Source organism: Calliphora vicina, chromosome 2 (assembly GCF_958450345.1).
Source record: "Calliphora vicina chromosome 2, idCalVici1.1, whole genome shotgun sequence".
NCBI lineage: Eukaryota > Metazoa > Arthropoda > Insecta > Diptera > Calliphoridae > Calliphora > Calliphora vicina.
The window spans coordinates 6,274,817-6,406,774 of NC_088781.1; the positions used below are offsets into that span (position 1 = coordinate 6,274,817).

The 131,958-nt window shown below is 29.0% G+C and overlaps 6 protein-coding genes across 9 annotated transcripts; 2 read left to right on the forward strand and 4 right to left on the reverse strand.

Moving 5' to 3' along the window:
* Window positions 1-43,255: 43,255 nt before the first annotated feature.
* mts (protein phosphatase 2 catalytic subunit mts) lies at window positions 43,256-68,518 on the reverse strand. Its single transcript, XM_065502089.1, has 4 exons — window positions 67,924-68,518; window positions 46,344-46,907; window positions 46,079-46,269; window positions 43,256-44,205 (listed from the first exon to the last, which is right to left on the reverse strand). The coding sequence occupies exons 1-4, from the start codon at window positions 68,023-68,025 to the stop codon at window positions 44,133-44,135; spliced, it is 930 nt and encodes a 309-aa protein (XP_065358161.1). The 5' UTR covers window positions 68,026-68,518; the 3' UTR covers window positions 43,256-44,132.
* A 3,111-nt stretch (window positions 68,519-71,629) lies between these two features.
* Window positions 71,630-73,565, forward strand: Rack1 (Receptor of activated protein kinase C 1). The gene is made up of 3 exons (XM_065502621.1): window positions 71,630-71,816; window positions 71,930-72,141; window positions 72,572-73,565. The coding sequence occupies exons 1-3, from the start codon at window positions 71,708-71,710 to the stop codon at window positions 73,202-73,204; spliced, it is 954 nt and encodes a 317-aa protein (XP_065358693.1). The 5' UTR covers window positions 71,630-71,707; the 3' UTR covers window positions 73,205-73,565.
* A 3,055-nt stretch (window positions 73,566-76,620) lies between these two features.
* LOC135950030 (protein phosphatase 1L) lies at window positions 76,621-111,390 on the reverse strand. Of its 4 annotated transcripts, none has more exons than XM_065499518.1 (7): window positions 111,156-111,390; window positions 95,606-95,789; window positions 81,061-81,402; window positions 79,898-80,183; window positions 78,672-78,815; window positions 77,900-78,072; window positions 76,621-77,834 (listed from the first exon to the last, which is right to left on the reverse strand). In XM_065499518.1, the coding sequence occupies exons 1-7, from the start codon at window positions 111,259-111,261 to the stop codon at window positions 77,480-77,482; spliced, it is 1,590 nt and encodes a 529-aa protein (XP_065355590.1). In that variant the 5' UTR covers window positions 111,262-111,390; the 3' UTR covers window positions 76,621-77,479. The 4 variants fall into 4 exon arrangements, with proteins under 4 accessions (XP_065355590.1, XP_065355589.1, XP_065355587.1 ...); XM_065499517.1 differs by lacking the exon at window positions 111,156-111,390 and adding an exon at window positions 100,768-101,027 and having other exon boundaries at window positions 95,606-96,309; XM_065499515.1 differs by lacking the exon at window positions 111,156-111,390 and adding an exon at window positions 100,719-101,027 and having other exon boundaries at window positions 95,606-96,309.
* Window positions 111,391-116,870: 5,480 nt separating this feature from the next.
* Tmlh (Trimethyllysine hydroxylase) lies at window positions 116,871-118,322 on the forward strand. The gene is made up of 2 exons (XM_065501322.1): window positions 116,871-117,105; window positions 117,184-118,322. Exons 1-2 carry the CDS (start codon window positions 116,910-116,912, stop codon window positions 118,089-118,091), a joined length of 1,104 nt encoding a protein of 367 aa, XP_065357394.1. The 5' UTR covers window positions 116,871-116,909; the 3' UTR covers window positions 118,092-118,322.
* Window positions 118,323-118,328: 6 nt separating this feature from the next.
* LOC135949820 (uncharacterized protein MAL8P1.12-like) lies at window positions 118,329-121,696 on the reverse strand. Its single transcript, XM_065499257.1, has 6 exons — window positions 121,491-121,696; window positions 121,015-121,435; window positions 120,860-120,955; window positions 120,675-120,797; window positions 118,590-118,919; window positions 118,329-118,388 (listed from the first exon to the last, which is right to left on the reverse strand). Exons 1-6 carry the CDS (start codon window positions 121,694-121,696, stop codon window positions 118,329-118,331), a joined length of 1,236 nt encoding a protein of 411 aa, XP_065355329.1.
* A 2,053-nt stretch (window positions 121,697-123,749) lies between these two features.
* LanB1 (laminin subunit beta-1) lies at window positions 123,750-130,028 on the reverse strand. Its single transcript, XM_065501567.1, has one exon. The coding sequence runs from the start codon at window positions 129,709-129,711 to the stop codon at window positions 124,300-124,302; it is 5,412 nt and encodes a 1,803-aa protein (XP_065357639.1). The 5' UTR covers window positions 129,712-130,028; the 3' UTR covers window positions 123,750-124,299.
* Between the last annotated feature and the right edge of the window lie 1,930 nt (window positions 130,029-131,958).

Genomic DNA, 131,958 nt, shown 5'->3' on the forward strand with positions numbered 1-131,958 from the left:
TATTTGTTCAATCAAAATTCCCTCTTAATTGTTATTAATTTTTTTGCATAATATTTATTAAATTTGTTTGTATATTCGCACTCATAAAAACCACAGTTTTATGGCGGCAAAAAATTTGTGTAATTAAATATTTACTTGGAAAATTATGAAAATATGGATGTGAGATGCAGTTATTTGAATGTAATTATAAACCGCAAACATTGATACCGATGAAAATAAACAAAATCAACACACTCACACACACACTACCAATGTTTACAGGTGTTTAAAACACATAGATACACATATCCATAGACATTGTCATTGTCATACATACAAATGCACTTTTAATCAACGTTTACACATACTCGTTCTTACCTATACAAACAGGTAAATACTCGTAGAGAATCCATATTTGTATTTATTAAATTGTTGACACCGCATAATTGATGACATTTTCCACACATGTGTTTGACTGTCTGTCTGTCTTTCTGTCTGTCTTTCTGTACGTATCTATAGACGAAGTGCGTATTTCATGTTGTTTAATATTGCAAATATTTGTAATTATGAATGTTAAATTTCTGTCACATTAACCGATGACAGAAACTTTATTAAATATTAAGTGACAATATGCAGTAATGACAACTTCTTCTCAATTACCTTAATTAAATTGACACAAAAATACATAAGTTCAAATTTTAAAATAATGAAATTAATGCAAAAACATTCCAAAGTGGCTGTATTTCAAGAATGCTGAAAATTATTAAGAATCTTTAAGACTTTCTTTGAAATTTGTTTCATATTTATTTGTTTCTTAAACTTTTTGTGGTATACATTAAGGTATACTAAATCTTTGTGGTATTTAAAGTTGTTTTCTATTTATGAAATGTATTCCGTTTCATTCTATTAAAATAACATTTACTTTAGAGTGTTTATCTTCATCTTTTCCCACCCCGTTTCATTTTTCAAAGGATTCCAAAAAACAGCTCCAAAAATAAAATATTTGTTGGAGCTTAACTACTAAAGGCAATAACATAAAGACGTAAAGATTTTATGAAAAATAATAGCACTTCTAGCTAATAATTCAACTTTAAAAGTCTACCTTAGCTCAATCTGTGACCACACATATTTTATACCAAACATCGATTTTTAATTTAAAAAAATAACATATCTTAAATCGTCAATATCTCTGTAAATACAGCGATTTTAAGGAAAATAAGGCCAATCTGTGATCACTCATATTTAATACCAAACATAGATTTTTAGTTTAAAAAAATCAAGTACTTTGTAAATAAAGCGATTTTAAGGAAAATAAGGCCAATCTGTGATCACTCATATTTTATACCAAAAATCGATTTTAAATATATAAAAATCTCAAATATCTTAAATCGTCCATAACTTTGTAAATACAACGATTTTAAGGAAACTAAGGCCAATCTGTGATCACTCATATTTTATACCAAAAATCGATTTTTAGTATAAAAAACTCAAATATCTTAAATCGTCAATAACTTTGTAAAAAAAGCGATTTTAACGAAAATAAGGCCAATCTGTGATCACTCGTATTTTATACCAGAAATCGATTTTTAGTAAGAAAAACTCAAATATCTTAAATCGTACGTAACTTTGTAAATAAAGCGATTTTAAGGAAAATAAGGAAAATCTGTGATCACTCATATTTTATACCAAAAATCGATTTTTAGAATAAAAAACTCAAATATCTTAAATCGTCCATAACTTTGTAAATACAGCGATTTTAAGGAAAATAAGGTCAATCTGTGATCACTCATATTTTATACCAAAAATCGATTTTTAGTAAGAAAAACTCAAATATCTTAAATCGTCAATATCTCTGTAAATAAAGCGATTTTAAGGAAAATAAGGCCAATCTGTGATCACTCATATTTTATACCAAAAATCGATTTTTATTTTAAAAAACTCAAATATCTTAAATCGTCAATATCTCTGTAAATACAGCGATTTTAAGGAAAATAAGGCCACTCTGTGATCACTCATATTTTATACCAAAAATCGATTTTTAGTAAGAAAAACTCAAATATCTTAAATCGTCAATATCTCTGTAAATACAGCGATTTTAAGGAAAATAAGGCCAATCTGTGATCACTCATATTTTATACCAAAAATCGATTTTTAGTATAAAAAACTCAAATATTTTAAATCGTCAATATCTCTGTAAATAAAGCGATTTTAAGGAAAATAAGGCCAATCTGTGATCACTCATATTTTATACCAAAAATCGATTTTTATTTTAAAAAACTCAAATATCTTAAATCGTCAATATCTCTGTAAATACAGCGATTTTAAGGAAAATAAGGTCAATCTGTGATCACTCATATTCTATACCAAAAATCAATTTTTACTATAAAAAAACTCAAATATCTTTAATCGTCAATAACTTTGTAAATAAAGCGATTTTAAGGAAAATAAGGCCAACCTGTGATCACTCATATTTTATACCAAAAATCGATTTTTAGTATAAAAAACTAAAATATCTTAAATCGTCCATAGCTTTGTAAATACAACGATTTTAAGGAAAATAAGGCCAACCATATTTTATACCAAAAATCGATTTTTAGAATAAAAAACTCAAATTACTTAAATCGTCAATATCTATGTAAATACAACGATTATAAAGAAAATAAGGCCAATCTGTGATCACTCAAATTTTATACCAAAAATCGATTTTAACTATAAAAAACTCAAATATCTTAAATCGTCCATAACTTTGTAAATACCGCGATTTTAAGGAAAATAAGGACAATCTGTGATCACTCATCTTTTATACCAAAAATCGATTTTTATTATAAAAAACTCAAATATCTTAAATCGTCAATATCTCTGTAAATACAGCGATTTTAAGGAAAATAAGGCCAATCTGTGATCACTCATATTTTATACCAAAAATCGATTTTTAGAATAAAAACTCAAATATCTTAAATCGTCCATAACTTTGTAAATACAACGATTTTAAGGAAAATAAAGTCAATCTGTGATCACTCATATTTTATAAAATCGATTTTTAGTAAGAAAAACTCAAATATCTTAAATCGTCCATAACTTTGTAAATAAAGCAATTTTAAGGAAAATAAGGCCAATCTGTGATCACTCATATTTTATAACAAAAATCGATTTTTAGTAAGAAAAACTCAAATATCTTAAATCGTCCATAACTTTGTAAATACAACGATTTTAAGGAAAATCGATTTTTAGTAAGAAAACCTCAAATATCTTAAATCGTCCATAACTTTGTAAATAAAGCGATTTTAACGAAAATAAGGCCAATCTGTGATCACTCATATTTTATACCAAAAATCGATTTTTACTATAAAAAACTCAAATATTTTAAATCGTCTGTAAATAAAGCGATTTTAAGGAAAATAAGGCCAATCTGTGATCACTCATATTTTATACCAAAAATTGGTTTTTAGAATAAAAAACTCAAATATCTTCAATCGTCCATAACTTTGTAAATAAAGCGATTTTAAGGAAAATAAGGTCAATCTGTGATCACTCATATTTCATACCAAAAATCGATTTTTACTATAAAAAACTCAAATATCTTAAATCGTCAATAACTTTGTAAATAAAGCGATTTTAAGGAAAATAAGGACAATCTGTGATCACTCATATTTCATACCAAAAATCGATTTTTACTATAAAAAACTCAAATATCTTAAATCGTCAATATCTCTGTAAATAAAGCGATTTTAAGGAAAATAAGGAAAATCTGTGATCACTCATATTTTATACCAAAAATTGGTTTTTAGAATAAAAAAATCGATTTTTACTATGAAAAACTCAAATATCTTAAATCGTCAATAACTTTGTAAATAAAGCGATTTTAAGGAAAATAAGGCCAATCTGTGATCACTCATATTTTATACCAAAAATCGATTTTTACTATGAAAAACTCAAATATCTTAAATCGTCAATAACTTTGTAAATAAAGCGATTTTAAGGAAAATAAGGCCAATCTGTGATCACTCATATTTTATACCAAACATCGATTTTTAGTAAGAAAAACTCAAATATCTTAAATCGTCAATATCTCTGTAAATAAAGCGATTTTAAGGAAAATAAGGAAAATCTGTGATCACTCATATTTTATACCAAAAATTGGTTTTTAGTAAGAAAAACTCAAATATCTTAAATCGTCAATATCTCTGTAAATAAAGCGATTTTAAGGAAAATAAGGAAAATCTGTGATCACTCATATTTTATACCAAAAATTGGTTTTTAGAATAAAAAAATCGATTTTTATTTTAAAAAACTCAAATATCTTAAATCGTCAATATCTCTGTAAATAAAGCGATTTTAAGGAAAATAAGGAAAATCTGTGATCACTCATATTTTATACCAAAAATTGGTTTTTAGTAAGAAAAACTCAAATATCTTAAATCGTCAATATCTCTGTAAATAAAGCGATTTTAAGGAAAATAAGGCCAATCTGTGATCACTCATATTTTATACCAAAAATCGATTTTTACTATGAAAAACTCAAATATCTTAAATCGTCAATAACTTTGTAAATAAAGCGATTTTAAGGAAAATAAGGCCAATCTGTGATCACTCATATTTTATACCAAACATCGATTTTTAGTAAGAAAAACTCAAATATCTTAAATCGTCAATATCTCTGTAAATAAAGCGATTTTAAGGAAAATAAGGAAAATCTGTGATCACTCATATTTTATACCAAAAATTGGTTTTTAGTAAGAAAAACTCAAATATCTTAAATCGTCAATATCTCTGTAAATAAAGCGATTTTAAGGAAAATAAGGAAAATCTGTGATCACTCATATTTTATACCAAAAATTGGTTTTTAGAATAAAAAAATCGATTTTTATTTTAAAAAACTCAAATATCTTAAATCGTCAATATCTCTGTAAATAAAGCGATTTTAAGGAAAATAAGGCCAATCTGTGATCACTCATATTTTATACCAAAAATCGATTTTTAGTAAGAAAAACTCAAATATCTTAAATCGTCAATATCTCTGTAAATAAAGCGATTTTAAGGAAAATAAGGCCAATCTATGATCACTCATATTTTATACCAAACATCGATTTTTAGTAAGAAAAACTCAAATATCTTAAATCGTCAATATCTCTGTAAATAAAGCGATTTTAAGGAAAATAAGGAAAATCTGTGATCACTCATATTTTATACCAAAAATTGGTTTTTAGAATAAAAAAATCGATTTTTATTTTAAAAAACTCAAATATCTTAAATCGTCAATATCTCTGTAAATAAAGCGATTTTAAGGAAAATAAGGCCAATCTGTGATCACTCATATTTTATACCAAAAATCGATTTTTAGTAAGAGAAACTCAAATATCTTAAATCGTCCATAACTTTGTAAATAAAGCGATTTTAAGGAAAATAAGGCCAATCTGTGATCGCTCATATTTTATACCAAAAATCGATTTTTAGTAAGAAAAACTCAAATATCTTAAATCGTCAATATCTCTGTAAATAAAGCGATTTTAAGGAAACTAAGGCCAATCTGTGATCACTCATATTTTTAGTATAAAAAAACTGAAATATCTAAAATCGTTCATAACTTTGTGAAAATATTATTTCCTAAAATTTATATTATTTTCAGCTTAACTGTATGTGTATGCATATAATTGTGTCTGTACATGAATGTATAATAAGCAGACAATTTAAAAACCTCAAAAAGATGCATGAATGTTCAACAACTACTAGTGAAAACATGATTCACAATTGCTTTACATAAATTTTTTCGGATATACTCTCAAACATGCATGCCAGAATACACAAACTTCCCAACAGTTCTGGAACGTGTATGTAGGATTGAAAATAAAAAACTTAAACATGCTACACTTCAGATTACAAAGGGACACCTAGGGACAATTGACTTATCAATAGATTTATTTTTAATAAAAGTTTAAAGTGAATTGACTTCAAGCTAGATTACCAGGGATGTATAAAGTAACCAATTGACTTATATCTGCTAGTCACTTAAAGAATTCTGTAACTAGTAGTGACCCCAATGATGGGTAAAATCACTAGTTAGGGTCACTTGGCTAGAACTGCTGAGATATACTACATATTTCAACACACACATTAAATTCTACATATTGCGTACAATTTTATGTTACTTTTGTTAAAACATATACAAACAAATATAAAAATATGAGTGTATTGTATACGAAAACATACAGAGATATGTATATGATTCCATAATAAGCCACCTGTTGTCTAGTCTAAGTCTAAGAAAATATTCATTCATTCATTCTTTAGTCCTGCAGCCTTGTGCAAGAAATACTTCATGTATTTGTACATATGAGTTCACAGCTGTGTAAGCATTTGAATGCATACATATGAGTGTGGTTAAAACTCTTAAAATAAACCATGCAGCATAAATAAATCTCAAATGCATACACAAACATTTTCCATGTTTTTCTTTCTATTTTCAATTTTCTTCTTCAATTTCTTTATTGGACTGTGTTGTTGGGCTTTTCTTTCACTTTTAAGAAATTGAAAATTGTTGTATGTAAGAGAAAAAGAGACAGGGTCTTATTTTATAGTCTTTTGTTTCTATTTTTAGTTATTTCTATATGGGTTGCGTATGTCAGTTAGTACAAGGACAATAAGGACATACATATGTGATGTTGTACTAACTGACTGTGATGTTCTTTTTAACAAGACAAATGTTAAATTAATTTGCTTTGCCTAGTTAGTTTGTGTTGGTTTGTGTAAGTTTGAATAAATGACTGAATGTCTGCATTCAATTGAATTTTTTGTTGATCTTTGCAAATTTATTTTAGTCTGTTTTTTTTGGGGATTTTTGCTTTTTATTTTATTTTCTATTTAAAGCAAATCTTTTGAAAAATATGCATGTTTTTGTAGTTTATTATGCGGTAAATGTATTTTTTCATTTATAGTTTTTTTAAGGAAATGTTTGTATATTTATATTCAGTGATTGAAAATAAGGGGTCCACTTATTTTGGATCACTTTATCATATAAAATTCACGTTTTGCAGTTATTCAGAGATAGAAGAAACATTTGAAACAAATATCTCATGATTAACATAAAATTAAACAAAAACTTGTAAATTTCATACCAGTTCAACATAAACAATCTCTAATTTTTAACGGTTATTTTAAGTGATTTATTTTTTATAAAGTAAGTAGCTTATTTTTTAAATGAAATGTTAGTAAAAAGTGAAAAAATAAAGCATTCTTTGTAGAAAAAATTAACCAGAAGTGCAGGAAATAAACCTGCAATCAGAATGATAATGAGCTAGTGCCGATTTCTTTGGATTTAACAAAAAATAGGACAATTGAAAATTGTTGGATAATTTTTATATAATCAAATCATATTGAAATATCGACCTTAGAGTTTGTGTCATACATTTTCAGATCTTTAAAGAAATTGTCATAAAATTCTAGTTTTATGTGTTCCGAACGGGCAGAATTCAAGAGAGATTAAAAATACGGATTTTTTTTACATTTAACTTTTTATTTTTATATATTTGTACAATATAACTTTATTTAAATTGTTAGCTATGACCTTTTCGCATCTGGCAACATATCATTACGTTTTTAACTTTTAAAAACGGTGGTTTATTTCCTTTAAATAAACCAGATACTTTTGATTGCAAATAAAATCAGTTTAGTAGTTTAAAAATTGTAACAACTCTTTATTTATTTAAATTTATACAAAAACAGTTTAAATAGTCACTCGGTGTTTTATACACGTTTATAAATTCGCAGAAATACACACACTTTATAAGTATACACTGATAATGCAGTTGATGTCTTTACTTAACCATGCTTCAAATTAAACTCATTGACGACTGCAACCTCTGCCATTATTTATACACACGCCATCTTTCGTGAACCTTCTACAATGATCTTAACAGACAACTATTATATTCGAATTCTAGAGCTTTCGAAGTTAATGGAAGAAGCTTAAACATTCAGTGTTGTCATACTTTCAAACAATGCTAACAAAAGCATGCTATCAACATTGTTGATAAGTAGAAGCTTCTATTGATGGAAATGTTTATAAACACGATGAATGTTGCTAGCAGTTGCTACAGCTAGTGCAAATTCGTAACACTATTTTAATACACACATTAACACACTGGTAATACAGTTGATGTTTATTCTAACATCGCCTATGATAAACTAAACACCGCTTGCCTTCGTTTCCACTATTTAAACACAGCGCCATCTTCCTTCCAGTAGATTCATTTAAGTTCTATTTCTACAATGATCTACTCAAAGCTTTTATTCAATACTTTGAGTAGATCGGCTGGTCCACAATTATAAGTCTCCGGAAAAAGAAATGTTGAGAAACATGATGCAACTTTAAACCAGTTGTTAAAAACCGTTATATTTGAATTCAAATACAATTTCGTCACAATATGGATTCCGCGCCAAAAGAACTGCTCATCTTATGATGCCAACAATGAATCAATCGAATTTCGGATACTCTGTTCCAGAGAGATGGGACACGGTCTGGACTATAAAGAGGGTGAGACAAAACTTCCCTTTCATTCTAAATACTTCTTAACAGGTATTGCAAGATGTAGCCGAGCTGTGTCATGATGGAATATTACGGTTTCATGTCTGGCCGCATATTCTTTGCATTTTTCGGAAATGCCCGCTTCAAACGCATCAGTTGCTTTCGGTACAGATTGCCTGCATGGTCTGGTCATAATAAATATTACCCTTTTGGAGTCCTACCTCCAATTCTTGGTCTTCAAATTTTTTTGCTGGACTGGGCGATATTTGTCTTCCGTGTCAAAATCACCAATTCTGAACCACTTCTCGCACACTGAAAGCTATGGAACACATTCACCATAAGCTTTGGTGAGCAATCTGTGTGCTCAGCGCCACTTTTTTCAAATTAAAGATGTAAAGCAAAACTTCCCGCAAAAATTCGATATAACTAGATAATGTAGAACAGTTTGCTTAAGGAAAATTCAATGCCTAAACGAATATATTTTATTAAAATTTAATAATTTAACTAATTCAAATCTCCTAATTAAACCAGGAAATTGTAAAAGAACATTTTATAAATAATAAAGCACATCTTATTCTGCCAAAGATAACCAAAATAATGAAGCATATGTTAAGGCAGTCTGCAACCTCCAATGACCTTCTTCAACCTATAAAATGTTGATAAGTAATCAACTGATTATTTTTCAAACACGTTGAGCATGAAAAGAAACAACAACAAAAAAAATAGCAGACTCATAAAACGTTGAGTTTAACTAATTGACTAATGAGCTTCATTTCCACTAATGAGGTAACATATGTAATGTTATCTGATACATAGCAATTCAATGCACAGGCGTTAACACGTATCACGTTAGCTTGTTAAAGAATTTGATCTTAAACTTAAGAAGGTCTCCCCCCCCCTTCTACTTTCTTCCTTTAACTTGTACACCAATTGTGTGTAATCATTATCCTTATGGCAGTGTGGCTGAAATGAATGGTGGCTGTCTATTGATAAATTACGCATATAAAGTAAAACAAATTTACATTCATTTACAGAAAATGTAAGCACGTTATTCTAACAAAAGCTAACAAGAATTCAACAAGAAAAACAAGTGAGTGAGTGAGTGTGTGCTCACAAAAAACATAAACTAAAAGTAAAAGTTATCTCATTAACGTTTTTGTAAATTATACTTTTCTTTTGCCTTTCACAAAGCTCAGCAAGTTAATTTAATTCAAAATCAACAGCACACAAGTAACATTAACTGTTCGTGAGTTGTATTTGAGAGTACTATTTATTTAAGAGTTGTTGGTAAATGCCAACAATTAAGTAGCATACTTTTAGGCTTCATATAATATACATTATGCTAGCATAGTTTTAGATTCTAATACAAAACTAAAAAATTTATTTAAACTTTTAGTTTTTCTTTTTTTTTTTTTGCTAAGTAAAGTTTCATATTTACTTAACATTTACATGCTGAAGTTGTACGAGTAATGTTTGATTTTGTTTTCATTTCAGTTTTGTTTGGCTTTCTTTTTATTAGCATTACTCTCTTTGTTCGACATTTGTTAAAATTCCCACACTTAATGGATATTGAAAAATGGTTTTTTGTTCCTTTATTCGTTTGTTTGTTGATTTTTGTTTGTGTTTTCAAAAGGCCTAAAGGATTTTCTATTTGTTTTTCTATTTCAAATTTTGCATATTTGACACACAAGTCCATTACAATTTCAATGCTTTGTCAAACTGTTTACACACTAATGATATTTGATCTTTGAAAGAAAGTACCAATAAAACGAAAGAGATGAAGGACATGGCAACGAGATCAAACAGTTTAGTTATATTAAAATTATTTAGAATTTAAATATTTGTAATAAACCCCAAAAAAACTTTAAAATTTTGTATGTCGTTTAAGCTTGAAATACACAAAATTTAGCAGCAATAGCTTTCTGAATACATTACTTTGTAGTATTTCAGCACGGACTAAATTTTCTCTGAATATCTCTCTGACTGCCCAATATCTGCATCGTTTTCCAAGCGGAAAGTTACGAAACTAAAATATATTGTTTCGTTTTTACCTTTTAAAAACGGTGGATTATTTCCTTTAAATAAACCGGATACTTTTGATTGCAAATACAAGCAACTCTTCATTATTCAAATGTAACAGTTTAAATAGTCACTCCGTATTTATACCCTACACCACCATAGTGGGGAGGGTATTATGCGTTTGTACAGATGTTTGTAACGCCCAAAAATATATTCTAACACCCACCTTAAAGTATACCGATCGACTTAGAATCACTTTCTGAATCGAATAAACGATGTCCGTCCGTCCGTCTGGTTGGCTGGCTGACTGTTCATGTAAACCTTGTGCGCAGAGTACTGGTCGCAATTTTGAAGATATTTTGATCAAATTTGGTACATATTATTTTTCGGCACAAGGACCAAGCCTATTGAAACTGGCTGAAATCGGTCCATTATTTCACCTAGCCCCCATACAAATGTCCTTCCGAAATTGGACTTTATCGGTCATAAATGCTTAATTTATAAATGTATCTCCACAAATTGCGCTCGAAATAAGTTTTATATATACAAAATTCCTGTCACCAAATTTTGTTACGATCGGTCCATAATTAGTCATAGCTCCAATATAAGGCCCACTTCCGAAAATCACTCAAAAATATAAATTATTGAAATTTTAAAAGAAAAATGGTTTTGCTCTTTTACTTAGTGTAGGGTATTATATGTTCGGGCTTGACCGACCATACTTTCTTACTTGTTTAATATACTAATACGTTTATAATTGACAACTTATACAGTACACGATACTTCAAATTAGATTGACTGCTTCATGTTCTCACGGCCACCTTATATACAGTGCATTACCATCCAGATGTTTTCAGCTCCATCTATCGATGATTTTTTAAAGTTCTGTATGTTCCTCAGTTATGTGTACATCTGTTAATCGGCCGGTGGACAACATTGTCCACAATTAGAAGTCTCCAGAAATAAAAATCTTGAGAAACATGATGCAACTTGAAACCAGCAGTTAGAAACCGTTATATTTGAATTCAAATACAATTTCGAAACAATATATTCAGTCTGCTGACGTCATCAATTGATATCTTTATGGATAATTTCTCATAAGTGGTAATGAGAAGGCTGATGAATGTGGAATAAACGAATCGTCCATTAGATGCGCGCAGTGACATTCGTATTCCTTTGGTTGCGATATTGAATATTGTTACGAAATTGTACTTGAATTCAAATATAACGATTTTAACGGCTGATTTAAAGTTGCGTAATGCTATTTGAAAGCAGTGCCTCTCAAACTGTAACATATCTGTGGGCATTATTAACATTAAATAAAAGCTTTGAGTTGATCCTTGATCGTAAGTATGGCAACGCTGAATGTTTGCTAGCTTTGACAGTTAAAGAACATTGAAGAAAAATCACCAGAGATGGCGTATGCTCTAGGCTTCGAAAATACGAGCTTTGACAGTTAAAGAACAATCTAGATTGCAGATGGCAGTGTTATAAATAGTTCAAGTGAATTCGTGTACATTATAAAGTGTGTCTGTATTTCTGCAAAATTATAAACGTGTATAAAAAAACTGAGTGACTATTTAATTCTGTTGTTGTACATTTTAAATAAATAAACAGTTGTTACAATTTTCAAACTACTAAACGGCTTTTATTTGTATCAAAGTATCCGGAAATAAATCAACGTTTTGAAAAGGTTAAAACGTAACAATATGATCGATGAATAAACACTCAGAGAGTTGGCACATCTGTGGCCTACGACTCTTGTGGAATATATAAAAAGCTGGGGCCGACTTTGGCATGGGAAGAATCAGGACTCGCTTGGATCTTGAAAGGCCTATATCTGACTTCTTATAAGTATACTTACTGAGCTCTGTATGATTAGACGTACGTAGGAAGAATAATATATACAATACCTTCCATGAGACCGCCTTGCTCTACAAGAGCACAGACTAGGATTTCTTTGGAGGACTACGATATCATAATTAGAATTTTCTCAGGGAAGTGCCGATGATATATCTAATCCGATTCATCAGGACTACTGAATAGTTCTCACGGGAGCCAGATGAATTAGAGTGGGTGATTTTAGTTCTTCGTGTTTAATTCACATAAACAATTAGTGCCTCAAAAAACTCAAATTTATTGGAATCCTGATATTACAATGGGTTCAAATATCCATCTATTATTTCAGATGTATAGTTTTTTTTTAATTTTTTCCATTTTTTTCTTATTCTGAAATTATTTCAGATATTGTAGATATAAATTTGTTTATTATAATTCAAGTATTATGACTGTTAAGTGATTAACTGCAAAATGGGCTGAGCTAAAATATGTGGTTTATGTCTGTGCTAAATCAATTTAAATTTATCTTCACACGCATAAAAAAATCATGGGCCATTCCCATACCATAGATGACCTCGTGGAGAAGACACAGCAAGAATATCAGAAGATCAAATTTAGAAGAATTAATTCTCTGTTGACCATTCAAAATACAGATCAGAATATTGATATTCTCTGATCTACCAAAAACTAACTGTATCTATATATACTTGCCAGCTTACTCTGACTACATTTAAATACTCAATTATGTACTTCATTTATCTAGTAATTCCTAAAATAAACCAACATTCATTTTAAAACAAATTAAACCCCCTTAAACAACTAATCATTAAAGAAGTTCAAATGAAATTAAACATTGTTTTCAGTTTTTGATTAATTTTGTTTTCACTTCATACATAATGAGTGTTACAACTTTCTCCATAAAATGTGCACAAATACCTCCCTCCCTCCAAACAAATATCTATATATTTATTTTCTTTTGGTCATAGAATTCAACTGTCATTATTTCAGCACAACAAAACTCATTTTAAACTTTTCTCATCTCATACTCGTTTTTCTGTTTTGTTTTTTTTATGTATGTAAGTTTAAGTTTTAAATACAAATAGACAACTCATATTCATAACTTAACATATTTATTTTTTATACTACAACTTTGTTTAAATATAAACTAAAGCTGAAGGAAATATAGAGAAGAAGATACCAACCACACAATATTCTAAAGATAGTTTTTCATTTGTGTACTTTACGTACGTTCCTACTCACGCATAACTTAGTACCATGATAATAACGATGATAATGAAAACAAGTTTTGAACTACCAAAAAACTACAAGTGCAAAAAGAGAAAGAAAACCAAAAGTTTAGTTTTTTGTGCAAGTGGCAGAAAAATAATTTAAGTTTAATGAAATAAATCATAGAATTGTCTAAAGAGAAACTTTCTTTTATCCAGAGAATAATGAAGAATGCAAATATTTATTAACAACAACAAAACTTAATGAAAATTTTGGCACTGAGAGAAATTAATATTAAAATGGAGGTTCGAAGGACCATATAAGAATGACAGAAGAGTTTTTTTATGTGCAAGACACTTAAGTCAGAGAAAGCTAAATCCAATAGAGAGAAATCTGACAGAGATTACCGCAAGTTTTGAATCTAAAAACCGAGAAATGATTAACTTTCTACTTATTAGACTACTTACCCCCGTTAACACGAAGTCTGGTTATGCCTTAACTAATAGTTATACTGTCGGTTAAAATAATTTTCGTATGAAAACTGTCATTATAATTAGTTATTAGTTAAAACATAACCAGACTTAGTGTTACTGGGGGTTAAATGTATCGTTTCTTTTTACAATTTATTAAACCAAATTACCTTCCAAAAATCATTTATGTAAAAGTTTTAATTCACGATTAGACCACAAGAAAATGGTCATGATTTACTGTGTACAAATACTACAATATATATGCATTTTAAAAATATATTTTTGTTGACTCTAAATTTCATGCTCATCGAGCTGTACTAAATGATGATAATAAAAGTGCTCATAACCAAATAAGACAAGTAGCAACCGAAGGAAGCAACAGCAGCAGCAACCAGATAAAAAGAAAATTATGAAAACTCTAAGTAGAGAAAATTGACTTTTCATTTCTTAAATAAACTGTTGCTTCTGCACACAACTTACACTTACTTACCCATACAAATTTACACAAATCTATGTATGTATGTATGTATGTATGTATGTATGTAAAAATGTATAAATAATTTGCCATAAAAATTTAAAAAAAAAAATTATATAGAAATGAAAAACGCCTCTACGCCAAGAAGTCCTTTACTGTTACACAAAAAACAAACAATAAAAATCATAAGACTTATGCCAGAAATAAGGACACAATGAAGAATGAACAAGGAAGCAACAACATTTTCAAGTTTATTACATTTTCATTTATTGTTTGTGTTTCTCTTGTATTGGATGGAGTTTTGTGGAAAATGGCAAATGGTAAGAATGAACGAACGAATGAATATCTATACTTTGGGATTTATGACTTTGGCAAAGAAAACAGAAAATTTAATGAGTCGTAAGTTAAATGAAATTTGTGTCAGAATGGCATTAGTGTTCGACGGCACTATGGTATGTTCTGGGAAGTTGGCCAAAAAGTTATTATTTTATTGTGCTAAATTTTTGCTTAGATTTCTTAAATAGAGAAATTTGTGCAAATTTTTTACATCTCTATATACATTTTATAACATTTTTGTATCATAATTTGCACAAATTTCAATTATAGACATATATATTTACTTGTAAAATGTTTAAACTTGCACAAACAGTACACAAATTTTTACACAGACTTCACTATTAAAATTTTTCTCAAATTTCTATACAGACAAATTTTCAGAAATCTCCATATTGTTACGTTTTAACCTTTTCAAAACGTTTGGTTTATTTCTTTTAAATAAACCGGATACTTTTGATTGCAAATAAAAGCCGTTTAGTAGTTTAAAAATTGTAACAACTCTTTATTTATTTAAAATGTACAACAACAACAGAATTAAATAGTCACTCAATGTTTTTTATACACGTTAATAAATTCTCAGAATTACAGACACAATTTCTTTAACTGAATATTCGAATACAGCGTTGCCAACTTACGATCAAATCAACTGAAAGCTTTTATTTAACAATGCCCACAGATATGTTACAGTCTTACATCACTGTTACTTGAAAGCATTATGCTACTTTTAAATCAGCCGTTAAAATCGTTATATTTGAATTCAAGTACAATTTCCTAACAATATGATAATTAACACATGTTCATAACCAGAACATTTCCAAAATTATGTTTATTGAAATTTCCAAAATGTCCAACTTTTTAAGGTGAAATTTCTACAAGTTCCTATAAATTAATTTGTACAAATTTGTATATAAAGAAACTGCACAAAACTCTGGAAAGTATTGCTTTTCTTCTTAATTTGAAAAAAGTGCCACTGAAGCATACCGATTGTTCACCAAAGCTAAACGTTCGAGAGATGGTTTGTGCGGTTTAGAAGTGTTAATTTTGACACGGAAGACAAAGATCGCCCAGGCCAACCAAAAAAGTTTTAAGACCAAGAATTGGAATCATTACTCTATGATGCAGCAGTTTTCATCCAAAAGCAGGGAAATTGGGTACCATACGAATTGAAGCCGATTTTGCATGTCCGAAATGATGCTTGCACGCTATAAAAGAAAATCTTATTATACCAAATCATTACTTGCAATGAGAAATGGATCCATTACGATAACCCGGAAGCGTAAGAGATAATATGTGAAGCCCAACAAACCAGCCGAATCGACATCAAAGCCAAATATCCATGGCGATAAGGTAATGCTCTGTAATTAGTGGCAGCTGCTGAAATCTGGCCAGACCATCACAGAGAACCTGTACCGAACACAACTGTTTCGTTGGAATCGAGTATGGCCGAAAAACGTCCAGAATATGAGGCCAGACATATAACCATAATATTACATCATGACAACACTCGACCACATATTACAATGCCTGTTAAAAACTATTTAGAATGAAGTGGTTGGATAGTTTTGCCTCATCAGTTTTATACCCAGATCGTGAGCCGTCCGAGTATTATTTATTTTGGTCTATACAGAACGCTCTTACTGAGATACGCTTTACATCAGAACAGAGTATCCGAAATTGGCATACATTTCTATGCTGGGAAATTTACACAAATTTTGTGCATAAGAAAATTTGCTCTAATTTCTAGGTACGAAAATTTACAGAAATTTCTATGTACGGAAATTTACACAAATTTCTATATAAGAAAATTTGCACAAATTTCTATATAATGAATTTGCACAAATTTCTATACAATGAATTTGCACAAATTTCTTTGTAATGAAATTTGCACAAATTTCTTTATAAAAAATTGTTTCAAAATTTCAAAGTAGGCAAATTTGCACAAATTTCTATATAATGAAATTAACACAAATTTCATTAAATTTAAAAAATTTCAAAGTAGGCAAATTTGCACCAATTTCTTTTTATATTGTTAAATTTGCACAAATTTCTATATAAGGAAATTTACACAAATTTCTATATAAGGAAATTTACACAAATTTTATTAAAAGAAAATTTTAAAAAATTTCAAAGCAGTCAAATTTGTTTATAAGAAAATTTGCACAAATTTCTTTATAAGAAAATTTCAAAGTGGGCAAATTTGCACAAATTTCTTTATAAGAAAAAATTTAAAGAGGCTAATTTTCCCAAAATTCTATAGAGTCAAATTTGTTAAAATTTGCAAAAATGTCTTTATAAGGGATTACTATACAAGAAAATTTGCACAGGCAAATTTATAAACAAGAAAATTTGCACAATTTCTATTTTGTTAAATTTGCACAAATTTCTTTAAACATTTTAAAGTATTCAAATTTCTTTATAAGAAAATTTCAAAGTAGGCAAATTTGCACAAATTTCTATATTGTAAAATTTACACAAATTTTTATATAATGAAATTAACACAAATTTCATTAAAAGAAAATTTAAAAAATTTCAAAGAAGGCAAATTTGCACGATTTTTTTTTATATTGTTAAATTTGCACAAATTTCTATATAAGGAAATTTACACAAATTTCTATATAAGGAAATTTACACAAATTTTATTAAAAGAAAATTTTAAAAAATTTCAAAGCAGTCAAATTTTTTTATAAGAAAATTTGCACAAATTTCTTTATAAGAAAATTTCAAAGTTGTCAAATGTGCACCTATTTCCATATTGTTAAATTTCTACAAATTTGTTTATAAGAAATTTGCACAAATTTCTATATAATGAAATTTGCACAAATTTCTTTATAAGAAAAATTGCACAAATTTGTTTTTAAGAAAATTTGAAAAGATTTAAATATACAAATTCCTGCAAAAGTTTGAAATTTTGGTCTAATATAAGCCATTGTGAATCTTTACAAAAGTATCTACAAGTAACAATATCATCTATTTAAGAACAACTTTTGATTTTAAAAATGTAAATGGAAATTCGAACTGAATAAGTAAAGAAAAAGTATTGGCATTTTATGTTTGTTAAATAAAGATTGTCCAGAGATAAGTAAGCAGGGCTTGGTTAGGAAAATAAGAACGTTAATTTATTGGTGTTATACTACAATACATACCATACTGGTATGTAGATTGTTTGCTTTTCATACAGAAAATACTTTAAATAATAAAGAGTTCTTTTTAGCACAGTTTTATCTTTGTAAACAGCTAACTTTTGCTGAATTCAATACAAAGAGGCAAACCAATTTAATGAAGTTTTCTGGATGATTGTATTCGTATACTTGATAGTATTTCAATACTAATGTAACAATGGGAGCCCAGTGGAAATTTTTAACTGCTCCCGCATACAAAACCGGAATGAATCCAATTTACTTTTTGATTTAGACAAACATCAACAGGACAAAATCTGTGGAAACATTTTATTAGTACTAACAGCCGGCAGATTTTGTCTTGTTGATATTTTATCAAATAGATAAGAAAATTAGATAATTGTTTTTGGAAATTTCCTAACGGTCTTCATCTTTCCAGTTACCATGACCAATAAGTAAACCCACTCTCCTTCAAGTATTTATAGGTAAATGTTGATTTATTTTATAGATTTTTTTTTGTTATTTTTTTTAAGTACATATTTACGTTTCAATTTGAAACGAACTTAAACTTTGATACTTTTATGTAATGAGTTTAATGAAATGAGGTTTTCTTTTTGTTGCTATCGTCCATTATATATACGTAAATATTTCTATATTTGCGAGATTTCTACCCCTAAAGCGTTGATTTTAATTGAATGACTTTTTAATGAGTTTAACAAATTCTTATTTTTAACCAAAGGCATAACAACAACTTTAATATATTCGATATTTATTATTAAAGATTATGGTTTTAATTAAATGACGAAGACCTTGTGCTTTTCATATAATTTTCATGAATATCATAAGCTACAGTAATATAATTTATAATAATTAGTTTAATAATTCAAGTTACTTGTAAACGCCAAAGGATTTTTAAACAAAACCAGAGATTGCAGTAAAATGCATATAAATTATTATGCACAAGCAAATAAATAATTGTGTTTATATTGTGCAACACTCTACTGCCATGTTTATGTTGCATGCATGCATGCCTGGCTGCCAGCCTGCCGGCATGCGGGTGAGGCAAGGATGTTGCACAAAAAAAAATCACAATAAATTTAATGCATCAATGAATATTTGAGATGATTTAACATGACACAACTTCCGGAAGTTACACATACTACAAGAGATTAAACACAAACGACACAACAATACGAAAACAACAACAAAATAATTATTGTTAACCACATACACACTCACTCACTCATATCCATACAAAAGTGTTACTCATACGCCACGTTCACATCACTTTCTCTTGGTGTTGGCTGTTACAAATAAAGAAATTTAAAATGTTCTATAGAAAATTTCTTTATTTCTGTGTTGGCAAAAAGTGAATGTAAAAAGGAAAATTATAAAAATCATTACATGTTTTATTATTCAAGCTTATCTAACACAAACCATATCTAAACGTAAACGAAAAAAATCCTAACGTAAATCCCTTTTTACAAGCTTTTTTGCAGCAAAAAATAGCAACTTTTAAATCCAGAGCCAAAAAAAACAACTGAAAAGCGAAATCAGATCCTGCTCTCTGCAATGTTTTACACAAGCACAGTGGAAATTTTTGAACAAATCAAAATTTATAAAAATTACTGTACTGAGATGTTTTGTACAAATTTCTATATAAGAAAATTCTGGAAAATGCCGATATGCCGAAATTTCTATACAGGAAATTTACACAACTTTCTATAAATATATATGGTTATTTATAAAATCTATATATCGTTACCTTAATATAGAGATATCTTGGCTAAATATGATATATAAATCTTTGTACCTACCTATGTATGTCCGTTATAGACTCTGAAACCATCCAACCGATGAGCTCCAAATCGGTTTCATTCGAAATGCAATTTTGTGCAGATGGCTTTAGACACCAAGAACACTGGATTCGGTCCCATACAAAATTTTTAGTAGATAGATGTGTGGTACTTATTGATTTTTGTACTTTTAAGGTAATAAAACTAACAAAATCCGAGATTTGGTACTTTTTTGTATCCCAGAATATTTAAAAAAAAGTATTTCCACTATTTTTTTTAAGTATTTCTAGTAGTATTTTTACTACTTTCAAAGATCTTAATATATAGTAGGAATAAATACTACTTTTTTTAAAAAGTAGTAGAAATTTTATTGTATAAAAAGTAGGAGAAATACTAAAAATTAGTAGAAATAATTCTATTTTCTTTTAAAAAGTAGTTGAAATGCCACTCTTTTTTTAAAGTATTAGAAATACAACTTTATTAAAATAGTTGAAATACTACTTTTTTAAAAAGTTGTAGAAATACTAATATTTTTAAAAGGTTTCTACTACCATTTATACTACGTAGAATGATTTTTTAAAAAGTAGTATAAAACAACTATTTTAAATAGTAGTAGAAATACTACTATTTTGGAAAAGGAGTAGAAATACAACCATTTTAAATACTATTAAAAATACTACTATTTTAAATACATAGTAGTAAAAATACTACTATTTTAAATAGTAGTAGAAATATTACTATTTCAGAAGAGGAGTAGAAATACTACTTTTTTTAAAAAAAGTAGTAGAAATACTACTCTTTTAAAAAGTAGTAAAAATACAATTTTAGAAAAGGAGTACAAATACTACTTTTTAAAATAAAAGTACTACAAATACTACTATTTTGAAAAAGGAGTAGAAATACTACTATTTTTAAAAAGTAGTAGAAATAACATTTTGCACATTGTTCGAAGAAAAATACTACTATTTTTAAAAAAGTAGTAGAAATACTACTTTTTTAAAAAGTAGTAAAAATACAATTTTAGAAAAAGAGTAAAAATACTACTTTTTAAAATAAAAGTACTACAAATACTACTATTTCAGAAAAGGAGTAAAAATACTACTTTTTTTAAAAAAAGTAGTAGAAATACTACTATTTTTAAAAAAAGTAGTAGAAATACTACTTTTTTAAAAAGTAGTAAAAATACATTTTTAGAAAAGGAGTATAAATACTACTTTTTAAAATAAAAGTACTACAAATACTACTATTTTAGAAAACGAGTAGTAATACTACTATTTTTAAAAAGTAGTAGAAATAATATTTTGCACATTGTTCGAAAAGAGCATGCTGAAGAAAATATGACTGTTCTGGTCGATCCTATCTAGTAACTATAACAAGGGCTACACTACCGGAATTATAGGTATTTTATTATATGACAATGAAAATATGAACTTGGTCTCACAGTTGCGATGATTTCAATCTTTTCTACTACGTTTTCATTATGATCAAAGCAAGTTATTGTGAGCAAAGCATCTGGAAGTGTTTCAAGAACATCTAAATATTTTGGAATTCGAATTATCGACATCAATTTAGGGTCTCATTTTAAAACATAGATAATAGACATAGAGCGGAAACTCTCCTGTCAAAGACCTAACTCAGTTGTCAGAAACCTAAGTGGTGAGAATGTATTAGTAGAAAAAAAAACAATGTGAAACAAAAACAACACTCGTATGTGAGATTATTTTGAGTAATTTTTTTTTTTTGAGTTTTTTTCTAGTTTTCGCTTTATGTTTCTTTATGTTTTCAAAAACGAATCGACAAGCGTCAGTCATGGCAAAGATTAAAGTTTCAAACCATTTTCCCAGTATTTTTCATACAAATATCTTATGTTTCAAAACGTTTCGATTAAATAATAAGCCTATTAGTTTGTAAACTCTGCCTGTTGTTATACAAGAAATTAGCTGTGATATCACAATTTATCAAATATTCATTTACAAACACAATATTATATATGAAGTCATTTAGTAAGGACACAATAAAGTGTTGCATTGTCAATTTTCGACATTATATGCGGCAAATTAAGTTCCTTGATATGTTTAGCGCATCTGTCAAATGTATGGGAGATGATCATATAGCAAATTATTTGATCTGAATACTTGAACTTTAGCCTATATTTCGTAAGTTGTACTTTTTTGATGACTGAAGCTAAAGATCAATACTAGATATCTTGGCTGAGTTAGTATTTAATTAGTATTTTGAAAGATAATATTCCATATTAAACACTTCTGCTGCCAGTTTCTTTCAGTCCCACTGTTACTTGATATTATCCCCTATAAACAGTAAGTATGTTGAGATATTTACTATATATACACATGAGTTTTTGGAACAATAAAACTCTGCATAAGTACAAACGATAAAGCATCATTATCTGTGCGATTAAGCAGCAGAAGCAGATGCTGTTTCATCATGTATAGCGGGATTCATTTGCTGCTGCCACAGCTACCAATACAACATCTGCACTATACAACGGAACACAATATTCTGTTGCTGGTGTTTAGATTATGCTAATATGTTAAAGGAAAACCACCACATCAACATCTAACACCTCCTCCTCCACCATCTTCAAACTACATAACTACACGTTACTTGACTGCTTTGACACAATGCGTACAAGCATCATCAACAGCTTCACACACAAAGAAACTTACTACTACAGCATCATTGGAATTCACAACTCAATGAAACACCAGCCAGTCATCCAGGCAGCCAGCCAAGTAACTGTGATGAGCCGTTAACTTTCGAAAAAGTGTGAATTTGTATGGATGTTGTTATACTCACACACACAGATACTTTTTGTCTCTCACAAGTTACACAATTTCATTCATTCATTCCTACTCATCCTTGTACAAGGACTCTGTCGAGTAGATTCATTTGCTAAACATACTGTTTAGTATGCATGTGACGTCATGGCAATCGATATCATGCAAAATAGCTACAGTTTCCTTCTCTTCTTTTTTATTTTTTTTGGAATTTTTTGCTTCAATTGTTGTTTTTGTTGTTTTGATTATATTTGAGGATGTTGAAAGGCATCGTATGGTTTATTCTACTCGCAATTGCTTGTAGTATCTACTGCACAATGTCTTTGTACTTGAAGATTAATACAGCAAGATAACCAAACTGTTAAATAGTGAAATATTTTAAAGTGAGAAATAATAAGATTAGTTTAGCTACCATTTTGAATAAGAAGAGACAGTTTGTTATTTAAAATGCAAAATGAAATGGGAATAGAGTATGTGTATTGGAATTTATCAGTACTATTTTAATGCAAATATCAGATTTATTATTATGCTTAAAAGAGTAGCAGAGAGTCTACAACTTTAAAAGGAATTTAAAGAAAATTTTGTTTATTTATTTTTGAAAATAAGTATATTATTTATGTCACAAAAATAATAATTTACGATATAATGTTCTTTATTTGAATCGTAAAGTGAAATCGTAAGTGAATCGTAAATTAACCATATTATGGTTACTTCTTTTTTAAAATAGTAGTACTTCTACTCTTTTTCTAAAATAGTAGTAGAAATACTACAATTTTAAATATTTCTACTACTATTGTATTTCTACTACTATTTAAAAAAACAGTATTTTTTCTACGTAGTATTTCTACTACTTTTTAAAAGAGAAAAATAAAAAATAGTAGTATTTTTACTCTTTTTCCGAAATAGTAGTATTTCTACTACTATTCAAAATAGTAGAATTTGTACTACTATTGAAAATAGTAGTACTTTTACCACTATTTAAAATAGTAGTATTTGTACTAGTCTTTAGAATAGTAGTATTTGTACTACTTTTTAAAATATTAGTATTTCTACAAATTTTTTTAAAAAAAGTAGTATTTCAACTGCCTTTCTAAAAAGAGTAGTATTTCTACTACTTTCTAATGATAACTTTGAAAATATTTTGTTATATTAATGATCATATAATATGGCCATGTAGTTACAACCATAATATTGTCAAATCACCTATTATGTTTTTACATAACAATATTATGATTGAGGTGGAATTATAATATGATTGGGCTCAACCATAATACGATTCTTCTACAACCATAATGTGATTTTATCACTTATCATGTTTTCACATAACCATATTATGGTTGAGATGGAATCAGAATATGGTTGGATTCAACCATAACGTGATAATATAAGTTTGAATCAAATCAATAAAATAATATAATCATATTGTTGCTTTATGTGTGCCTCATTTGTTAAATATATGGGAAATCGTAATCAAATCACTTTATTTTAACAAATTAAGTGAAACGAACAAAATGTCAGATATTCATACAACTGTAATCCAGTTATTATACATTCCTAACATTCACAACATTTCATAGTCCCTAGTTGGCACATTTCCCAGCTTATGTTTAATAAAACCAAAATTGCCTCCCTTAGGAAGTCCCTTTAAACATTTATTAAGAATAATCAAATAATGCTTTTATTTACGTTTAAAAAAAATTACGAAAATCCGATTTCATATAAAAGATGCCCAAAATTGATTGCAATACGGTAAAAATAAAAACCCCTTTTAAATAACACAAATAAATAAAAATCCTTTTAGTTGTAGTTATTTTTAAATTAACATTTATTTTAAATATACAAGATTAAGTATATGCATGTAAAATATACGGGAGCAGTTTGAAAATTGTTATCAGTAAATTGAAAAAGTTATTATTTTTGCTCTACAAATCACAATAAATTTTAGATTTATTTTTCTTATTATTCTTTAATGAAAAATCAACGATTAAAAATTTTCAATAGTTTCGCATTTCGACAATGAGTGATCGCAGATTTTTATTAAGCTTTATTTTCTCTCTCTCTCTCAACCTCTTAGTTTACCAATTATAAACTATTTTACATTTTTTAGAAATTCTCGTATAGAAATCGATTTTGGTTGAGAATGATCAATGATCGCAGATTTAAATTATTTTCACTCTAACGGGTTTAGATTACGAATATTAGGAACTTGATTTATACAATTTAGAATACATTTGTACATGACTCCGTTATGTCAAAATTAAGAGTAAGGACTACACTATGGAAAACAAAGCTGTTTTCCATATTTTTTAAAAGATTTCTTAACCCAACCTCGTTCACATACAAATATGTACATTTATTTACAAACATATGTAAGTATATATGTATGTAAATATAAATGTACAACTTAAATATAATCAATACCTCTTTTCATAAGTACACATACATATTTACATCTATACTACAATAGTATGTCTGAACAATTTACGGCAAGGAGTATGCGAGCAATTGAAATAGTAAATTTCCCATTTGACATTTTTCTCCTTTAACAATTCTTATAGAATTTTCAACAATACAAACGTATGTTGTTGGCCTTTTTGTGAACTACAACAACAATTACAACAACTACAATACTACTACAACTCGTGCCATTTACTTCCACCATCAGCCATTACCGCCATCAACAGACTCAGTTAAATCGTAAAACATTAAACAGACAGAGTTGAATGCAAAAATATTCATACGCGGAAAAAAATCTTTCTATATATAAAAATTCAAATACAATACGATACCAAATACTTACATACAAACAGATATTTGTATGTCCCTATATACATATGTACATACATATGTATGTAAAGAAAAAAAGAGCGATATTTTATGCCTGGTGACATGGAAAAGCCATTATAAAATAGTAATGAAGAAAAAAAACTGAATAAAAGCAACAACAACAGCAACACAAAGTAAAATAAAATCTCTTAAATTAAAAAAAAAACAGAACAGAACGCAAAGAAAAAAGATGAAAAAATAAAAATCCTGAAAAAAACCAAAACGTATTGAAAGAAGCGAACAGAAAAATAAATAAAACAGTAGAGAGAAAATAAATGCAAGAAATTATTGCAGCAGACGGAAGTTAATGAATATGGACAGGAAATGAAGCAATAATTGTAACGGAAAACATTTTTCGTGCAGATTGTAGGAGAACAAATAGAGCAACAAGAATTTTCAAGTCATTAAAATTCAATTGAAAAGTTTGTTAAATCATTTTACACAAACTCACATGTAATGCCATTGCAAAGCCATTTAAGAGAGGAAATTTAGAAGAGAAACAAAAAAAATAAACAAACATCATGACGTATGAGTGATTTTAATTACTGTGTTAGGAAACAAAAAAATGCAGTTACATAAATGCTTGTTTGTTGAATAATTAACTTAAAGTAGTACATAATGTGTTTTCTTTAATGTTATTTTCCAATTGACTTTTACTCTCCCTTTTAAACTTGCTTTCAATGTAAACTTGTTTTGTTGTTATTACTACAACGGAAATATATACAATATTTGTAGTTAGTAACACCATAAATCTTAAAGTTTTTTCTTACTGCACTTTCCCAAAACTGGCAATTTTCTCTCTGGTTATAGATTTTCACTGTTTATTTTCTTTTAACCGATTGTTTGGCAAATGTTTCATGTTGATTGATGTTTACTTGATAGATTTACAGTTATAGTTTTAAGTTTTACTTTGTTTTTGGTGGAAGGAAAATGTTTTAAGTTATTGTGGTCAGAAATATTGTCGTCTCGTCTACAAAAAAGGATATATATGTGTAATTTTCTGATTTTTTTAATATTTGACTATTCAGAATCTATTCAGTTATCAATATATTCCCAAATGTCTCCACTGATTCCAAAGTTATAACAAAAGATCATGTCCAAATTTCCTGAAAAGTTGTAAAAAATACATAGGTCATTTTGGAAACAAGACAACAGTATTTAAATAGCAGATTGAAGAAGAAAACTAAACAGTCTTTATAAAAAACATTGGTGAAAACAAAATTTGGTAAAAAAAAAATTAGAGGAAATGTGAGTGATCACTAATCCAGTGATCGGCATAAAGATAACATAGAATATGTATTATATATTATGTATGCACTTTTTTATCAGCTCTTGATTGTGATTTTGGTTTCTCAAGTAAATAACCGATAACATTAGCTCATTGAAGGAGAATGAGGATCGACCACTACTATAAACCCGTCAAATTTTTCAAATTTTCAAATATGAAAATATTGAATTTTTGATAGGGAATATTAACGATCACAGATCCCCTTAGTTTACTTATTATAAGCAATTTTAGATTACTTAAAATTTTTCATATAAAAGCCAATATTTGGTGCTAAAGATCACTTATGACAGATTTTTAAAATATGTTTTTCATGTTTAACTTAAATTTTATTTTAAAAACAGTGTAATTTTTGTTATTCATTCAGTAGAAATCAATATTTAGAGTTTGCAGCTAAAATTTTATGAGATTTCCTTAAAGAAAGAAAAATATTTTGAAAATATTTTTAATGTTTATAGAAAAACGTGTCGCTAAATCTAAAAAAGGTTTAAATTTTCCGCCATTTCTGCAGCAAAGTGTTGCCAACAAAATTTTAAAACCGTTTGACAGCTGCACGTTTTCATTAAAAAATAGTTAAATAGTCTTTGTTAATCGTATCACTGATTGGTGCGGATTTTGGGCTGGAGGCATCATTAGACCATACTTCTTTGAAAATGAGGCTGATTAAGCAGTGACTTAATGAGAGGTAAAAAATTTAAATTTCAAACCTTTTTCCCAGTATTCTTCATATTTCGCTTTATAAAACGAGACCCAAAGGGCAATATCTGTGCCCTGAATAAAGAAGAAGTAATAAATTGTTATGTTTTAACCTTTTCAAAACCCTGGTTTATTTCTTTTAAATAAACCGGATACTTTTGATTCCAAATAAAAGCCGTTTAGTAGTTTGAAAATGGTAACAACTCTTTATTTATTCAAATGTACAACAACAGAATTAAATAGTCACTCAATGTTTTTTATACACGTTTGTAAATTCGCAGAAATACAGACACAATTTATACACCCCTATCGCGAATCAACATTTCACATGAAATATTTTTCCTTTTCCTTTTATCGTTCATCAACTTTTTTCACGTGAAAAAAATTCCCCTTGTTGTGAAATTTTTAGATGGAATTTTGTAAACAATAAACAGCTGTTATGAACAAAATCAACTATTGTGAATGTAAAGTTCATCATGATATTCCCGATAGCAATTTTCCTTCGAGGGAAATGAATATTTCATGGGAACAAAATTTCACATGTTATTGCCAATAGGGGTGATAATGTATACACTTTAAGGCACTCAGTTGATGTTTATTCGAAAAGCGTCTCTGATAAACTCAATCACGACTGCAACCTCTGCCACTATTTATAACACTGCCATCTGCACTCTAGATTGTTCTTTAACTGTCAAAATTCGAATATTATAGATCTTACTAATACATCTGTGGTATACTTTCTACAATATTCTTTAACTGAATATTCGAATTCGAATACAGCGTTGCCAACTTACGATCAAATCAACTGAAAGCTTTTATTTTATAATGCCCACAGATATGTTACAGTTTGCTATTACAGCACTGTTATTTGAAAGCGTTATGCTACTTTTAAATCAGCCCTTAAAATCGTTATATTTGAATTCAAGAACAATTTCGTAACAAAATGAACTTAAATTAAGTTTTGTGTTTTAAATAAGACTATGTAGTTATATGATTTGAATATTCGTCAAATGATTGTGATTCCGTGTAAAGACAACATAATAACTACTAGTGTCTAAAATACAAAACAACTCAAGTAAAATTATTGTAAACCTAAGCAAACTCAATTGTAAAATTTCAATGAAAAAAAACTCCTTCAACACACAGAATGTAAAAAATAAACCAAAATAAAATAAATAATTTTTGTATGATAAACGATTTTTCCACACATAACTCCAAATAAAATGAAAACTCAGCAGCTTTTCCCACAAACGTACAAATATGTAGGAGGAGTAACTATAGAAAGTACTTTGAGAAGAAGAAAAAAACACAGTAGAAAATAAAGTTATTACAACATTAAAATTCAAATTTCTTACATGACAGTCAAACACAAAACGCATTTATTTCAGCATCATTGTTAAACAACCAAAGAGACAAAGAACAACAAGAACCAACAAACTCCTTGTCTTGGTTAAGAAAAAACAAGAATCATATATTGTACATTTGAAGAAATATTGTAGAAACAACTCGCTTTTTTATACAGAAATAATGACAATCAATTTTTCATTTTCCAAAACAGTTTTAAGGGCAAAATAATATTTTGTTGGGAATTCAAAGCATTATGAGTGGTTGATATTGCTTGTATCTAAATACAAAGATTCCGGAAGCTTTTGTATGGATTACAATAATGTTCTTTATTTATTTAAGGAATTTAATTAATAAGGCCACATTAAACAGTGAATTTATTAATAATATTTAAATACGAAATTTAGCATATTAAAAAACTAAAACTTAAAAATAAATCTAGTATAGCCATACATAACTATTTGAATAAACGACTCATGCCAAATCTTGAATACCCACCATCAATATGTGATATTAAAATATTTCTCTGATATAGAGGTTATATGGGGTCAATTATGGACCGATCCACAGTGGTTTAGAAACTTTTTTTTTTGGAAATAATTCGGTATCTCGGGAACTATTGGAGATATTATTACAATATTTCACATGGTTAGAGCTGAGGTGTTTTTGAGTTGAATTACATTTGTTCAGCTTCCTAGGGGTAATACGGGCCAGTTTGTGCCCCCTAAAAGTTGGTCACCTCGGGTCTCAAAATTTTTAAAAAAATCCCCAAAAATTCATTTATGATTCGAATGAGCTGAAATTTAAAATATAAATAGTCCTTGAGAAGATCTACAAAAAATATAGTTACATGTGTTATCTCCTTCAGTTGAAGAGATATTTAGGTTTATTTATTTTTTTTTTTTAATTTTGCTCGATTTTTTTTTGTTTTTTAGATATGGCGGCCCTACGGAGGGTCGAATTTTTTTTTCAAAATATCAGCTATATTGGCAATAAAATTCTAAATAAAATAAAAAAACTTGGTGACAGTTATCTCGTCCGTGTAAAAAGTTACACGCATCCAAAGTTGTATGGGGACTAGGGACAAATGTTTCCTGATTTTTGCCATATTTTACATTATAATTTCAGAGTACTTAGAACTAATTTGTGTTAAATGTTATCAGGATTGCAGCATAATCAATATATTTATGGCTGCTCAAACAATATTCCGGGGGGACATTTGTATGGCGATAAGAGAAATCATGAACCGATATTGCTCATTTTTAATACCAAGAAAATATTATCAACAGAGAGTATGGACAGATGGGTGTAAAAATATTGAAAATCTTCAAGTTTGAAACAAGAATACTGTTCTTCATACAAATTGTTTATGTTTCCAAACGTTTCATTATATAAAATCAAGCCCTATGTCCCCTTTTACAATGCAGAAATTGAAAGACAGACAGACGAAGTTTGTTGGCAAGGGGTTGAAGATGTAGAGTGTGTTGAGTGTGTAGTACACGACTATGTGCCGATTTACACCATGACTTTTAAGACGTCGTTTTTTCTAATTCTCTTTTGATTTTTTGAGTTTGTTGATAAGAGAGGTGGAGTAAAAGCAACTTCAAAAGCGAATTAAGAAAAAACGACGTCTTAAAAGTCATGGTGTAAATCGGCACTATCTGTACTAGACATTTTTTGATTCTCTTTTCCACTTTTCGCAGTTGTCATGTTTGTTGCTTCATATCATTTTTCTCACATCAATGTTTAAATGCATTTAACAATGTAAATATTCACACTGCGAACAAGAACGAAAAAAGGAAACGAAAAATGTCTGTCTGTCTCAAGGCAGAAATTGAAAGGCAGACATTTTTCTCATTCTCTTTTGAACTTGCCTAAACCTTTTACAATCGCGGTATTAATAGACAGACCAAGGCGAATTTATATACAAGGTGGTGCCGGTGGCGAATTCAGAAAAATAGAGCGAATTCATTATTTTTTATATATGGAGTTTGACATTCGAAACAATGATAGAGTTGTTTCTAATGTCAAAATCCATACATAAACAAATAATGAATTCGCTCTTATAAATTCGCCTTGGTCTGTCTATTAATATCGCGATTGTGAAAGGTTTAGGCAGTTAAAAGATAATGGTAACGCTAATTTGGATTATTTCAGTAAAGGTAATTTAACGGTAACGGTTTTTGCTGTTATTTCTTGAACGTTATTTTATAACGGTAATGTCGGTCAGACTGAATTAATAACAAGATTTCTCTAAACTGAATTTTTAAAATCAAACATTTTTATGAATGAAAGTGTATTTTAGGAGTAACGGTTGCTTCGCCCTAAAACTTTAGCCTCCTTTTCAAAAAGTTTTCTTTTGAAGAAATTTGTATGAAGAATGGTGGGAAAAAGGATTGAAAATTGTAAAGTGTCTTTTCAATAGGGACATCCGAACTTTGACAATTGATAGCCGGCTGTTGTTTTGACAGTTGAAGCTACATCTGTCGAATTGACGGTCATTTATTCAGTTCGTTTTTCCAAATCACCATGAACGGATATAGCGTTCAACAAAAATTGCAAATGATAAAAATGTTTTACAAAAATGGGTAATTCAAATTGAATACCATTCCACATGAGATACAAAAGCGTGAAATTAATCCCGAAAAAGTCATTGTTTGGATTTTGGGCTGATAACATCATCGGTCCATATTTCTTTGAGAACGTTGTTGGCCAGGCCATCACCGTCAACGGCGAGCTCTATAATCGATGATTGTCAACTTATTTTGGCCTGAATTGGATGATATAGACACCAACGACTTGTGGTTACAACAGGATGGCATTATTTAAATTTAAAGATAAAAAATGCTTAATGGAAGACCCTTTTTATTTTTCATAAAATTTTTTGTAAACTTTCGTCGTTTTGTTTTATAAAATTAAGGGCTTCATTTTAAAAAACGCTACGTTTGGAAGCGTAAGCAATTTGTATGGAGAATACTGGAAAAATGGTTTGAAACTTTAATATTTTCCATAGAATTTTATTTTATAAATATTTTGTAATGATGTATAATTTTGTTGTCAATTTAAAGTTGTCTTTAATTTCTTAAATATTATGACTTTATTAACTTTATGTCATCAATTTATCTTTATGATTCATTAGTTTTAATACTAGTAAGCACACACAAATTTGTCTAAAAAAAGTTGTCATTGATTTATAGATAATCATATTGTAGACATAACAAAACATACATTTCTACTTATGTCCTAATTTAATACATTTGCATACAAACGTATTTGAAAGAACATTAGTTAGTTGCAACGATTTATGGCGAATATAAACATAATAATTACATTTTCGAATTTTACAATAATAGTTTATGGTTATTACCAATCATTAAGTTTAAACAACATATCAATGTGCTTGATAATAACAACTCTACATACATTATAATTACTAATAAAGAAAAGAAATATAATTATTTATTTGGAATACTTACTTGAAACCCTTTTTTCTGTCCATTATTGTCGCAAAATGTGTGTACTTCGTTATATACTTTCATTAACATTTTGTTTTTGGATTTTAAAAGTTTATATAATGCACTTTACCTTAAGTGTATTCATGTATATGGTAGATACGTTAAAATAGTCATTGCAATAATCATAAAAGTATAAAACATTAACACATTGTACAGCATATACTTCTAATACTAACAGGGTGTGGCCAAGGAAACATGGCAAACAATTAAACTGTTTCTGTGTCCTAAATAAGACAACAATTTAAACATAAATAGTACTTATTTATATTAAATTTTATTGTAAAACCAGTTATTAAACCTTAAGGCTATGCTAATAAAGTTGTATTGAAAAATAATGGTAAAAAGTATGGTTACCGAAATTTTCAAAATTTCATAAAATCGGCTTAAATACGAATAATACTAAAGGTATTTATAAACGGCAATACTGAGTATTAATATTTGTCAAAAACTCAAGTATCATAATACAATTTCATCGTCTAAACAAAATTTGTTTTAGATTTTCAAAAAATAGGAATGATTTTTTTGATTTACGGTCGGTATTCAAAATTTGTTTAAAACAATTTAAAAACTTTTTATTTTCATATGTATCGGATATGTATTTATAAATACAAATAAGGCAAACAAAAAAGTCTAGAAAATGTAAAATAAAAATAAAGTTTGCAGAAAAATATCAATCAAGAAAGAAATAAACCATTTGTAGTACTATCGTGTAAACAATAAATGATTTTTCGAAACGATTTCTTGAAATACCGAATATTTTCAATAATATTTTAAATTTGAAAAGTGTTAATACACAGTATTGCCGTCTATAAATACCTTAATAATAATGATGTATATAGAATTTATACGGTACGTATTAATAAAAAACTTTTATCAGGTCATTTTAGTAGTCAGTTAAATACATCATAAATTGGCCATTATCTGTTTGGATGCATTTATAAACATCTACATAAAATTTAACATAGTCACGTAAAATATTGAAAAAGGAGTAAAGTGAGAAAATTAAAATGAAATAGCAATAGAATATTCTATATGTATTTCTTAAATAAATACATTAATGTACAAACATACATAATGTAGAAATACATACATACACCAATTTTTAAGATGATAAAATAATCAAGCAGTTTATTGTGGTTATAAATATGGAATTTCCTTAGAATAATAGAAACAGTTTTCCAAATATGATTTACTAAATTATAATTGGTCAATTCACAAGGTCTCTTATCATGTCATATTGTCATAATGTCATAATATTTCAGAATGGTTTTTATTGTTTTCAAGCAAAAAATGTCCTACAATAATACTACTCTGTATGCTATGTTTATTGTGTTATAGTAACCAACCAGCAGAGACCTGCGCCGAATGCCTAAGAGTCGGTTAAGCCGAGCTGCCGAGTCGTGATATATTAGGACATTATGACTGATAAGAATTGAACCTTGTGAATTGACCAAATATAACATTTAATGCGACCTCATTCAGTATTCTTCATATAAAACAAGCACATTTTATAAATCCGATAGTTTTGAAATGTCAAACATTTTAATACTGGTAAATAGGTTAAAAACTTGAATTTTTCCAAAAGTTTATAAAATATGACCCAAATTTTTTCTACACAACTTTATTTTTTAATTTAATGTCTCATTTTGTAAAACGAAACGTTTGGAAGCGTAGGCAATTTGTATGAAGAATACTGGGAAAAGGGTTTGAAACTTGAATATTTTTCATACAATTTTATTTTAACGTTTGTTGTTTCGTTTTACAGAATTAGACCATTGTTTTTTAATGTTTGTCGTTTTACCTTTACTGTTTTTATAAGCAATTAAGGGTCTCATTTTGTAAAACTAAGCGTTCAGAAACGTAAGCAATTTGTATGAAGAATACTGGGAAAGGGGTTTGAAACTTGAATATTTTCCATAAAATGAGGCCCTAAATTCCATTAAGAAATTAAATTTTAATCTTTTTGAAAAAAGTAGTATTTTTAAAATTGAAAAATAAAAATTTTCATAACATCTCTTATTCATTTCTTTTTATTCACAAATTTTCATGAATATATTTGTTTTTTAATGTTTTTTCTAAATATGTAATTATATTCCACAATAAAAAACAAGTAAGAGAGCTGTGCCGAATCTTATTTGCGGTTCAACAAATTATACTTAAAAATAAAAATTTTAAATATTTTTTTTTAAATTTTTGTAAAAAAAAATTTTTGAATTGTTTTTTTTTTAAAATTTTAAAACTTTAAACAATTTTTTTTTGTTTTTTTTTAATATTTACCGAAAAAAAACTTTTGGTGAAAAAAAAATTCGGGTTAAAAAATATTTTTTCCTATTTTGACCCATTGTAGGTCCAACTTACGATGGTCTTATATACGTCGTTACAAAGGTCTTTGAAATAGCTATCATTAGATATCCATATTGTGTATATTAATGACTTAGTAACACAGATATAGGTCAAAAATCGAGGTTGTCCTGGTTTTTTTCCTTATATCTCAGCCATTTGTGGACCGATTTCCTCGATTCCGAGAGAATTTCGGAGATATTTATGTATGAATCGTGTATGTAAGTTATTTGGGGGCTTCGGAAAGTTTATTTCAACAGACAGGCGGACAGACAGACGGACAGCTATCTATAAGGATCCAGAATATATATACATACTTTACAGGGTCGGGAAATTATATTGTATAAATTTCAAACGGAATGACAAACTTATATATACCCTTCTCACGAACGTGACTGGGGTATTTTCCATAAACAATTTTTCAAAAGTTTTTCGTTTAGTTTTACAAAATGAGGACGCCCTAAAACAAGTCCTATTTATATACTTTTCATTTGACTTAACATTTAGCAAAGGCGAAAACCATTTTATACTTAATAGCGCCATCTAGTATTTACAAAAATAAACACTGTTTAATAAACTATTTCCTCCGTTAAGCACAATATACATAAGTAGCTTCCATAAAGCTACTTTTTAAGTTACATGTTTATTTAAAATTAAACTTCTCGTTATTAATGAAAGTAGTAAAAGCTTTTATGAAACTAAATACATATGTATTTATATACTTACACTCACTCTATCACTTCCATTTCCGTTTATGAATTTGATAAAGATTTCCTTAAAATAAATCCATACTTATTAACAAAACCAACATTGATTTTTTTTTTTTAATTTTAGCAAGATATTATTAACACGTATTTATATAATTTCATGAGCTTTATTATGAACTTATAAAGAAATTTTAATTTCAACAATAAAATTTTTGTGTAAAATGTCGCTTACGACAATTTGTCGCTAAGTGCTCGATTTAAATACGATTAATAACAAGGATTTACTACCGGTTTATTTTATTACAAATTTCGATTTTTTTTAATTTTATTTTTTACATTAAGAGACAACCTATTATTTCCGTTTTACTTATTAATTTCCTTCAAAAGCTTTACACAAGTTTGTATTTTCTTAAATAACGTTCGAGTTATCAGCTAAATAAAAGGTCAAAAAAACTGCACAATTTTAACAAAAAAACAAGTAAGAGAGCTATATTCGGCTGTGCCGAATCTTATATACCCTTCACCAAGTTATACTTTAAAAAAAATTGTTTTAAGGGCCTCTGTTGGATTTTTACCCTAAAATGCAACTCTGCTTATTTCCTTAAGTTTCTTTTGTTATCTCTTTTCTTTTTATCTAGTTAAGTTTAAACGTTACTTTTGTGTTGAATTCTTTTATCATTTCATTCTTAATAAAACTTTTGAATCGACAGCCTCATTTTATAAAACGAAACGACAAACGTTAAACAAATTTTGTATGGAAAATATTCAAGTTTCAAACCCTTTTCCCAGAATTCTTCATACAAATTGCTTAAGTTTCTGAACGCTTCGTTTTACAAAATGAGGCCCTAAATATTTTTAGTTAAACTAAATTTAATTATTTTTTCGAAATTTTTTTAAAGTTTTATTTAATTTTTAATTTTTGTTTTTGTGCAAAAAAAAATTTATTAGAACAAATTTTTTTAATGAAAAAAAATTCGTGTTAAAAATATGTTTCCCTATTTTGACCCATTGTAGGTATAGATTAAAAATAGGCCACAAATCGAGGTGTCCCGGTTTTTTCATTATATCTCAGCCTTTTGTGGGCCGATTATTTTAAAAAAAGTAGTTTCCAATTTTTTTTAAATTTTTGGAAAAAGTATTTATTTCAAAAAAAAAAATTAATGAAAAAGAAAATTCGGGTTAAAAAATATTTTTCCCGATTTTGACCCATTGTAGACCTTGTGAATTGACCAATTATAAAAAGCAAAACATTTCAATCTTAAAAGTAAAATGTTAAACAAAGCTTTTACTGTTAACACAGATTATTACAGATATGCAACAAATGACAGTTGTCAAAAAAGTTTTCAATGGTTGTGATTTGCAGAGTGAGATAAAAATACAATTTTTAATAGGCCACGAGTGTGAAATATATTTGTCCCTCTTTTCAAACCACAACCATTTTGACATTTTCTTTTGTTATTTTTTCTATTAAAACCAGCTGATTCATATCTGTATAATTTGTGACTGTTAATTTAACTTTTAGTACATATAGTTCAAAAAAACTTTTAAAAATGATTCATACATTAAAAGAGAAACAATAAATCTTTGTATGCACTTACCCATTAATCACTTCCATTTCCGTTATTTTGTTTGGATTTTTTTTACTTTATTTTATTCATTTATTAATAACTGCCATTTACACATTTATTTTATTTATTACTTATTTTCATTTTTATTTCAAAAGCTTTTTTGAATAAAACATAATTTTATTTTGTACAACATATTTCCTCTACTTATTTCCTTCAAAAGCTTAATTTTACTTTTCTGCTCAAAAAGGCTTTTTTACTAACTTGGGCTTTCAGTATGCATTTAGCTTTTATGCACTAACTTGTGCTTTTTTATTTGTTTACATTATTATTTCCCACAACACTAACACTGCTACACTATATAGCAACCTGACGAACGACCAAATAAAAGGGAAACAAACAGCGACCGGTGCTGACTTAGAAAAATAATTGCAAACACTTTCTTCTCATATTTCTAGAAAACTTTTTATCAATTTATGCTAAAATATTAAAATTTTCTCGATTATTTCCTATTGGAAATGGAAATTTTCTTGAGATACTTCCACTAAACAACCGAACCGTATGAAAATTGCAAGTCAACTAAATTTAGTGGTTCAAAAGAGATTAAATAGTTGGTTGTTCTAAAAAGTTGCATTTAGTAGGATAGTACTAAAGAGAGTGTGCGTAAGCTACTTAGTACTTGAGATGTGAGAATATTATTGTTAAATTTGTATATAAAAACTAAATTAGAAATTTATGTAAATTGAATATATTTTTATCTTGAAATTTTAATATTTGAAGACAAAATCAAAACTAATCAGAGCTTCAAATTAATCAATTCAATTTGAGCTTAAATTCACTAAAATCTTAATTCGGAATTAAAAAATGTCAGTTATTCATTACATAAATCCATTCCCAAAATCGAATTATTTAGCTTCATTCAAAGGTTTTTATTTAAATAGAATTCATTCATCGTTTAATTAATTTATAATGGAATTAATTCATAACAGAATTCATTCAACCTTTGAATGATTAAATTGTTGTCAATTCAAATCTAATACAAATTGAATTAAAATATTATTACTTCATTCTGTTTTGTTTTGTATGAATGAATGAATGGGACAAGAGATTTTGTAATAGATTTGAATTGAAGAATAATTTAATTATTTATAATGGATTTGAATTAAAGAAACAATAATTTAACAAGGAATTAATTATATAAAAAATGTATTCTTAAAGGAATGAAGTCGATACCTTTGCAGTACTAAGGATTTAAGACAAGCAATAAATTCATGCAGAAAGAATGCTCTAATGGAATTGTTAAGAAAGTATGTATCAGCCAATCATGAATAAAAAATCCGCGGGAGTTTTTTTTCATTTTCCCATTTTTAACACTGAACACTGAAAATGGGAAAAGGGAAAAACTCGGATTTTTTATTCATGATTGGGCTGATAGTCAATTTGATTTGGAAAACTGATCTTTTGAACTTTTGTTAGTAATAAATATTCACAATTTGTTTATTTAATTATTTTCGATATCGAAATAATAATTTTTGATACGATATCTAATTCGATCACGAATGCAATAATTCGGACCCAGATTTCAACGAATTTGTTATAAAGCAAATAAGAAAATAAAGAAAATCCTGTTTATTACTCTAATATACTTTAAGAATAAGAGATAACTTGATTTCAACATTGACATTTTTCAGTAGCACTTTTTTATTCAATTGCATACAAATTACACCATTTATTTTTTCAATTCAATTGTTTCTGTTATTCATTAAAAATATAATCTAATAATGAATTTGTGAGTTTGTATCTGATATCAGTCCATTATTTCTATTAGCCCACATACAAATGTCCTTCCGAAATGGGACTTTATCGTTCATAAATGTTTAAGTTATATAGCTATCTATACAAATTTCGCTCCAAATAAATTTTTATATGTCAGTCATGTCACTTAATTTTATAATGATCGGTCCACAATTAGTCATAGCTCCTATATAAGGCCCACTACTAAAAATCAGTCGAACGTGACGATCGGTTCATAATCTCTATAAATAAAAATCAAATGTCGTTCGTTGGTAATTGCATCAGTAGAGAACGGCAGGACCGATTTAGACAAATTTTTTTTAAAAATGTTGGTCACAGCCCAACTTAGGTTTTTACGGAATGAAAAATTGACTACGCCCACTTTTTTCGCTACACCGATTTGGATATTTTTTTGTTTAAATGATCATAATAATCCAATTTAAGTTTCTACTGAAAGAAAAATTGACCACGCCAATTTTTTTTAGATATATCTAAAATCGCAGGACGTTTGCAATACATCATAGTCCGCAAATGTTTTTACATAAATAAAAATTGTCCACGTCCACTAATATGCCCACTTATTAAATACATCTGCAAAATACAATCATATTTCAGACCAAAATTCGATTACATACATATATAAAAACTCACAATAGTTTTAATCGATAATAACTTGGCCAATAAGCGTTTAATCAAGAAAAGGAGCTCGATCTGTGATCACTCATATTTCTGACCAACAATCGATTTTTTATATAAAAACTCAAAATATCTAAATTCGCTAATAACTAGGCCAATAAGCATTTAATCAAGAAAAGGAGCTCGATCTGTGATCACTCATATTTTAGACCAAAATTCGATTACATATGTATATAAAAACTCAAAATATGTACATTGATTTACATGCAAGGTTTTTGGCAACAAACTTAGGTTCTTTGTATATTTTATTCTATGTCCTATGTATATGAATAAAAATTATCATTCAATAATACGTTTTTTTTTCTTTTCAACTATTTTTACCCTTTTCAAACCGCTTCTCACAAATTCACAAATCGAACACAAGCATTTTTTAACTTGGACAGGACAACGTCTGTCCGGTCAGCTAGTTTCTCATAAATTAAAGAAATTATTCAGCCCAATTATGAATAAAAATTACCCGGGAGTTTTTCACCTTTTCTCATTTTTCCTATTCAAATACAATGGGAAAAAACTCCCGGGGAACAAATTCCCGGGAGTGATTGGGCTGATTACGATACCTTAGGGGCATTTTTTATGAGCAGCAAAATTAGTTTCAAATCCATTTCCCCTGAGATGAAAGAAATTGTCAAACTTCTAAATTCTGTTGTCAGATTTAACTGAAATGCTTTTCTATGTTGATATATCTCAAAACAGAGTAGTCACGCCTATCGCGAATCAATATTTAACATGAAATATGTTCCATTTTCCCATTTTTCGTTCATAAACTTTGTTCACATGAAAAAATTCCCCATGTTGTAAAATTAGTAGATGGAATTTTGTAAACAATAAACAGCTGTTACGAACAATATCCACTATTGTGAATGAAAAGTTTAGGGGAATATCACGATAGCAATTTTCCTTTGGAGGGAAATGGATATTTCATGGGAACATGTAAATATGATGAAACTTTTGCGAAATATTTTAACAAAATTTATTTGGCGGACTCTTAGCTATATTATTGCCATATAAAGTTAAGCCGTATCACAAAGTCTGAATTGGCTGTTAACCAAAAACTGATGATACCTTTTTTAGAGGCCCCACTGATTTTCAGAAACTTTGGGGGCCCATAAAAAAATCGGTCACCAAAATGGACAAACTGAGTATAGGGTTTTACTACCCTTCGGTAGTAGAGTCGAACATAAACTGTCTTGATCTTGTGTTTTTCCAAAAGTCTTCATTTGTTGCATAGTGTTATTATTAAGTCTTAAATTTATTGAGCACAATAATTAACAGCTTTAAACAATTATTAAATTAAAGTCCAGCAAGTAATCTGGACTTTAATTTAAAAAATTTATTTATTGAGTACAATAGTTGATTTTAGCTTTTGATCTTCTATTTAAATCATAAGATCTCCATGGTCCCCTTTTCAAAATGTTTTATAAAAACAATGAGATAATTTTAAACCATTAATTATACATTGTTTTTGTTTGTATGTATTTAATTATTTGTTGGTTTTGTTGCAGTTTTGTAAATCAGAGTTAATTTTTTTTTATTATTATCATCTCAATGTACGAAAGGAGGTTGTTTTTCTTCTTTTACTAAACTTGGAGTTTTGTTTGGTTTTAGAAAAATTAAATAAAAGGAGAATATTAAATTTTAAATAAAAACTACCTAGAGAACAATACTTTTATTTTTTCTGTTAAAGTATTGCAGGGGCTATTGTTGTGGTATTTTGTTTGTTTCTTAGAACAGTACGCATATAAAATATATATTGTTTTGTTTATAATTTTCTGGTATTTTTAAGATAATAATACATGTTTTTGAAGAGAAAACCCAAAATAAATACAAAAGCGAGGAAATTTGTTTTTAGTTGAGGAAAATTAGTGTAGTAAAAAAAGAGAAATAGTTTTAAAAATAAATGGTGGTTGGTTGTGTGTAGTTATAAAAAAATTATATTTATTTAAAAAAAAAAATATTGAAAGAAAAAAAATACTCAAGTGCCATTAAAAGCACAGTTATTTAATTTTATATTTATTTTTTTGTATAAAGTTTTTGTGAAAACAAAACAATCTTATTAAATTTCTTAATGAAATTTTAAATTTCAAGAATTTTTTTTTTCAATAAGAAAAAATATCGCTTTTTCTCATTTGCTAAAAGCTTTAATGGCACAAAATTATAATTAAATAAGGTTTTTGTTGTTTGTAGAAAAATATCATTTTATGAATATAAAAAAAATAAATTTAAAAAATGTGTAAATTGTATATTAAATTAGATTAAAAAAAAACAATACATAATACAAAGTTTTGAAAAAATAAAGGTCATATTCGGTGAATTTTTATTTTATATTAATTTTTTTTTTATTTTTTTTATTATTTTTTATATTTTCAAACGCATTATTTAGCAAGAAATTATTTATTATTGTTTTTTTATTTTCTTTTCATAATAAATTGTAATTGTTTTCACATTTTGTTGTTTAATGTTTTATTTTTAGCAGTTTAGTGTGTTGATTCTTATTTTGTTTTTGCTTCTTTTGGTTGCACCATGCCACAAATGTTTACAAATGATTAGATGGAGAATTTTTAATAAAACAATTTATAAGTCTTTTAAATAGTTATAAAACAAATTAACTTTATATTAAATTAAAAAATTTAGAAAAACTAAAAAATATATATAATTTAAAGATCTCAATCTAGCACACTTAATTTTTGTTTTATTTTAATTTAAAATTTTTTCTGCAAAAGAGAAATATTTTAAAATCAGAAGTTTCGAAACGAATAAAGAAAAATCTACAAAGTTCTAAATCAAAAAATATGTAAAAATAGCACATTTACTTTAAATATTGGGTTTCGTAATGTCAAAAGAAGTTTAACGCGAAATTAGTTTTCAGATCATTAATATATATTTATGTTACTATTGAGCCTTTGAATTAAAATGATTTAAAAGTTCTTAAATATTGACAAATATATATCAAATATATGTGAAATTAAAGAACAAAATTTATAATAAGAAAGATAAAAAATCTATTTCAATTTTAAAACTCCTAAAACTTGAATAAATAATGAGATCTGCTTTCAAGCATATAAAGAATTTAATATAAAGAACTAGGTACTAGAGTTCAAAAATTAAACAACTTCTCTATGCTTAAAATATGGATGGATGCTGTTAGATAGTTAAACCAGTAATTTTCATTAAAAAATTTAAATGTTTACATTCAGTACGGTTTCTTTCGAATCAAATTGCGTAGTAGTCTTCTGTCTACCAAAGGACTACCTTGAAATTCAGCTCAAAGTAGCTCCTTAAGGACCCAAAAAAAAAAAGAAAAACTAAAAGTAAACTAAAATATTTTCTAGTGTATAAAATTTGTGTAGATTTTAATTTCCAACGAAATATATATATTTCTTTAATAAAACATAAAATTAACTTATTTGTTTACAATTAAATTTATGTAAATATATATGTATGCATATGTAAAAATAATACAATAAGTAGATTACAATTGTCTGCTAAATCATTTGTAGACTTTTGTGGCATAGTGTACTTGATTATTTAAATATTATTATTATTATTTATACCTTTCTAAATATTTATTTTTTAAGTAGTTTTTTTTGTTTTTTTCTTTTCAAAAAATTTTACATTTTATTATTAAATTGTTTAATGAATGAATGAATATTTGTGTCTGATGATTGAGTGTTTGTTTGCATGAGAATGTTTTGAATGATTGAATGAATTGTATGATTTAGTTGATAGAATTCTGCACGTGCTGAGAAGGGGTAGGGGGTAGGAGTTGGTTTCTTAAATTTATTGTGAATTAGTTGTTATTTAAGAAGAAATGTATATTGAGAGTTTAGAGGAATTTGAAATTGTGTTTACTTATGCCTCGCTTTCGCCCTTTTTTGTTTGTTTTTAATTAATTATAAACTATTTTTTAGCAATTTATTTTTTATGATTTTTTTTCAACTTTTTATTTAATATTTTCTTAATTTTAAATAATGTTTTATTTTTAATTAACTGTGTTTTTTGTGTTGTATTGTTTTGTAATTTTTTTCTTTTAAATAGTTGAGCCTTTAAATTAGAAAAAATGCTTTAGAGGCTCCTTCGCTTTCGAATTCTTTTCTCTCGCTCTCCATCTGACTTGTCAAATGTTTGTAGTCCTTTCTTTCCTTCGCTTTGCATGCCTGGGGCTTCTTATCAAATTGTTTAATAATGGCCGCCTCTTAATCCTTTTCTTTTTATGTTGTATCTCTGAGGGGAGGGGGGAATTGTTTGTATGTGTGTATTTAAAAAACGAAATGTACGGGGCTTATTTTAAGTTTCTTTTGTTTAAAATTATTACTTTTGTTTTTAATTTAAATTTTTCTCTATTTTTATTAGAAGTATGGTTTTTTTCCTTTTTTGTTTTCTTTTTTTTTTCTCTAAATTACAGCTTTGTTGTAACTAATTGTATATAAATTATTTGTTTTTATTTAGTTTTAATTTTTTTCTTAACGCTGCTTTCATTTAGTTTTTTTTATACTTTCATTCTCCAACTCTATCTCACCTCTCATCATCAATCCATCCATCCATACATCTCTACCATTGTTTAAATTGTTTGTATTTTGTTGTTGTTGGTGTTTGCTGATGATGATGCTGACGACGACGACTATGATGATGATGACGACGATGTTGTTCCTGATTGTTGGTTGTTGTTTTACTGGTTTTTATATTTTGGATTTTTCCCTTTATGATTTTGTTGTTGTATTATTATCATTAGTATTTTATATAGTAATAAATGTAAATGTTCTTGTAATGTTATCTTGTTGGTAATTTCTCTTAAAGGAAATAATCTGGTGTTCTTCGTGTAACATGTGGTTCTCCACGTCTGGGTGCTGGGTCGAATTGTAGGCTGGAAAAAAATTTGAATGGAAAATAATTAGTTTTTATTAGTAAATCATAAAATTAAAATGCAAAAAAAGTAACAAAAATGTACTGTGAAATTTGTTTTCAAAAATTTCGAAATTGAAAACATTTTATAAAAAAATTACTATAATATTTCTCAAATACGAAAAGTTTTAAAAAAAAAATTTGGAAAAAAAATTGCTACAAATATCGAATATTTTATAAAAAAAATTTCTACATAGTTTTGCAAATTCGAAGAGTTGAAAAAAATTATCGGAAATTCTATCAATATTCATAAAAAAAAATAATACAAATTTTTAAAACTTTGACAAATTTCGAATATTTGAAAATTTTCTATAATAATATTACACAAATTACGAATATTTTCTGCATAATATTTGTACAATTTTTTTTTGACAATTAATACAATTTATTAACCAAGCCCATTTGGGCCAAATATGGCTTACAAACTACTCAAAATTCGATTATACGAAAAATTTCTATACATATGTATAATAATTTACAAAAATTTCGAATATTCGAAAAATGAATAGAAACAAATCTCGAATATTCAAAAATTTTCTATAGAAAATTTATACAAATTTTAAATAATCGTACATTTTCTTATAGACATTATTACAAAATTCGAATATTCAAAAAAGGTTTCTATAGAAAATTGTACAAAATTGCATAAATTGAAAATGTTCTATAGAATTGTGCAAATTTCGATAAATTGAAAATTTTATATAGAAAACTGTACAAATCAAAAGTGTTCTAGAAAAATTTCTATTATTCGAAAATTTCGAATATTCGAGTATTCGAAGATTTTCTATAGAATTTTTTTTCTTTAAAATTTTTATTATTCGAAACTTTTTTAATATTTGAAAAAAAAAATTACAAAATTTTTGTTAAATATTCGAAATTTATAAATTTTATAATCCTATTAATTTCGAAAATATTTTGAAGAGAAATTCTTCAAGCTTGAAAAAAAAATACATATAGAAAATCAAAAAATTTTGAAAATCACACCTAAATCGTTTTTGAGATTGATTTCAGTTTTGAAAACGATCGTTTTTTATCACATGCCTGATTAAAATAATATTTTATATGTTCGCAAAACCACTTTAATTAATATAAAGTTCTTATTGTTTTAAATTCTGCAATGTTTTTAAAAATAAAAAAAAAGATTATGTATTCAGCCTTTAAATGCAATTTGCGTAATTTGTTATCTAGTTTATTACGAAACTAGAACTAGACTCTGTTTAGTACAATAATTTGAAAATAAACAAATTGATAAATAAATATTTGAGGGAAATAAATAAATTATGAACATAAATGGTAATAAACAGATTAGATAAAAAACTAACAATAAACTTCACAGAATAATTATAAACAGAAATTTTAAATAAATGTTTTTCATTTAATTTTATAATTAATTCTGTCTTAAAAGTTAAAAATTTTAATTGAATTACATAATTTAAAATTTAAATTATGTAATTGAAGTATAAATGAAAACAGAGTAAGCAAAAAAAAAATGCATAATAATCAACACATTTTCACAAATGTAAGGAGTATATTGATTAATTCTATACAATATGCATTTTCGAATGAAAGATTTCGTTCACATTCTACGCGAATTAACTTTATATTTATGTGAACGAATCATTCGATATTATTTAACTGGCTAATAGTGTGTAATTTATAAGAATCAACCCAAAATCAAAAATGTATGCGCACATACAATGGTTACACTCCACTCCATTTTCAAATCGAACTGCGAATATTATAATTTAATTGTATTGTAATATTTAAGTTACTTCACTTCCTTGATATGATTTAAAATTAAAATTTATATTATTTTATTTTTTCTTTTTACTTACAATGAAAATTTGAGTGAATCGTCTAATTCCATAAGAGCCGCTTGATTACCACAACGATAACAATAATTTGGCGCTGAGAAAATTGTGACAACATTACGATCATGACACCAATTATAGCCCTCCATAACCAATTGATGGGCACGTGACACCAATGTTAGACCATTTGTATTGTTAAATGTTTCTGAAATATCCTGCAATGAAACAACATAGCACCTTCATTATTAGCAACGTCATTAAATCATATATCTTGCTATGTTAAACTTACTTGACCAAAGGTGTAACCAGCACCACGTGGTGAAATACCCCAGCCACCCCTATCATCGGGATCAGACCAAAGCAAATCGCACATGGGTCCCTCATGCGGCACCTCTTGTAGGCGATCCAGCGCGCGGATGTGATCCAAGCTATCGATAGATGGACTAAGACCACCATGCAAGCAAAATATTTGTCCATCGACCAAAGCGGTCAACGGTAAATAGTCAAACAAGTCGGTGAAGTATTTCCAAACATTTGCATTACCATATTTGCGCAGACATTCATCGTAAAAACCGTAGACCTGTGTAATTTGTCTGGATTCGTGATTGCCACGCAATATGGTAATTCTTTCACGATAGCGTACTTTCAACGCCACCAATAATGTAACAGTCTCCACCGAATAGTAACCACGATCTACATAATCACCCATGAACAAGTAATTTGTATCTGGAGATTTGCCGCCTATCCGGAATAGTTCCATAAGATCGTGAAATTGACCATGCACATCGCCACATACTGTAACAGGACATTTAACTTCTTGAACATTTGATTCCTTGGAAAGAATTTCCTTGGCCTAGAATTAAATAAACAGATATGATGGATTATTATGTGTTATTTACATTTATTAAGCAGTACAAACATCTAACAACTGCTATAAAAGCTAAATTACCATTAAATTAATAGATTACAAACACGTGTAGCTAAACTAATTTTATATATAAATATAAGTGCATTTTTTTATACGTTTTATAAAACGCTGAGTAACTCTGTATGATTACAGAGAAAAATTAAATCTTATAAACAACAACCTTTAATGGTTGTTTATAAGAATAAAATTGAAAACTATAGTTTTTCACTTACTCTCGTTTAATAAAAAAATCCCCTATGTGACAGATTTATAAAATATTATATTTTATTAAATCTGTCATCTTTATTGAATTTTTCAGAAAAGAAATACATGAACAGACAGGATACAAATTATCGACAATATTTGGTAAACACTTTTGTCAAAAATAAATTTTTTAAAATCGAATTATAAAATTTTTTACGTACAGTGGTCGACATAAGTCTACGTACGACCACAACTTTTGCCACTTTATTAGAGAAAACCTGGTAAATAAAAAAATAATGCAGTTTTGTTTGAAATCTATTTTATTGCTTTGCACCAAAAAATGTAAACTTGCAAAATTATTCATAAAAAACAATAAAAAAAACATTGACAAAAGTCTACATACGACCACAGCATGTACTGGTTTTTTTAATACTAACAGATAAGCATGCAATTTATTAAGTCTACAGTTCAAACAATATTCAGTAACTTTGAAAACACTGGTAGAGTTAAAAACAAGCTGCGAATTGGTCGACCAAAGAAACTACATCGTAGAGATGTAATCTTCATTTTAAAAGAAGTCAACAAAAACTCAAAAGTTAATACCACAAAATTGGCCAAAGAACTCGCAACAAGATCAGAAGTTATTGTTCATCCACGAACAATTCAAAGGACCTTAAATAATAATGGTAATTAAAGTAAATTAGCGAACGGATCTCAAACTTCGTTTGGAATTCGCCAAAAACCACTTTGAAAAGGACATGGAATTCTGGAAGCGAGTTTTGTTCACTGATGAGTTGAAGTATAACATATTTGGAAGTAATGAGAGAGATATAGTATGGCGCAAAACAAATACAGCAATGGATCCGAAAAACTTACTCGCTACAGTGTTGGCAGTGTGATGGTTCTGTACTGTCGCTGCTTCCGGAGTGGAAAAGTTAGTGTTTATTGAGGATAATATGGATCGTTATCAGTACAAATCCATTTTGGAACAAAATTTGAGAGCATCCGTTGATATGTTAACTCTTGGTTAAAGTTGGATTTTTCAGCATGATAACTATCCGAAACATTGGTCTCAAATTGTCAAAGATTGGCTACTCTACCATGCCCCATGATAATTGTACACACCACCTCAAAGCCCGGACTTAAATGTTATTGAGCTCGTGTGGGAAATTCTACAATGGAAGATCCGAAAACTTCTTATTACTTGTGCACCAATGTTAAAGGAGAACCTTCCAGAAGAATGGCAAAATATAACGTCCGCAGAACAGGAAAATTTAGTTGCTTCGATGCCTAGACGCTTGTAGATGCCCGTGGTGGCCCAACGAAATATTGAATTTAATGAAAATTTGTATTCGCTGAAAAATGTTTATTTAGTGTACAGATCGTATGTAGACTTTTGTCAACATATTTTTTTATTTTTTTGTGAATAAAAGTTAAATTAATTATAAATTTAGCGATATTTTTTTGTTATATTACTAAAAATGCATTGGAAATAAAACTGCATCATTACTTTTACTTATTATGGTTTAGAAGTCCGCGAGTTACGAAAATAATGGTCGTATGTAGAATTTTGTCGGTCACTGTATGTATTTAAAGTTTTTCAATATTATAGGTATATAGACAACCGTTTCACAAATACATACATACTTATCTAGACATTTAAAAAATGTTTATAGCAAACTCATTTCGAGAATTCGAAAAATGTCTATAGCAGACACATTTCGAGAATTCGAAAAATTTCTATTGAAAATTGAGCAAATTTCGAGAAATGTAATTAGAAATTATATAATTGTTTATTTAACTAAAAAATTTTCTCCGATTATGGACTAGTCTAGGTTATTGAAAATACAGAAATAAATAAATACAATATTCGAAAAATGTCTAAAGAAATTTGTACAAATTTCGAGAATAAGAAAAATGTGTAAAATCGAAAATTTTCTTTTTAAAATTTGACAGATTTCGAGAAATACACCATTTGCAATTGTATTTCAGAAAATTCCAATTAAATTTCAGAATTTTCTAATTGAATTTCAGAATATTTCAATTATATTTCAGAATTTTAAATTTGTATTTCAAAACTTGTATTTGAAATTGTCGATTCAAAAGTTTTATTAAGAATGAAATGATAAAAGAATTCAACACAAAAGTAACGTTTAAACTTAACTAGATAAAAAGAAAAGAGATAACAAAAGAAACTTAAGGAAATATGCAGAGTTGCATTTTAGGGAAAAACTCCAACATGCCCTCTCAAATCTGCATATTTTTACATACAAAATCAAATAAATTACATTATTCCAATCCTAACGATTTGACAAATTTTTCATGTTTAGTTTTATTTAAATTTTTAGTTAAAATATCAGCAGTCATTTCATCGGTTGACACATAGCGCAGTTCAATTTGGTTAGATTTTATAACTTCTCTCACATGCTGGTATTTAACATCTATGTGCTTACATCTTCCATGAAATACAGGATTTTTTGCCAAGTGTTGTGCACCAATGTTATCACCATAAAGTACCATTGGCTCTTCATTTTGATAACAATTCATTTCCTTCAAAAGCCTTTTCAAATATATTGCCTCCTTAGCTGCTGTTGACAAAGCCACGAACTCAGCTTCAGTGCTACTGAGTGAAATATTGGGTTGTTTCTTACTCTCCCAACTGAAACAACATCCTGCTAAGAAAAATGTAAATCCGGTGTATGATCTTCGATCTTCCGTGCAACTGGCCCAATCAGCATCGACAAAACCAACTGCGGGTTTATTAGTCTTGGAATATTGAAGTCTAAGTTGCTTAGTAGTTCGTAGATACCTCAAAACGTGTTTGGCTGCCTTTTCATGCTCTACATGTGGATTTTGGTTTCTCTGTGCCAGCTTACAAACTGAGTGTAGAATGTCTGGTCTCGTACTTATCGCCAAATACATTAATGTTCCAATCAATGACTGATACCATTTAACATCTATATGTTCACAGTTTTCTTCATTACAGGCAATCTGAAAACCTGGATCAAGGGGTGTAGATGCTGGTCTAGAATTTTCCATGCAATACTCCATCAAAACCTTTTCTATATATTGGGAGTGACCAACGCTGATCTTACCAGTATCACCCTCACGTTCGATTTCCATGCCTAGGAACTGTTTTACATTGCCGTTATCTACCAGTTTAAATTTAGCCGCAATGCCATCTTTAATAGAGTGTACATCGGCTTCATTGGAACAAGCAATTAAAATGTCGTCGACATAGACAGCAATAAAATTATATTTTCCATTTTCATGTTTGGTATAAATACAAGGTTCACTGTCACAAGCTTTGAAATCCATACTACGGATCGCCGCATCAAGTGTAGTATTCCATGAACGCCCCGACTGCTTAAGTCCATAAATTGCCTTCCTTAAACGCAAAACTTGACCAGGATACCGGTCATCTTGAAATCCATCCGGCTGCTTCATGTAGATTTCCTCATCCAATGTGCTGTTTAAATAAGCTGTAGATATATCCACGTGATGTAGATATAATCCATTTTCAGCAGCTATTGCAAAAATCAATCTGATGCTTGAATACCTTAAGACTGGTGAGAACGTTTCCTTAAAATTAACACCGTATTCTTGACTACACCCTTTTGCAACCAAACGAGCCTTAAAACGGGCTACACTTCCATCCTCATTTTTCTTTACGTTGTAGACCCACTTGCTACCTATGGCCTTCTTACCTGGAGGAAGGTCAACTAAATACCAGGTTTCGTTCTCCTGCAGTGCCTTATATTCGTTGTTCATAGCATCTCTCCATCTTCCGGAATACTTACATGAAACAGCATCTTGAATATTTTGCGGTATTGGGATTTCCTCAGCGAAGTTTATCGTGTTGTGTGCCTTTTTTGGACGACCAACATTACCCGAACGAATTATTCTAGGTCTTCCACGAGATCTTGCACCACTAGTACTTGGTTGTCCATCTTCATCATCGCTGTCAGACTCAAACCCCTTAAAACCAATTTCGGAACTCGACTCATATTCTTCATCTGTATCAACTGAAGTTCTCTCAATAGCTTGTTCCTCTTCTGTTGGTGTACTGTCAGGTGGAACTGTCAACTCTATAACATCATCTGTGTTTTTCGGTATAAAAGCATTCTCGCAAAAAATTACGTCTCTCTTGTCAACTATTTTTCTTTCTTGCACATCAAATAATCTATAGGCCTTTGCAGTCGTAGAATAGCCGACGAAAATGTATTCCTTGCCTTTTGCCGAAAATTTCTTCCTATGAGTCTTATCTAACGCCACAACAGGTGAACCGAAAATTCTAAAATGAGCTACATTAGGTTTCTTACCATGCCATATTTCAAATGGTGTCTTATCCGTCAGAATTTTCGTTATCGAGCGGTTCCTAATATAAACAGCAGTGTTGACGGCTTCAGCCCACAGTATCTCATCAACGCCAGAATAAAGCATCATACTTCGTGCCATCTCAACTATCGTCCTATTGGCTCGTTCAGCAATACCATTTTGCTGTGGGGTGTACGGTACTGTTAGCTGCCTTTGTATACCATTTTCCTCTAGTAGTTTATCGAAATGGGAATTCACGTATTCTCTGCCATTGTCGCTTCTTATACACTTAATACTGCGATCTAGTTGTTTCTCAACAAAAGATTTAAACACCTTAAATTTATCGAAAACCTCACTCTTGTTCTTCATAAAATATACAAATACATGTCTGGAGTGATCGTCAATAAAAGTGACGAAATACCGGGAGCCAGCAAGCGATGGTTCATTCATAGGACCACAAACGTCGGTATGAATTAGGTCCAATAAATTGTCTGCTCTGTGCTGATTTGATGGGAATGGTTGCGAGCAAATTTTGGATTTCATACATGTTGTACAACTTAAATTCTGTGGAACATCCTTAATATTCAAACCACTTACCGCATTCTCATTAATTAAATCACCCATACTCTTGAAATTAAGGTGGCCATATCGGTTGTGCCAACGTATAGCAGCCTCGTTTGAAAGTAGAAAATTTGACTGACGGTATTCGGAGAATATAAACAAATTAATTTTATTTTCAGCTTCCAAAATAATTTCATTCAATCTATTTTTTATTTTCGCAGAATCACCATTAAAATGTACGGTACAGCCATTTGCAATCGCCTTTCCAACTGATATGAAATTTCCCACCATTCTAGGAACGTAAAGCACTTCTTTCAAAGTTATGTCGCCATCTTGAGTTTTTATTTTCACATCTCCTTTACCTTCTGCTTCTATGTAACTGTCACATGCCAATACAATTTTCTCGTTGGTTTCCACGAAATTTACAAATAAGTTACGTTGGCAACACATATGAGACGTGGCGCCGCTGTCAATACACCAAGAGTTTTTGTCAAAAGTATTATTGTTGCCAGCTGCAAGCATTGCAAATGATCGGTGTTGATCTCTCGTATCGTCGCCATTTTGTTTCGTACTCCTACAATTTTTTGCAAAGTGTCCACGCTTGCCACAATTATAACATTTAAATTTTCGACCGTTAACATTGTTGTTGTTGTTGCCATTGCTAGGGTTGTTGCTGCTATTATTGTTCTTGTTTCTCATGTGTTGTTTTGATCGAGCTACAAAAGCCTGTTGACTTACAACTACAGCCTCATCACCATCACCATGTTGTATGCGTCGATCACCTTCTTCTATTAACTTTATTTTCAGCAAATCTAACGACGGCAGGGAATCTCGTGTCTCTATAGCTATGACGAAATTTTCGAACTCCTTGGGTAGGCTGGAGAGTAAAATAATTACCAATAGCTCTTCAGCAATTTCAATGCCAACTTCGGCCAACTTTTCAGATATTTCCGTAAATGAATTCAGGTATTCAGACATGGTCGTTGTTTCCAGCATACGTAGATTTAAAAGTTTTTTGTAGAGGGTAACTTTTCGTATTGGGCCACTTGGTCTGTAGACTTCATCAAGCTTCTTCCATGCTTCCAAGGCTGACTTACAGTTCTTTATGTAGTTTAACTGAGTTGTCTTCACTGATAGAATAATCGTGGCGAGTGCCTTCTCGTCCTTTTGTTTCCAGCATTCGGCTTGTGCTGTGTCCTCCGGCTTGACAACAGTTCCATTCGTAATGGACCACAAATCTGAGTGCACTAATATACACTTCATCTGCACACACCATGTGTCATAATTACCATTGTCCAATTTGTCTATTTGGAACATTGACGAACTCATCATCACACAAATTAAAATAAACTTAGAAAACTTCAAATTAAATTGTTACTCTTCATAAAATAAACTTAAGCTCTTCTGGGCCCATAACCTGTCGATTCAAAAGTTTTATTAAGAATGAAATGATAAAAGAATTCAACACAAAAGTAACGTTTAAACTTAACTAGATAAAAAGAAAAGAGATAACAAAAGAAACTTAAGGAAATATGCAGAGTTGCATTTTAGGGAAAAACTCCAACAGAAATAAATTTCTGAAATACAATTGGACAATTCTGAAATACAAATGAAAGTTTCTGAAATATAAATGAAAATTTCTGAAATATAAATGAAAATTTCTGAAATATAATTGGAATAAATATTGTGAAATTCAATTAGAAAATTTTGAAATATAATTGCAAATGGTGTAGAAAAATTTTATTAGAAATTTGTACAAATTTTAAGAATTCGAAAAATTTCTATAGAAAATTGTACAAATTTCGAAAATCGAAAACTTTTTATAGAAATTTGTACAAATTTCGACAAATCGTAAATTTTCTAAGAAATTTGTTTATAAATTTGAAAATTTTCTATAAAAATTTTACCAATTTCGAACATAAAAAAACTGTTGATAGAAATTTATAAAAATTTCGTAAAATCAAAAAATCTTAAATTTTCTTTAAAAATTTTTACAAGGTTCGAAAATATACATAAATTTTACAATTTCTTGAGAAAATTATAATATCCAAATTTTTTCACAGAAAATAAAATATAATAATTGTTTAATGTTGAAAAAATCAAACTTTTACAGAAAATTTTTGAATTTAAAAATTTGTATAGATAATTGATAAAGTTTTTAATGAATCTAAAATTTTAGTAAGATTTCGTTTTTAAGTGCTAAATTCTTAATGTAATTATTGATTAATTCACTGAAATGTATAGTTTATAGCAGTTGTAAAGCCGAAAGACTTTAGAAATGCTAAGATATTATAGAAATAAAATTATAGAAGAGTGAATGAGAATAACACAAACTCAAGCATTATTTATAAAAATATGAAAGCTTAAACAAACAAAACACCAACAATGTGATAATATCTTTTCTTACATTCCCTACTACAATTGGTTGGTTTATTTCCGACTCGAATTGTTTTAAATTTTATTTGATCCACTGTCTTATATTTTGTTTGTTTTCCATTCAAATAAACAAATATTTACTCCATTTTAATGCTCCCTGTATAAATTTAATTTTCAACAAACATTTTTTTTGTTTTTATTAAAAATTGCATTTCTGCTTAAATATTTGCTCATTATGTGGGAAATACAAAAAGATTTTGGCAAATAGTTACGGAAGACTTTTATTGTGTCATCATTAACAGCATCATCATCATCGTCAATGCAATTTTTGGTTTATTGTGTTTTTTGTTTAAATTACACCATTCACTCTGTCTCGTCTCGTCTGATGCTACTTCTTCTTTTTTTATAATTTTTTTATATGTGTTTGTTTTAAATTAAATTATATTTGTTGTATTATTTTAATGCTTGTGAACGAACGGCCCTGATGATGTCTTTGTCGCCTCTATAATTTATCTAATTTTATTATCTCTGCTGCTCTTTTCTGTCTTTCATGTCTACTACTCTACTCCACTCTCTTCACCTTTTGTATTTTCGAGTACGTTGTACGAGAGTATTGCCAAATTTTTTTTTATTTACATTTATAAATGTGTCCCTTCATCTTGTCTTCTTCGTTATGGGTGTTTGTTTCACTAGTGCAATAAGTTTGGACCAACACAAAATGATTTATTTTTAATTGTGATAAATTTAAAAATAATCATCAGTCATTACAAGAACTAACACACACACACACAACTAACTAAATACATATTGTACATTTTTATTATTTTTACATCAGTCAGCTTTAGAGCTGTTGGTTCTATTACTATCAAGGCGGTGGCGTTTATCATTTTTTTTTTTTTTGTTTTTATTTATTTTATTTTTTGTTATCTTTCTCAATTTATTTATATTTGTTCTCTGTTTGTTCAGAATTCACAGAGAGAGTGAGTGAGGAAGAGAAAGGGGAGTAAGGGGCAAGTTTAAGGGTTAGATTAAGTTTAATCGATTTATTTACATTTAAATGGTTTTAGGTCATTGAGTTAATTGGTTGCGAGGAGCACTGTTTAAAAATAGTTTTATTTTTCATTGATACTACAAATTAATTCGGCATTTTATACACTTTGATCAAGGAAATTATTTAAAAAATGCACTTTTTGTGGCACTTCTTTCTGATTGCACAATCGTATTTGTTGTTGTTCTAGTGATATTTTATTACAACGAGGTTTGTTATTTTGAAATTAAATAAATTTTTTAATGATAACAAAGGAATTGTTTGTCTTTGTTTATAATAAATATTTGGTTTAGTTACTTACATACATATATGAGGAATGTGAGGATCGTCTCACACTGAGTGTTTATGATATTTTTATATTTAAATTTCGACTCAAATCGTCGTCTAAAAAAGTGGGAAAATAATAAATGATTTCATTTGATGGTCTTCTTATGTATTAAGACGTTTTAGAATATTTATTTTTAATTTGCAAATTCGAAAAATGGTATTCAGTACTGGAAAATATTATTATAGGTAGTTGATTCTTCATCAGTTTGTCAGTTGAATAATTGGAACCAATTAAAGCCAATGGTTAGGATTATGAACCTGAATGAATTAATACATTTAAATATTGGAATTGGAATCCAGTTACACATGGAAGATTTTACATAGTTTGTCAACCCATCGTACAATCTAAACATTATTTTGACAATTAAAAAAATTCTCTAAATTAATACATAACACCAATATATGTATATCAAGCATATCTGTCCAGACATTCCAAAATCCTTTTTAGAAATCAAGCTTATCGCCAGCTATTTTGAATGTTCAATTGCCGCTTTATTTAATGTAATTTTATCCTTTTCAAAATACAATTATACCAGAATTTTGCCCTGTTTAGTGCAAATATTGCACTTTCGCAAATGAAAACAAATTCTGACATGGAACACCTTTATTATTTTATAAATTTGTTTGCATTGTAAAATAAATAAACAAAGTTTAATGTAATTATGATGATGGTTGGTTAACATGAAAATTAACAACAGCCAACAATTTGATAATATCTTTGGATGTTGTTTGTTGTGCTTTCTTTTTCTATAACAATTATTAAACATGCAATCATATTATTTTACTTGAAGAAAGTTTGTGACAGCAATAAACCAAAAATATACTTATGTATATAATAAACAGTCATAATAAACAAATAATGAATAATATTAAAATAATTTACAATTCAAGAAAGTAAATATATATGTATGTAAACAGTTTTCCTCCTGCCAGACGCTAACTGTATGTGTATGTGCGTCCAAGACAATTACAACGGAAATCGATTGATTGTGGATTTCATGTCATGTTTAAATCATAGATTTGGCTAATGTTGTATAAATATTTTTACCATGCATTTTGAATTTGTGTTATAGTGCCTTACGGAACAAAAAATACAACATGCTTCGAATACACTCAGTTACAGTACGGGTATCAATATATAAACAGAAAATTACATTTCCACATAACCACATTTACTTTAGACGTACAATTTGTGTAACAAGTTAAATTTGTTGAGTAATTTCGTATGCGTTCCTATAGCTAAGCCTTTAACTGTAAGTTGTTTTTCATATTTTGGACTCACGTGATCAATGTATGCAGTCAGGCAAGACAACAGCAGCAGTAAAGCAAGCACAAGACATTTTAATGTAAATTTTGTTTTACTCAGTTACACTATTCAAAGTTGTATCATTTTTTTGTTTTTTTGTGTTTAAAACTCACGATTTATTTATTCTCGTGGTCTATCTACATATCTATCCATCTAGTCTTTTTGATTATGTTGTGATAGTGGAGGTAGACAATGACGTCGTCGTATTTGTCGTTAATATGGTTACGAGGTTATTGAACTTCAAAAATTTGTCTTTGGAAATTTTGAAAAACAAAATTATAAATTCAAAAATATAGTATAATAAAAATTGTATACATATAAACATTTCCAATGTAAAATTAAGAAAATCTCATATACATATACAATTTAAAATTAATTGCTGATATTTGTACAACAATTGCCAAATTAAAAAGTCATTATAAGTGTAGAAGTTATAATAGAAAAGTAATATAACAAGAAAAGAAAAAAAAGTTAATTTGCACTTGAGAATTAAAAGCAAAAATACATTTCTGACGCAATCTGTGATGATTGGTGATATAATGAAAGAGACTTTTTTATATTAATTCTTTTATATATTTAAAATTCATTGAAAATTTAATCCTACAAATAAAAAGACATAGATTGCGGAAAGATGTAACTTTTTGAAAATAGAATGTTATGTTGAATTTACTCGTCATAAAAAATGCTTATTTTTCTATTTGTGTTTTATCTAAAAAAAAGTAAACAAAAATTAACCCAGCAAAAATTCTGGGATATTTGGTAATGGCAACTAGTTACCACATACATTATTTTGTAATGAGTGGTGGTTACCCATTACTTTATTTAGTAGAGTAGGTACTTATTATACCCTTCACCATGCAATGGCAAGGGTATATTTAAGTTTGTCATTCCGTTTGTAATTTCTAAATTGTTCACTATGCTTGTATACATATTCTGGATGTCCGTCAGTTAAAATAAACTCTCCGTAGTCCCCAAATAACTTTCATACATGATTCATACATCAATATATAGGGAATTCTTCCGGCTAAACAATCGGCCAGCAAATAGCTGAGATATAAGAAACAAACCAGGACCACCTCGATTTTTACCTATTTTTATCTATATCTGGATTGCTGAGTCATTAATATAGGAAATATGGATATTAGAGTGTCCCTTAGAATTAAATTTTTTGAAATGTTGACACGGTACCCCCTGAAAACTTTCGTAATGACCTAAAATACAACCAAAAAATTGTTTAGCTTGTTCTAAGAAGGGCAACCCTTGCCGACTTTCGATTTAGTTTTGAGGTGCATTTACAAGGGGAAAAAATGCATTTTTTTCAGTTTTTTTAAAAAAAAATGTTGCTATTTGCAGGCCATTAACGTGTCTCAGGCCACTAGAACAATAAATCTAGGAACAAAATTAACATATTTTGAGAAATATTAAAACAAAAGTCACCACAACTAACCCTTTTCATCCACAACAGAAAAATTCTGCCATTTCGGCTATCACAACCAAAAATGTTTTTTGTGACTAAAACTATTTTGTGTGGCAAAAACTAAAAAAATGTTATTATTTTTTTAAGTAATATCTGTTCAGAATATTATAGTTCAGGTATTTCTAAATATAGTCTGAAAGTTTTCCTAAAATCGGAAATCGTTAACCTTTAAATCGTGAAGGTCAAAGGTCAAATTTTTAAATTTTTGACCTTCACGATTTAAAGGTTAACGTTTTCCGATTTTAGAAAAACTTTCAGACTATATTTAGAAATACCTGAACTATAATATTCTGAACAGATTTTACTTAAAAAAATAATAAATTTTTTTTAGTTTTTGCCACACAAAATAGTTTTAGTCACAAAAAACATTTTTGGTTATGATAGCCGAAATGGCAGAATTTTTCTGTTGTGGATGAAAAGGGTTAGTTGTGGTGATCGACATTCAGTTATATAAGTCGAACCAGTTTTATTTCATTTTGTGAATTTATTCTATAAATTTCTGGAAATTCCCGGAAAATCTAGTACTGAATCTTGCCTACCCACCATCAATACAATACAAATGGTTATTTTTGTATTTTTTATTACTAGAAAATATCAGTGGTCAATTTAACTTTTCTAGATTCGTGCATTTAAATATTGATGGGAACAAAATAAGTATGTGCAGTGGTATGTGACCAAATAAATGATGATTTTAGGTTCAACTTTTATTATTTTTTGCACTCATAAGTCCAAATTTTCTATGCATGTTTCTTATTGCGAGGGTTCTTTAAAATTTTCTTAAATTTCAACAAAATCTAGATAATTTTCAACTGCACAAATACGTCGATCAATGTTCATGCCAATTTCAATAAAATTAAATACAAGTTAAAACTTTTGCGAAATATATTTATATCTATCAGAAAAGGAATTTAAAAACGATTTAAAGAAAAGAACAAAACTTGACAACCACATTATACCTATTTAACAATATTAACAAAACAAATATGTACCTATACAAATGAATGAAAAATAAAAACCTCAATATATACATATGTACGTAATAAACGTGAGTCATTTAATTAAATATATACAGAATTCTATATTTCAAAGAGAAAGACCCCAAGTAATAGAATAATGAAAAGCGTGTTTATACTAACTAAACGTTATATACAATGGAAAATTATGACGAATTAATGAAACCTTGAAAATTTCAAATGGCACCAAAGACCAAACCTACAAAACTAGAGCGCGCATACATATAACGCCGTCCAGTCTACCCCAATTTATAACATCACATACCCGAAAGGAAAGTGTAGTAATTTTCATAAATAGTCGTAATACGTAATAGTTTATATTTTTCATACTACAACATACTAATTGTTAACGTTACATTTAACATTTAACGTATGTATGTTAGTTTACTATACTCTCATCCGTTCACTCACTTGCTACTGTTATTCCAAAAGTGGCAGTTAAAGTTACGTTTGTGGTGTTTCATTCATAAATTCTTGATTTACTACGCAAAAATCCAACCCACATACGAGGAAAGTAAACTCATAAGACAACAAAACGAAAGACTCACAACAAAAATATAAACAAAAATAAACTTTTTAGCAAATTGTTTAGTATGTTTAGTATATAAATGTTCAGAGGAACAAAAATAGCATATTTATGTACATACATACATATGTATGTATTTATTTTGTTAATGTTACAGAAATTAAAACGTATATACACACATTCGTGTTTTAAAAGCATTAATAGAGTCAGAAGAGGTCTTTCCTTAAATTATATTACTTTAACAATAATTATATATTAAGAACGATGTATGAGTCATCAATTTATAGTTTCTTTCAGTAATTTTTGTTTTAATATTTATAACAAATGTAACTAACTGCAAACTAAATGAATGAAAGTTTCTCAACTCATTAGGACAATATCCTCCTGATGAAATAAACTACAACATTTTCCATATTCAAGTATAAAATGAAAATGAAAACAATATTTATATTGCTTTTTCAACTCAGCGTAGGAAGTGTTTATGTATTTTTTCAGGTGTGTCTCTTAAAATAGAAGTGATTGGTGGTAGACAAGCAAAAAATAATGGTTTTAAAAATTCTTTTAATATTTAACAACAATTCAATCGATTTCAAGGTTAACATCCACCATAGTCCTTGTGGGCGAATGCATAATTTTTATTTTATTTGCTTATTTCTTAAATAATTAAACACGTTTGTGTAAAACTTGGTCAATATGGTGGTAAGAAGCGGTTTGGAAATTGTACACCTTTAATTGTGTATGCAATAGTAATAATTACTTATGTACATTTATTTATTAGTATATATGTAGTACATATAGTAATTGTTGTCAATCTAATTAGCACCTAGTAAGATTTCAATATTGAAACTTGAAAAGTCTTAAAAAGTCTTGAAGTTTTTAAACCAAAATTGTATTTTGCTAGAAATGCAATTTCTAGAATACTCTTGTTCATAATATTGTTGAGCGTGATTATGAATCTACGTAATCTTAGCAAAATGAAAATATATACAGTCAAAACCTTTATCAGATAGTGTAAAGTCAATTTAGTTTATATTTACTTTTATTATTTAATCTAAAAACACTTAAATTTTTTTTCATTTGAAATTTGTTTTGTTTATTTTATTTGTTCATTGTAGCTCTTTTTTACATAATGCAAGGTCACTTCAAATTAATTTGTACTTTATTTATTTACATTGCACTATGGTTTAGATTTTGTTGGCGAAATGTAATTCTATTTTATTTATAGTATTGTATTATGGAAATTTGATTGTTTGGTTTTTTAAATCTGAATAATTCCACTAAGAAAAAGCCGTAGTTATAACAAACTTTGCCACAACATCGAAATTATAATGCCTAATTTGTAATTGTAGCCAAATAAATATTGTATTCACAAAAATACCATATGCATTGTAAAGTATTATTATTAATCGTTAGTTTAGTGAGAAAACGTGCACTTTTAACAAAAACTTTGATTTTAATACAAAACGTTTTAATAAGTAAATATTAAACGTTTGAAAAAAACGTTTACAATTATTTCTTTTTTGCTATATTGTGGTACGCAGTTAATTTTTTTCAAAACAGCAAATTTATTATTTAAGTCAAATGGAATTGAGTACAACTACGTTATTAAATATATAATAGACCCAAACTTGTATTAATTATTAGTTAATTCATTCATAATTCATAACTTTTTGAAATTTATTATCATATGGACTCCTGATATCGAAAACTTAACTCCATAGCATTTTAAGAGAAAATTTAGATACTTTAAAATAAATTACTAATTTAAAACTATTAAAATAAAGAAGGAAATTATATATAAATGTGTTAAGTCCACTAAAAAATACAAAAAAAAAGGACTTATAAGTCACCAACGCCATTCATCTAAATAGTATATTATTATAAATTATAACAAATAAGTAAAAATACGTACTGAGTTGCTCTTATGTATTTGCAAATTCAGAGAGTTATATTTGGCTTTGCCAAATCTTATATTCGATTCACGAAAGTATACTTGGTAATAAAGTATCGAATTTAAAAAAAGATAAACTCCCTGTTTATTGTTTGTGTTTTGTTTAAGCTTTGATATGTTTACAGATAATGCTTGATAGTCTGTAATTTTAAAGGTATGGTCACACGTGACAAATGTTTGACGAAACCACTAAATAAAATACATTTGAATTCTTTTATTTATTTTAAAAACTTATTTTACTTAGGACGATTCAAAACAAAATATTTAAATTTATTTTATTTGATGCTGTTTGATCTTACAAAACACTTGTAAGAGTAAACACGTCAAACAAATTTGTGCTAAAAAAAGTGGTTACGCTTTCTAGATACCCATATTGTCTAAGTTAAAGACTTGTAATCGAAATATAGATAAAAACAAATTGAGGTAGTCGTGGTTTTTTTGTTTATATCTCATCTAACCGGGATTTTAACGGATTGATGAATCAATCATGTATGAAAATTATATTTAGGATTCGGAATGTTGATTTCAACATAGAGACATGGCTATATCGACTGCCCTATATAAAACGATCCATTGATTAGTAATACAGAAGTATATTGCTAAATAAAATACTTTTTGGTTTATTATGGGAAATCTTTTAAAAAATTATATATAATTTAAGCAATTTTTTACAAAAACTCCAATACAAATTATTTGAATAATCGGAGAAAAATTATATTTTTTTTTTCGAATAAATAACATTTTTAAAATTTACCATAGAATAAAAAAATATTCGATTAAACGAATAAATTTATTTTCAAGTTAAAATTAACTACATAATTCAATGAAACATGCCCAATAGTTTATAATGTTATTCCAAATTGGTTAGATTGAAAATTGTATTAAAAACTCAGCCAAATCGCTCCAGCCGTTCTCACGTGATGACATTACATACATGGACCATTTCATTTATATATATATAGACGACCAACCAAAATCAGAATATTATAAAACTTTATTTATAAAGGAAAACTTAGTATCTATTAACCCTAAGAAAAATTAAAGTATATGCAATTTCCAATTAATAATAAATAATACAGGTATAATTAAAAAACTATTTTAGTACGTACGTATACGTATTTAAAAATGCTTTAGATTTGGATCAATATTTTTATTAATTGTTAACAAACACAAATTAATTATTATCGAATAATAAACAAAAAATAAAACTCGAATAATTGACAACTCTAGTCCTAAGTCAACATACATGCTTTCATTAATAATTCAGAAGTACATTTTTCATTAATATACTTTCCATTTTAATATGGAAAATTATTAAAATTGGTTGAACAAATACTTTATTTTCGAAAAAAAAAAGTATTTTCACAATAAAAATTCTATTTAACCCATAGTGCTCGTATTGTATTGAGTTTTCAAAACTAAATGCCTTGAATTAGTTTCATAATGAATTCCCGTAGACAAATATTCATTATAATACAAAATTTTACAATAAATAATTAAATAAAGCACCTAATAGTAAACATAGTACTTGTCTAGTACCTCTTCTGTCACCCCAAGTACCTATTTCCTAACATATTCCCAATTCTCAACACCATCTTAACTGTGTCAGTTGTAATAAAAAATAGATATACTCAAGTATGACTGTCGCCTTAATGATAAATTGATAAAGATAAATAAAAACAGGGCACAACAAAAGATAGAAGAATATAGTACACAAAAAAAGAAGAATAATCTGATAATAGACATAATGAAAACAAATTAAACAATCATAACCACAATAATAACAAAACAATACAACTAAAAAACATTGTTTTTTTATAATTTGCACAAGTCATCAAAACATCAACTATCAACTGAGAAATACATACAAAAATGTGTGCAAATGTATTAGAAAAATAAATGATAAATGAAGTACTATTTTGAAATTAAGTCTAAAATTTTGTTGTAAATATTATGAAAACAAAATATTGAAAATTACAAAATTACAGTTGCAACAAAATTTGGGTTAACATTTCGTTTTCGAAAATTATTACGTGGAAAACATTGCACATTTGTTTAAATTATTTTCGACTCTTTTAAAACATAAAACTTTAAAACAAAGAAGCAAACTATTAATCAATAAACTCTGAAAAATAAAAACAAAAACACCTACATTATGTTAATTATAGTTAGTTTGAATGATAATGGACTTTATTCAAGTTTTGTTGTTTTATTTTTAGTCAGTTTCCGCTTGAGTGTAACCGAGTTATTTAATCTCTTTAGTTAGTTTACAATTTATTTTCTGCTCTTTTTTCCAGCTCTTTTCTGCAATCACAATTTCAATATTGTAAACTGACCCAACTATTATAACTCAGCTGATTATAATTTAATTTACAAAATATAAATGAAATAATTCTTTAAAATACTTTCAATGAAATTTAAATATGTATATGTAATTCAAACATTGCCTTCAACTATTAAAATACATATTACCAAAACCTAAAGAATACGTTTAAAATTAATCAATAAATTCAAAGATGTTTTATTTTTTTGTTTACTAAAACTAAAAACGAAGAGTAAACACAAGAAGTAACACATTTTGTTAAATTCACTTGAGATAGAAACGAAACAAACAAAACTACAGAATATCTCCCCTTTTTTCAACCAGACATCACAACAGCAGCCTCAGTGATAATGGTGCCAGATAAATATTAAGTGAAATGGGTAAAAAATAAAAACATCTACATAAAATGACTGACTCATATATGTAGGTACATATAGGCTTTTAAAACAAACAAAAATCAAACAATTCTTTATACCTATTACATACAGATTATTTTAAAAAATGGATATGCTTATTACCTTTTTTAAATAAAAAAAAGAACTATTCCATATTTTAACAATTAAAAATATATTTTCCTTTTTGTTCAGTCTAAATTTAGTTAAATGTTTATAAAAATTAGGACCTCACTTCACTATCTAGAATGGCTAAAGCTTGTCTGTTTTGATTTATATACACAAAATATACCTACACAGATATAGCCCCAAAAAAAATGTACGTATTTTAGGCATATCTGTATTTTCGCGTACATACATATATTTTTTGAAATAAATAAATACGTCAGCAAAACAGTGCAAATGTTTTAAATATTTATTTTGATACATTTTAATGTTGGTATTTATATTTAGAAAATTTTGTTTTCAATTTTTTTTTGTTACAAAAACATATTAAATTTTTACTTTTTTTTTTGCTTTTTCATTTCGGTCTATTGAAATACATTTCCGTTTTCCTGTTCATTATTTAAATTTGTTGTGTTGTTTTACAACAATATACATATGTATGTATGTAATATGTTTCAGACATGTGTTGAAACTTATTTACAACTATTTCGCAATTGTTTTCATTAATGATTTAAATGTCAAATAACCAAACTAAACTGCAAGACCTTCATTGTTAAAAAAAACAAATAGTTAAAATTTTAATTTCAAATAAACTTATGCGATAAATGTATATTTTCTGGACTTTTTTAATGCGTTTTAAAAAATACATGAACATGTAAACACTTCACCAAATTGATAATATTAACTGGTAATTTGTTACTACCATATTAGTTTTCCACTCTTTAAATTATGTTTATTGAGGATCCTTAGGAATAATAAATCATCCAAGCACTGCTGTTTGATTTATTTACGTTGCAAGCTATTGTACTTAGCACTTTTGCATACCACAGTATAAAGAGCAAAGTGTACTTTTATTAAAAAATAAATTTTCATAAAAAGTGAACTTTTTATAAAAAAAAATAATGATAAGTCATATTCAAAATAAAAACATCGACAGAATTGTCTTGAATGTCTGGTGTCGCGGATATTCAGAAAGCGAATATTCCTTTGTATTTCCCGGGAATGCAATAATTAAGGGAAATTAATAACCCTTGTTGGAAATTGTTATTGCAAAACCTTCATAAATGAAAATTGAATACTTTTGAAGTGGAAAATAAAAAGCAATTCTCCATGTAATGTATGTAATTTTATATTTTTGCTTGTATTCCGTTACTTTAAGAGTTATAAATTTGATTGCACCTAATTTAGAATAAATTATTTTAAATAGCGACTAGTTAATAGATTACATGGTCGAAAATTTCGATTTTCAGGGTTTAAAAACGATTATTCGTCCGTTAACGATCATTCCGATTTCTATGCTGAAATCAATTTTTGACAACAATTAATCGAAAGCTATATATGATCACAAAAATACGGGAAATTTAGAAATTTTTTATATATAATTCTTCAGCTTAAAACGAAATTTTTTCAAACATAAGAAATTTTTATGAAAATTACTAGGTAATTTTGTCCATAAAAGGTTTATCAAATGCCTTGGGCATAGGGTAACATAGAGACGAGACGTAATTGTCAAAAACCTAACTCTTGCAACAACAAAATACTTGCTAGTCAATGTAATTTATTGTTTATTGCTCGAAATTAAGTTTTACAATACAATTTGAGAATAAATCATCTTTAAAGTGCAAATAAACAGTATTAAACATGGAAAATTGTGGATAAAATAAACTAAAATCTTAATTTCATAAATATAAATACAAATATGTTATAATAACTGCAGAACCTATTTTGATCAACATAAACTTAACATGAAGAAGCATAAACGATGACGAGGTAGTTTCGCAAATTTATTTGAAATTTTTTACCTGAAATATTTTACAAACAGGTTTTTTATAAACTACACTAAAATAGGTATATTATAGAATGTCTGTGTAAAAATATAAAAAAAAAAATACAAAAAAGGCTGATGGCATTTTTACCAAAAGAAAGATGCAGCAAAGTAAGAATTTTTAAAGTCTGGATAGCACAAAAAGAAACACACACAAAACCGGTCTGAAGACAATTCCTAATTATTGAAAACAACAAATACAACATAAACCTGTTTAATTAAAACTGCAAGATTAATATAATAGAAAGACAGACGACCTGAAGGTTGTTTGGAAGAAAAGGTTAAAAATGGAGACGACTGCAACAAAAGAAAATGAAAATTTCTTAACATACTCTCACTACTAACTAAATGACTAACCAAAATAAAATTGCAACAAATGTTGCAATTTACAATTTTTTACATTCGTCAGTTTTTTTTTCATTTAAAAGAACAATTTTTGAAATGACCAGAAATATTTTCAGAAAATGGCTACTTAAAAACATAACCTTACATTTTTTAGCAAGTTGTTAAAGAATAAGAGTAAAAATTCCTTAATATAACACGAAAAAACTAATGATATATGTTTTAATTTATTTATATATTAATAAAAACTTTATAAAAACATAAATTAAAAATATTATTTATTTATATTTTGATTTTTATTCTACATTTTTAAATAAAAATGAACGCATCATATAAAAATTAACATACTTTCGTTAACTTTTCTCTTTTTGTCAAGAGAGTGCAAAACAATAAGAGAACCACCACATAAACACACGCACTCAATCTGTTTTTTCAATTATACACATAATGCCTTCTCTGTTATTCTTATGCGAAATTACCAAAACATTGAAAAATTTTAAAATTACAAAATAGGGAGAGTCTTAATGGAAAATGGCTGACTCTGCTTAAATAAAAAACAAACCAAAACAAAGATGACACTAACTTCCTCTCAACACCTTTACATATTCCAAGATAACACAACAGAAAGAGAACGATATATTTTTAACACAAACTCTCAATATGTGCAAAAAAGTTCACGACAAAAAAATTTCTTTAGGTTTTTCAATATTTTTTTTTGCATGTGATAAAATATTTTAATAAACCTTTTTTCCTGTTTATTTGTCATTGTTTTTCTGGGATAAAACTTTTATTTTCTGCGGTATACATACCTTTTCACACAAAGTTCTAACTTGTGCTTCTGTCAATTGATTACATTCATTCAATTGTTCAATCCATTGATCCAGATCTTTTGTTGTTGCTTTATCCTCCATTGCAGTTGAAGTAGAGGAAAAAGTCTCGTCAATCTTTGTCGATTCAATTTTGACGGCTTTTTTTAACACAGAGGGGCGAAAGAAAAATTTATATAATCCAAAAAGTTGGGGCTATAAGTCCGATTTAAGTTTTTCTTGTTATTGTATGCAGTTTTATTTCTTTTATCCCGTTCTTTTTACTTATGGGCGTTGTAAAGAAATTTGCTAAATTTTCGATAAGAAAATAGAAAAGTGCAAATTTCAGCAACAACGTCTAAAATTAGTTTAATGAATAAAAAACACGATAAATGTCTTAAAAACGATACGAACGAGTGAAAAAACGACGAACGACTGACTGAGTGCTTCACTATTTTTCTTACAGCAATTGAAAAAGTGATGCTATATTTATGCTTATGTTTATCTCTTTTTAACTTATGCGCAAATGCTTAATACTTGTTAACTATTGTACAAAATACTTTATATGTTGTTTCTCCTTTAATTTTCGTTTTGAATATTTATAAATTATTAATTGTTATTTCTTATTGTTTTGTTTTTATTTCGAACTATATTATATGTAAATAATTTGTATTAGTCTTAAATTAAATTCTTGCAGTTTTGTTTTCGAAGACTGATGAAAAGCAAAATTTTTTATACGATGACAAATTATTTAAGAGTAATGCCAAGTTTTTATTAATGCTATTGTTAACTGCAATTGAAAAAGTAAAGCTATATGTATTCTTGTATTTATCTCTTTTTAACTTATGTGCAAATGCTTAATACTTGTTAAAAGAGTAATGCCAAGTTTATATTAATGCCATTGTTACCAGGTTGTTCGAATTACTCCGGCTCACGCCAAACAGAGTTCACAAACACACCATGCATTTCATAAGGGACTGATTGGTTTGAAGACCCCCCATTTTTCACTACGAAAAACCAAATATAAAAAAATGATTTTGCTCATTTTATCGGTTCACGATTTCTGCAGCTCAGTGGCATTGGCTCACAGTGTCGCCACCATATGTAACGTTATCGCAATAATATGGCAATATAAAAAAAAAACTGTTTTGTAACTGGCAATGCTATTTTAATATACATCAAGTTTTCGGTATCGATTGTTCGACTTTTTTTCGACCAAAATGTCGATTTCGGCTTTTCGATTGTTCGAACTTAATATGTATGTATATTAATTTTTATTTATATTTTTAAGTTGTTTTAATTTTTTTTTATTTTTTTATGGTTTCAGCTACAAAATGAGAAAATATGCGCGAAATTGACTACATTTTTTGAAGAAGATGAAATGTTTTAATGTAAATGGATGTTTAATGATATTTTTATGTTTCAGATTTTCTTGATTCAGGGCTATTACACAAAAATAATTTTAATAATTGCACATCTCATATTAACTCGTTTGCTCTCAAAACTAGTTGTTTTGACTCGAAACTCGATTTTATGGCCAAGAAAGTGTATTCAAAAAACATGTATGGTTCATAATTGACAACTCAAGCTGATGAAACATTAGAAATTGAATAATTATTTTAAGAAATATTTAGGATTTTAGATGTTTAAATCGTATAACTGTTTTATTTAAATTATTATATTTTTGCGAATTTTTTTGTTGATTTCTCGATACTTCAATAGTTTATTGACAGCTAAGTTTAAGCTGTCATCAAGAGATTACGTCAGACGTCGTCTCTAAAAATAATTTATTAAGAGTGGATCTAAACTGGCGAGTTAATTTTAACCGTTTGTGAAAAGGAGTAGTTTAGATTTTTTATTAACTTTAAATCAAATCTTAATTGGAATATATAAGACAATATGTCTTTAAAGAATAAAATTCATATTTAAAATTTCTCAAAAAATCGATTTCTGTTAGCAAAAATCGGTTGTTTGATTTATAGAACCCCAATTTTTGAGTTTTAGAGATAACGGTAGCTTAATGTCAAATGTTGAATTGAAAATAGGTAAGTATGTAGCCTATTTTCAATTCAACTAAGTAATTACCAAGTTTTAATTATTTCGTAATTAAATCAAGTACATACTCTGTGTTCAAAAAGTATTTTGTATTGAATATGCGTAAATAAAATAAGAATGTTTGATATTGGTTGAACTTTAATACAAAAAATTGTTTTTAAAAATTATCATTGGGTTGTTCGGTACTCTTTATTATTAATTCATCAAGTTCATAGAATGCTGAAAAAAATAGTCTGGAGATCCACGGGTTCAGAGTCATTTCAATCAAAAGAATAACATGTGCTGATGTTTTTCTAATTAGTTCCTATCGTTTTATCAATTAACTCCAATTTAAGATTTCAAACACACATCCAATTTTCTTATTTTCCATGTTAACTTTTTTCTTGAATGGTGGTTTTAGCCATAGAATAAACGCATGGAACGGAAGGAGAGAAGAAAACAAATATTATCTTTTCACACATACGGGTGATACAAAAACATGCAATACATTCTCATGAATTAGGTTTTTGACAACAGACTTAGGTTTCTGGCTCTTAGTTACCTATCTAGTTGTTGTCTATGGTTTTAACCATAGAGAAACATAGAGCGGAAACTAGAAAAAGACTCAAACAAAAAATTACTCAAAATAATCACACATAGATTTTTCTACTAATATTCTCACCACTTAGGTTTCTGACAACTGAGTTAGGTCTTTGACAGCAGAGTTTCCGCTCTATGTCTATTCACTATGGTTTTAGCATTCAACATGAATGATACTTTGGTCTGTCAAAACTATCATTCAAAAATTTGATTTTGAAATTTAATAATACATTCTTTCGAACACGATGACTTTTTAGTCATGAAATTTCCGTAAATTTCTTTTGAATTTGCTTTTACTCTCAAATACTACGTTTATACGCACGACTTATTCGCAAATAAATATATTGAAAGTAGAAAAATTAGTCGTATAAACAGTGAATCAATTTTTTATTTGCAAATAGCTAACTCACGAAAACAATTCCTGTTAACGACACTATTTGCAAATAATATTTTAAACATTGCCATATTTTTTAACGTTTTTAGTTTTTCTTTTGTTTTTTTAAATATTTCATTGCGTTTTTATATTAATTGGATGGCAAGACAAACAAGAATTTTTAAATCTTTCGTTTTTGCATTTAAAAAAATAAGAATTTTCGTAACCAAAGTGACGTATAAACATGACAAATATTTGACGAAAAAGACGTAACCACTAAATAAAATACATTCTTTTATTTATTTAAAAATCTTATTTTACTTAGGATGATTCAAAACAACAAAAAAAATAGTTTTATTTTCGTCAAACAAATTTGTGCTTAAAAATGTGGTTACGCTTTTTTAAACAAATATTTGCCATGTGTGACCCTACCTTTAGTTAATTGCAAATTATTTTTATTTGCGAATAGGATACGTATAAACGTAGTAAAATATAATAAAGCATGACTCAAGTTAAGTCACAAAAAAGGTCATCCATATAAACCTCGTATAAACCAGACACATTTTTTAATTCAAATACAGCACTATAAAAGTGCCACCAAGTTCTTGTAAATAAAACAGAATTTTGTATCATTTGCGCCACCTGTCGGTGAGTAGTACTGACTAGAAATGTCAAATGCCAAATGCATCACTGTATTTTTAATTTCCTTCTTTTTCACCAAAACCTTTTCCAGGTTGGACGTTTGTTTGTTAGCGCTCCACAGTCTAATAAAAATAAAGTATGACTGAAACTTTACAATTACGCGGTACCCTTTTGGGTCACAGTGGATGGGTTACACAAATCGCCACTAACCCCAAGGATCCCGATACCATTATCTCTGCTTCTCGTGGTAAGTATTCAATCAAGTGTTGAACTGTAGTTGGCATCACAAATACAATTATAATCCTTGAACATCTTGGTAATCCTTAAGCATAAACTAATTGATATTTGTTTTTATTATAGACAAGACCTTGATTGTCTGGAAGTTGACCCGCGATGAAGATACCAACTACGGTTTCCCCCAAAAGCGTTTGTATGGTCACTCTCACTTCATCAGTGACGTAGTATTGTCCTCTGACGGTAACTACGCTTTGTCTGGTTCCTGGGATAAGACTTTGCGTTTGTGGGATTTGGCAGCTGGCAAGACCACTCGTCGTTTCGAAGATCACACTAAGGTGGGGAATTGTGTTTTAGTTATATGAAAACTGTTTATGAATAGGTCAAAGTGACAGGGTATATTGATTCAATATAAAAAAAAAACAGAAATGGTATGGAGCTTGTTAGGAGTTTAGAAATGTTTATTGTTTAAAATAATTGAAAGGCTCCATGCCGACAAATGAAAATGAAATAAATGTGTCGCCCATGCGGGGCAGAATTTCTGGTTGATCATCTTTAAGAGTTATGCGGAATGTTGTCTCACCATTGTACGCATTTAACACTACTCTCTTGAACTGAATAAAGGAGTGGTTTCTCGTAAGTGTTTAACTATTAAGAAAATTTGCATTTAACTTTTATGTTTAGTTGTTTTACAATAACTTTTCTGTTGTTTATTAACAACTAATTTTTTGCTTTCTTTTTTAATGTTGTTATTTTTTGCAATTTTAGGATGTTTTGTCTGTTGCTTTCTCTGCTGACAACCGTCAAATCGTTTCTGGTTCTCGGGACAAGACCATCAAGTTGTGGAACACTTTGGCTGAATGCAAATTCACCATCCAAGAAGATGGTCACTCCGATTGGGTATCTTGCGTACGCTTCTCCCCCAACCACTCCAACCCCATCATTGTATCTTGCGGTTGGGATCGCACCGTCAAGGTCTGGAACTTGGCAAACTGCAAGTTGAAGAACAACCACCACGGCCACAATGGCTACTTGAACACCGTTACCGTTTCTCCCGATGGTTCCCTCTGCACATCTGGTGGCAAGGACTCCAAGGCTCTCTTGTGGGACTTGAATGACGGCAAGAACTTGTACACCTTGGAACACAACGACATCATCAACGCCTTGTGCTTCTCCCCCAACCGTTACTGGTTGTGCGTTGCCTACGGTCCATCCATCAAGATCTGGGATTTGGCATGCAAGAAAACCGTCGAGGAACTCCGCCCCGAAGTCGTCAACGGCTCCAAGGCTGACCAACCTCAATGTTTGTCTTTGGCCTGGTCCACTGATGGCCAAACCTTGTTCGCCGGCTACTCCGACAACACCATCCGCGTATGGCAAGTCTCTGTCTCTGCTCATTAAGTGCAGACAGTTCTACAGCATTATACTACTACAACCACCACTTTCAACAACCATCATCATTATGTTTTTACCAATTGTATGCATCCTGGTGATCATCGCAAGCGAGTTTTTAAGCAAGAACAGTATCGTAGTAGATAAACAAGATTTACATAGAAAAATGTATTTATTTTGAGCGCTGATTTGTTTATTATATAAACAAATAAATAACAAGTTAAAAAATTGTATATTCTTTTATTTGAACTGATAAGTAGTTGTGTGTCAACCCTTCTGGGGGACGGACTGTGTATTAATTTTCTTTTAGTTTTTAAGGCATATTAATTTAAAATAAAGTAGGATTTTTTTTATAAATATTACAAAATAATTGCAAGTACTAGTTTATATTGGGAGCCAATTTTGGGCAAATTACTAAAAATTTTAGAAAATATAAGGAAGAAATTGTATTTCAGCAATTATGCGTTTTTTAGGTACACTGCAGTAGGTTTGTTCTCGGTTGGAGAAAAAAAATTAAGGAAAATAATTAAAAAATTTTATAAAACCTCAATTTGCAAGTCCTTCGGAGTTGTAAAACCCAGAATTTTAATGATACGAATTACCGCATTTGATATCGAGTAAAATTGATCGTAATTTTCTTGAGATTATGGCATTCTATTTGATCAAGCAATTTATTACATTTTATTGTATCAAAAAAAATAATTCGAAATTTTGGTCCCAGATTTGTTTGTTCGAAAAGCGAAAAATCGTTCTTTCGTACTTTCGAAAAGCGTATATTGCGTTTTCGGTTTGAAAACGCTAAACAAGCGACCGAACTTCAGTTGCCAGTTTGACAACAGAAATGATAGCTGCCAGTTGCCATCTGTAATACCATTTTGGCAACTAACAACACAACTGAAGTTCGGTTGCCATCCATAATCGACCTATTAGGTCTATGCCGAGGTCGATAATCAAATTCGATTCGCAAATTTAAACAGTCTCTAAATTAAAGTGTACTTTTTCTGTCGTTTTTAAAACCGATTATGACAATGATTGCATTATATGACAACCCCGATTAACATCGGTTTATTAGTGACCATTGGGAAGGGCGCCTGGGAGAGACCACTCTGGGTGAGTCATGCTGAAAGCTAGTTCGCCATGGTTCAGTCTAGTGCTCCCAAAAAGACTTCGCGGATTTTTTATTGATGATTGAGTCATATATATACAACCCAATTATGAATAAAAATTCCGCGGGAGTTTTTTTCCTTTTCTCATTTTTCCTATTCAATTTCAATGAGAAAAAACTCCCGGGGAACAAACTCCAGCGGAATTTTTTATTCATAATTGGGCTGATATTTTTTTTTAAACTTTATGCTCCACTTTCAATATCTTATCAATAATAGGTTTATTTCCTTCCAAAAAAATCCACTTCTATGAGGTAAAATATAAAGGCCTGTCACAGAATTTCATTCCGATCGAAATTGGAATTAATTTCGTATTTTGTTTCTTCAGGAAAAGTAAAACGAAAATTTCGGAATGAAAGTGGAATTCACATTTGTTTTAATATGAAAAACGCTGTCAAATTAAAATCAGAAATACAGAATTATGAAATATTTTTGAAATTAATATATTACACGGAATCTGAAGAACCTAAAACGAAATCGATCGGAATAAAAACTACGGAATTGAAACCATTCCGAACAAAATGTGTGACAGGCCTGATTAAGCGTATTCATTTAAAAAAAATGGAAAATTACACCCTGATTACTTTTACACAACAAACACAAGGAAAAAAATCCAAAAAAACGTATTTTTTTTGTGGAATTTTGTTTTGTGTTTTGTAAAAGTGCATGATACAACAATATAAGGTACGCTCAGTAAAAAATAAATTCTCAATTATACATTTCTTGTAACGTCAAACAAAAGAAAATATGAAAACAAATGAAAATCAAAGTTTGACGTTATAGGGCTAAATATTGAAAACTCTCCCTAGTGATTCTACCTTCTACAATTATTGTATCATGGTAAAAGTGTAAAAAAATCAGAGTGTAATTTTCCATTTTTTTAAATGAAAAATATCGAAAAAATTATAAATATTTTTTACATTAGGTATGTTCATTTACTTTCCTAGTAAATACTTGCAACGAGAGAATAAAATCTTAAATTCTCAAAAATAGTAAAAATAAATTAACGCTTTTCCAGTAACAATTGTTTTATACACACAATTTTATTTTTTTATTCCTTTTAAAATGTATAAATACTCACATTTTCTTAAATTTTATTGAAAATTCTTTTTTTTGAAATTTTTTCACCACAAAAATAAAATTGTAAATAAAAAACAATAACACAAAACATATGAAATATACAGGACTGTCACAGAATTCCATTCCGATCGAAAGTGGAATTAATTCCGTTTTTTGCTTTTTCAGAAAAAGTAAAACGAACATTTCTTTCGGAATGAAACCACTTTCAGTTTTTAAAGAGGAATTTATATTTCTTTGTAATTATTTGTTTTTCTAAAATTTTTAATCAGTTTGTGAAACAAAACTTCAAATTTGCTTTAATATAAAAAACGCTGTTCAAATTAAAATCAGAAATACAGAATTATTAAAAATTTTTGGAATTAATAAATTACACGGAATCTGAAGAACCTCAAAAGAAATCGATCGGAATTGTAACTACGGAATTGAAACCATTCCGAACAAAATGTGTGACAGGCCTGATAAGCTGCTAACGAGTTCAAAATAGAACTTGTAATAGTTTGCAACGAGAGATCACTCTACTTGCAAGTTTTTTGAGTTAATGAACGCTAACAATTTTAGTTATTGAACAGAGCTATTATTAACATTTTGAAATAACTAAAGGCCAGAATTTCAAATATTTTCAGTTTAAGTATTTTTTTTTTTGGCCAGCGTCAAAATGTTGCAATTTATTTCCGCATACGTTATCTATTGGTTTGCTTTGAAATTTTTTCAATAACATAAAAAAAATCACATTGTTCTAATATTTCACAATGGTTTGGAAATGTTATTATTGTCTTTCAAGCAAAAAATTTCCTAAAATAAGACTATGTACTCTGTATGTTATGTAATTGGAACCAACCAGCAGAGACCTGCCCCGAACGCTTAAGAGTCGGTTAAGCCGAGCCGCCGAGTCATAAAATATTAGATCAAAAGTGGAAGTAAAACGAAAATTGCTTTCAGAATGAAACCACTTTCAGTTTTCAAAGTGGAATTGATATTCCTTTGTAATTTTTTTTACCAAATTTTACCGGAACACCGAATAATAACCGAAACGGATATTTTGGTCTAATTTATTTGAGATCTACTTAAAAAAATAAAAACACACGTGCCTTTACACACAGAAGCAACACAAAAATGTTAAAACTTACCCTTTAAGCAAATCTACTATAACTTGTAATAAAGAAAACACTTTAAGAATAAAACTATTATTAATAGTAGGTATATTTTCGTTTGGTAACTGTTTTTTTTTTCATTTTCAACAATTTCAATTGAAATTTATCTAATTTTTTTTTTCGTAAAAATTTAGTTAATTAAAATTTTACAGATATTTTTTGTTTTTAATATTTGGTTTAAAGAAATAAATTTAGAAAACTCGTTTAAAACTAACGTATACGAGAAACAATTATGTATGTTTTGTGAGGTGTTGGTGTTTTGAATAAATTAAAAATACATTCATTATTAAATAATAACAAAAACAACGTACATAATAAATATCATTATTAGCTTAGTGTGCAAACGTGCTAATTTCCATTTCTAGAGTTTTGAATTAAAATCATAATTTTCCTAAAAAGTGGACTTAGCACGTTTGCACACTAAGCTAACGATATATAGATTAAATAAAATAGGAAACAAACAAAACAATAACTAAATTAAAAAAAAAATAATTTCTCAACATTTTCCATTGCAGTTTTTCTAGCTACGAAACAAACATCTTAAAGAAATTAATTGTGTAAAGGAGGGAAGGGGAGGAGGTTGGTATAGGATGTATAAATATGAAAGCGCTCTATAAGAAACAGGCGGGTGTGGTGGGTATTTTGCTTGTTTGTTTTACTTTAAAACAAAATCTAACTTAAATATTAAAATGCGTAGATTTTACATAAATGAATTTGATTTTAGCTTTGGGCACTTCTTTTTAATGATCTGACATTTTGTTATTATAATTGCATAAGGGGTTAAAATAACAAAATTCATTTTATAGGTGCGCGATTTAGAATGCAACAAAGACTCGACGATCTTACGAAAGTGTTTTTTTTATTTTTTTGTTTGTTTATGAGTATGTTTATTATTTAGCACGAACACTGTTCGAGCGATTCAAGTTGGTCGAGGCAATGGCAGAAGCTGCTGACTTAGCGGTCTCCTTTTTAGAATTGTTCGGCACATTTGACCCAAGGGACGATGATGCTGAAGCGGCATTAGATACCGAAGTGTTGGCGGCTGAACCAATACGATATACACCATTTTTGAAGGCTATTACTAGAACCGTAATATTGTCTACAGAGCCACGATAATAGGATTGCAAGGCCAGCGATTTGGCTCCAAAATCTGGTTCAGTGATGTGTTCCTTTATAAAGCTGCAAGCTTCCTCATTGGTAAACGTATCCCAGAGACCGTCAGAAGCCAAAATTAAAAATGTAGGCCTGCAAAGAGTAAGAAATAATGAATGAATATATTTTAAAATGGACTACTTTTTAATATGACTTACTTGTGATCATTTAAATCAAATGTTAGAATATCTGGATTAGCTATGACTAGATTTTTGTCTTTTAAGGGATAATCTCCTAGAGCTCTTGAGGTAGCCAATATGCCAGCTACACGCCACACACCTCTGAAGGCTATAAAGCCACCAGCATCATGAATCCGTTTGCGTTCTCTAACCTATAAAATGAAGAATATAAAAATGTAAGTAATGTGGGCTTTGCTAAAATGTAATTGTACAAAATAATTTTGAAAGTATTTTTATTATATTATAATCTTGCAAACTCCGAAAGCACCAAATAATGTCGCTGGAAATGAATATATCAAAGGTATCCATTCTCACATCATTAAATATGACTTGGACTTGAAGCTTACAAGAGACAAACAGGACATCTACTTCGGCGAAACTGAAAAATCAAATCCACAGAGGAGAATTCCAATACAAATGAGAACATTTTCACAGTGCAGGATTCTTTCAAATAACTCCTACAGTGAACTGTGCTTCTGTGACGCTATGATGGGGTAACATAGCACCATTTTTTTCCGAAAGAGAGGTTTACTAATTCGATTTTTTGGACAACATATTGCTTAAAAATTAACCATAGAACTTTTGCAAGACTGGCAAGGGTATATTGTAAAGAAGAATACATTTGTATTTAATATAAATTGTTGTGATAATGTTTCCGAAAATGATTTTATTGGTTTAAAAGAAAAGTATTTTACCACTTAAATTATTTTTAAAGAAAATTGCATTTCTTTTGATTATTTTAAGCACTTACCTGTTGTGGTTTATGATCGAAAGACAGCGGTATGGCAATTCCTCTAGAGTTGCACATAACACCGCGGGAATCGCCAACATTAGCGACTATTAAACGGCTGCCCTGGATGATGGCTATTAAAGCTGTGGTACCGGCTATGTTGGTCTAAAAAATCAAAATAAAAGAAAAATATTAGCTATTTCTAAAGACTTTCAAAATGAACACTAGTGGAAGTGAAATTAAACTAATTTACAATCAGTTTTAAAAATGTATAAATTTTGTATGGAAATTTAGTTTTATAAACGTTTTTTTAAAAATTGTTTATGAATATGAGGCTTTACCCCTTAATATTGTAAAATTAATTTTCTGGAGATTGAATATTTTTTTGTTTTTAATTTCATTCAGTTCACACAAATAACATGTAAGCGTATATTTAACTCTTATCCTGTACTGATGGGTCAAAATTGCTCAAACAGTTTTTAATGCTTTAAAAGAGGAAGTTGCATCTTTTGTCCAAATGGGTCAAAAAGCACGAAATATTCGTGCTTTTTAAGAATCATTCCGAGACATGTGTATAAAACAAGTAAGCGAGCTATATTCGGCTGTGCCGAATCTTATATACCCTTCACCAAATTGTACTTCAAAATACAAATTTTAAATATTTTTAGGTAAACAAAATTGATTTTTTTTCCAGTTAATTTTTGAAATTTTTTTTTTGAATTGTTATTTTAAATTTAAAAAAAAAAAATGTTTGGTTTTTAAAAATTTTTTTTGTTGAAAAAAAAAAAAATCGGGTTAAAAAATATTTTTTCCGATATATACGTCGTTGCAAAGGTCTTTGAAATATCTATCATTAGATATCCATATTGTCTATATTAAAGACTTAAAAATCCAGATATAGGTCAAAAATAGGTAAAAATCGAGGTTGTCCAGGTTTTATCCTCATATCAGCACCGATTTTGCTGATTTTAAATAGCAAACTTCTCGAAACCATGTCTTGACAGAATTATTGAAGATCAGAAAATTGATTTCAACAGACAGACGGACAGACAGACAGATTAAGATATGGCTTAATCGACTCCGCTATCTATAAGGATCCAGAATATATATACTTTATAGGGTCGGAAAATTATGTGGAAATTACAAACGGAATGACAAACTTATATATACCCTTCTCACGAAGGTGAAGGGTATAAAAAAATATTCAGAAGTACATTATAATGGGTTAATTAAACAATACTACTAACCGTTTTTTTCGCTGCCTCCACCAATTTATAATCGGCCGCTAGTACTTCATCGGTTATTAATTTGCCGAAATTAATTTTGCCACTTTCAATATAACACTTGGCATCAAACTGTTGTGGACCCTTGCCATCGTTAGTCGTTAAATCTTTATTATTATTGTTATTTAAAAAACTATCCTTAACACTAGAACCACCGCCTACACCACGTAAGAGGGAGTTTAATTGTAGAGTAAAAACATCTGATGAATCTCTATCACTCGATTTTTTCGAAGCACAATCGTCGTTAACACTGAAATTTAAATAAAATGTAATTAAGTAATTGTAAATTAAATTGAATCAATCCATCTATTGATTAAAATGTTGTAACACATATTTTACGTCAGTTTCATAGAATTATTGTGAAATCCTAATATTTCATTTTAATCGAGTCATAATGAATTGCGTTTCCGTTCCGTAAAAAAAAAATTACAGTTTAACGACGTCTGTATTTTCAATTGTTTTTGTGTTTTTTTTTTTTGTTTTGTTTTTATTGTTATTGTTCGTTTGTGATGTCCAGATTGTAAATCTTTTTCACTTAGATGCGATTTATAATTTGTGCTGCGCATTTTTGTGTTGTAGTATAATTGTTTTGTTTTATTTATTAAAACAAAAAACCAAAAGATTTTGTTTTTCTTAAAACATTTGTAAATGAAATCTTAAACATTTAATTGTATAGAACAATGTTAATGAAAAATTTCAATGGAGCTGTATTCACACATTCATTCATATATTATATTTCAGAACAAAACAATTTGAATGCCATTTTTCCAAAAAAATTAAATATATTTAAAAAAGGAATGCTAAATATGTATGTTTGTGTGATTAAATCGATTTTGATTCTTTAGATTTGTTTTCGAATGCACTAATAAATTGATGTTTATTTTAAAATCTGCAAAATTTTTATTTCTAAAATAAAATGTTGCCTTGTAAAGGATAACTTCTTAAAATGTTGAACCGACAACACAATTTGGTTTACATTTTTAGAATAAGACATGTTATCCAATCAATTACAGAAATGCTCTTTTAAGAAAAGAACATAAAAAATGCAATTTAAGTAAAAAATAAAATTTATTTATTCCAACTTAAATGTTTATTGTCCTTTACATATAAAACAAAGAGAAACTTACCTTGTGGTCTTTCGTAAACTATCACGTCTCCTAATTACTGGTTCATTTTCCTTATTGCTACCATCATTATTATTGTCTTTGCGGCTTGCTTTCCTTTTCAAATACGGACTAGCATCATATTCCACATAGTCTTTATCAATATCGGCTGCATTGGCTGCCATCAAATTTTTCTGTTCCAATTTTTGGACACCCAACAACTTGGTTGTTTCGATGACCTTGTTATAAATATTTTTAACCAAGATATCTTTGGCAAAGTCGGCCGCAAATTCACCACCATGACCATCAAATACGGCAAAAAATGAAATGCCCGTATTATTGTTAATATTTTCCTCGAGAATGAAACTGAAATGAAAAATAATAACAAAAAAAAGAAAACAAATTAAATAAATAAACTATTTGTTATGTTTATATAAATAAATAAGATGAATATGCCAATATAATTTTGTTTTTATGTGGAATAAAATAAATTTAGTATAAACAAAATCTAAAAGCAAAATAATTAGGTGGTATTATGATGGTTTTAACTAGATTTATAGCTTTTAAAACAGTATTTATAAAGATTGTTCTAAAAACGACCAGGCATTTTATTCACACTATAAAATATTATATCGATCTAGCACCTTACAACCTATTGAATTAGCAAATTGTTTAACAAATGGTTAGATCATCTTAATCAAATTGATTCAAATAAGCAATTCACAGCAAAGTGCGCTAAACTGTGCTGATTGACATTTTTCGAAAGTTCGACAGAATTAATTCTTAATTCAATTTTCAAAATCTAATTAAATTGTATATCTTAATCATTCCATTAAATAATACATTACATATTAGTTCATAGACTTAAGTCTTTATACCACTTCAAACGTATTAAATTCATTACTTTGAAAATTCATTAATTCCTTATTGAATCATTTAAGTTTTATTTGATTCAAATCCATTACAAAATAGCTTAATTATTATCTAATGATTAAATTGTTCTTCAATTCAAATCAAAATTTAATTAATTTATTTGAAACTTAGCTTATATTGATTGATTCTTTTTTGTCACCCATAACCAAGTTATAATTTTATTATCTCTAAATGATAACTAGCGAGGATTTAGTGATTTACTGAGCCACCAACACGTCTAAGAATTTCATTTCTATATTAATCGCTAACTTCATACTGCTCTATTCTAATCGCTAACTTCACGGCTCTTAATGCTCATTCATAACATGTCGAAATCCAACTATTAACATCCCAGGATTTGGTGTTTAGAGGAAAAACATCGAATATCGGAAAAGTGGACCTGACTATTAAATGTTGACAGAAACATTTAGGTTAGTTGATTGACTGCTAGGTGAAAGCATTTAATAAGACCATAAAACTCAAAGAGATTGAGTTACTAGTAGAGTGGTCAAACCGTGGTCAATTCGAAAAATCGTATTTTTTTTTTCAATTTTCCGTTTTTTTTTTTAAACCGGGTTTTATTATGGGAGGTTGGTTATTATGTAGTTCGTTTCGAAACGAAACACTTTCAAAATACAATGTATAACTGCCTGTTTCTCTAAATTGTAAAACAACAAATACATTTTAAATTGTTTTGTTATTTTCAATATAAAATACGAAAGAAAATGTTCGTTCGCATTTAGAGAAACAGGCAGTAAAGCATACAAATTCGAACGAATTTCTTATCGAAAGGAGTTACATAATAACCCTCATGGTTTTTTGTCTCGAATTATTCGACAAAATCGAATATTTTTTTTATTTATTTAAAGATTATCGCGCGTCATTGTCATTATTTTGTAAGGACAATCAGTCACGTTTTCGTTTTTTTTGTCTTCGACAATTTTGCATCTCGTTCTGGAGTGTGCGATGTAGCTTCATATAACGGTTCCTGTTCTACGTAGTTTACACCAACCGCATGTCTTTTAATTTGGAGACCATAAAAACTCATTGATACTGGTGGAGTACCAGTTATAACTCAAATCGTAAATTGGTGGAGCACCATTTATAACTCGACGTATGAACGGTGAAGTATGTACCAATATCACTGTTGATTTTTAATAACATGTTTAAGCTTCCTATACGAAGATATAGGTCGACTAGGGACTTAATTGAGTCGACGTGGCATAACCTGGTAATTTGTATTATAGTTAAATTAACAAACATTGGCAGATAGAAAGAAGTCAGAAAACATATCGAGCAAAAAATATAAATTGTTTATGCTTAATTTATACTTCAATTCATAAATTGACAAAAAAAACTAAAACCCGGTTGTTCGAACTGATTTTTGATAACTAAAACCGTAAACCGGTTTTTAAAAATTACGCTTTTTTTGTAGTTAGAATTTACACAAAACATAACATTGTTCAAAATCACTCATGTAATTATATGATAACATAGTATATTTGCCGCAACCATATCGTACCCATGTATTTTCTCAACGATTCAATGCTGAATTATTATATTAAACTAGTTGTTCGCCCCGGCTTCGCCCGGTAGCATTTACTAATGTTAGTTCTTCAAGTTTCTCCAACCTACGCACACCAGTCTGTTCTTATTTATTTGCAAATAAAATATGTAAATTTGTACTGCATACTTTAGGGAGCTTTTTTATTACAGTTGACTGGATTAAAAAAAAAAAGAATTTCCGAGTTTTACCCGGAATTTTTTTTCTTTACAAACCATCTCCTGAAAATTTCGAATCGAATAAAAAAAAATCAGCCAAATAGCTCCAGCCGTTCTCACGTGATGACATGACGTGATACATGGACCATTTCATTTTTATATATATAGATGTAACAATAATCCATCCAATCCAATAGAAATTCCCCAAAAAATGTTTTTGATTTTGAACTAGGGTTCCTAATCTGGAAAATTTCCCGGAAATTCTCGGGAATATTTATTTAGAAATTTCTGTATTTCTGTACATACAGTATTATTGTAACACAGAATCATTGTGTTTTCATGTCAATCTAATGATTCGATTATATCCGTATCTTTTTTTTCGATACAAGAAACAGAAAATCATTTGATTAACAATAATTTCGGTTACCACAACTAAAAAATCTATTCGATTGGCAACAAATCAGAATGAATCTGTGCTGAAATAATACTGTAAATACAGACATTTCTAAATAAATAATCGCTGAAATTTTTCCCGATTAGGAATCTTATTTTGAACGCTAAGGAAAACATATTAAAATATTTTTAACATAGTAAGTATGTAGTTCTGGAATCTCCTCTGTTCTTATTACTATCCGACTGTGCGACAATAAAATAACAACAGAAACATGGTTTGATGGTATGCATCCAGAATCAAAAGAGTACCCCAACTATATGTTGTGGGTCCACAATAGTATTCTCATTTAAAGCAAAAAACAAATTTCGATAACTGAAAATTGAAAATTAAAATGGCGAAAATAAAATTCCAAAAATATATTATTTTATTGGTAAAGGGTATTCCAGATTCGTCTCAATCGAACACACAATTTTCTTTTCGTTTTCCATTTATAGTTTATATTTCTGCTAACAATGTTTGGATGTGTATTATTTTTGTTTTTAAATTATCGGTTGAGTGAAATAATTAAAAATTAAACAAAACAAAAAGGCTACAACACAAAAAAAAAACAAAAAGTAATAACATTAAGCGAAACATTTATAGATTTGTTGTTTACCACAAGTTGACGGGAGTTAATTTTGGCATTTCGTTGTGGCTCTGTTCATATGTATCAGAGAATATTTTTCCAAAGCGTTGGCGGTGTGTCTACAAAATTCGTTTGTTTTGTTTTGTATTTTTTTTTTTTTTGAAAAATTCACATAAAATTCGTTGCTAATAAATAAACATAAAATTTATTGCATTTAATAATACAAAAATACATGCATTTGTGATGAAAAGCTAAAAACAACAACTTTTTTATTACAGTATTAATTTTGTATTGTATATTTTTATAACTTTTATAATATTATGTATGTATGTATGAATGTATTTCTGAATTTAATTTTGAAAATTACTTTAACTGCGAATGCACATATTTTTAGTTAAAAGTCGTCATAATATAAATTAACTTATGTTGTTGAATGAAATAAAAAACTGTTTGAATTTCCCTTTGTTTTTCTAATAATAAATTTAATTATTTTGTTTTTAAATTTCTTGTATTTTTTTATACTTTTTGGATTATAAGAAATGTTTATGATAGTCTAAATTTAATTTACTTACATAGTATAGCCAATGTTTTTAACCCTACTTTATATGAATGAGTACATTATGTTTGCTCTAAGATTTGACAGCCTGCAAAAATTTGGTCGGGAATCTTAATAAGACAATATAAATTAAAACTGTTATTTTCATGATTTTCGTTCGCTGATTACTTTTGAATATTTACTATATATGGTAAATATAGCTTTGGCCCAAAATTTAAAAAATCATCAAGAAGATAATGAATTCTTTAATAATACGACCGATCATAGATGACAACTGAGAGCCAAAAACCCAAGTCTGCTGCCAAAAGCCTAATTCATATGAATTGGCAATACATTCATATGAATTAGACTTTTAGCTAAAAAAATATTTTACGACATTATGACAATACGACCTAATAGCAGACCGTTTGAATCCCCCATATGTTTTTTGAGTTATAACCACCTTTTTGCAAATGAGCGATTTGCTGTAGCGTACTTTGCAATCGTATATAACCCGTTTGTATAACATTTGTTTACTTTGCCACACATCAAACAGAATGAAAGTGTGTGGCGCTTTTCTCCACATACTATAATTCATTTTTATAATCCAGCTCATTTTTTATTTTCTATAGAATATTTAAATATAATAGATATTATGTACATGACGATATAAAGCCTAATAGAATTATTTATTACACTAGTTTTACAAAAACACACATACATAAATTTTAAAAATAAATAGTAAAAACTACAAATGAAAAAAAATCAAGTTAGCCGATTTTTGTTCCACCCACAAAAAATATCATTCCCACATTCAATACCCCAAACAGATATTATTAAATGAAAATATGTATTTCCAATTCTTTGATTTGCCAAAAAACATAATAACATGAGAACAATTTTTAAAATTTGTATAAAAAATATTCAGGCAGAAAAAGACATTGAAATAATAACGCCAAAGAATCGTCCGCCTTTTCAATGTTGTTTTACCAAAAATACTACTCATATTTTGGCGTCATGGGGGAGACGTGTGACCTAGGGTCATAATTATGGTTTTCGTGTTTTATTGAGGTATAGTATTCTTTAGAAACGCGGTATTTTCAGTTTGGAAATGTACATAAATTTTGCGAGAATCTAAATTTTGTAGTTACAGTATTATAGTGCAAAAGAAAATTGACTAGAGTTGTAATTTATGCCTGGGTTAATATATCGGATCTGCAGTATTGATTCTAAGTATTGTTAAGTTTTTGTTTAGTTAGCGATTTGGAAGAAATTAAAAATGTCCCACTTGAAAAGTATGGGTAAACGTATAACCTTTTCACCCAATTTATAAGAAAAACATGGGTAATATGGGGATCCAAATGTTCAACTAATTAATAAAAAAAAAATCATTTCAGAAGTTTAGGAGAAATTAAGTAAAAACTAAAAATTTGGTTCAGCTGTTCTTGGGTTTATCGTTAACGAATAAACACTTTTCTAAAATAGTTATAGTAGGTCTTAACACGCGAAGAAAAACCATGTCTATGGGAACCATAATCGAACAGCGTTGCTGTAAAATTATATTATAGTAAGCATATGACCATAATATAGTAATATTTAGCATCACAAAATATCATATTTATTTCTTTATTGGTAATCATAATATAATTATGTATAATCATATAATGGTTCATATTATAGTAGCACAACCATAATAAGATTGTGTTCAACCATATTATGGTTATGTAAAAACCTGATAGCTGATATGACCGTATTATGTTTTGTTTTACACAATAATATTATATTCCAGATATTTTTAAACCTATTTTAGACATAACCATATTATGATTGCCACATGACCATATTATAGAGTATTTGTGATCATGTCATGATTATAAATATACCAATATACTTTCATAGCTATCATAATAAAAGTTGCAGTTAGAATCTTCACAAACATAACATTGTTCAAAATCAACCATATTGTTGCGGCCCTATGTTGTACCACTGGGAATTAAAGGACCATATTGCCAATAATATATGTATGAACCAAACTATTATTGGTGAAATCATGTTTTTAGTGAAATAAAATGAATTTTACAATAAAGTTATTTGTGATTTCATAGAACATAGTATATTTGACGCAACCATATCGTTACCATGTCTTTTCTTGCGTGTGTCCAATACTAATTAAAAGTCATTGCATGTGCATATACATAAGTAAATAAGAGAGCCTCGAGAAAGGACGAGAAATTTTAAATTGGGCTAACTTTTTAATCGCTTGTAAATTTATTTAAAAAAAAACGATTTTTATCGAAACTTTTTGTGTCACGCGCCCATTTATTTGTACATACATACACAAATATATGTATGTATGTATATTTAAATGTATGTATAAATGAAAGTGTTTGATGATATATACATCCATACGTATTAATATTCCGTTAGCCAAAACATTTCATTGAATATAATATTAATAAATTTATACAAATTAAAAACACAATATAGTACATACATACATATATACAAATTATCACGCCCACTTATGACAGTTTTTCAAGGTAAACCTACTTCTTTATTTAGTCGTCATACACAACGCATAACGCGACAAGAATGTAATAATTAAAAAAACATAGTTTAAAGTAAAACTATGTTGTATGTTTTAACTGATTTTACATATTATTTTTTAAGTAACTTATAATGTTAATTCGTATTTGGAGAAATAAAACTTTATATAAAGGAACTGTCCATCTTTTGAGGCCAAGCATGAATACAGCCAATATCGGATACTCTGTTCCCAAGTGAAGCGTCGGACGGGACACGTTCTGGACTATAAAGCGGGTGAGGCAAAACATCCCAACCAATTAATTTTTAATACTTTTTAACAGGTATTGCAACATATGGGGCAGAATCGAAATTTTTTGGAAATGAATGTGGCATTTCTAAACGGCTGGTCCGATCGGGATAAAATTTTACGTTGGCGTAGCCAAGGAGCATGTGAATTTAAGTTATTAAAATGGGCCATACAAATGCTCGAGGGGCGTCGATATGGGGGCTTAAAGTAGGGCACCTTCGACATGTAAAATTTTTAAAAACGTGCCATTTTTTTGTTTCCCATCCGATTTCAAAGATTTTAATTTTCGAGTTATAGGCATTTAAAAATTTTAATTTTAAAATTTGGCCATATCTTGAATCACCTTTTAAAAATATAGGGCGTAATTTTGGACCGAATATTTTTTGTTAGTTAGACAAATAAATTAGTAATAATATACAAATGATTTGAGGTCAATATCTATTATGGATCCAAAAATAAACGATTTTCAATTTAAATATTAAAAAATGGTAGATTTTTGCTGTTTTTTGGACTTAACTCTTTTTTTTATTAAAAAAAAACTTTCTTTAAGAACATACAACAATTTTATGTTTTTCTGTAAGGTATCTTTACGGAGAACATTTTGGTATAAAAAACATGTAAAATTTTTCAAATATGTCGCCCCTTTGGAATTTGACCTATTTTTTTTATCAAAAATTCAACTTTGGGCCACATGTTCTAAAATCCCAAAGCTGGGATCAGAAAACAAAAAGGAAGGAAATGTGGACCCTATAGGCAAAGTTGTAATAAATAAAATTTTTGGGATTTTCGCTCCAATTTTTAGGAATTGCGGGATTTCCTTTGACCTTTTGACAAGTTTTTTTACACCTTGTTATTTAGAATGACAAACATAAAAAACGTTAAAAATTTCATTGAGTTCCGTTAATAAATAAAGATTTTATTACATATTACATATTCATTGAGTTTCTAAAACTAAAATTTATATCAAAATTTTAATAGGATTGCAAATATTAGGAACAATTTGATCCACATTTATTCTGAGCTATATTGTTTTGTTAAGACAAGTTAATTTTTGGTCTTACAAATAAAATTTGAAGTCAATATCTCAATTAGATTAAAAAATATGCCACTTTAAAACTCCGTCCTTCAAAAATATTGCACTTTTTCATACTAAAATTTTTTTTTATAAATTTTCTTAATATTTTATTCAACACAAGTCATTGGTTCTGACTCAGTCAGTACTAGGGATGCCAATCCCGAAATCCCGATCCCGAAAATCCCGGGATTTTTCGGGATCGGGATTTCCCGAATCCCGGGATTTGTAAAAAAGAATCCCGGGATTTTTCGGGATTAACAAATCCCGAAATATTATGAGATTTTTGATATTTTAGGAAGATTTTTGAAGCACCCAAAATACTTAGAAAGCTAAATTTTATAATACTAATCTCGCTTCAAATCCAAACGCAGACAGATTTTTTCATTTGAATCGGAGAGCAGCACGTCTCCCTTGCATTAACAGGCTTTTACACAATTTACGAAATTTATGTTCAAGTTATTTTCTAAAGGGGACTAGGGGCAAATGTAGCCCGATTTCCGCAGTACTTTACAGTATAATTTCAGAGTATTTACAACTTATTTTGTGCAAAATTTTATAAGGATTGCCGCATAATCAAGATATTTATGACTGCTCAAACAGTACTCCGGGGGACAATTGTATGGAGCTAGGGGAAATCATGGACCATTTTATTTTAATTTAACGCATTAGTTTTTGATTTGTTATGTTTTTACTTAAATATATTAATGATATAATAGTTTTTATTGTTGAATTTGATGTTTTTGACGTTTAACTAAAATCCCGAAGTCCCGAAATCCCGAAAAATCCCGGGATCCCGAAAAATCCCGGGGTCCCGAAAAATCCCGGGATCCCGGGATTTACATTTCTAAAATCCCGAATCCCGGGATTTGTAAAACCCAGTCCCGTTTGGCATCCCTAGTCAGTACAAGCAAGTGTTTACCCCACTTCTTTCTTATTGTCTCTCTCCCCTATAAACTCTAGACTTGCGCAAGAAAACTTGCCCTGTGTAAAAGCAGACTAAGCGTTTCGATATATAATTCGAAAATCGAATTTAGTTTCGAAAAATTTTAAAATCCAAACATTATTTAACGCTTTAAAAGGTAGAATATTAATGAACAGTAAACAATTTTTTTGTTTACTTGCTTTTGGCTTGAGTAATAATATTTTGAATTTATTTTATTAAAACTAAGTAACAGTATAATATGGCCTGGTATAGAAAATGATTGATGGAATTTTTAATTGCTCGAACTGATTCCTAAGTTATTTGGGAACTTGGAAAAGTCTACAAAACTGTTGTAGTTTACTGGAAAAATATTGTATTTTTATTAACAAAAAATATTTGAGAAATTATAATATCCTACATATATTTGTTATAGCCATTATTAGCTATAATTATTTGTTTGAAAATATACTTAATTTATTACTTAGTTATTAAATTTGTCTCTAAGTTGCAAAGTGTAAATAGAAATATACAAACATGAAGAAAGATTAAATGTCTATAGATTTCTATAATCAGCAAATATTGATAACAAAAAGTAAATAAATAAATATGATTATTGCTTTAGTTTACCAAATTATATAAATGTTATCAACAAAAAAAGTGCAGAAAATAAAAGTATTAAATAGAAAATATTTAAAGTGAATGAACTTTAAAATGTATAGTGGTGATTGGAATTGTTAAACAAATGAATTGAATTCCCTTAGACAAAATGACCTTTATTTAAAGAGATAAGATTTTGTCACAATATATCATTCAAAATTGTAAAACACATCAAAGATAATTTTTATTTTTGCTAAAAATTATACAATTAATTATTGAGTAATACTTAATCTCAAGTGAAATTTGTCACAATTTGTTTAACTAATTGTTGTTTGTTTATTTATTCATACTCATCATTAATGGCAGTATCAAAACATTTAAATATAGTATGTATAATTAACACAAAGTGCATTCACTCTTTATTGATAAATTGTCAGTGACATATATTTTATTTATAATATTAACAGCTGTCATTAAGGGTTAAAGTATCTAGTTTCAAGTACTGTTTACTTATATAGCTTATTTCAACTCAATATTTATTTATTTACACTCTTACTATAGAACATTTTAAACAAATTATTAAAAGTAGTTAAGAAGGCAGTTAGTTATTTGCCTTAAACATATACTATTTAATGATCGCTATTATTAAACGTATGTAAATGGAACAATTTATGTAAATGTAAACTACAAACGGAAATTAAAATTTATATAGTATTCTATTGATTTTTTTATGTTGTGCTGTTATTTAAATTAAAATTAGATTATTTTTAGATTAAATGCCTTTAATTGTTCAAGTGTTATAATGTACATATGTACTTGAAGCAAGTGCAAAATTAAATAGACTTTTGATTTAAAACTATGATTACAGTGCACTCGCGATAATATGAACACCCCAAAATATGAACACTTTACTTTCATAGGTTACTCTAAAATGTGAACTTAGTGTGCTAAAGCTTTTTAAAATATGAACAACTTATTTTTGTTTTTTAAAGGTATTTTATCTATCTACACAGAGTTGAAATCTAAATCAACAGGGTAGTGGCTAAATTCTAATTCAACTGCTTAATAATTTTGGACTTCCCTAGCTGTAGATGGGAATTAGATGCCATTCGCAAATATGAACAATCTTGCAAAAGTGAACTGGCCTGGTTTTAATTAGTTCATATTATCGAGAGTGCACTGTATTTATTTAGTTTGTATGTATTTTTAAATATTTCAATATTTGTTAGTTCAATAATTTTTGAAGTTTTTTATTGAAAATTGGGTTTTCTGTGAAAACTGTGTTTTTTTTGTAAAAAATTCGGTTTTCTGAAAATATCGGATTTGTTTTAAAACATATATATATATTCGGCTGTGCCGAATCTTTTATACCCTTCACAAAATTATACTTAAAAATATATTTTTTTTTAAATATTTTTATTTAAACAAAATCAAAATTTTTTTTTTAATGTTTTAAAATTTTTTTTTTCCAAATTGTTTTTTAATTTTTTTTAAAAAAAGTTTTTTCAAATTTTTTTTTTAAATTTCTTTAATTAATTTTTTTGGAAAAAAGAATTTATGACAAAAAAAATTTTTGATGAAAAAAATATTCGGGTTAAAAAATATTTTTTCCGATTTTGACCCATTGTATGTCCAACTTACTATGGTCTTATATACGTCGTTGCAAAGGTCTTTGAAATATCTATCATTAGATATCCATATTGTCTATATAAATGACTTAGTAATCCAGATATAGGTAAAAAATAGGTCAAAAATCGAGGTTGTCCTAGTTTTTTCCTTATATCTCAGCCATTTGTGGACCGATTTTCTCGATTTTAAATAGCGACCGAGCCGGAAGAATGTCGGAGATATTGATGTATGAATCGTGTATGTAAGTTATTTGGGGGCTTCGGATTTGATTGATTTCAACACACAGACGGACATGGCTATATCGATTCCGCTATCTATAACGATCCAGAATATATATACTTTATGGGGTCGCAAATGAAAAATGTGGAAATTACAAACGGAATGACAAACTTATATATACCCTTGCCACCCATGGTAAAGAGTATAAAAATGCATTTTGTGTTGTGAAATTTTTATACCAACCAAAAAGATGGAAATATTGGTCGTAAAACCAACCAACAAACAAAGTATATATAAAGGATCTTCCAATATGGACTTCGGAACTTTGACAGTTGATAGCGGCCATATTGTTGAAGCTGTCGAATTGGCTGTCATTTATTCAGTTAGTTTTTCCAAATCATCATAAGCGGATATAGCGTTCAACAAGACGTGTAAATTATTAAATTGTTTTTTCAAAATGGGTGTTCTGTTCGTGCAACATTCCGTGGGCTTTGCCCATTTTACGAGATGAGGCACATTTCTGGATGAATGGATACGTCAACAAAGAAAATGGTAGAATTTGGGAAGATACCAATCTACATACATGAGATCCAAGAGCGTCCAATGCATTCCAAAAAAGATAAGTTTGGTGTGGATTTTGGGCTGACGGCATCATCGGTCCACAAATCCTTCTGAACAACGTTGGCCATGCCATCACCGTCAACGGCGGTCTGAATTTGGCCTGAATTGGATGATATGGACACCAACGACATGTGGTTTTAACCATATTGAACAATCTGCACGAGCGATTTGAGGGCATGGTTATCCCACATGGAAGAGATTTGAAGTGGCCACCAGATCGTGCGATTTGACGCAAACGAATAAAAAATGTCGATAATATCTCACACACACTTTGTTTTATTTATGTCTAAAGATAGGAGGTATTTAATGAAAGAACGTTTATATTCCGTTCCATATAAAATTCTAAGACGCTCTAGCTATGTCCGTCCGTTTGTCTGTTAATGGTACGATAGGTTTTCGAGGGAAGGGCGTAAAGGGATGTAATTGTTGCCAAATATGTTTTGTACATCAGAAATGTTTGGTATGAACCTGAGTTATGGATCAGAACTTGAGACAACGTACAAAAGAGTATATATTTATATCCACACCACCATAGTGGGGAGAGTATAAAGCGTTTGTGCAGATGTTTGTAACGCCCAAAAATATTAGTCTAACACCCACCTTAAAGTATACCGATCGACTTAGAATCACTTTCTGAGTCGATTAAACGATATCCGTCCGTCCGTCTGGCTGTCCATGTAAACCTTGTGCGCAGAATACAGGTTACAATTTTGAAGATATTTCGATCTATTTTGGTATATATTAGTTTTTCGACCCAAGGACCAAGCCTATTGAAACTGGCTGAAATCGGTCCATTATTTCACAAATGTCCTCCCAAAATTGGACTTTATCGGTCATAAATGTTTAATTTATAAATGTATCTCCACAAATTCCGCTTCAAATAAGTTTTATATATACAAAATTTATGTCACCAAATTTTGTTATGATCGGTCCATAATTAGTCATAGCTCCCATATAGTCCCGCTTCCGAAAATCACTTTAACGTGCATAAATCGCTTAAAAATTTTGGTATACACACAAAATTCAACATAGTTAACATTCATATAGAAATAAATTACATGACCTAATTTCATGGTGATCGGTCCATAATTGGTCATAGCTCCCATATAAGGCCCACTTCCGAAAATCACTCAAAAATATAAATTATTGAAATTTTAAAAGAAAATTGTTTTTGGTCATTTACTTGGTTGTAGGGTATTATATGGTCGGGCTTGACCGACCATACTTTCTTACTTGTTTTATAAAAATGTTTTGCTACTTTCTTTAAATTTATTGAAGATAATATGAACAATTTCTAAAAAGACAAGATCCGTTTGAAACGGAAAGAATCGGACCATAATTTCTACCAGTCCCATTGAAATATCTTCCCTGAATATGACATTAGGTACATAAATGCCTATATTATAACATAAGTTATGTTAAAAAAGTCACAAAACTAAATTTCGTTCGGATCGGTTCATATATGACTATAGTCCCCATATATAGTACGCACTAGCAATGTCCGTCCGTCTGTCTGTCTGTTGAAAACACGATAGGGCTCAAACGAAAGATGCTAACTAATATCAACTGATGTTGTTTGGAATTGAAAATGGGTAAAACAAGATCAAAATGTGAGACAACCTAAAAAAAGTATATATTTTTATAAAAATGTTTTGCTACTTTCTTTAAATATATTGCAGATAATATGAAATTTGTCACACATTATTCTTTTGATAGACATGCTCCGTTTGAAATGGAAAGGGTCGGTCCAAGATTTATCTCAGCCCCGTTGAAATTTGTTCCCTGAATATGGCTTTAGATACATCACAAAACGAAATTTCGTTCGGATCGGTTCATATTTGGCTATAGTCCCCATATATAGTACGCACTAGCAATGTCCGTCCGTCTGTTGAAAATACGATAGGGCTCAAACAAAGAGAGCTAACTGGCTGATGTTGTTTGGCATTGAAAATGGGCAATATCGGTCCATGATTTCCCCTAGCCCCCATACAAATGTTCCCCCGGAATACTGTTTGAGCAGCCATAAATATGTTGATTATGCGACAATCTTGATCAAAATTTTGCACAAATCTAAATACTCTGAAATTATACTGTAAACTATGGCGTAAATCGATCAACATTTGACCTTAGTCCCCATACAAGGTCCCCCTCAGAAAATAACATGAATATTAATAATTGTCTTATAATAATTAATATCGTGATGATATTGAACATAAACAAGTTTAAAACGAACATAAATCTTTCTACCAATTTTTGTGAGGATCAGTTAATATAAGGCCATATCGAAAAATATTTTATTGTGACATATTGATGGTGGGTATACTCGTTTTCTCTTTTAAATGCGTTCTATGAAAAATTTCATATTCTTAAAATATACTAATTATATCGTGACATACTATAGATTTCTTTGTGATACAAAAAATCTGGCATATATACAATACAATAATAAATATGTAAATATTAAAATGATCAAACAAGTACTCACCGATCTTCCATACGAGGTCTCCTTCCCAGTATCGCATACGCTGAACTCTGAGCACGCAATGCCTCCCACGATTGATGATCACCTTGGCCGGATGCCTCCAGTAATTTCATGCGATTCGACTTCTGACGGCCACTTAGAGTGGCCTGTATGCGGCCGAGTAAACCACGTGACCATGTGTCGACAGCTTGTAAATAAAGTAGTAAAATGAATAGTATAACACCGCAGAATATCACTTCTGGTCGCAAAACATAGAGACGACATAATTTCCAAATGTACGCTAGGGGTGAGTTAATGGACGAAAAGCCCACGGCAAATTTCGATAGGATCTTCATGTGTGAAACGTATGTTTGATAAAAAACTTTATCCTCAAGCTCGTCATCCATGTAGCGAAACAAACAATACGAAATTAATATATAAAAGGGCGATTGATTGATTGATTAATCAAGGAACGTTTCAAGGTAAGATATTAAGCAGCCTTTTTTTTCTTCTATTTAGTAACTGTTACTAAAGTTAATTAAGTTGAGGGAGATTTTTGAAACCGAATAGTTTTAAAAAGGAATGACTTTTCTTTAAAATTTATTTAATTTTTCTTTCACTTTAAAACAGCTGCTAAGTCACTTGATTTTTTTGTCATAGATTTTTTTTTAGTTGTGTTTTGTTTTAATTAATTAATGAGTGTGTTTGTGTATTTATTTTAATTTTATCTGTAATATTACAAAATACGTTATAAATAGTAAACAAATGATTTGTTGAGCAAAGACAGACAAAAAAAATTATAGATGATTTGCACAAAATCACTTCACTTATTATCACACAAGAAAATTGTATTTTTCTCGTGTTTCACTTTTTATATTGTATTTATCGTATTCGAGGTGACCCAAAAATGAAATTATGAAGTGAAAATCTTTTAAATTATATGTTTTTCTCTTGGCGTTTTATCTTCTGTTTGTCGTGGTGTTATTTTTTTTTCTTTTTAATATTATTATTATTGTATTGGCAAGCTCAGCTGTGTATGTAGAGTATTTGGTTAAATTTATGACATGTACCATAATTATACCCTACAGTGTATTTAATTTCATATTTTTTAAATTCAAAAGCTATAAAATTTCTAAATTTATTATTAAAATGATAAAAAGTCATAATTTTGCTTGAAGTACCTCTAAAAATTTCGGCTAAATGTAATCAATAAATACAATTAAATCGGCTGATTGAAAATTATAATTTAAATTTCAGCAAAAACTAGGTAATGACTTGTAATTACTAATTTAACATTAAAACTTCTAACCCCCATTAACACGAAGTCTGGTTAGGTGCTAACTAATAGTTATACTGTCGTTTAAAATTATTTTTGTATGAAAACTGTCAGTATAACTACACAGAGAAAACAGATTCGTGATAGCAACCGAATTTGTTGCCAATCGAATGATTCGGTTGCACACTTAGAATTTTTCGGTTCTATCAACAGAAAGTCAGTTGACAAAGAAGAATTCCGGTTATAGAAACCAAACTTTTGTTACCCCTTTTAAAATTTTGAAGCCACAACTGTAAAATTCGGTCACTAATGTGGAATCATTCGGTTGCTATCACGAATCTGTTTACTCTGTGTATTAGTTAAAACATAACCAGAGTTCGTGTTAATGGGAGTAGGGATATTTAGAGACAGTTAGGTATTTTTCAAAGTTAACTTAGTTTGACCTCTTTTAATAAAGATATTTATATACATTATTGAATTTTATCAATTTATTTCAAAATTTAAAAAAAAACCCCGGAATGAACAGATTTTCCTTAGAGCGGTTCTGGAATCAGTTCTTTAATTTTATGCTGGAAATTTTTACTAGTTCTACGAAGGGGATATGTAACTAACACCACTTCTTAAGAACTAGTTTTTCCATCAATGTTTTTAGTTCGAAATTGACAGCTAATAAAAGTGTGTTGTTTCATAAAAAGTTTTAATGACTTTACAAAAAAGAATTTCGATTCTTGAATCCATTTAGCGTTTGTTACATTCAATTCTACAAATGCCCATTATAAAATCCTGCTGAAAAACCTTTGGAAAAATATACAATGTATACATTACAAATTCGAAATGATTTTCCTAACTAAAGAACATTTAGAAGGAAAAAATTTTATATTACATTTAAATTGATTTCCAAAGCAAAATTAAATGTTTAATTGATTCCAAGAAGTTCTTTCGGAACTAATTCGTGTTCTGTAGGACTAGTTCAAAATAAATATTTCCTGTAAACCTGTATAGAATTACTTAAGGATCCTAGTTCCACAGAACGGTTAATAGAAGTGGTTGCGATATAACCAGTTATATTACTAGGATGTTATGAAATAATCTAAAGTCGTTCTGGCTATAATCGTGATTTTGGAACGAGTTTTAAACATTTTCCTGTGAAATAAACAATAAGTACATTTTTTAAATCCATTTAATTTATTAAATCTTATATTTAGCTACCGATTACTGTATGGATCAAGTAACGAGATAAAAATCCGTTAAAATTAGCAAATATTATTTTGTAGTATCAAGCTATCAAAAATTGTAGAATTTGACAGCACTACTCATTTTTCGAAGTGATTAAATGGTAAATGATACACTAATTTTGTTTATTTCGGTAATGGTATTTTAGAGATAAAGGTATTTGCAGTTATTCCGGGAACGGTAATTTCGATCTGACTTATTCTGATTAATTACACTATGCACGAAATTGACCATTTTTTCTGTCAAGAGGGGCACCCAGCGGCTTAAACTAATTCGGGTACGCTGAATTCAGTGGTGCTAACCGTTTTTTTAGGTTTCGAGATATAAAGTTATTTCGAAAATGGAGGAGGAAATATTCGCGTAACTCAAAAACGGTTTAGTTTATTGAATAAACTGAAAAAAAACGAAATTCCCCAATGAAATTACCTTCAAGTAAAGCTTAAATATAAATTTTTTGGAGAAAAAAATAATTTTTTAGAAAAATGTCGAAATTTTTGGTTTTTAAAACGGCAAATTGAGAATTAAAAATGTCCGTTTGTTTGAATACGGTAAGGATATTTAAAAAAAAAAAAACACAAACTGCCAAGCATTTTGCTTGTCTGCAGATACACCCAGAGTCTCTGGCGGGAATCGAACCCGCAACCCTTAGATTAATAGTTCACACTATTGACTGGTTTATCGGGGAAAATGATAATCGGTTATTTCGACACTGGCGGTCGAGCTAAAAAAGGGTATTTCAGTGTAGACAAAAAGTAGAATTTTGAAATATACAACAGTTAGTACAAGATCTGTTGATCGATCGTTAACATTTTAAGAATTTACTTTAAAGCCACATTCACGATGAAATGTTCTATTAACTAGCAGTAGATTTTTTATATGGTTTAATTTAGCGTAAGTTATTGTTCTATATGCAGTTTGGCCTTTTTTAGCTTTCATTCTTAAATTCGACCATATATTTCAATGTTAGCATACTTTAGCATCAATCGTAAGTCTTCAAGTTTTTTAATTTAGGTTAAGTTATTCAAATATCAGCTTCATAGAGCTAAAACCTATTTTAGCTTATTTGTATGTTGGTATGGGTTTAAGTATTTATTTAAACTGAAAAATAATTTTTCTGGAAATCGAGTGATTTCAAAAACTAATAATTGTCAATTTGATGTTTTGCAAATCGGACGGTTTTGTACATAAAAACACGAAAGTAAAACGTGTAAATCATGTAGATATGATTTACAGAACTCCAAAATATGTGAATTATTTTTAACAAGCATAATGTTTATTTTATTTTATAATCGAAGCTTTTGTGGGTCAAATGAAATAATATTTCTCTAATTCGGTTTATTACAATACAATGTTAAAATCTTAATCTCCTTAATAATATTAGAATTGAAAACTAATTTTGTTTGCATTCTGAATGCTATTAGAAAGTGTTGATCGTTTTTGAAAAAGGTGGATTTCTATGATAAATAGTAGTTTCCATATTAGTTTTTTTAAAACCCGCCAAAAAGATCTAACATTTTTTTAGATTAAATTCAATATTTTATATTATTAAACGTTAGCTCAAACTCTTTGAAATACATTTCTATCAGATTGATAAAATATAATTAAATCGGCAATAACTATAGATATTTTTTTTACAAAACATATTACAAAATGTCACAAATTAGTCAATATTATAACAATGCTGTAATTCGAAAATCGGTTGTTTATTTTTTTAGTTGAACATCTGTACGGTTTAGGGCACTTTACTTATTTAATTGAAATAATGTACAACTGGTTTCTAAAATAAATTTCTTCTATTTACAATACATAAATCAACATGCTAGAAAGAGTTGTTATAAATTAAAAGAAAATTTTAATTAATTTGTTTTTTTTTTTTATAAATATTTACTATGAAGCAAATAATGCAGCGTATATTAAAAGTCGTTGTGACCTCATAAATATTTGTTGTTTTCATTTTATTTTTCGCATTCATATGCCAAGAATATAAAATTTGTTTTTTTTTTGTTTCTTATAGAAAAGATTTTCACCCCTATTTATTTTTGTCTTCCTCAGTTATTTATTATACGATTTTTTTTTTTTGGTTCACAAATTTCACATAAGATTCTTTTTTTATCTGCTTTTAATATAAATGCGTTCAAGTATTGCGGAATTTTTTAATTTTATAAAATATTCAGATTCAGATATTGAAACTTTTAATTATATTAAAAATATTGTTTGCATGTAGATATGTTGTTTTTATACATTTATTTTTCACCACAAATTAATCATTTCTTTATGTTAATTTTTCAAAATTATTTTTATCCAAATTATTGTGCAAGTATGTATGACATAGTAAATTACATACATACATATGTATTTCATCTTCTTTTAAACATATGTATGTATAAATAAATAATGCAATGCATTAAATATACTAAATAATATTTAAATGGAAAATACACTGAGATGTTCAAAAACTATATTTAACTTTTTTGGTTTGCTATGTAGTTAGTAGAGTAGAGTAGTTCTTTCTCGTCGCTCGTTTTGTTTGTTTTATTGGCCAAAAACTGTTCGTTCGTTCGTTCATTTGCCATACTATCTATCTACATATCTGTCTATATATTTACATACATATATTTTTATTTTTACCGTTTATTTTTCTGTTTTAATTTTTCATTATTATTATACTCATATGTACATATAAATAAATAGATTTCTTTATTTTTTTTTGTTCTCTCTCTATCGGAGACAATTGTCGTGATTGTCGTCGGTTTCTTTATTATTTTTTTTTTATTATATTTTCAACTTGTTGACTCTAGTACCGTATGGGAAAGACTGAAACTAAACAAATTGTGTGTGAGCCATTTTACATGTGTTCGATTTGTACGTACCTCGTACGAATGGAATATTGTTCGTACTATGAACAAATTAATAAATATTTTACTCTAGTTAGGGGTATTTTCTCTAGTATGTACCTACTATAGCAAGCTGAATAAAAAAAGAGTACACAACGAAGAATTTCGTTCGTTGCTTTGTATTGTTCTGCGAAGTGAATTTCTAAATTTTTGCACATTTTGTTTTAATTCCCTGCATTCGTTTTGTGTGAAAGAAATGGGCAATAAATGTCTTAAATAAAACAAAATGTCAAACAAAAACAGGGTGTGTAAACAACGGTTTATTGTGCATCGAAATAATTCAAATAAATTCTATCTGTCGGTTTTTGTTATTCAAATTCGTTACACTAAAAAGTGGGTGTTTCTAGTTGTTTTATAAAACCAGAGAGAAAATTGTATTCATTCGTTTTGTTTATTACACACAGAGAAAATACATGTTAACAATATGGTTGCGTCAATTATACTATGTTGTATGTCATCATAAATGTTTGTCGCAAACAACTTTATTGTTAAATAGATTTTATTTCAATATTAACCTGGTTTCACCAATAACATTTTGGTTCATAGTTTATGATTGATTACTCGATTGTCACTATATGTTTTGCAATTTGATTGTTTTCTAACTACAACTAAATTATGATAACTATGAAAAAATATATTCATGTGGCTACAACCATAATATGATCATGTCATCTAACAGTTTTAAACATAATCATATCATTAAATTCATAATATGATCGTATCAGCCATTCAGGTATGTGATGAAAAACGATTTAGATGCAATGATTTCATTGAATCGATTTGTTTGAATCGTTTTGTCATATTTGTTTCAAATTCCAATTTGCTTCAAAAGCAATGTATCGAAGTTAAATTTTCACATTAATTAAGATAAACAAATGGAGAGTTGCATATTTTGTGTTTTTTTGCTATAAAAATTATACGGAATGAGCCAAAAATTTAATATGAAATCAGTCGAAATTCATCACACCTAAATCGTTTTTAAAATTGATTTCGGTTTCGAAAACGATCGTTTTTCATCACATGCCTGAATGTTTTTACTTAACCATATTATGGATGAAGTTGAATCATAATATGGTTGCACGCAATCATACTATGGTTGACCACAATCATATTATGATTGAACAATAATATAATTACACATTATTGTAAATACCAATAAACAAATAATTATATTAATTATACTACTAAGGATCATATTATATTTAATGATGCTAATATTAGAAATAATATGGTTTTATACCATACATGAACAATATGTTGAGAAATATAGAATTAGACATCATCAGGTATGTGATGGAAATTTATCGGCTGTGGCGAATATGTGATCACTCATATTTTATTATAAAAACTCAAATATCTTGTAGACAAATCCGAGTAAATAGTTTGGCACTTTTTTAAAATATGAATACAATCGTTATAGATAGCGAAGTCGATATAGACATGTTCGTTTATCCGTCAGTCTGTTGAAATCAACTCTCCAAAGCCTTCAGGTTGATATTTTAAATCGAGACAATCGGTCCACAAATGGCTGAGATGGGTGAGAAGGGTGGGTCAAAGAGTCCGTGCCTTTTTGAATGAACAGATGTTTGGATAACAAATTATTTTATTTTTCAACAGTCTCCTTTGAGCTATATGCACTTTGTCCAACGTTTCTTTAATTTTTGTATCCCTTCCAAAAATAATATTTTTCGAGGCCATTAAAATAGGCATTTGTTTGTGAGATAATTTCATCGTTGGAATCAAATCTCTTTTCGCCGAGACATTTCTTCAGGTTTGGAAACAAGAAATAGTCACTCGGGGTTAAATCCGGATAATAGGACGGAAGAGGGAGCAATGCACATGTGTGCACCCGAATTCTTTTCATGCTTTTTCATACAAAAGAGATCATTCAAAATTTAAACCACTGAGCCGCCATATGTCTATGGCTCTCTCACACTTTCAATCTCCGGTCGGCCAACACGATATCGTGACTTGTTTCAATTGTTTTGGGGTATAGAGACCTCAACTGGGCGGGCAGAACGTTCGGCATCTTCTTTGCTTGTACGGCCACAACGAAATTCAGTAAATGACTTTTTTAACATTGAAATTGATGGTGCAGAGTTCCCATAATATATATCAAGCATAGCCTTTATTTGAGTCATGGTTTTTTTCGCAAAAAATAATGGTTAATGAGAAACGAAATTCACTATATTTCAATTTATTTTCAAGTCACGAGGTAGTCTGCTATCAATGGCTGTCAAACATAACCTAAATTTTGACAGGAGTCTTCTGACAGATGCCTGTTGACAGGAGCAGTGTTGCACTTTCAGTCAAGAGCCGGGAAATTTAAAAAGTCGCGGACTTATTGACCTAACCTCGTAGAAATAAAAAACCGCGACTACCGTGATTTTTCACCAACATTTTTTCCCCCAATTTATTCGCCTCAGTACTCTTACTTGTATTCTTGAAATCAAAATTTATCACATACTCTGTCAGGTAAATCGAGTTGTTTAGTAATCCAGACTAAGGTAAAAAATCGAGGTATTCGTGGATTTTCAATCACCTATTTTGGAGTTCTGTTCGAATCCACATGATTTAAGCTAGATTCAATAAATAATGTAAAAAATATACTATTTCTAAATCGAAAGATTTATTGATATTTATTAAATTCCTCACTGTGCGACAGACATGGAAGCATTTATTTTATACATTTGTTCCATTTACCTTTTATGTATTGTAGTAAGAATTAAATAAACCTTTAGTAAACATTTAGTTTATCGAATAAATAAATTAATTAGCTTTTATTGATTCATTTTTTTCCATTATAGTCCAACATATCCAACAAACGCAATAGTTTGTCAGCACCTGACATAAATGGAAGGAAATATTTACTTAATTCCAATTACAAACAAATAAGAACTGGCTGACTAAATATTGAAATCAATAAGTTTGAAATTGTCACAAAATAACAATTGTTTTGTTTAACCCTCTGTGCAAGCAATGTATAGAAGATTAGGTTGGATTTATCAACATGATAAAATCTGACGCAAAATTAACATCTAAATAATTAGAGCGCGTTTATGTTAAAATCGCGTGTTTATACCCTACACCACCATAGTGGGGAGGGTATTATGCGTTTGTGCGGATGTTTGTAACAGCCAAAAATATTAAATTCTACCGATTTACTCAGAATCACCTTCCGTATGAACAACCCACATTTGAATTAAAATTATATTCAAAATTGTTCACGATATATTCTCTGTTGATCAGAAATGTTTGATATTGAAAATGGACAAAATCGCACAATCAGTTTTTGCTAAAAGCTAAATTATGAGTTCAAAAAATTGGATCGAACTATATGAAAAAAACTTTGTTATTTAAATGCATAATCTAGCAAGGTCAAATTTACCAATGATATTTAATAGAAATAGAAAATATAAAATGAATCAAATCGTGACAACCAGATAAACAAAACTCTGTGTCCTACTATATATAGTAATTTAACACTCCTAATAGTTATTAATTAAAATCCACTATTATTAACAAACCTATTACTTTAAGTCAATCGCGAATCCATTTGGGTGGGAGAAATAAATAAAAATTCTATTTAATTTTTTCCATTTTAGTCGGTTTTGTTTGGGAAGAAGGGGGTTCTGTAATTTCCCTCACAGGTTACGCACCTGCTTTAAAGTAATAACAAAATTAGAATCGTACCACCCCTAATCGATTAAAATGTATTAAATATATATTTGTGTTGTAAAGCAATTGCTGTGATAATTGTTGTTCCAGTTTATGGTTTATTAAAAATTTAATGAAGCAATAAAGCCCAAATACACATATGTTTTGCATTAATTAAAAATTTAATCTATTTAAATCTGTTCTAAATATGTTTTTAATAAACACACCATTCGTAGGATTGAAAATTTAGCATTAACTGAATAAAAAAAATAGGCAAGATATTGCGATTTTTTGAAAATGGCGAAGTTTTTATATGTTAGGATTGTCAATTATTCGAGACTTATTTTAATCGAATAAAAAAAGTTTATAATTTTTTAGTTATTCGAACGAGTTATACATTTTTAAAATTTTCTCAATTATTCGTAATGAGTAAAAAAACAAAATTACTAATATATTCTATTTTATTTTAAATTTAAAAATATTATAATTTATTCGAATAAAAAATATTTTTTTTTTCTCAATTATTCGTATAATTTTTATTCGTTTTATTTAAAACTGATTCTTAAGCATTAAAATATTTAACGGGATAAACTTAATACGTGTGAAGCTTGAATGTATAGTTCTGTCCCAACCAAGTAATTATATTAATCACTTTCCCAAAGGTGTATAAAATCAAATAAAATATTTCTCCTCTGCCATATTTTTTTAATGACCTAAATACTTGCTATACGTACTATTTGTTACTCTGGCATGACCTTAAGTCACTAAGGTTTTGTGATTTACTCAGAACAATTGTTGTGATATTTTTCCTAATTATGTGATATACTTTGTAGTACATATTAAAATAAACACACGTGTGTTAATACAAATATACACATTTATTTAATTGGCTCAATAACCTTAAGCTATAAGATTCGTTTGGTTACAATTACTTTAACAAAGTCTGTAAATTAAAGCCTTTTAACATGAAATGGTAAATTGAACTTTATATTGATAATTTCTTAGAATTGAATTACATACTAAATTTTCCTAAATATTTGAAGAAAAAAAAATTTGGAATTGAAACTTTAAATAACAAAACTCAAAATTTTTTTCGAAAACTAAAACACCCTAACTATGAAAGAAATTTTAAAGTTAATTTTTGTTAAAGTCGACTTAATTTTAAAATAGAACTTTTGTTTTTATTTGAACTTTTTTATACATTTAAATAATTGAAAATATTTTTCAATGAATGTTTCAAAAAATTAAAAAAAAAAACAAAAATTTCAAATCAAAAACCATAGGGTAACATAAAGACGAGACGGAATTGTCAAAAACCTAAGTCTGTTGTCAAAAACCATGGTACAATCAGTTACCAGGTACAATTATTAGAGAGAGTTTCCAATGTTCACCCCTAAAACGTCAAACTATGTATTTAATCACTTAACTTTTTTTAATTTGTTACCGCGATATTTTTAAATTTGTTACGTTTTAACTGAAATTATAAACACTTATTAAAAAAATATAGTTTTTCTTCAATTGTTAGTAAATTTTTGTAATAAAAATTTTAATTCAATTATTTTTTTTGGCATTTCCTTTTTATATTTTTTAATTTTCTTTTGTTTGACGTTATAGGGAATGTATAATTGAGAACATACTTCCTAATAATTGTACCTTGCTTATTCTACAATGGTCAAAAACTTATCTCTTGCAACAACAAAATATTTGCTAGTCAATGTATTTTGTTGTTGTATCAGAAATATTATTTGTTGTATTTTTGTTTGACAAATCAGAGTGTCTCGTCTCTATGTATAATTCTCTATGTCAAAAACATTTTAAATTATATTTGAAATTTGTTTTATGGTACGAAATTTAAAATAATAGTAAATTTTATGGACTTAAAATGACTTTAAGGCCTTTGTAGTTAGGCTGAACATTTTTTTGAGTTCCATTTTTGAAATACAATCTCTTTGAAATATATAATTCCCTAAAATCTTAAATCAGATTAAAAAAATTTCGAAATTCAAACATAAATACATTCCAAACAAATAAGAGTGCTATATACTAGGGAATTCAATCGGTTAACCGTTAATCGGTTAACCGATTAATTTTTGTCGGTTAACTGTTCGAATAATTCAAAATTGGCGATTTTCAAATAACAAATAAACCGATTAATTTGTGTCGATTAACCGATTAACCGAAATTTATTTTTTTTGCACTTTAAACAATTTTTTTGTATTTATTTTTCCATTTTAATTCAAATATCAAAGTAGAATTACATATTTGTTCGAACATCCAAGAATCATGTTTAAGGTATTTATAGACGGCAATACTGAGTATTAATATTTGTCAAAAACTCAAGTATCATACTACAATTTCATCGTCAAAACAAAATTTGATTAGATTTTCAAAAAATACAAATGATTTTTTTATTTACGGTCAGTATTCAAAATTTGTTTAAAAGAATTCAAAAACTTTTTATTTTCATATATGTATATCGGATATCGCACTTGATCAACAAAAGGTATTACTTTGAGTTAATACAAAAGTTGAAATAGAAATACATCGTATATATTTATAAAAAAGTTAAAAATAATCAAATTGTTTTATTTTAATTTGGTTGTATTTTGAGTTGATACTATTTTGTTGATAAAATTTGTTTTACTTTATGATTTTAATTCGAAATGTGACTCTTTTTAGAAAAAAATTGTTCACATTTTTTCAGAAAAATCGTTTTTACTCAAAAAATTGAATTTTTGCAATAATTGGAAAAATTTAAGAGAAAAACAATGAAAATATATTTTCAAATGGAATTTGCTTACAATGATGTATTCGGATTTTCAAATTCTAAATATTTGTAATACTATCGTATAAACAAGAAATGTTTTTTCGAAACGATTTCTTGACATACCGAATGATTTCAATAATATTTTCAATTTGAAAAGTGGTAATACTCAGTATTGCCGTCTATAAATACCTTTAGTGAGTATAAAAACTGACATATTTAATTTACATGTATTTGTCGGTTGTGAACATGATAATATACGAAACTGGAGACACTACGGAAATAAGTTTTTATCAGAAATATCGAAATTAGTAAAAGTATTTAAAATCTAAAAAATCCAAAAAGGACTTCAATGGTATAATGGAGATTTTATATGGTTAGAAAAAAACTAAAAAAATAATTGAGATATTTCACTAACATCTACAAACAGCGAGAGAGTTTTTTCCAAGTCGAGTTTTATTAAAACTAAAGAAAATTAATTAGGTTTTTGGTTGAATTGCTATGTTTTGTCTATTTTGTATTTAAGTACAGAAAATTCGCGGATATATTTTCAGTTTAAAATTTAAACAGAAATTATTCGGTTAATCGATTAATTTAAATTTAACCGATTATTAACCGATTAAATCTTAACCCCGATTAATTATTTGCTCGATTAACCGATTAAACCAGAAACCCGATTAATTGAATACTCTACTATATACCCTTCACCAAATTATAGTTTAAAATAAAAATGTTTAATATTTTTAGGTAAACAAAAACATTTTTTTTTAATTTATTAATGAAAAAAAAATTATGGCAAAATTTTTTTTATTTTTTTTAATTTTTTTAAAAAAAAATTTTATTTTTAGTGAAAATAATTTTATGACAAAAAAATTCTTTTGGTGAAAAAAAAATTCGGGTTAAAAAATATTTTTACCGATTTTGACCCATTGTAGGTCCGACTTACTATGGTGTTATAGGTCTCAAAAGTGAGTAAACACCCGCGAATTTTTTGATTTTTTTAGGATCATGAAAATCATTATAGTCCGACTTAAATCTATTGATGTATGAATAATGTATGTAAGTTATTTGGGGGCTACGGAAAGTTGATTTCAACATACAGGCAGACAGACAGACATGGCTATATCGACTCCGCTATCTATAACGATCCAGAATATATACACTTTGTGGGGTCGCAAATGAAAAATGTAGAAATTATAAACGAAATGACAAACTTATATTTACACTTGCCACTCATGATAAAGGGTATACAAATAAATGGAATAACTTCAAGTGAATGAAGTTTTAATTAAATTTTAAAACCCGAAAGAATTAATTCTTTCGAGCCCTTGATTGTAAGTTTGTTTAAACATGCATATTATAAGTGTCTGAGTTTGAATGTCATTTCTGTCTAAAAAAAAAATATAATATTTTTTTGTTTGTGGTTTCAATTAAATTTGTTGTTATTGGTTATGCAAATACAATTTGTATAATAACCTTGAACTTGTAAGTGTTTTTTGTATTTTTTTACTCTTTAGTATAAAATATTGATCAAGTCTGCAAACAAAATAAAAAAACAGTTATTATAATTAAATTTTTCTAACGATTAGATCAATAAACGCATTTAGTAATTAGCAATTAAAAACTGGTTATTAAAATATCAGTATAACCAATTAGCACTGTTAGATAACAGGCTAAACTTAGATTGAAAGAGAAAAACTGATGTGAAAAAAGTAATTGAGTTATATTTTTATATGCCGAATCTTATATGGGTTACCCCTAAAATCGACTACCGTTACAGAAATAACTGCAATTACCGTTATTCTGGAATTAACTCTAAATTGCGGAAATATCCATTTTAATAATCGATTTAATTGAAATCTACAGAAGTTAAAATGTAAGAGGGCGAGGAATGAAACACAGGTTTTTGGATAAAAAATCTTTTTATTTTTCAACATAGTGTCCTTTGAGTTTTATACACTTTGTTTAACGTTTCTTCAATTTTTCTGTCCCTTTCAAGGTCATAAAAATAGGCATTTGTTTGTGAGATGATTTCATCGTTGGAATCATATCTCTTTCCGACGAGCCATTTCTTCATGTTTGGAATAGTCATTTGGGGCTAAATCCGGAGAATAGGGCAGATGAGAGAGCAATTCGTGGCCTAATTAATGGCTTTTTGCCATGAAAACTGCACATGTGTGCCCCTTGCATTGTTCTGGAGAAATCCTTTTTCAAATCCTCATTAAATCGACTCAATAAGTTGGTAATAATATTCGCCATTGACTGTTTTACCCTTTTGAAGTTAGTCAAAGTGGATTATACAGCGTGCATTCCAAAAAACAGTAGCCATTGGCTGATAAACTAACCTTCCTCTTCTTTGGAACGGATTCAGCCTGAGAAACCCACTGTTTTGATTCTGGTGGATCCACGGTTTCGAAACGGCGCAAAAACTCATATTGCGGTTGAGAAATGTTAAACACTCCTGCAAAGTTGTCACACGATTGCGTTTGTGCAGCCATCTTGCGGAAAGCTTTCTCATACCCAAGTGATCATTAAAAATTTAAACCACTGAGTCTTATGAGATGCCTATGGCATCGACAATCGCACTTACAATCTCCGATCGTTCAATTGTCTCGGGTATAGATACCTCTGCTGGGCGTCTAGAATGTTCAGCATCTACCGTGCTTGAATGGCCACAAAATAATTCAGTAAACCACTTTTTTACCATTGAAATTGATGGTACAGAGTTAGCATAGTATTTATAAAGCTTAGCCATGGTATGAGTGATTGAAATAAAATTCACTTTTTTCCATTTTCTCTTCAAGTCCCGTGGTAGTCTGCTATCAATGCCTGTCAAAACACAAATTAAATGACGCAGCTTGTTCAAATTTTGACAGGAGCCAACTGACAGATGCCTGTTGACAGGAGCAGTGTTGCACTTTCAGTTAAGAGGCGGGAAATTCCAAAATTCATGGACTTATTGACCTACTCTCGTAATACAAACCACATTTGTCACCTTAATTTACATTTTTGCACCAAAAACTTCGTATTCATTAAAATACCGTTATCGAAATATATAATACCGTTACCGTTAAAAATACAGTTACCGAAATAAGCCAAAATATCGTTACCGCTAAATATCCGTTATTGAACTAATCCGAATTAGCATTACCGATTCCTTTTTAACATTTCGAATAGGTAGCCAAGCTTGATTGAGAATGATGACGTGAATACCTTTAATATTATTTGAAAAAAAAACTAATATTTCACCACAAAATTATGAGATGCGGTCGGTCCCTATTATATTTTGTGTTTGAATACAAACTGTACGTATGGTCACAGTAAAATAATAATGTACAAAATATAATGTTTATAATGTTCAAAAATGTCTGTAATATTAAATAAAAACACACAACACACAAAAGAATCATATGATAAAGATCTCTCTATGACAATTCAGGCAAACATTTACGAAAAAAAAACGTCATCAATCAGGTCGTCTCTATGTTTTATTATTTATTTATTATTATTATTATTTGTATAGAAATACTGATAATAAAGATATAAATGCGCATTTGTATTTGTATTATTATGAATTTTGGCAATAAAATTTAATTAAATGAATAAAAAATCATATAATAATGAACAAATAAAAGCAAATTGATAACTGACAGCGGTTACAATTTAATAAAATTATGCGACAAATGAAGAAATAATTAATAATGATAGTAAAATAAAGTCGAAATTATTTTTTTGTACAATAATAATTACCTGAATTAAAACTAATAGAACGTTTAAGGGAACGAATAAATAACGTTTGAGTATGATGATGAGTAGTAGTAGTACAGCTAATATTATTATTATTAGTATGCATCATATTGTTGTTGGTTAAACATAATTACAAATTGTCAAAAAGTTAATTGAACTGACGTTTAACATTGAAACGTCATTTAATGTCAAGGGATTTTGCATCTTCATGGTAGCAGTTATTTTAATAAAACATTATTTTTTTTAAATATAATTACACTCACTAGTTGTATTAATTTGTTAATTATTTATGATAATAATTTGATTTTGTTTTCTTTATTTTATTGTTATGTATATTAACATTTTGCACTACTGATTGTCAAGTTCATTGCTGTAATAATCCTTGAATTTTGTATTTTATTTTTTTTAAATTAATTTTTTATTTTCTTTCACTGCACTGCAGAATATATTTTTTATTTGCTAATTTATAGAATTTGTGAAAAACAACTGAAAAATATATTCCTGAAAATATCTCGTTTTAGGTTTTTTAATTTGTAAAAGAAATGCATAGAATGTTAAAATAAAGAAAACCAACAAAAGAGCGCAGAAATACAATGATAAAAAAATAATATAGTTTATCGTATACAAATAAATAAAATATTCTTTTTTTTTCTTGTTGTTCTTTCTTTGTTTTTTTTATTATTTTTATTTATTTAATTTTGAATGACAACAATAAATACGAGCAAGTGCACTATACTAAACACCTTTGAAAACCCACTGCCTGCAAATTTAGTGTTAGACTCAAATTCTCCCACTTAATTTTGAGTGTTTTCCTACACTCTACTAAGTGTTGAAGAAAAAAACGATTTTTGCTTTGACACTATGGGTTGGAAATTGATACAGTTATGTCCAAATATAGCACTCTTACTTGTTAATATGAAAAAAGACCGGAAAATTAGGAACCATAATATAAATTCATGAATCTAGCAAAGGGTAATTTTGCATTACACCATTTCCAATTGTATTTCAAAAGTTTCTAATTGTATTTCGGAAAATTCCAATTGAAATGAATTTTTACAAAAAAAATTTGGTTAATTTTATATTTTCTATTCTACACCATTTCCAATCGTATTTCAGAAATTTCTAATTGTATTTCAAAATACACTCAGGTTTCGTTTTATGCGAATTCAAATTTTTGCGATTTTTAAATTAAAGATTTTTTTTTAGAATTTTAACAGATTTTGAAATTTTAGATGTTTTTTAAAGCTTTTTTAATGTTTTTAAATTAAACCAAGATTGCATACTGATATAATCGTTATATTTTATTTTATTTTACAAAATATTTATTCCTAATATGGATCCATATACGGAAAGAGCATTAAAGATTCAACGCGGACTGGATATCAAGAGTTGCAAAGCTACTTAAAAATTAATTGCAATGTTTGATGACAAATTATTTTGCAAGAAAAGAAACAATTGAAGCCCCTAAAAAATCCTTTATCTCGTCCCCTATTCACGATATAAATTCTAATGATGAAAATGATATGTTACCATATGATTATATTATCTAGAGATGAAAGTGACGTTGGACCAATTCCAAAAAATCATACATATTTACAGAGTTTCCTTAAAAAATGTTTTAGCTTATTTTTTGGATCATTTTCTGTTTTCCTGTAATTAATGAATTAATATTATATTTTTGTTTATTTTTTTTTTGAACGTGTTTTGTTTTTATTGTTTTAATAAATGAAATAAATATATTTTTGTTGATTTTTTATGCGATTTTGTATTGATTTTTTAATTAAAATCTGAATTTATGCGGTTTTTCAGAATTTTGGAACGAATCATTAGTTTTTATATGAAGCTAGAGTATCGTTTTATTCGAATTCAATTTATGCGATTTGTTTTGGAACGCATCTATCGCATAAAACGAGACCTGAGTGTATTCCAATTATATTTCAGAATTTTCCATTTATATTTCAGAAATTTCTAATTATATTTCAGTATTTTTTAATTGAATTTCAGAATATTCCAATTATATTTCCGAATTTTCGATTTATATTTCAGAATTTTCTAATTGTATTTCAGAAATTTTTATTTGTATTTCAGAATTTTTAATTTATACTTAAAAAAATTTAATTGTATTTTAGAATTTTCCAATTGTTTTTCAAAAATTTCTATTTGTATTTTAGAAATTTCCATTGTTAAGTATTGTTATTATAATTTTCAGAAATGCAATTGGAAAATTCTGAAATACAATTGGAAATTTCTGATATACAATTGGAATATTCTGAAATTCAATTTGAAAATTCTGAAATATAATTAGAAATTTCTGAAATACAATTGGAAATGTTGTAGAATTGAAAATATAAAATTAACCAAATATTTTTTTTTTTTGAAAAAAATGTATTCATTTCAACCCATAGTGTAATTATTGGTTCATGAAAACGTAGAGGAGAATGTTTACAAAACTATGTATAAGACATTACAAGTTAGTATGCCAGTGAGCATGTACTAAGGGGTTTTTTTTAGTATTACATTACGTATACGCCTCAGTGCTCTATTTTTTTTTTTTTTGTATAATAAATAAAAAAAAAAAAAAAATAGAGCACTGAGGCGTATACGTAATGTAATACTAAAAAAAACCCCTTAGTACATGCTCACTGGCATACTAACTTGTAATGTCTTATACATAGTTTTGTAAACATTTTAACATTTAACATTTTAACACAATTATACTACAATATTGTACATTAACACAAACATTATAATACAGCGTACATTCTATTTTGTACAGTGAGAAACCATTTTGCACATTTCTCTAAGTCTCTTTAGTCTAGATATTCTCTCTCGTTCTACATCATACTAGTACATTCAATTTTTGCATTAGTATCTAAATAGTCTAGAGAAAATTCTTCATATCTGTTTTATTTTACTACCTAAATAATACTCGTAGTAGTATTGTATTATTTAATGTTTAAAATCAATTACTTATACTAAAGTAACAATTGAGCTTCGTGAATAAAAAATTTATGATAAATGTTTGGGGCTCTTTTTTAAATGAAATAAGTTTATAATATTGTTTAGCTTTTCTTTTTCGTATTTGATTACAATTTTTGCGCGTTTTTTTCAGTTAGATTGTTACAAACAAAAGCTTCATAAAATTTACCTTCTTTTGAGCGATAAAAAGAGAGTCAATAAACTACTGGGGTTTTAATGTTTTTGCCAAAGAACTTGATTAACCCATTTATGTTTCTATAGAGATGAACTAAATTGTAGTTGCCATTATAAATAAGGGCGAAATTGCGCTGGTATACATAGTATGTATATAATAATGTAGTAACGAATATTTTTTTACATTTCAAACATTGTTTTTTATGTACTCTATAGCATTGTAACACTACTTAATGAAAATGTATGCAAAAATTTTTCATAGCCATACATTAACCAAAGTTTAATTCACAATTAATAATAATCAATTTTTTATTTCGAATCTTAATACCCTTTAACTTATGTATATACCCTTTTTGGGGGTAAAATGTTTTTGTTTTTTTCAGTATAACGAATGATATAATGCCAGTCCTTTTCGTTAAACTGAAACATTCGTTATGTCGAACCACATTTATTCGTATATTTTTGTAATAATTCAGAACGTTTGCAGATTTGTAGTCCAATGTTTATTATCTTTTTATCATACTCAATTTTATTTACAATTTCTTACATCTATCAGTCAATAAATCGTATAGTTAGTCATGCCCGTTTCCATGTTGAAACCATCAATATATCTGCTATAGACCCGGTTCGGTTGCTATTTAAAATCGAGAAAATCGGCCCACAAATGGCTGAGATATATGGAAAAACCAGGACAACCTCGATTTGTACCTATTTCTGATCTATATATGGATTACTAAGCCATTAATATAGACAATATGGATATCTAATGATAGATATTTTAAAGACCTTTGCAACGGAGTATATAAAGCTATAATAAGTTGGACCTACAATGGGTCAACATATTTTTTAATCACCAAATAAAAAATAGTTTTGTCATATAATTTTTTCAGTAATACATTTAAAAAAAATATTAAAAATGTTGAATTCTGTGGCAAGCCTGATAATACCATTCACTTAAGTATATTTTAATATAAAGATTAAAAGCTAGTTTTGTTAAAATATATATTTTTTTATTTTTTACGATATTTTTAATATTTACTATATTTGAAAATATTGAATATTTACAGAAGATACGATATTTGAAAATCTGAAATTTTTGGATTTGATTTTTATTTTTAAAAATTTAGTTTTTACATTTTTATTTGAAATTTTTTAAAATTTTAAGTTTTACGATTTCAAAATTTGTTTGGTTGGAAAATTGGAAAAATAAAAAAATTACACTCTGATTTTTTTACACTTGGTTATAGTTTGTTAAAAATTCAACTTTTGGTGGAATTTATTTTTTTGAGTTTGTTGTAACAAAAATTACATTTTTCCAACCAAAAAAATTTTGAAATCGTAAAACTTAAAATATAAAATTTTAAAAAATTTCAAATAAAAAAGTACAAACTAAATCTGAAATGATATTTGAAAAATTTACGATATTTAAAAATGTTACGGTACATATTTACTAATTTACGATATTTCAAAATTGGAGAATTTAAGAAGTAAACTATTTTTTGGTAAAAAAGTTTTACAAATACCTTGTAATTTTTGCCAAATAAAAAATTATTTTATTACGATATTTAAAAAAAAAGATATTTAATTTTGTGATATGCATGTATATTGAAATTTTTATATTTAAAATTAGTTGATTTGAATATTTTACGATATTTCGAAATTACGATATTTTAAAAATTAAGATATTTAAGAATTTTAACAAATTCAAACAAAATTAATTATTTAAATATGAAGTTTACTATACATATTTCGAATTTCTGCGATATTTGAAAATTTTATTGGCACAAAAAAATAATCTAAAATTCATACATAAGTAATCCAAAATAGTATTACCGATAAATCTTACACGTTTCGAGTCGGTAGCCAACCTTTGCTAAATCTGAATGTTTGCAATGAAAGTAAAGTGAAAGCCTTTCATAAAGCAAAAAGTAAAAAATATGATTCCTTTGCAGTAATTCAGCAAAATCGGTTAAACATCGGCGTTTAAAACTGAATTATGTAATTCTGAATATACTAATATTTTAGTTAACAATAGTTGTGATGGAAATCGATTTAAAAACAAAAACGACGAAGGATGTGATGTGTTATCATCGTATTGTATAGATAAATATTCTGTATGTGAATATTCAAAAATAGTATATATGTATATATATATGTATGTATATGAATGTATTTATGTATGAAACCATTCTTGGTTAAATTGCTTTGTCATCTATCATCTCAGCTAAATTTTATAAGACAATGACACAATTAATAAATTTCGTTTAAAATAAAGAAATAATAATAAACATTTTATACAAAAAAAATAAAATGTAATTGTACTGCATTTCTATGAAATATCTTTAAATAAACATAATTTATTTAATACACAAAATTAAAATGCATTTGTTGAAATTATATACATCAATAGTTTCCTCTCCAATCTATCTGTGTTATCAGTAAATTTGTGGAAATAATTTTCAAATAAAGAGACATTTCTTATCGCTCTTACTAAATACAATAATAAATATTTATACACATTCTATTAAAGATTACTTAATAATTATTTTAAAGAGTCTCACAAAATTAGTTTACTGCCAGAAGTCAAGCTTAAGACATTGAAAAATGCTAAAAATTAAATACAATCCTAAAGATGAATATTTGCAAATTAATCAGTTTTGGCTTAGAGATCATTGCAGATGTAACAAGTGTTACAACGAAGCCACCAAACAGAGAAAATATAATTTGTTAGACATACCCAAGGATGTTAAAGCTGAAGAAATTACTTATTTAAATGAGGGAAAGTTATTGAAAGTAATATGTAAGTACGATGACTTTAAATTTGTACTGAACTTTGTATAGACACGTCATTCATAGATTTATATGTACGTCTTTCTAGGGAGTGATGGCCATGTTTCGCAATACGATATGGACTTTATATATATGGTGCAAGTGGAGAATAATAAATTGAGTAATCATTTTCATTCTACTAAAACTAAATGGAATTTACCAATAATATTACAAAATGAGAGACATTTACGTTTTAAACTTACCGATTTGGTGTCCCAGGAATCATGTGTCAAGGAATTGGTTTCATCTTTGATATGTTATGGCCTAGTGTTTATTGATGAAGTGCCAGCAAATACTACCATGACCGAAATGGCTATACGTAGAGTGTTTCCCGTAATGAAGACATTTTTTGGTGAAATGTATACCTTTGCCGATGCACCTGATCATGCTGATACTGCCTATACCAAAGAGTACATTGGTTCACATACGGATAATACATATTTTTGTGATGCAGCTGGCCTACAAGCTCTCCACTGTCTGGAACATGTTAATGGTGAAGGTGGCGAAAACTTTTTTGTCGATGGTTTGCATTGTGCTTTAGAATTGAAAAGACGTAACCCTAAAGCATTTGAAATACTTACTAAAGTCCATGTACCGGCCGAGTACATAGAAGAAGGTCAACACCATACATATTCGGCACCAATTATTCGCCTGGATCCCACAACTCAGGAAATTATACAATTACGTTTAAATATCTATGATCGTGCTGTATTCAATACTTTGCCTCAACACGAAATGTCGGAGTTTTATGAAAGTTTTCGCCAATTTTTGGAAATTGTACAAAGTACAGACAATCAATGGCACCTTAAACTGGAGCCCGGTACTATAGTCTTATTTGATAACTGGCGTGTATATCATGCCCGAAATTCATATACTGGTCATAGAACCATGACTGGTTGCTATGTACAAAGAACTGATTATATGAGCAAAGCCAGAATATTGGGCATAATTGATTGATTAAATGGTGAATTTTTATAATATTTTTACATGAATGTAAAACTTTAAGACATATGTATTTGATAACAAGATTATTGAAAATTAAATGATAAAATAACAAAAATAAACTTCATAAAACGTTTTGCAACATCAAATCGTCTGAAGTAGAACTATAACTAATTATTTTTATGAAATAACGAGTAAAAGAAATTAAACAATTTAATATTATTTTCATTTTTAAAAATTAAACAATTGCAATTACTTTTTGTTACGTTTTGGTTTAGCAAAACCTTCCGAGGTATCTGTATCAGCAACGTACTGTAAAAAGAAGGTCGCAATTTGGAATATTATTTGTGTTTAGCATAGAGATGAATTAAAAACACAGAGAGGAAACTCAAATCACGAAAATTATAAAAAAAAAATCACATTCAAAATTAGTTTTTGTTTTCATACCCCCAGCAGTTTGAAGGCAGAGTTTCCGATCTTTAAAGAGTTATTACAAAATTAAAATTTACTTACACATTCATTATTTGGACGCCAAAGAGCCTGAGAGAAACTATTATAGTTACTGTCACCATCATCATCTTCATCGCTAGATGATAAAGAAAATTCATTATAACTCTTTATCATTTCTGGTTTGGCTGGTTGAATTCGTCGTTTTCTATTATTTGTATTCGGGTTCGTAACCACATTCGTCTGCTGAGAACTAGTAGTGGGTTGTATGGGACGTTTAAACTTGTAGTTACGTTGGGACGGATTTTGTTCGGGTTTTTGATTTTCATTATTAGACAAATTTTCCAATGGCTTACGTACTTGAGGTTTAGATACAGCCACATTCTCAGTAGAACTCTGCATAAAGAAATATTTCATATTTTTAATCATTAATATGATCCCGTACTAAACAGGGGTTAATGCGTAAACAATTTTTTTCAAATTATAACGCATAATAAAACTTCGAGGGAGTAACTCAGGTTTTAGTCAGAATTAGGATTCCTAATCGGGAAAATTTTCCAAAGTTTAAAAACGTGTTTAAAAAGACAAAATAATTATAAAAACACCAAAAAATTTTTTTTTTCAAAACTTAAAAAAATTTAATTTATTAGCGAATAAAATTTTAGGGCAAAACTTTTATTTATTTTTTTAAATTTATTTGTGAAAAAAATTTTATAACAAAAAAAAAATTTGGTGAAAAACAAATTCGGGGTAAAAAATATTTTTACCAATTGTATGCCCGACTTACATTGGCATTATATACGCCGTTGCAAAGGTCTTTGAAATATATATTATTAGATATCCATATTGTCTATATTAATGACTTAGTAATCATCTGGATAGATCAAAAATAGGTTAAAAAAAAGTCCAGGTTGTCCTGGTTTTTTCCTTATATCTTAGCCATTTGTGGGCGATTGTGTCGATTTTAAATAGCAACCGAACCGGAAGAATTATTGATCTATGAATCATGTATGTAAGTTATTTAGTTATTTACGGAAAGTTGATTTCAACATACAGGCGGACATTGCTATATCGATTTCGCTATCTAAAACGATTCAGAACATATCGCACATTTGCTGCAACAACGTCATAATTCAAAAAAAGTGGTGATATTTTACTATTTCTTAAATAAATGTTCAAAAAATCATGCGATTTCTGAAATAAAACCTGATTTATATAGTAGATACGAATATCTTTCTAATCTGTAACCCAAATTTTTACTTGTCAAATATACGAGAAAACATGGGCACATAATCATAGTCAGAAATAAAGTATATTTTAGGAGAAATAAAGTTCTCTTTACTTAAGAGTGGACTTTAGGTCTACCATAGACAAGATAAAATATACTTTTGACGTTAAAGTCGACTGTAAATATAAAACTAGCTGAAGCTGTTTTTAACTCGTTTAACAACAGCATCAGCTGTTCTTCACCAAGTAAAAAAGTTCGACAAAAAGTCAAAAATGTTTATGTTACAAGATATTGGCAGAGATTTTGCAATTATTGAATAGTTATCAATAAAATTAGAACCAAAATATCCTAATTATGATATTAATCTTATTTTTTCCACAACAATTTGTTTTTTTCTCTTTAGATTTCGCTGTTACTTTTATAGTTTACATTTTTTTTTAATTTCCTATGTCAGCTGTTCAGCTGTGTCACTTGTCTATATTTTTTTTGTATATTGTATGAAAACATTTTCAATATTTGAGGTGACACCCAGTTAAAGTCGGTTCAATTTAAAACACACTTTAATTTTGACTATGGTTCAAAATAATTAAAAACAGGTTTTTATTTTAAAGTTGTTTCTAAAAAGAACCGACTTTAATGTTTGATTATGATTAACAAAAAAAAACACTCTCAAACAAAAGATTTTTGAAAACTGATAAAAATATATGAAAGACTATAGAACGGCGCATATTTTGTATAACTCAGTTCCAAAAACATGGATTTTGAGTTATGACGTAGTTAAAGCAAATGAGCAATTATAAAACCGCATAAATGGCGGAATGGCTAATAACTTTATATTTTTGTTCTTCATTTCTGTCTAAAACCTGAATAGCAGACGAGTAAGTGTTGGACCAGAATATAATTGCTTTTATTTAAATACATACTTCTGAATTAGTATTGTTATCCACCTTTTGGGGCAAAGTTACCATTGGTGGTACAACTTTGGTTGGCTGACTAAAGGCCTTTTCAATGCGATATATTTTATTATTGAGACCATCTATTATAAGCTGGAAATTAAAATAAAAAATATTATTATTCAAAGTATTCAAATAGCCACATCATTAATTACATTTTTCTCCTTTTCCAAAGCATTTTTATCTGTTATACACTTCTTGATTAGTTCATCTTTTTCTCTTAATACCTCGGATAGTTTGTCAAAATCAAGCTAGAAATTGAAATATAAATAGAGATTTACAGATCTTTCAATAAATGTAAACAATATACTTTATTTTTTTCTTCATTTAGTTGCTTTTCCTCATTCACAAGTTTTTCATACAATTCAAAACAGTTTTTTTGCTGTTCAAAATCTAGTTTGCTTTGCTCAAAACTCTGCACTGTTTCCTTATGTTGCTGATTTAACTGTATGAACTCTTTTATATTATGTTGTAATTTCTGTTGCAATTCCTGGCAATTAAGGGTTAGGTCACGTATGAGTTGATTTTCTGAGGCTTGTTGTGTTTGCAACTGCTGCCTTAAGTTTTCTGTTTCTTCCATTTGTTGCATCAACGTTTGATCGTAGTTGGTTTCAAGTTCAAAGTATTTTTCTTTAAACAAATTAAATTCCAACAATATTTGTTTATTTTCCTCTTGTAATTGTTCTAAATTAGCTTTGAGTTCATTTATTTCAGCTTCACGTTGATTAATGCTGGAAAATTGTTGATTTTAAAAGGGATTTCAAGAGAGTTTGTATTTTTATTTACCTTTGCTCCAATTCAAGAATATTTTTGTCTTTTTCGGCAGTGAGACAATCTACATCTTGTACCGCACTAATGACAGATTTTAAATCGGTTTTAAGCAGCATAACGATGTTTTGTTGATTTTTTAGAAATGCATCGAATTCCAAATTGGAAGGTAGATTTGATTTCTTAGCTGTGATTTTTTTGGTTTTATTAGCTTCTTTAGTCATTTTCACAAGTATCTATTTGGAACAAATCATAGCATAGTTTAAGGCATTAATGTTAAAGTAAATGAATTTAAGTGAAAGCTAAACCAATTATATTTGCACTATGGGACATAACAAATTAACATAATCTGGCAGGACGGAAAAATAAAAACAAGTTGTTGTATCATATTTAATAATATATTTTCCCCAATTATGTACTTATGTATATGTTAAAAAAAAAAACCAAAAAATGTTAAGAAAAATTATGATAAACAATATTTTTGATAAAATAAGAATTTTGTAAAAAGAAATTTAAAATTTTTTTTCAAAAAAAAAAGTTTTCAATAATTTTTTTAATAAAAAAACAACCAAAATTGCAATAATACAGTAAACATCATTTGCACTTTGGTTTTCTTTACAAAAGTACAAACGGTTTCGTCTTTAATAAATGGTTTAGGTATTAATCTAATATCTGGCCTATTTCAAGTTAATATCGATTCTTCTCAGTGTTGTTTGAGGAGTAAATTTATTTATCATAGCTCGGATCTTTGAGAAACCACTGAATAACTGATGCATATTTAACTTTTACTTATTTCATGCAGTTATCGAAAAAGGCAAGATATTTGGCTACCAAAGGCATAACGAGAATAATACTTTTTCTATTCCAACTAGAGTAGCGGCTCACCAAATATAACGACCTAAAGAATATCCGTAGTGCAGATGAGCGTGATAACAACCGAAGTATCAACCCTGACGACCCTAGGATCAACCAACTGAAATGCAATATCAGCAGGATGGTAAATGAGAACAAGCCGAACAAATGGTTGGATCATTTGAAGAACTGCAACTTGAGTTCTGGAGTTGGCAAGTTGTGGTCTACAATTCAGTATCTCTCCAACTCCACAAAGAGGGATGACACGGTGTCATGATAAAGTATGCAGCACTCAGAGAGAGACACGGCGAAAAGAAGTATTGTTCGCAAGTTACATGATCGCCTAGTCTCCGACACACCACAAATCTATCAGCCATCAACGCAGCTAAGCGTTGAGAATGATCCTACAATAAACGTTATACCTAGAAATGATGTCGAAAGTAATGATCAAGGTGGAAGTCATGAAGCAGATCCACAAAATCTTTTTTATGAATCTGCTTCTCAAACTTCTTAAGCTGAACCAACAACTGACTGCCAAAGTGCAGTTACCCGGAGTCAACATTTGTCTCGAAAAACCAGGCAACGAAAACTTCCACAATATTTGCAGGACAATGTAGTGGGCGATAAAGTGGAAGGTGGAAGATAAGTGTAGAAGGATTGTTGCAACTCTATTAATTAACATAATCAGCCAGGACTTTTTCTCAACCAACTTATTCCTTTTTGGGGCCAAGTGTGATTCCAAAATACTTAGCAACTCATCGTACAATAATGATGATTTGAGGTTATATTCTTCATTTGAATATAATTCTTAAAATGTACCAGGAAAAATATTTAGAAGTACTTTAAAGTGAATGTCATGTTCACGACTTCTTAAGCAATAGTACCTTACAATTCATTTTATTTAAGTGCCTTTCTAAAATGGAATGAATAATGTCAATAATGAAGCACTTAAAAATATCATTCAAGAACTGTCTTTAAATATGATCTGGGAATTGAAATATTTGACTCGAGTACAGACCGATTTCTTTCCTACCCCAGCTGACCCGTCAAATACCGGCAGATCGTCACCAGCATGGATTCCTTAAGATGCACAGCACCAACCCAGTATACGAAGAGATGGGTAGAGAATTATCAAAGTGACAGGCAGTCGTTCGTGTAGTTTAGAGACAAATGCTCAAAACACCGTAGAGTTAAATAAGGAGTCCTTTGAAATTTTTCGATTCGTCACACATACAAAAGATCCTTTTCCTATAAAATTCAATAATCTATGTTTTTGGTCGAATCCCGACTTTTGGCCTAATCCGTAACCGAATATTCGTTCGGAATCTAAAAATTTTAAATTAATTCCTCTCTGTAACGGTTTAACAGAAAAATCAACAAAAAAAACTTTTTAAATCTGTACGCCTCCCAAAGAAAACCAAGCCATTTTTTTTATATTTTTTTTTTAATTTTTATTTTTAATCTTTAAACATCAAATATATATAAAAAAATGTAATGAATTATATTTAAAAAAAAAAAGAAATGACAAAAACATTTAATTTCGTATTCGAGTTGTTAAATATTGCTATATGTATATTTATTGTTTGTGTTTTATTTGTAAAAGGCACATAGTAATTAGTTAGGACTTGTTTGTTATCCAAATATTTATTTTATTTTTATTGTACATAATTGTATAAAAATAATATAATATTGCATTTAAAAGAAAAATTAAACTATGGTCGTCTTAAATAGAGAACTATTTCTAATAACATTGGTTTTTCAAACAGTTGTAATTATTTTACTTAAACAGGAGAAAAAGGGACATACATACTTGCATTTGCATGTAGTACTATATTATTTAGTTTGTTTCTTCGATATGGCATTTGTTTGTTTGTAAACATTAAGAAATGTAATGATATAAATACAGAAAGCAGCTTTGACTTTATAAATGAAAAATAATCAAAAATCTTTAAGTATATCGTTTGCTATTCTAATTCTAACACTGTCGATAACGCTCAGCATTCGTTTGTATGTTTTTCAAATGATTTGTGAGTTCAGCATGTAGTGGCTGCAAATCATCTTGGAGTTTTTGTAGTTTATCATTCTTTTCCTTATAGGAATCTTGCATTAGTTTTAATTCCTTTAATTTCTCTTTAGTATCGACTGTTAGTTTGGAAGCTCTCTGCAATAGTTGTTTTGCTCTCTCGCGAGCATTTTCTGAGTGTATGGCACGATCAGTCAGCGTTTGGTTGGCAGCTGAAGATGAATATTGCAGTTTTTGAGCATCAGCATGGGCATTTTTAGCTGATTCTTTTACTTTGTCAGCCTCATTTTTGACATCCTTGGCATCAAGTTCATTTTTGAGTATGTTCTTCTGCAGACGATTTACCTTTTTGGCCAATTCCTCAACATGTTGAGCAGTGGCATTAGCTGGAGCTTCAGCCTCGCTAGTTTCAGCATCAATTTTATCTAAATCTTTGGCGGCCAATTCAATGTTACTGTTGGCTTGCAAAATAGCATCAAGAGCAATATCTTGTGAGATATCGGCATCATCAAGGTTCTCCACTACAGTATTGGCAGTGGTTAATATTTCGTTGGCCAATTCTTTGGTGGCATTTGCTTTGGCTTGTAGCTCTTTGACACGTGCCAAATCACTACGCGTATTATAAATAATAGATTCAACATTTTTCAGGGAAGATACAGCATTGTTGATTTTACCTCCCAGGTTTTGGATTTCGAATGGATCTAAGGTTAAGTCTAATGTCAATGTTTTTTGGGACAATTCTTTAGTATCGGCGGGTAGGGCAGTTTGATTTTTCATAAAATCTGTTAGGTTTTGAATCATGACTTCACCACGTTTTATATTGAGTTCTGTACGGTTCAGATAACGTTCGGCATCTTCATGGGCACTCTTGGCCTTTTGATAGGCTTCTGAGGCATTCACTTTAGCCTGGAATAGAGCACGTATGGTTTGATCGGCTTGGTCTTTTTTCTCTTTAATCTCTTGTTCAGTATCCTTGGCAACTTTCAGAGCCTTTTCTGTGCGTGTAAGCGCTCCAATTTCACAAGATAGACCACCGCATGAGCCACAGCCAGCACCACCGCATACATTGTCACAAGGATCACTCTTACTGCCACAAACTTCATTATTTAAATTAGGAATCATGGAGGTGAGTGAATTCAGTTCTTTGTTGTATTGATCGATAATCTCATCATTGGCGGTAATGGCCGAAACGTCGTCTTTCATTTTGTTGGCCAAAGTTTCGACACGCTTACAATTACGATCAGTGTTGCTAGCAAAATCTTCAGCTTCATTTTTGATGTTCGATAAATCCAAAACACGTTCATAGGCATTACGGGTCAAATTGAGAGCGCCCTCAATATTGGATTCTTGCAGTTGTATGCCATGTTCTTTTAAGTCTTGTGATAGTTTTTTCACCAAATCGGATTGGGTTTGCAATCCTTCCAATTCGACGGCGGACAAACTGAGGGCAGAATATATGTCTTCTAAACTGGCCTCTGTGTCAATAAGTTTTTGACTAGCTCCACTCAATTTGCTTCTCAATTCTGCAACTTCCTTATCCAAACCATCAATATCCTTTAAGCTAACCGAGGTATTCTGCAGCAAATCTCTTATGTTTTGTAATTTTTTGTCCAAAGTGTTAAATTCCGAAGTGTAGGCTCCAGTAGCTCCAATCAATTTGATTTCCTTGGCTCTTTGAATAGCTTCAGCGGTAGCTTCTTCCAGTTCCTTTAAGATCAAGTCCCAATTGTTGAAACATTCTCCGCAGGGCATGCAATGTGGCGATTCACCAATATAACCACGAGCACATTGATTACACTTATAGCCCCCAATTCCCTCGTGGCACACACATTGTCCAGTTTCACGGTCACATTGGAAGTCGGCTGAACCATAAGCATCACACTCACAAGGTTGACATTTCTCATTGGGATTACCCCAGAAGTTGGACTGACATTGATTACAGGCACGACCACCAAAACCTTCCTTACATTCACATTGGCCATCATATCGGTTACATTGTTCAGATAGCGAACCAATAGGATCACATTCGCAAGCTTCACAACCCTCACCCGAAGCAATCTTCCAATGGTTGACGGCACATTCATCGCAACGTAAACCTACAACATTGGGCAAACAAGGACATTGACCGGAAACACGATTACAGTATTGCAGAGTGTTGTTAGTGCCTAAGAAATCGCAATCGCATTGGACACAATTTTGTTGTAAAGCATCTCCAAAGAAGCCGTCGCGACATTGTTCACAATGATCTCCAGTGGTGTCGTACAAACATTTCATGCACTTGCCAGTACGTCTATCGCAATTGCCAGTGTCGTATATGTCAATATTGTTACCACAATCACATTTTTCACAGGAACCGCCGGGAGTTTCGGCATCGCCAAAGTAGTTGTCGGCACAAATATCACAGCGAGGTCCATCATAACCTTCTTGACAGTGGCAAATCATATTGTTATTGCGGGAATCCAAAGAACAACCATCGGCATGAGCATTTCCACTTGCAATGGTATCGGGACAGCGACAGGCACGACATCCTATTTCACTACCCAAGTAGGGGTTACCATAATAACCATCCAAACAGGCGTCACAAGCATAACCGGTAGTATAATCAGCACAACTTAAACATTGGCCTGTACGTGCATCACACTGTTGGGCATGACCATTACATTCACAAGCCTGACAATTGGGGAAATTCCAAAAACCTGGTTGACATTGATCACATTCACGACCATAGGTGTTGGGATGACAACCGCATTGACCGGTAATAACGTCACAATTGTTGTCCTTAGCTCCTATGCTGTTGCAGTCGCAAGCCTTGCAACCTTCTGGTCCAAAACCATAAGTACCGGGAGCACATTGGTCACATTGGCGACCAATAACATTGGGTTTACAGTGACAATAACCACCCTTTGATTCACACTCCTTACTCAATGATCCAGTAGGATTACAATTACACATACTGGCACCATCGTAGATAATCGAACTAACATAATTCTCCAATTCACGACAGCGTTCATCAGCAAATGCACCGTAACGCAAGTCGTACAGTGATTGATTACAACCCATTTGATAGTATTCCTGGCGACGCGAATCGGCTGTGGGAGTACCAGTAAACACGCTAGTGAGCTCTATGCGTGGTATCAATGTTAGCGAATCTATCATTATGGTGGCAGTGGGATTGTCTTCATTGTGTCTGCGTCTTTCGAAGTGTATCTTAAACTTGTAAACCTTGCCAGCCTCCAAGCAAACTTCACGCAAAGCAATAACTTGACGTTCACGGTCTGGTAAGTAGAAAGGCACACGAGACTCGTAAATACTGGAACCAGGTGGCACTGCAGCAGCGCAATCTCCTTCTGGATCAACTTCGTCTGGTCGTATTAAAGTGATAAAGGCATCTTCCCAATCTCCTCTGGAAGTGGATTGATAACGAATGACTACATCATAGGGCATGGAGCGTGGTATGTCATCAACTGTTATGATGAGTTCGGAATTTTCAGGTACACGTATGAAACCAATGCCTGTTGAATCTGGAACACGATCCTGAGGTGGCTGGTAGGGCACCATTGTACAGTTACCATTATTCGAGTACGAAATGCAATGTTTAGCTACTTCAGCTTCGTGAACTAACACCAATTGATGGATGAAATAATTCTGTTTTGGTTGGGAGCAGGTGCGACCTGTCATATGAGGACGGCAACGACATTGACCGGTAATAACATCACAGAAGTTATCGTAGGAACCACCAACATCGCAATCGCAGTGGGTGCAACCATCTTCCGATTCAGAAAGACCGTACGTTTCAGGGGCACACTGATTACAATCCTTACCGGTAACCAAACGTTTGCAGGTACACTCGCCAGTATACATATTACAGCCGGAATTATCCACCGTTCCTAAAGTATTACAGGTACAGGATTCACAACCATCAGGATTTTCAGCTACCAAATTCCAGAAACCATCTTTACAGGTGTCACAACGGCGTCCCTTAACATGAGTTTTACAATGGCATGAGCCGGCCTCAGCTCCATTTTCGGGGTCATTTACTGAGTCACAAATACCTTCATCTAAGGAACCAATTTGGTCACAATCACAAGGCTTACAAACATAGGGACTGCGTATATCCTCCACGGGATCACGATAGAAGAATGGCATACACTCTTCACAGTGCTGACCCTGAGTATTATGCATACAATTGTCACAGACACCTCCAGAAACACGACCAGATTGCTCGAATACCGCTTCATCGAAATGGCAACTAACTGCATGATCATTACATTCACACTTCTTACAGGCATTGGTCTGTTTGCCAAAGGCAGGTTTCCAGGGGAAGTCATTGAAGAAATCTTCACACGATTCGCAATTAAAACCCTTGGTGTTGTGGGTACACTGACAACGGCCATGTACCATATCGGGTTCGGTAGCTTCGGTGCCGTCCAGGGGTAAACATTGCGAGGCATGGCCATAGCAGGAGCATGAACCACGAACAACCATGTTGTTGATACCATAATAATACTTCTCTTCGTTTTCCAAACGGTTGTCTAGCAAATTGTCACCCAATTTGTGGAGTTTCTTAAAAACAACACGCAGATTTGTTACCTTGAGCATGTTTTGTACATGAGCAGCATAGGGATCTGTTACGTTGATATTAGGAGGTAACACACGGAAAATCACTTCACCATTACGTGAGGGCTCCACATTTGAATAACGAGAGGTACACACTACATCGGTGATGTTGCGCAATATGGTCGGCACACCGGGGAAAGAGTCCGCGCAATCGTAGGCAAAATAACGATACACATGCCATGTCTGACCGAAATCAAATGAACGTTCAATGTACATAGCGGCCGGACGGAAAGTTGTGAATGACATAATTAAATGCGTAAAATGGAACTCTGCTTCCAAATCCAATTGTATAGAAACATCTTCCTTGCCGTTCTCCGATTGCCACCAAGTGGGAATAGTGCTGCCTGGCTTTGTCTTGTACACTATTTGCCCAATGCGATGATTCTTGTAGGCATCGTTGCGCGTCTCAACTCGAGTATCACACAAGAAACATTTCTTATCCTGCAAATGGGATAAAATGCAAAAGCGTTCGGGCGCATGCAGACCACAAGTCGAAGATGCTGATAGACGGTTTTCACGACCAATCAACAAATTACCCGTGGCAGGATAACACGAGGATCTCTCACAAGGATGCGTTTTTATATATTGTCGAGGAGGATTCTGAGGACGATCACGTCGACCAGCATGCTTTTGCTGAGCATCGATTGTGCGTACTAAACATGAAATACTTAATAATACAATAACAAATATTGTTGAGATAAGCGTGAAGCGGCTGCTAACAGAGCCGCTCCAGCATGACTTTGTCATGTTGTTAAGCTATTTTTGCTTGATGATTTCTCTCCGTGACTTGTCTGGTTGTTTGTTTGTTAGTGTGGTATTATTTTATTTGGTGTGTGTGTGTGCGTGCGTGTGTAAGTTCTTCTTGTTCTTTAGTTTATAAATTTCCGGTCTTAATCACAATAAAGACCCTATAGAGCAAAAGACGCTCTAATTTCGTTTAATTTTTTTTCTTGCTTTCAGTTCGTAGTGATAAGTTTTTTATTATGCGACAGGGTATAGAACCTTCACTTTCTTCAGAATGTGATTTCCCCTTTTTTAGAACATGTTCGTCACTAGTACTTCACCTGCAAAGTAATTGATATTGATTAATTTAGATTTTAATTAAGTTTATAAATATGAACTTACTTGTTTTTTTAGTGAAATTGTTTATAATTAAAGTAGAGTGTACAGTAGTTGAATGGGGATCTGTAAAAGTGATACATATTTATTAAAAAATAGTTAAATAAATAAATTTAAATGTCAATTTAAAGAGTATGGTGTTTTTTTTTGGGTAAATTAATGATAATGCTATTTTATATTGTTTGGTTTTGTGCAATATTTTTGTTAGTTAAAACTGTTTTACAAAAAAAGGAAGGTAATATTTAAAAAACAAGTAAATTAAAAGAAAATTTTTAAACAACAATGAAATTAAAGAATAATACCAAAATAGTAACAAATTGCATATAATCAGGGGCAGTTTTTCAAGCTTTATGATTAAGAAGTAAAGATTTAAAAAAAATGCAAAATGATAAACCCACCACAACACGAGTTGCGAGCTGGAAATTGCAGTAGCACCAGAAAATTTAAAAATGAGAATTTTCATTAATCTGACAAGTCATGTTCATTGTCTTTGAGTAAATATTTTTGGAAGGAAAATTGGACTATTCATAAGTACACATATATCGAAAACTCTCCTGTTAAAGACCTAATTCAGTTGTCAAACAAGTAAGAGAAAGAGAACCATACACGTCTGTGCCTAATCTGATAAATCCTTAACCAAATTATACTTTTAAATAAAAATTGTATATACATATTTTCAGGTAAACCAAATTTAAAAAAAATTTTTTTTTCAAAATTAGTTTTATTCTTTAATTTTTTTTATTATTTATTAGTTAAAAAAAATGTATAACAAACAATTTTTTTTGGGGAAAAAAATCGAATAAAATTTTTTTTCCGGAATTTTGACCCATTGTAGGTCCGACTTAATATGACGTTATATACGCCGTTGAAAAGGGCTTTGAAATATCTAAACTTTGTAAATAACAATTAACAATTAATTTAAACTTTTTATTTTTAATTTCTCCTACATCCGGCTATTTTTTTTGGCATATTTAACAGTGTTTTTGAAAAATAATTAAAATTTTTGGATCATACAATTTCTAAATTGATATTTTCCTGAAAAGTACATTTTTGCTTTAAAAACTAAAATTGTTTAGTGGTTTTTGTTTCTTGCATTCCTTTACTTAAGAGAGCAAAGTTACAAACTGTGTATTTAAAATGTATGCCTGGGTAAATTATTGACGAAAGTCATATTAACATTTTGAGTCGACCAAATTTTAATTTTCAAATTAGTCCAAAATCGAGTTTCGGCCAGCATTCGTACAAAATTTTGCAGAATACCGAAGGTTAGGTTCCATGGGTAGCCACTCTTCAAGCAGCTCTCTTGGGTCCATTAAAAAAACTGATCCCATTGTGATACCCAAGGGGTAAACGTCTGGGTATTAATTATACGTCCATCGTTTCCAGGCTAAACCAACCAGATTCTCTGATGAAAGAGTAGATTCGTCTAAGACTCAATCTTGATAGCTCATCTAAGCATGATAGGAATGGTAATCCGAGGATGCGTTCCCTCAGGTTTATCAGAGCCGGGCATTGGCAGAATAGGTGGGAATACCGAAACTTTTATGAATTTTTGGTCGAATTATCGATTTCGGTCGCATTCGGATTATCTATCAGGTTTTTTTTCTGTCCATTTTAAAGCCCTCATTATTCTAATTGTATTGAAACATTCTACATGGCTTAATAATGCCGTTATTTAGTGTTTCCGTTATTGGACAAATAATAACCTTAACATTTTTTAATTCGAGAATTTGAAAATAAACAAAATTTAAAACTGAATTTTTCTTAAGTTTCTATTTCCAATTATTCAAACTTTTCCGAATTATGAACAGGGAATATGTTCCTAGGGAGGTCAGAAAGTTTAATATTGACCTAATGATTGAGAAAACCACCAAT

Coding starts and splice junctions, on each gene's coding strand:
- mts (XM_065502089.1), bottom strand. CDS start 68,025: ATGGAGGATAAAGCAACAACAAAAGATCTGGATCAATGGATTGAACAA. Junction 46,270..46,343: donor CTGGTTACACCTTTGGTCAA/GTAAGTTTAACA, acceptor GTTTCATTGCAG/GATATTTCAGAAACATTTAA. Junction 44,206..46,078: donor GATTCACTCAAATTTTCATT/GTAAGTAAAAAG, acceptor ATTTTTTTCCAG/CCTACAATTCGACCCAGCAC.
- Rack1 (XM_065502621.1), top strand. CDS start 71,708: ATGACTGAAACTTTACAATTACGCGGTACCCTTTTGGGTCACAGTGGA. Junction 71,817..71,929: donor CATTATCTCTGCTTCTCGTG/GTAAGTATTCAA, acceptor TTTTTATTATAG/ACAAGACCTTGATTGTCTGG. Junction 72,142..72,571: donor GTTTCGAAGATCACACTAAG/GTGGGGAATTGT, acceptor TTGCAATTTTAG/GATGTTTTGTCTGTTGCTTT.
- LOC135950030 (XM_065499517.1), bottom strand. CDS start 95,988: ATGGATGACGAGCTTGAGGATAAAGTTTTTTATCAAACATACGTTTCA. Junction 78,816..79,897: donor TGGAGGCAGCGAAAAAAACG/GTTAGTAGTATT, acceptor TTGATTTTTTAG/ACCAACATAGCCGGTACCAC. Junction 77,835..77,899: donor TTTGATTTAAATGATCACAA/GTAAGTCATATT, acceptor TACTCTTTGCAG/GCCTACATTTTTAATTTTGG.
- Tmlh (XM_065501322.1), top strand. CDS start 116,910: ATGCTAAAAATTAAATACAATCCTAAAGATGAATATTTGCAAATTAAT. Junction 117,106..117,183: donor AAAGTTATTGAAAGTAATAT/GTAAGTACGATG, acceptor ACGTCTTTCTAG/GGAGTGATGGCCATGTTTCG.
- LOC135949820 (XM_065499257.1), bottom strand. CDS start 121,696: ATGACTAAAGAAGCTAATAAAACCAAAAAAATCACAGCTAAGAAATCA. Junction 120,798..120,859: donor CTTTGGAAAAGGAGAAAAAT/GTAATTAATGAT, acceptor TTTAATTTCCAG/CTTATAATAGATGGTCTCAA. Junction 118,920..120,674: donor ATAACAATACTAATTCAGAA/GTATGTATTTAA, acceptor TTCTTTATGCAG/AGTTCTACTGAGAATGTGGC.
- LanB1 (XM_065501567.1), bottom strand. CDS start 129,711: ATGACAAAGTCATGCTGGAGCGGCTCTGTTAGCAGCCGCTTCACGCTT.